Here is a 143134-nt window from a genome sequence, read left to right as displayed (position 1 = left end):
GCAATTTTCAAGTATACAATACACTGTTAATTATCATAATCACCATATTATACAATAGGTTTCGTGAACTTATTCCTCCTTTCTAACTGGAATTTTGTATCCTTTGAACAACATCTACTCAATACCTTCTACACCCCAGCACCTGGTAACCACCATTCTAATCTCTACTTCCATGTGTTTGATTTCTTCAGATTCCATACATAAGTGAGCTCATGCAGTACTTGCCCCTCTATGCCTGGCTTATTTTACTTAATATAATGTCTTCCAGGTTCATCCATGTTGTTGCAAAGAACAGGATAGCCTTCTATTTATGGTTGAATAGTATTCCCTCATGGACATCTACCACATTTTCTTTATCCCTTCATCCCTTGATGGACACCTAGGTTGATTTGGCTCTTATGAACAGTGCTACAATAAACACAGAAGTGCAGATAGCTCTTTGACATACTGATTTTACTCCCTTTGGCTATATAATCAGCAGTAGAATTACAGGATCATATGGTAGTTCTATGCTTAATCTTTTGAGGAACTTCCATATTGTTGCATATGGCTGGACTAATTTACATTCCCACCAACAATATACAAGAGTTTCCTTTTGGCCGAGTGTGGTGGCTTACGCCTGTAATCCCAACACTTTGGGAGGCTGAGGCAGGCAGATCACAAGGTCAGGAGATTAAGACCATCCTGGCTAACATGGTGAAACCCCGTCTCTACTAAAAATACAAAAAATTAGCCGGGCATGGTGGTGGGTGCCTGTAGTCCCAGCTACTTGGGAGGCTGAGGCAGGAGAATTGCTTGAACCTGGGAGCTGGAGGTTGCAGTGAGCCAAGATCGCGCCATTGCACTCCATCCTGGGCAACAAGAGTGAAACTCCATCTCAAAATAAATAAATACATAAATACATAAATGATTTTTTTCTTATTTTTTGCACATTTTATTATACTTTGCCATGCCCTAGGTTTTTGCCCCCAGTTTTCCAAGTGCAAAAGTGAATGTAACTACCTCACACCCACTGGGATGACCATTGAAAAAAACCAGAAGAATGTGGAGCACTTGGAACCTTTGTACACTGCTGGTAGGAATATAAAATGATGCAGCCATGATGGAAAACAGCATAACATTTCCTCCAAAAATTCAAAATAGAATTAGCATGAGATTCGGCAATTCTCTTGCGGGGGATATACACAAACATTTGAAAGCAGGCAGTTGAAGGTATTTATAAACCTGTGTTCATAGAAGCACTATTCACAAAAGCCAAAAAAATTAAGGCAACCCAAGTGTCCATCAATGGATGAATAAATAAACAAAATGGAGTATGTACATGCAATGGAACATTATTCAGCTTCAAAAAGAAAGAAAATTCTGATACATGCTGCAATATGGATTTACCTGGAAAACAACATGTTAAGTGAAACAAACCAGTCAAACAAGACAAATTCTGCATGGTTCACTTGTGTGAGGTATGTAGAGTAGACAAATTTATAGCGACAAAGTAGAATGACGATTTGCAAGAACTGGAGTTTGCAAGAAGCTGAAACCAGCTTCCTGGGGTCACCAGGAGAATTCCCCCAATAAGCACTCACCAACTGGCGCTGCTGCTGCTTCTCTCAGGGTTCATTCTGCAGACACCTAGAGTCCACTTCCAGGAATTCTTTGCACTTCTGGTCCCAAGGAATTCCCATTCTTGCTTTTAATGAAGACTATACATTTTCTAATGTTAGTAACATTTGCCTCTTGTTTGTCTTGATTTGACATTGCACTGGAGTGTGCAGGTTCATTTTTCCGAATTTGGGACTGGATGGAAACTCTTCGGAAACCAAGTTATTTTCCAGTATCTTACAAAGAATGGACATTATTTTTATCTTTCTTTACTAAAAAAATGAAGAAGAAAAGGCCTGGTGAGGTGGCTCATGCCTGTAGAAATGTGATGCTTCCAAAATCAAATGAGTGAAAGTTAAAACCAACATGTATATTTTCCCTGAGAAACTACAAAGATCATTTAATTATACCCAATATTACTAGGGATGTGCGCAAAATGCACTCTATTTTTACACAAGTATTTATACAATTTTGCCTCAGCAACTACAAAGATCTTTTAAATTATTATACGCAATGTTACTGAAGGTGTGGGGCAAAATACACTCTAGTTTTGACAAGCATTTTATGAATTAAGTACTATATTTTCAAGAACAATATAGGAGTATCAATTAAATTTATCATACATAATCATAATCAGAGGGTTTTTTTTTTTCTTTGAGGACTGTATCCTTTAAAGGCTTTCCCACATGGAAAGAATGGTTACAGACAAAACTTAAAGAGTGAAGACTTTCTAACAATAAGAAAACAATAATCACAATACATAGCCTTATCATGATTCAGGGCAGGATCTCCTTGCAAATGAGTATAGATACAAAATTTATACTCTATAAAAAAAAAAAATCCAAAACATTACCTTTCAAAACTCTAGGAACTTCCAAGTTGTTAATAAGGAAACTTATTATGGGACTCTATTTGATACTTCCACTTTCAAATAATTACAGAAATATTTGAAACTACTTCCCCTTGCCAATGATGAAGTATTACTCTCCAAATTTGGGGGAAGTAAAGATTTTTTTTAAATTCTTGGCACCCTCTAAACTTTCTTCTTTCTTGCCTTTCTCAGATACACTTTTTTTTTTTTCTTTTTAGACAGGGCCTCACTCTGTCACCCAGACTGGAGTGCAGTGGTGCAATCTCAGCTCACGGCAACCTACCTCCACCTCCCAGGTTCAAGTGATTCTCCTGACTCAGCCTCCCGAGTAGCTGGGATTACAGGCACACGCCACCACACCTGGCTAATTTTTATTTTTTATTTATTTTATTTTATTTATGTATTTATTTTTTTGAGACTGAGTCTCACTCTGTCGCCCAGGCTGGAGTGCAGTGCCGCGATCTCGGCTCACGGCGAGCTCCCCCTCGCGGTGTCATGCCATTCTCCTGCGTCCGCCTCCTGAGTAGCTGGGACTACAGGCGCCCGCCACCGCTCCCAGATAATTTTTTGTATTTTTAGTAAAGACGAGGTTTCACCATGTTGGCCAGGCTGCTCTTGAACTCCTGACCTCAAGTGATCCACCCACCTCGGCCTCCCAAAGTGCTGGGATTACAGGCGTGAGCCACTGCGCCCAGCCTCGGATACCTTTATTAGAAATAAAGGCCAATCAGAAATGAACCTGAAGTATTTAAGAACCATTAACGTCCCTGCTAGATGTCATTTTCATCAATTCCTCATATGTGTGAATATGCTTTAGCCAAAGACCATCAGAAACTGAATTAGAAGTTGAAGAAACTGGGTTTATTACTCCTCACCCAAGAACTTATCAGGGAGAACCATGAGCTGTCTCAAAATGAGGGTGTTAAAAGAGACATTTTAGTGGATTCAGGCTTGTGTTTGGTGATTTGAGGTATATAAAAAAATCACTGAAAAAGAACAATTACATAAAGTAATTGTAATTAATATATAATGAACATTTACATTGTGCTAGAGTGTTCTAAGATCTTTTAATAGTATATAACTCAGGAAAAAAAAGTGGACACCATGATTAGTGTAATATGCCATTCAGTTTTCTGAAAAGGAATATGAAGCATAAGATTTCAGTTTACTTCTTAAATGTTACACTTTATAGTGTATAAGTGATGGAGACCTGGTTTCCTAGGTCTTCACCACCAAGGTATACAGGTCTAGTCGCTTGGCTTTACAGCCTTTAGGTAATCATTGCCTATCTAAGCTGCCCCACTCACATTTCAACTAGTCAACTTGGTTCTGCCAACCCACCCTCCAGAACAACAATTTGTAGAGTTGGGAACTACAACACCACTTCCCAGGCACTTGTCAGAGCCCAGGAAGAACTTGGAAAGATAACAGCTTTTGGCCAAAGATAGTCCTACCAAGTATGTGCTTGGGTTGAGGAATCAAGGAATGTAAGCGGGAGGAGTACTGGCTTCTTTCCTACCCGCACTCCTTACCCAGCCACAGACCTCTGACTTAGTCTTAATCCTAAAACAAGAACAACGAACAAAACAAAAGAAACAAAAGGTATTTGATGTTTCTCTGTTATTTTATTGAGAAAGCCAACCAAATTGACAAAGAATCTTGAAGGCAAACTTTTTAAAAGAACATGGATAGACATTATTGTTATTATTATTGTTGTTGTTGTTGTTGTTGACACGGAGTCTCGCTCTGTTGCCAGGCTGGAGTGCAGTGGCAGGATCTCGGCTCACTGCAAGCTAGTCCTCCGCGTCAAGCGATTCTCCTGTCTTAACCTCCCGAGTAGCTGGGACTGCAGACGCGCACCACCACGCCCGGCTAATTTTTGTACTTTTAGTGGAGACGAGGTTTCATCATGTTGGCCAGGATGGTCTTGATCTCCTGACCTCGTGATCCACCCTCCTCGGCCTCCCAAAGGGCTGGGATTACAGGTGTGAGCCACCGCACCCGGACCGGATAGACGTTATTGTAACTGATAATTTTTTCCAAAAGGATGATCCAGTAGAAGCTCTAAAATCTCAGGTAGCCTAGTCCCCGAAATCTCTGGATAATGCAGCCCGGAGAGTGGGCAGAAGTAAACATCAATTCTTCCCCAGGAGGGAGGAGAAAGCCAAGTGCAGCATCTGCGAACGTGGCACTGCAAAGGACGTCATTCCTAAATATCCAACCCTCGGGGTTCTTCCTTTGCAGGAGTCTGTTCTTTTTGCCCGGTAGTCGAACCTAAGCAGGCAGCGTGGGGTGGAGTTGGCAAACGTCCTGCAACTCCACGACCCATGAAGAGCCGCGATGGTACCACTAGCGGTGCTAGGACCCAAAAACTAACGAAACTGCTCAGGAGAAGCGACAAGCTCGACCCACCAGCGGTGCTGCCACCGATATCAATCCTGCTTGGACGAATGAGCGGCGCTATGACTGAGAAAGTGCCAGTCCGAGGAACCAGGGGTACTGGGACATAGTGAAAGGAATTAGCCAGCTTTAGGGAGACTGTAAGGGAAGGGTCCCAGAGAACCTCCGACTGGTGTTTTGTGCAGATAAGGGAACTTGCACAGGGGACTTGCCTAAATTTGCCTGCCGCGGACTAACAGCGCGCATGCGCACTGGGGGAACAGACAAGGGCCACCCGAAATTCTCGCCTTATACAATCAAGGAACCTAGCCCCATCAGCTTTCATATAAAAGTCTTTGTATTCAACTGTGAAAGTAGCAACCGGCAACCTGCTTTGAGGACCCCTGTTTTTGATGAGACCTTTCGTTTACGCTTAATAAATTCTACTCCACTCTCTCTTCGATATCCGCGTGCCCATTTCCTCCTGATTGTGAGACAAGGACCGGGATATAGCTGAGCTTAGAAGCAGCAATCCTGCATCAATAGCATATGCCGACTCTGAACAACTAGCGGCGTATCCAGCGGCAAACTTTATTTTTGGCGCAGTTAGGTATTGCCACTAAGAAATCGCAGTCTCTGAGAAATATCGGGGGTTGGAAGGTTGTAAGGTGCTTCCACCGAGAAAGCACCTACCCAGTAAAACACGCCTGTGGCAGAAAAACCGAGCCCAAGCCCTTCCAGCGAAAGTGTTGAAAGAGCTCCTCCTTGGCCAATCACCGGGCTGAGACCGTGAGCCAGCCAGCTCGGGGAAACTGGCCGTGCTAGGAGAGAGGAAGCGTTACTACAAAGCACTTCTGAGTCTTGTGAACGAGAAGCGTTCTGGGTTTTTTTGTTTTGTTTTTGAGAAGGAGTCTCGCTTTGTCGCCCAGGCTGGAGTTCAGTGGCGCAGTCTCGGCTCGTTACAACCTCCGCCACCTGGGTTCAAGAATACTGCCTCAGCCTCCCGAGTAACTGGGATTACAGGCACCCGCCACCACGCCCAGCTAATTATTGTATTTTTAGTACAGACGGGGTTTCACCCGTTGGCGGGGCTGGTCTCGAATTCCTGATCTCGAGTGATCCACCCTCCTCGGCCTCCCAAAGTGCTAGTATTACAAGCGTGAGCCACAGCGCCCGGCCGAAACGTTCTGTTTTGTTCAACGCTTCCAATCGTGCAGCAGCGCAGAAAACACCGAGTCTCCGCTATTGGCGAAAGTGCTGATGCGGAACTGCTGGCTCGACTTGAGAGAAGAGCCGCGGAAGAGAATCCTAGACACCAGCCACCAGCTCTGCTCCCCGGCTCACCGGAGAAGGCTAGTTAGTAGGAAGCTGAGACATGATACTCAAAATCAGTAGAAGAAATTATGCCACATTTACTCTCCTGGGGAGGGCAGTGGGTAAGAAAAAATAAAATACATAACATTTAAATAAAAAATAAAATAATTAAATTTTTAAAGCAAACAGAAATGAAAATAAAATACACCAGTAACCTCGCTCCCAGAACAAGACACATAAAAAAAATTGTTTTGAGTATACAAAACATACAAATAACCCTACAAAGAAAGTGCAGTGTTGAACGACGCTATCCTACGGCTATATTTGTATTAGCACTAACTCTGTGCCTCTTGCGCCTATCCGAAATTTCCTCGGATTAAGAAGAAACAGCCGCGGCTAAACCGGTATTTGCGACACCAAAAAGTTACTGTAGACTAAACACCTCAACTTCTACATGAGTGAAAAATCACAAGCATAGCCAGGGCGAGAATCTCTACTATGAAATCAAACTTGGTATGACTAAAAGATTTCAGGCACTGCTAAAAACTTTTTAAATTACATTCTCCAGTACCCAGATTTGTACAGGACTTAAAAACCGCTCTCACGGCTGTAATGGGGGTTCCTATTACAAAACAGGAACTTGCAACGACTGCAAATACGTAGGCACGGTTAAAGCCAGCCAGCATTGTTATTACAATTAGAAATCGAAACTGGAATAAATCTCAACTTGCTACGCTAAGAAATAGCTAAATTCTGACTTGGTCAGACTAAGAAATAGGGAGTTTGAAAGCAGCCCGGGCAACATGGCGAAACCCTGTCTCTGAAAAGATTCTGGGTGTGGCGGTGGGGAGCTTGTAATTCCAGCTGCCTGAAAGACTGAGGCGGGAGAAATACTGGAGGTTGCAGCGAGCCGAGATCGCACCACTGTACTCCAGCCTGGGAGACGAAAACGGACAAACAAACCAACAAACAAAGTTAACATTCTGAATAGGTTTATCAACATAAAGACACTGCTAGCTAACATTGGCTAGCATCTCTAGATCTGCTAGAGATGTTGCCTTTCTAGATCTGCTTACCATGCTTCAGTCACCTCTATGTTGCAAGAAGTAACCTGTATGGACTGCGCTGGAGAGCTACTTTTGCCACCAGGCTTTTCTGATTGAGTTTAGGCTCTGAAAAACACCAGCTCTTCAGAGATATGGAGTAGACTTGCTTTGTTCCCCCTGGGCCTCAGTGTATTGAATTATTTTACCTGAAGTCAAAGATACGCTGCGCTGCGGCTCCAACAGGTCCAGCAGACACAGGGAGGGCAGCACTGAAAGGGCAACACTTCGTCCTGGACGTCTCAAAGTCCAGCCCCTGGTGATCCCGGCAGCCACCCGCCAGACCCTCTGAGGCCACAGCTGCCTCACTTCTCACTTGAGCCATCTTCCCAACATAAATAGCCGCTGCCTCCTCCGCCGCCGCCCTCTCCTCACACCCCCTGTGAATCTGAAGCCTGCACGCAGGAAAAAGCAGCCCCTTTTTCCTCCAACCTCCCCACCCCCAACTCTCAGGCGTAGAGTGTGCTTAGTGCGCCCCCAGCGCTGTCAGTTCTTCCGGCTCTTATTCCAATTCGGGAGCCCTCACAGGCGTCTCTCCTAACTGGACCCTAGGGACCCTGAGTCTACTGAAGCCAGGAAACCCACCCCTTGAAAACCTCCAGTGACTTCACAAGGATACCCAGCCCCTAATTGAGCAAGAGACCATTCCCTGAGGAAAGAAAGTTCTGTGGTGGCTTATAGGTTCCTCTTTCTTTTCTGGGACCTCTTTTCTCAGTTCTGCTCATTTCACTCCTCTAGTGGGAAGACCTCAACCCTCCTCTCCCTTCCTCTACCCACTGTCGAGGTACACACACACACAGACACACACACACAGACACACACACACACACACACACACAGACACACACACACACACACACACCCCTGGGGCTGCTCGATGTTTCCCTCCTCTGTCTTCCCTTGTCTTTCCTGTGCAGCAGAAGGTGGATGTTGATCATCATCCACCTTCAGTGTCCTATGCTCCCCACACAGAGGAGACAAATTGGTGAAATGGGATTGATTTTTGCCCTCTGGTGGATCAGCAGCTGTCCTGGTTTCTGCCTCACACACCAAACGATGTGCTTGACTGCTTTTTTCAGCTTGGGTTAACCTGCTGATCCATCAGCATAGCCTATTACAGATAGAATCCAGGTTATCTATGAGTGCTGGAGACAGCCACACGCCACCCTGGAAGTCCCTCACGGCTCTTCCTGGTCTTCTTTTCTCAGCCAGGAGATAGAGGAAGAGCGTCAATAGGGCTGGGAAATCAATGACTACCTGAGTTCCCTAACTTCCACATCACTTCTGGAGCCATGCCAGTTAGGGATCTCACCAGTCATTTAATGTGCCCTGGGGGAGACCATTGTAATAGCACTTGAAATCCCAGAGACAGCGAGGGTCCCACTGAAAGCACCTGGCACAGTATTCCCTGGTAGAATTTGGAATCCAGTTTTCCATTGACTGTTGTCAATTTGAAACCCAAAGAAATCAGCACATGTGCTGCTCCTCTGGAAGGTCCAGCAGACACAGGGTCAAATCCTGTAAAATAGTTGATGATGTTTATTATGAACCAAATGTGAGTGACCATTAGCCCATAAAACAGCCCTCAGGAGATCCTGAGAACATGTGCTTCAGGTAGTCAGTGCACAACCTGGTTTATATATATTTTAGGAAGTCATGAGATCAATACATTTAAGGTGTATATTGGTTCAGTCCAGAAAGGCAGCATAACTGGAAGCATGACATTTCAAGTTGGAGAGGTTCAAAAATATTATGATTGGCAATTTGTTGCAATAACTATTATCTCTAGAAAGGAACATCTGGGTTGCCATAAGGTGTTCCAGAGACAAAGGTGTCACAGATGAAGCCTCCAGGTGGAAGACTTCAGAGAGACAGATTGTAAATGTTTCTAACCAGACTTCAAGAGTCTGTTCTATCATTAATTTTAAAAGAGAGGAAAATAAAATGAGGCATGCCTGACTCCCCCTTTACAGCATGGCTTGAAACTGCTTTTTCAGGATAACTTTGGAATGCCCTTGGCTGAGAACCTCTTGGTGGCAGGGGGGCTTCAAATTTTATTTTTAATTTATAATAGCAATGAAGTAATAACCACATTGAAGTTTAGTAAATGAATGAGCCCTCATCCACTATGGTTATGTTTATATCCTGGCCTGAAAATCAATTTGTTTCCTCTTTTTATTGTTTTCTGGAATTATTCCTGGATATGAGGACTCTACCTGTCAGAGTTCACTTAGGAAAAGCAGCCCACACTGTGAAAGCCGAGCTAATGTGCTGCCACCCCACTGTAAAACCATAACCAGAATGACTGTTCATCTTTTTATTGCCTCATGTCCCACCAAGTCTGCCTACCATTGTGACCCTGTTTGTAAGGCAAATTTAGAAATGGGGGTTTTAGGAGTCCAGGCCCACAACTCAAGGGAGGAAACGAAAGGGCATAAATGTGCCTGACCACGAAGAATAAACACAGTAAAATAAAAATTAAATGTGTTTTAAAAGCTACATTTAAATTTTTTTTTTTTTTTTTTTTTTTTTTTTTTTTTTTTTTGGAACGGAGCCTTCCTCTGTTGCCCAGGCTGGAGTTCAGTGGTGGGATCTCAGCTCACTGCAACCTCCACCTCCCAGGTTGACACTGTTCTCCTGCCTCAGCCTCCCGAGTAGCTGGGACTGCAGGCGCCTGCCAACACGCCCGGCTAATTTTTTTGTCTTTTTAGTAGAGACGGAGTTTCACACTGTTAGCCAGGATGGTCTGGATCTCCCCACCTCGTGATCTGCCCGCCTCGGCCTCCCAAAGTGCTGAGATAACAGGCGTGAGCCGCCACACCCGGTTTTTTTTTTTTTTTTTTTTTTTTTTTTTTTTTTTGAGACACAGTTTTGCTATTGTTGCCCAGGCTGGACTGCAGTGGCACAATTTCGGCTCACTGCAATCACTGCCTCCCGATTCCAGCGATTCTCCTGCCTCAGCCTCCCCAGTAGCTGAGATTACAGGTATGTACCACCGTGCCTGGCTAATTTAGTAGAGATGGGTTTTCATCATGTTGGTAAGGCTGGTCTTGGACTCCTGACCTCAGGTGATCTGCCCACCTCGGCCTCCCAAAGTGCTGGGATAACAAATGACTTCTTTTAACACAAAAGTCCAATGTACTATCACTGTACTAACTACAAGAGGAGACAACAAAAAAACCATTTTATTGGATGACACTATGCCATAGGCAATGAGTTCCTCTAATTGAGCACAGGTTAAAAGTTGAGACATGACCATTTTCATCGCATCCATGAAGCTCTGTGGCTGTACTTACAATCTCAATTGGAGGAAAAAATCTAACATCTACATTTGAGGTTCATGAGTCTGAGGCCTTGTTTGATTGGCCCTCCTGTGGATATCCCCTCACCCCATTGGCCCCAAGCCTACACATCTTATTAGATTTGAGCTTAGTCCTCTGAGTGGGGTCTTGGAACCAGGAGCCTGGCTCTTGGAATATCTCCATTAATGTTTGCTGAGTTTTTAAATACATTTTTTCAAAAATAGGGATTACAGGATAGCGGTTAGGTTCTAATGAGAAAAAGGAGATCGGAAATATGAACAGGGGTTTCCAAATGCTGCTCCACTTATTTTTTAGATATCAGACTCTGCAATCCCCTTCCTACATTTATCCCTGCATGGCAATTTTTACCAAGTGCTTCCATAATATAATCCAACTTACAAATATTTATAATATTCACCTGAATTCAATATTGTGAACTTAAGAACCATATGTCTTCAATAATCCCTTAACAGCCATATGATTATAACTCAAATCCAGGAATTCTAATTCATTCTGGAAGCAGATACCTCTCAGATACACTCTGAGTATACTCAAGTCCTCTATAGTCTTACTCGAAAGGAGGCAAAAGTTATAGCTGCACTGGAAACATCTGAGCCATTCCAGATTCTTCAGCCTAGCAAGGTTAAAGTCAGACCTTGAAAACAATTGAGTTCACTGGGGTCCAGTATCTGGACTTTTTATGCCATATATTCATATATCTACTTTCCTATTTTGAAATACAAAGCAGCACCAAATTTACACAAATCTTTTATTTCCCCACCTTCAGACAGAGTCTCTCTCTGTGGACCAGGCAGGAGTGCAGTGCCACAAACAGGGCTCACTGCAGTCTCGACCTCCTAGACTTAAACAATCCTCTCACCTCAACCTCCACAGTAGCTGGCAGCAAGGTGCATGCCACCACCTTGGGTTAATTTTTTTATTTACTGTAGAGATGGGGTCTGCCCATGTTGCCCAGAGTGGTCTCAGACTCCTGAGCTCAAGCAATCCTCAACTTCAGCCTCCCAAAGAGCTGGGATTACAGACCTTAGCCGCCAGGCCCAAATTCACACAAACCTATACCCCCAGCTCAGACTCTGATGCTGCAGACCTGGATTCTTTCTTATTTGCTAAATGACTCTTTTGAAAGCCCCCAGACAATTCTAAATCCAGTCTTACTCAACCTGAAGATTCCTGATCTTGGTTAATGACAAACATATATGTATGTTTGTCATCATATATATATATATATATACACACACACACACACACACACACACACACACATGCAAAATTCACAAATTTTATCTTAGAATAAATTTTATCATTTCTTGCTTCCTTGCATCCTTGCTTCCTCTCTAACTCTAAATCTAACCAGGTGACTGAATGCTTCATGGCATATACTTATCACCCTCTACATCAGCATCCCCCCTTCCCAGGAGAAATTGCATCTTCCCTTTCACTTTCCTCAGCAAAGGATTCCTGGTAACTCCATCCAGAAAGATTCTCCTGTTGTTCTTCAGATTTGAGGAAAAGCAGATTCCTCTCACAAGGCTGCTTGTTGGTTCAAATGAGCACCATGACATTCATGAATTCCATTATACTGTTAAATCAGAATTCTGCTTTCAGAAGCCCAAATTCACAATATCCTGAAGCACCACTGATTTCCTCTTACAGGAAAGAGAGACACACACACATAATTGTTAGTCAAGAGTTTATCGGTCACCAAAATTGGGTAAACTCTTGGAACTTGTCAGTGAATACAGCCCCAAATTACTGCAGCAAATGGAACCAGGAAGAAGAAATTCTGTGGAGGAACTGTGAGGAAGAACATGTGTGGAGGTGCATTGGAGTGGTAGTCACACGGCTCCACTGTACCCTGCAGGGTCTAGTGGATCCTGAGGTTTAAATCTATCAAACATTTGTAGAGTGTTCCACAAAACAAACAAACAAAAAAACCCCACAAAACCCTGTAAGTTACAGGTAAGCTTAGGACAGGCAGGAAATTGGGAGGGTGAATCTTCAATCCCAGAGACCAATGGCAAATGGTTCATTTTTTTAGGTGAACCAGAGGCATGGTGGAGCCCTCCATTGGCACCAAGCAGAATTCTTCACTTTCTTCTCTAGATTACTTACCCTGGGACATTTTTACCTTTCACTTTCTGTCTAGACTGCTCCATGGTCTTTGTTTCCACCTGCTCTACTACAGTTATAACTGTTACCATCTTTTCTGAGTCTAAAATCAAGAACCAATACCTGACAAAGAAGTAGATTGTTAAAACCAAGAGTTTCTCTATATCAGGAAAGTATTAATATGAATTCCTGCCTCCTAATTTATTAGTTGCCCAGCTTTCTGCAACATACCAACTGACCAGAAGATTCACCTGTCCACACCACCTGAGTGTTGGAGACTTTTTCTTTCTTTCATCCCTCCCACCCCCCACCATTTTTCTGTTTTGTGTCACTTTCATATGGTTAATGATATTCTAACAAGATTTGTCATTATAGTTCTCTTAGTTTGATGAGATTTTTCTTCATGAAATTGAACAAAAATATCAGTCTTTCTTAATTCTTAATTCTTTATTGTTTTGGATGACACATCAGGAAGGGAAATAGGAAAGGCTCTACATCATTTGTCGTATGTGCTCCACAATTTGCCCTCAAGTTTGAATCCTAGGTCCTACCACCCACACGAAACTGCCATTGCCAGCCTGCTCCAATTCTACCCAATATCTAGCCATTGTCATACTGCAAAGTTCCTATGACCTCCTCTGAAGGGGCTCAATTCTGTACTTCACCTCTTCCTGACCTCCCTGGAATCCACCCCGCCTCCAACCACACTGGAATTAGAATCTGAATTCTGCAACTACCTTGATGTCAGTCTCTGTAGGGGAGCAGCCTGCAGCCTCCGATGGACTCCCATTAAGACAGGTTATTCCTTCCATCTAGGGGGTGCTGATTGCAACTTTTTTGCTAAGATGAAAAGCTGGAATCAATGAGAAGAGAGGAGTTATGGCAGGTATTTTGCTTTGCAATGGCTCCAGACTGCTATTCTATTTGATAAAGTAGCTGTAACTATGTAGGTGGGAACAGTGCAGTTTTTTTCTTTATTCTCCCATCCACAAAACCAGGAGGGAATTGGAAGGGCCTCAAACACCAGGGAATGTTTTGGCTAGCTGAAGATGGGGTAAGGAGATATTGAGGCAAATATCTTGAGAGAGGGTGAGAATTACAAGGCCAAAATGGATTTCCTTACCAGGCAGGGCATATCTCTTCCTTTGTCCTGGCATGGTCTCTACCTAGGATCCCCCAGGGAAAGGATAGTTTGGTTTGCACAGGAGCAGCAGTGGTGAAAATGGGCAATGATGAGTGTGGATGGAGATGCTCGTGGCAGCGTCTGTAGGTCTCTTTGAGAGGGCTCAACTCACAAAGTGCAGATTTTTATTAAAATATAAATGCTTGTGGAAAAGGACATTTTCCTACTGAGCAGTGGCAGTTCCGTATTTCTTCTCAGATAAAAAAAAAAAATAGGCCTCAATCTGATTGAAAATGAAGAGATGGAGGATTTGAGCACTTACAAGTACATCTGCATTGCGTTTCCCAGAAGACAGAAAGAAATCAATGATGCATTTCGAAGATCATGCTCCTAGAGACAGAGAACCACAGCTTGAGCTTTTCTCTGGGCTTAGAGAGGAGGTGTATGTCTCGCTGTCAATTCTACATCCAACGCTGGAGTCTTTCAGCCCATTTTTCTCCCTGGCTGTTTTTGAACTACTATCCCCAAATATCAAGGATATCTGACAGAGTGAACCATCAGAATAAGGAGCGATTGCCACAGAGTTCCATCCAGTAGGGGAGGGACTTGTGCGGGGCAAGCCTGATGCCTGGGTCAGGCGACACTGCGCCTTTCATTCCCCACGGAGATCTTGGACCTGGAGTTTCCAAGTTTCGAAGAGATGCGATTGTCGACGGCTCCCCTAGAATCTCTGATGGCTCTGAAGGGGGACAAAGGTCTAGGGCAGAGGGATGGTGTGGAAGGACCCAGCCACGGCCATTGGAAGAGCAGTTTTCTGCAGTGTAAAGCTGTTTGCCACCTGCACAACTTTGACTCTCTGCCAGGACGAACCACATCCGCCCCATTCACGGTCTTTATTCCAGCTCATTTCCCTCTGCGAATCACACTGGGTAGGTCGCTGGGGCCCTCGGTAATTACGGATCATGGCACAGCCAAGAAAAATACAGGTTTTCCTAAGCCTGAAGCCACTGACTTGAGCGGAGAGAGTAGGAGTAATGCCAGCAGTAGTTCTGTGTTCCGTTTTCGTTTTTATGTTCTAGTCACTAGGCCACAAGAGAATGTTCCACCCAGTGCCAGTCGATCTGTCACGGCGCCCCACCTTTCCCTGAACGGAGGGTTTGTGGCTGACATCTCCAGTTTCTCAGAGCCTGGGAGTGATCGCTGGCTGCACCGCTGATGGCGCCAAAAAGAACGGGCATTTGTCTTTGGCAACAGCGCTGGCTTTCGCCTCGTGCCCGCGCTTGAGAGGTCCTAGCGCCGCCAGATTCTCACACTAGCGGGTCCAGCGCCCAGCGCTGCTCCTCCCACCAATCATCGGTTTCTCATACTCACTTCATTGGCAGCACTGACCGGTCAGTTTTCTGGTGGCGGCGACGCTAGTTGGTCTGAATGAAACGTTTCCCTTCTCTCTCCGTGTGTCCCATTCTCCATCCCACGTCCTCCAGTGCCGGGGTCATGGTCGCAGCACCCGGCGTTCATGTTGACTCTTTTGCCAGCTGCGTGGAGCCGGCAGTCTTTCTGTCACAGCACTTGTACAGACTTTCTCGGCTGCCGAACGTCTCTTTTTTCCTCAGAGACGACGGTTTCTTGGTGACAGTGCCGTTGGCTGAGATGTAACGAATGTTCTCCTTGACAACCCCACAGGCTGGCGTCCCTCGCAGGCTCCAGACGCAGCCATGTGGCCAAGCTGAGATCTCTTGGTTGCGGCACTGCTCCTGGCTCGGTGCCTGCATTTTCTCGGTGGCTACAGCGCTCAGGTCGCCGATCTGAGGGCTTCGGAGTACTGGCCAGGCGCGGTGGCTCACGCCTGTAATCCCAGCACTTTGGGAGGCCGAGGCGGGCGGATCACGAGGTCAGGAGATCGAGACCATCCTGGCTAACAAGGTGAAACCCTGTCTCTACTAAAAATACAAAAAAATTAGCCGGATGTGGTGGCGGGCGCCTGTAGTCCCAGCTACTCGGGAGGCTGAGGCAAGAGAATGGTGGAAACCCTGGAGGCGGAGCTTGCAGTGAGCCGAGATCGCGCTACTGCACTCCAGTCTGGGTGACAGGGCAAGACTCCATCTCAAAAAAAAAAAAAAAAAAAGGGCCGGGCGCGGTGGCTCAAGCCTGTAATCCCAGCACTTTGGGAGGCCGAGACGGGCGGATCACGAGGTCAGGAGTTCGAGACCATCCTGGATAACACGGTGAAACCCCGTCTCTACTAAAAAATACAAAAAACTAGCCGGGCGAGGTGGTGGGCGCCTGTAGTCCCGGCTACTCGGGAGGCTGAGGCAGGAGAATGGCGTAAAAACCCGGGAGGCGGAGCTTGCAGTGAGCTGAGATCCGGCCACTGCACTCCACCCTGGGCGACATAGCGAGACTCCGTCTCAAAAAAAAAAAAAAAAAAAAAAAAAAAAAAAAAAAAAGAAGAAGAAGAAGAAAGAAAAAAGAAACATAAATCTGTGTACCAGCGAATGTGATTTTTTTGGGTTTACCGATGATCAGGTTACCAGTGTCTGGGAGCTCTTATACTAAGTTTGTTTTCGCAGTATCGAGTCCTGCCTTAGCTAAGCTTGTGTGTTTTTTAAACTGCCATGGAAGTCAGGAAATGTCGGCAAACGCGATTTCTGGTTATCAAGCTCCGTTTACAATAACAAGTCTGGCCGAACGCGACTTTTTCCTCTTGTGGACCAAGTCTGAATATATCAACTACAGGGATTTTTCAGTCGAAATCAAAAAGGTTTAGCCCTGACGGGTTTTTTGTGGTTGGTGCTGGTGGTGTTGTTTGTTTTTGTGTTTTTCGTAGGAAATGTAGACTTAGGTGTAACATGTACCGGTTTAGATCTGACAGAGATAGCCTAATGGTAGAATTGCATCTTTTAGCAAGGTTTGTAATTTATTCTTTGTAGGGTTGCTTCTCTGTAATTTTTGCTTATTTTTAAATTTTTTCTTTGTGTCTTTTGCTCTGAGAACGATGTTACCTATGTGTTTGCTTTCCATGTTTACTTGCATTTTAGCCTTTCGTTATTTTTTAATTTTATTTTTATTTAAATGTTATGTATTTTTTAATACTAATTTTGAGCGTCTCCGCTTCCTGCTTCTTTACTTACATTCTCTCAGGATCCAGGCAGTCGAGCTCGGTCTCAGTCTCGTTGCTGTCAGGTCCCCGGTTGTGTCTGGTGGCTCTGCTTGGTACGCAGAGCTGATGGTTTTGCATCAGCGCTTTTGCCAGTAGCGCCGACTAGCTTTTTTTCCGTTGAGGCACGGTTCTTAGCGCCCAATGTGACGTTTCCCATTCGCGGGGTCCTTATGTTCTCGGTGCTGTCATTTTATTGGTTCTCGCACCGCTAGTATCTGCTAAGAACTTCCTAAACCACGTTTTACTGTGCAGAACAGTGATTGCACCGAGCCGCTGTACGCCTAGTAATTTCATAGCACCGTTAGCCGGCGCTTTTTCTGCCACAACACATTAAAACGGGTTAAAATACTTTAAGCGGATTAAACACATTACAAGGATTAAAACACATTAAAATGTCTCAACACATTTTTTCTGACATAACACATTTAAAAAGAGTGGGTTCATTCCTCCAAACAGGCTGTTTAGGCGTGGAAGCACCGGTCTATCCCAAGAGCACGGTTTGTCTCTAGCAGCACCGTTTATGGCACCAAAACAGGTATTTGTTTGGCAACACCAGCGCTATCCGCTAGGTGCCGGCGCTTGCTGAGTCCCAGCGCCGCCAGTTTCTCTTTAGGTCCTAAGTAGCTCAGAGCCCTAGCGGACAGTTTTCAGGTGGCAGTAATGCTCATTTCCTGGAAACAGATGGTTCTTAGTCCTTGAAGCTCTGCGATCTGTAACGCTAGTTCTCTGCAAGGTTTGCTTAGTGTCCGTTTTATTTCAGTTTCTTTTCTCGCTATGGTTTTCTGTCGGAATTACAGTTTGTTTTGGTTCTATGTAATCTCTAAAATGTTACCGTTTTTCATTTGTCTACTAATTTTCATGCATTCATTACTATTGAGTTTCATAATACCTGGCTTGCCTCCGCCCACGGCCTCCGGAAAGCATAAATACCCAAGCTGATGAGAGTGCTGAAGGCTCTGTCTCATTAATCAGCACAAACGTTTTGTGTTCTGCTCTAAGGTTTAAGCAATGGAGCAAAGTTTTCCTGGCTGTGCGAAGTGGACTTGGGATTCCGCAGAGGTGACACCAGCGCCCTGGCCTCCACCTGCTCTGGGTTCAGAAGATTGTGGGAGGTGGCCTCTCCCTTTTTATCCAGTACTAGGAGAGTACTCATTGGACGGTTGTGATTTGGGACTGCTTTCCAGCCCTTGTTGGCGGCTTCAATTAAATACTTTATCGGAAAAATAGAAACTTTAAGCCCAAATGATTTTTCAGCTTCGCCTGATTTCAGTAAATCTTTAACAAATAAAGTATTTAAAATTATTAGTAAAATAAAATTAGAAATGTCTTCAGAATTGTCAAAACACATTATTGTTGAGATCTATTGGTCAGCGGTTTTTGATTTATCTCTGCTAGGTATCATAAGGCATGAAAATTTGGCTTGAAAGTTATAAATCTATAAATGCAACCCCAAACAGAATTATCTTTGTTCATGTAATTTTGGTAAATAAGGCATTTTATATCATTGGTTTAAAGAAAACAGCTAAATCCTGGATTACTGACAGAAGAGAAAAAACCATTTATTTAACCTTAAGGTTCCTACTTAGGTAAACATCTGATATTCACAATCTATAATAATGGTCAACAGGGACGTAACCGTAACCGGCCCATATGTTCATTTTCCCTGTTGCCCAGATAGAGTTGATTTGTCAAGACAGCGAATTGCAATAAAGAATTTAATACATATAGAGCTGGCTAAATTGGAGACCTGAATTTTATTATTACTCAAATCAGGCTCCCAGAAAATTCAGAAGCCAAGGTTTTTCAAGGATAGTTTGGGAGAAGGGTGCTGCTGCTCAGCTGGGGAACAATTACAGGGGTGTGGAAAACAGTCCTCCTGCACTCAGTCCATTTCTTGAGTGGGGGCCACAGAGGAGTGGCTGATGCTGTTGGGGCCATCAAAGTCTGAAAAGTCATCTCAAAAAGCCAAACTTAGGCTCTAGTAATTAGGGAAGTTGCAAATCTTGTGACCTTTGGAATAAAGGCTGGTAATCCTTTAACTATACCTACATCTTAGCAGAAATCAGGCCCCTCTCATCCTCCTAAACTGGTGGGCTTTCATCAGTTTTATAAAGATGGTTTAGTTTTGGGTAGGGCTATTATTATATAAACTATAAACTATCAACTAAATTTCTCCCTAAGTTAGGTTGATCCATGCCAAGGAGTGATCAAGGGCTGTTTGGAGGTTAAAGGCAAGATGGAGTTGATTACGTCAGGTCTCTGTCACTGTCAGTATTTTCTCACTGTTAAAATTTTGCAAAGCTGGTGTCATGACTTTAAATGATGACTAGCTTTGTCTAATATCACAGATTTTATAAGTAATCTAGGTAAACTATTTAAAAAATTAATTAATTAGGTAAACATAATGGAATAAACGTAATGGAATAAACCTTCCATCCTGGGAGGCAAAGGTTGCTGTAAGCCAAGATCGAGCCACTGCATACCAGCCTGGGTGACAGTGTGAGACTCTGTCTCAAAAAAAAAAAAAAAAAAGAAAAGAAAAGAAAAGAAAACTGAGATTTTAAAAAATTAAGGTTATTATATCCATGTAACTTTCTGTATTTCTTTTAAAGTTCTTGTGCTACTAATTTTCTTGTGCTTATAAGTAAACATACAATTTAGAATCTTAAAGTTATATTGAATTATACTCATTAAATGTCCAGGTCATGTCCAATTTTTTAAAAATTGTAGGAAAACATTTTTCCAAAAAAAAGTGTTCTTATTAAAAGGAAAATAATTGTGTCTAATTCACAGATTATTTGTGAAACAAGATAAAAGGAAACAGAAAAGAGAGAGATAGGCCAGGTGTGGCAGTCTGTAATCTCAGAATTTTGGGAGGCTAAGGCCGGCGAATCACTTGAGATCAGGAGTTCAAGACCAGCCTGGCCAATAGGGTGAAACCCCATCTCTAATAAAAATACAAAAATTAGGCCGGGCACAGTGGTTCACGCCTGTAATCCCAACACTTTGGGAGGCCAAGACGGGTGGATCACGAGGTCAGGAGATCAAGACCATCCTGGCTAACATGGTGAAACCCCGTCTCTACTAAAAATACAAAAATTAGCCAGGCGTGGTGGCAGATGCCTGTAGTCCCAGCTACTCAGGAGGCTGAGGCAGGAGAATGGTGTGAACCTGGGAGGCGAAGCTTGCAGTGAGCCAAGAGCACACCACTGCACTCCAGCCTGGGTGACAGGGCAAGACTCCATCTCAAAAAAAAAAAAAAAAAATTATGTTATCAAGTTGGCTATAAATAAAAGGAAATTATAATAGTCTTTCTAGAGACTGGGCTTTGATATAAAAATACATCAATACTCAAAAGACTTGGTTAGAACAACATTTTTGTAAAATATTATTTACTCTTAATAAATTGTAAGATAATTTACCCTAATTTTCAACTTTTATTGCATTTCAATGTTTTCAGCTTTCTATTTATTTATTTATTTATTTTTTATTATTATTATTATTTTCTCTATCTCTCTCTTTTTTTTAAGATGCAGTCTCCCTCTGTCACCAGGCTAGAGTGCAGTGGAGAGATCTCGGCTCACTGCAAACTCCACCTCCCAAGTTCAAGCGATTCTCCTGCCTCAGCCTCCCAAGTAGCTGGGACTACAGGTGCACGCCACCACACCCAGCTAATTTTTGTATTTTTAGTAAAGATGGGGTTTCACCATGTTGATCAGGGTGGTCTTGATCTCTTGACCTTTGATCTGCCCACCTCAGCCTCCCACAGTGCTGGGATTACAGGCTTGAGCCACTGCACCAGGCCTCTCTCCTTTTTAAGGCCTGAGATGATAACTCTCTCCTTCAACTTTTTTTCAGCTCCTGTAACTTTTTTCCTTAGGTTTTAACTGTGGTTTGTGGTCTGATGCTAAAAAATACTTCATATTTATGATGAAAATGAAATGTTTTCTTCTAATATAACATTCTATGCTCTTGACTTTTTAAAATATCTAAATTGTTCTATGAAACCAAAAAACTTCACTTATGTCCTGGGACACACTTTTCCTATGTCTAATTAATTCAAGTGCCTTTTTCATTAGTTTTGACTCAAAGGTTATCTAAATGGAATCCCCATATGGAAAAGCACATCCTTTTTTGCCTTTTGGTAGCCAGCCTGAGAATAACATATTTTACATTTCATCAGACTAATTCCTACATCATTACTAGGTTTTTATTTTTGCTCAGAAAAACTGAGATTTAAGGAGGCTGAGGTCGGCAGATCACAAGGTCAGGAGTTCAAAACCAGCCTGGTCAGCATAGTGAAACCCATCTCTACTAAAAATACAAAAACTTAGCTGGAAGTGGTGGCGGGTGCCTGTCATCCTAGCTACTTAGGAGGCTGAGGCAGGAGAATCACTTGACCCTAGGAGGTGGAGGTTGCTGTAAGCCAAGATCGAGCCACTGCATACCAGCCTGGGCGACAATGTGAGACTCTGTCTCAAAAAAAAAAAAAAAAAAAAAAGAAAAGAAAACTGAGATTTTAAAAAATTAAGGTTATTATATCCATGTAACTTTCTGTATTTCTTTTAAAGTTCTTGTGCTTCTAATTTTCAGTGCTTTGACTCCTGAGTCTAAAAAGGTCACCGACTCCCGCTAAATTAAGAGCAATTGAAGTCTCATCTTCAGATCTAGGAGAAGATGAAAATCAGAATAAGCTGCAGTCATGAGACGTGGGACCAGAAATTAAGACTATTCAAACCCTCTAGTCCCAGGGATTATTGAAGAAGCGGGTGTGTAAGCTCATAAGGACCCATTTCAACAGATAAAATTATTTCTGTTTGTCTATAATTTGTAGATAATTTAATTTAAACAGTTTTTTTTTTTCCAGATAAGGTCTAGCTCTGTCCCCCAGGCTGGAGTACAGTGGCATAGTCCTAGCTCACTGCAACCTCCACCTCCCAGGCTCAAGCGATCCTGCCACCTCAGCCTCTTAAGTAGCTGGGATTATAGATGCGCACCACCATACATGGCTAATTTTTGTATCTTTTGTAGACACAGTGTTTCACCGTGTTGCCCAGGCTGGTCTCGAACTCCTGAGCTCAAGCATCTGCCTGCCTAGACCACCCAAAGTGCTGAGTTTACAGGTGCAAGCCACCACAGCCAGCCTATAAAGTAAATGTTAATATCAAAGGAACACCGATGCAAGACCAGCATGTGGGACCCTGTGTCAGATTAACAGTGTTTTCATGGATCATTAACCCATTTTTATTTAAAAATTATGAAAGGTTATGAAAAGGTTTATAAAAGTTATATCTTATGGTCAAGATGATTAAAATGTATTAGATTTGTCTATAATATTTGAGAAACAGATTTAATTGGCTTCATGCTCTCTTTATTAGCTCTTATTGTTTGGGAAAGCAAGTCTGAAAGAGTAAAACGTTTTGCCTTTTAGTTTTTGAAAACTTTGAGTTAGTGCTTAATTAAATGAATGACTTATTTTACAATGACCTGTGATCCTGTTTTGTGATATCAAGTGTTTTAAGTCTTTGATGTCTGACAAACTTTACAAAATCCAATTCTAGATTCAGTCATTTTCACGTCATTAATTTTTTTGACATTGAGTCCCCTGAAATCCAAAGAGACATATTTGGCTTCGTTGGTATAATCACACAAGAAGTATTATCAAATATAAAATGATACGTAACCATCTTTGCATGGTATTCATATAAATGTGTTATTAGTGTTATTAGTGTTTTAAAATTGTATGAGATTCTTATGATTCTGATATGTCTTAGTATATGTTTTCAGAACTAATTATGATTAATATGTTCAAATGTTGTGTATCATAGATACAACCACATTTCCTTGTTAATTGTGTTTTAAACCATGGCTGTTGTACGACCCTTGTCATCTACAATTACTGTTTTACTTTGATCGTTTTGTAGAGTGGTTTATAATCAGTTATAGAGCTCTGAGATTACACTTTGTTTTTTGTTGTTGTTGTTGTTGTTGTTGTTGTTTTTTTTTGAGACAGGGTCTCAATCTGTCACCTACATTGCAGTGCAGCGGCACAATCACTGCCCACTTCAGCCTTAATCTTCTAGACTCAAGCAATCCTTCCACCCACCTAAGGCTACCAAGTAGCTGTGATTACAGGGACGCACGACACACTCAGCTAATTTTAAAAATTTTGTAGAGATAGAGTCTCCCTATGCTGCCCAGGCTAAACTCAAACTCTTGGCCTCAAGCAAACCTCCTACCGCAGCCTCCCAAAGTGCTGGAATTACAGGCATGAGCCACCGCACACAACCTTTTAATACATTTATCATGTCTTCATTAACAAATACCAGGTGTCTATATTGTACTACATAGTGAACAAGGTGCCAGAGATAAGTAATCAACAAGCAGACATGGACTTGGCCATAAAGTGTTTGACACCTTCATGGGTTGAAAAAAAAAAAATAGCATGACAACAAATAAATAAATAAAACAGTTTTTATATGATAAATGTTATCAAGAAACTTAATGCAACTTAGCTGAAAAGGTAACTAGGTGGATGCTACATTGGCTAGTACAGTAAGGATAGAATTATCACAGATACTTCCACTTCGATATGCAATGCAATGAACAACACCAAAAAAAAACAAACAAATCTAGGCCGGGTGCAGTGGCTCACACCTGTACTCCTAGCACTTTGGGAGGCCAAGGCAGGCGGATCACTTGAGGCAAAGAGTTCAAGACCATCCTGGCCAACATAGTGAAACGCCATCTCTACTCAAAATACAAAAAAATTAGCTGGGCGTGGTGGCCCACACCTGTAATCTCACGCTACTCAGTAGGCTGAGGCGGGAGAATCGTTTGAACCCAGGAGGCAGAGCTTGCAGTGAGCTGAGATCACACCACTGTACTCCAGGCTGGGCAACAGAGCAAGACTCTGTCTCAAAAATTTAAAATAAAAAAAGGTGGAGTTACCATGATAAGAGAATATAAAGTACAAAGATTTTAAGACAAGAACAACTTTATTATGGACCGGGCATAGTGGCTCATGCCTGCAATTCCAGCACTTTGGGAGGCTGTGGCAGGAGGATCACTTGAGGCCAAAAGCTCAAAACCAGCCCAGGCAACATAGGAAAATACCATCTCTAGTTTAAAAAAAAAAAAAAAAGTTTTTAATTAGCTGGATGTATTGGTGTCTGCTTGTAGTCCCAGCCACTCAGGAGGCTGAGGCAACAGAATTGCTTGAGCCCAGGAGTTCAAGGCTGAAGTGAGCTGTGATGATACCACTGCATTCTAGCCTGAGCTATAGAGTGAGACCTTGCCTCCAAATTAAAAATAAAAGTTTGTTACCGCCATGGACAAAGAGAAGCAATTAATGGCTTTCAGTGAACCAAGTGGGAGGTATCTAGACTAAAATCTTGTAGTCTTCTGCATAAGATGGCCTGCTGGCCTCTAGGCAAGCATGATACATGATTAGATAAAGATGGAAGTTTTGACTTCATTCTGATTGAATTGTTAAACTACCAATGATCAGTGCACACGTATATGATATTGACTTCATAAATTATGAGGCGGCCAAAGATGTAGTTTAGGCATTTGTAAGAAAGCTGTAATTGATCATGCTTAATGGAGTATTTCTAGATTTTCTTCCTAAATTTATCAGATTACTTGACCCCTATATCAGCTGGGTTATTTATTCTCTAAGTTATGACATGCTAATTCTTCCAGGATGTAACATAATATAAATAAAGTGTAAAAGCAAAATACTATAGGCAATCATTTCACCCATTTCTCATTTATCCCGAGAACACTTGCAAGTGGGGCTTGCAGCTGCAACATTTACCCTCAGATCATTTGCAGTTTTCTTTTTTTCAGATAATATTATAATTGCAGTTTGTGTAAATCAACATTCCCTAAGAAACTTCACCTGACTTAACAGTTTTTGTCTGGGGAAGTTGAAAAGAAATAGTACATTCCTTTGCACACTTTGGAGTAAGAAGCATGTCTGCATAAAAGACTGGACAGCAGGTCTCCCCCTGTGTGACATAGGTCTCCTTTGGGAATGGTCACTACTCTGTGTGTTATACCCATGCAGGACACTGCCAACTCTCTGCAATGCAAGATTCCGTTCACTGTTTAGACCTGGAGAGACACATCCAGGCTGCATGCACAAAGAAATGCTAAAGCCGCCGGGTGCGGTGGCTCACGCCTGTAATCCCAGGACTTTGGGAGGCTGGGGTGGGCAGATCACAAGGTCAGGCGATCGAGACAATCCTGGCTAACACATTGAAACTTCGTCTCTACTAAAAATACAAAAAATTAGCCGGGTGCGGTGGCGGGTGCCTGTAGTACCAGCTACTCAGGAGGCTGAGGCAGGAGAATAGCGTGAACTCTGGAGGCGGAGTCTGCAGTGAGCAGAGACCGCGCCACTGCACTCTAGCCTGGGCAACAGAGCGAGACTCTTCCTAAAAAGAAAAAAGAAAAAGAAAAAGAAAGAAATCCTAAAGCTTCTTAGCTTTAGCTTTTCTGGGATCACCACTGGTACTTCTCAAGTAATACTGGCAGGTAGGAGTTGCTCCTGCTCTCAGGATCCATTTTCCAGACACCTAGAGTCCATAAACCTTTCACCTAACAAGAGCTTTCAATCTTCTGCCTTCTGTATCTATTCTGTCATTCTCATTCTGTTTCATTTTTTTCATTTCCTGTTCTATAGTTGTATATTTTCCTTTTTTCTAGTAAAAAGAAGCATGGCTTTGAAGGGAATCATCAATTCAGACCTTTTATTTCTGGTCTTCAAATCAGCTCCTGGAATAAACACAGAGTTAGCTGTGTTCTGAATGATCTCCTGACAGAGTCTTTACTCTCTCATTAGTAAGAGCTGTGAGAGCTGCAGCCAGTTCCTCCTCTTTGTATTTGTGGCTCCCTTTATAGCCCCAGGAACATGGTAGGGTATCAAAACATGCTTGCTAAATGTTGGGATCAATCAGATTTTACAATACTAAGCAATAATGTTTAATTAGGTAATTCTATAATCGTATCCATGGATGCTTTGCAAATAGCATGTTTAGCTCAGGTAAATTCCAGTTTCACAGAGGATATGAGAAGGAAAAAAAAAATCCACAGAAAGAATACAACAAAGAAGGATTCATTTTACATTCATTCCGATTAAGGTTATCTTTCAGTTTACGATAAAAGCAATAATGATAATATTGTTAAAAACTGAACTAATTACTTTCAACCAGATACTGTCCACACATTAACTTTTTCCATCAAAAGTATCCCTGATAGATACTTTGTAAAATGAGAGCACATTTGGCTTCCATTTCGGAGGTGGTTAAAATAAAGGCTACCGGGTTAGATAACTTACAGAGGTTCACACATCTAGAATTGCATGTAACCTCTCTGTAACTTAGCCATTGGGGCCTGAGACTTCTTGCTGTTACACACAATTAAAAGTGTTGAAATCTTTTTCTTTCTTTCTTTCTTTTTTTTTTTTTTTTTAGATGGCTTTTGATCTTGTTGCCCAGGTTGGAGTGCAATGGGGCGATCTCGGCTCACCGTAACCTCAGCCCCCTGGGTTCAAGCAATTCTCCTGCCTCAGCCTCCCTAGTAGCTGGGATTACAGGCGTGTGCCACCATGCCTGGCTAATTTTGTATTTTTAGTAAAGACAGGGTTTCTCCATGTTGGTCAGGCTGGTCTCAAACTCCTGACCTCAGGTGATCTGCCCTCCTCAGCCTCCCAAAGTGCTGAGATTACAGACATGAGTCACCGTGCTCAGCCTAAATCTTTTTTCTTTTTGTTTTTAGAGACAGGGTCTCACTCCATGCTCAAGCTGGAGTACAGTAAGCTCAATCTCAGCTCACTGCAGCCTCAACTTCCCAAGCTCAGGTGGCTCTCTGGCTCAGTCTTTCAAGTAGCTGGGATTATCGGCGTGCACCGTCTTGCACAGTTAATTGTTGTAGTTTTTTGTTTTTGTTTTGTTTTGTTTTTTTTGCCATGTTGCCCAGGGTAGTCTTAAACTCCTGGGCTCAAGTGATCCGCCTGCCTCACCTCATAAAGTGTTGGGATTACAACTGTGAGCCACTGCACCCGGCCAAAATCTTTTCAACATAGCAATTCAGCAGAAGACAAAACTGGGAGGGTGAAAGACCACATTAACAATTGGGCAACTATGCTTACCCAGCTCCTCAATAACACCCCATCTCTGCTTTATACATTACCCCCGAGCTTTTCTCTTCTGGTAGAAAGGGTTCTAGTCCCTGCTCTAGGACTAGCAATGTGATTTGGGGCAATAATGAGCTTTCTAAAGCCAGGCACCGTAAAAACAGCTTTTCCTCCACAGACATGGTAGTACTTTTTCCTTTCATCTGCAAATCCAATCTGTCCTAATCTAGATAATTTCACCCCAGATGATAGGGTTTTATGTTAATATCTTTAATTCTATCTCCTAAGGAAATTTGCTCCTAAGACTAAAGTCATCATCCGGTTTCTTCTTATCTGGTTAGAAGCACCTAAGAGAGCAGAAGAGTATAAAAACACAAACACTGTAGATTTCAAAGTTCCAGATACTCTGTCACCAGTTGTGAGATGGATGCCATGAAGCAGCACTTTCCTCCTGGGTGCAGTAGGGGCAGGACTTTCCTCTGGGGTGCATCAGGCCTGGGATTCAACAGACCAGGTACCAGGACTCCAGAGGCCACCAACCCTGAGCTCAGGGGATTGTGTGCCCTGTCTGCTCCATTGTATATTATTGCACACATACAACCAAATTCTGCAATACTTTAAATTTAGCAATTCAACAGTAGAAGACAATACTGGGAGAGTGAAAGACCACATTAAGAACTGGGCAATGGGCCGGGCGCGGTGGCTCAAGCCTGTAATCCCAGCACTTTGGGAGGCCGAGATGGGCGGATCACGAGGTCAGGAGATCGAGACCATCCTGGCTAACACGGTGAAACCCCGTCTCTACTAAAAAATACAAAAAAAAACTAGCCAGGCGAGGTGGCGGGCGTCTGTAGTCCCAGCTACTTGGGAGGCTGAGGCAGGAGAATGGCGTAAACCCGGACGGAGGAGCTTGCAGTGAGCTGAGATCTGGCCACTGCACTCCAGCCTGGGCGACAGAGCGAGACTCCATCTCAAAAAAAAAAAAAAAAAAAACAGAAACAAAAAAGAACTGGGCAATGACCAGCCTGGGCAACATAGTGAGACCCTATCTTTACAAAAACTACAGTAAAAAACAAATGAGCCAGGTATGGTGGCACAAACTTGTATTTCTAGATTTCTAGCTACTCTGGAGGCTGAAAGGGGAGGATCACTTGAGCCTGAGAGTTTGAGGCTGCCAAGGCCATGCCAGTGCATCCCCAGCTGAGTGAAAGAGCAAGACCCTGTCTCCAAAAAAAAAAAAAAAAAAAAAAAAATTGGTCCAGTAATAGGGAAAGCATCCTAAGCAAAAAAAAAAAAAAAAAGAAGAAGAAGAACAAGAAGCCCGAGGCATTACATTGTCCAACTTCAAACTATTCTATAAGGATGCCATTACCCAGAGCAAATAAATGCAGAAACACATATTGTATGTTCTCACTTATAAGTGGAAGGTAAACCTCATACACAGGAACATAAAGATGAGAACAGGGCAGGATGTGGTGATTCACGCCTGTAATCTCAGTACTTTGGGAGGCCAAGGCAGAGGGGCAGGAGGGATCACTTGAGGTCAGGAGTTTGAGACCAGCCTGGCCCACATGGTGAAACCCCATCTCCACTAAAAGAAAAAAAAAAATATATATATATATAGCCTGGCATGGTGGTGGGCACCTGTAATCCCAGCTACTCGGGAGGCTGAGGCAGGAGAATTGCTTCAACCCAGGAGGTGGAGGTTGTAGTAAGCCAAGATCATGCCACTACACTCCAGTCTCGGTGACAGAGACCCTGTCTCAAAAAATAAATAAATAAAATAAAATAAATATGAGAACGATAGAAAACTGAAAGACAACAAAAGGAGGGAAGGAGATAAGGGGGTATAGGCAGAAAAACTTCCTACTGAGGACTATGTTCACTCTCTGGGTGACAATATCAATAGAAGCCTTAGCATCACACAATATACCCTTGTAACAAACCTACACATGTACCCCCTGAATCTAAAATTAAAATTTAAAAAGAGGCCACATAACACAATAATATTATGAAATACCATAAAAGGCCAGGCATGATGGCTCACGCCTGCAATCCCAACACTTTGGGAGGCCGAGGCGGGCAGATCACCTGAGGTCAGGAGTTCAAGACAAGCCTGGGCAACATAGTGAAACCCCGTATCTACTAAAAATGCAAAAAAAAAAAAAATTAGCTGGGAGTGGTGGCAGGCAGCTGTAATCCCAGCTACTCCAGAGGCTGAGGCAGGGGAATCATTTGAATCCGGGAGGCGGAGGTTGTGGTGAGGGGAGATCTTGCCATTGCACTCCAGCCTGGGCAACAAGAGCACAACTCCCTCTCAAAAGAAACAAACAAGCAAACAAACAAACAAAACAAAACAGGTATTTTTATTTTAAAAATGGGCGACTACCCTGGCCTTCTCCTCAGTAACATTATGACCCTTCAGGCATCTGACAAGCATTGCTCTGGGGTAGAAAAGGATCCAGTCTGCTCCAGTACTATTAATGCATTTGTAGGCAATAATGAACTTTCTAATGAGGGTCCCCCAAAACAGATTTCCCTGCACCAGAAAGGTAGTATTTTTTCTTTTCAATCCCTAAAGCAGCGTGTTTAACTAGATAACTTCATCTCAGATGATAGGACTCTACGTAAATCTCATTAATTCCATCTCTTGACGTAATTTGCTCCTGAGATTAAGGTTCCCACCCACCTCCCTGAAATCTGATTTGGACCCCCAGGAGTCCAGAAGAGTATAAAAACGCAAAAGATGTTGACTTCTGAGTCTCACATACCCGGCGTCAGCTGGTGAAAAAAAGACGCGAAGGAGCTGCTGTCTCCCCTTCGAGTTTGGCAGGCCGGGGGATTCCGCAAAGGAGGCGGCGGTGTCAGATGCCTCCAGCCCTGACCTCAGTACATTCGGTATCCTGGATGCTCCCTTCCTGTCCTTACCATTGCGAGCTTTCCTGGGACGGCCTAGATTTCCACTGGGACCTACTTTCCGCTTCCTGCGTGCTTCTTTGCTGAAACTGCCAGCGAAAAGATTTCTTTCCCAAGCCTCAGAGTACCTTGAGGCGGAGCCCAGAGTCCCCTGCTCTGGATCCCGCGCAAGAGACCCAGGAGGAGCCGCAGGAGCCCTCAGGAGGGCAGGTGGCTGCAGAGTGTCTCTAGGGACGCCCGCCCCCGCAGCCTCCCTCGCAACTCGCCCCTCGCTCCGCAGGCAGACAACTCCAGCCTGACAAGTCCATCCGAGGAGATCTTTCAGAGTGTCAGCCAACTACGGACCTCGGAGCCACCAGCCAAAGTTCCAAGACTGCTGCCTGCAGATTGCATGCGCTTGGGGCAGACGCCCTAAGAATGTGTCCACCGCCCGTCTTTGGAGTCCTGAGCCCTGAGATTTCCGCTAAGACCTTCTATGAAACGATCTCTTGTAACAGATGTTCTTACAGTAACACGTGAGTTCTCTCAAAAGCGATGGAAGAAGTTTTGCCTTGCGATCACTTTGTGCCTTTTTCTTTCCCCTTCTCAATAATATTGTACACAAATGTGAAATTCCTGTTGCCTATGTTCCTGTTAATGTTAGGTAAGGATGAGGCTCAAGGGCGGGGTGGCTGGCTGCTGGTGCCAAGACCATCACGGGTACCCTGAATCCCCTAGATTTGCTGGTTACAGGGCAAACAAAAAATATAAAAAGTGTGTGTCTTATGCAGAGATTGGAGGGGAGAATAGGCCAGGGGTTGTGCATGGCTGGTGACTCACAGGCTGAGTCTACAGGAAATCCGGTAAACAGGCATCAGACCTGAGAACTTACTGCAGGAAATTCTCCTGTCCTGAAGCCTTGGAACTTTCTCCCTCTGAGGGTTTGCACCTTTCTATCTTGAGATCTTACTAAACTCACTCATAATTTCTGGAAGTTTTCTTCTAGACTCTTTAAGATTTTCTCCACAGGCTCATGTTCTGCAAGTATGGATAGTTTCATTTTTTCACTTCCAATGTATATGCTTTCTTACTCCTTTTCTCACCTTATTGCACTGGCCAACAATTCCTGTACCTTGTTGAATAGAAATGGTTGGAGCGAATTTCTTGGCCTTGTTCCTGATTTCATGGGAAAAGCATTGAGTCTGTCACTGTTTCATACAATTTAACTATAGGTTTTTGTAGACGTTCTTTGCACGGTTGATGAAAATCCCTCAATTCCCACATTGCTGAGAGATGGTTTTTAAATTTCAAATCACAAATGGATATAGATTTTCTTAAACGCTTTTTGTGCATCATTCGATAGGATTATACAGTGTTTCTCATCTAGCATAGGGTGAATTATACTGATTGACTTTTGAGTATTAAACCAGCCTTACATGTGAAATAAACCTTACATGGGCATGGTATTGTTCTTTAACATATGTTTCTGATTTCTATTTGTTAGTATTTTGGTGAGGATTTCTGCATCTATATTTAGGAGCAATATTGGTCAGTAGTTTTCTCTTAGTGTCCTCTGTTTGCTAGGAAAATGCTGATCTCATAAAATAAGTTGGGAAGTATTCCATATTCTTTTATTTTCTAGAATAAATTGTGTAGAATTCATGTTATTTATTCTTCGAATATTAGGTAAAATTAGTGAAATAGTAAGAACCTCTGGGTTTGTTTTTTGGAAGATTTTTGACCATGGATTCAATACCTTTAATAATCACAAAAATTTTCAGATTGTTTTTCATGAGTTGGGTAGACTGGATCTTGTGGGATTGATGCACTTTATCTAATTTGTTGAAATTATGTGTACAGAGTTGTTTTTAGACCATTTTAAAAAGTTACCATTGTGGGCCAGGTGGGGTGGTTCATGGCTGAAATTCTTTGGGAATTTTGGAAGTCCAAGGTGGGCAGGTCACTTGAAGCCAGGAGTTGGAGACCAGCCTGGCCAACATAGCAAAAACCCGTTTCCACTAAAAATACAAGAAAATTAGCCGGGTGTGGTGGTGCACACCTGTAATCCCAGCTACTCAGGAGGTTGAGTCACAAGAATGACTTGAACCTAGGAAGCAGAGGTTGCAGTGAGCGGAAATCATGCCAATGCACTCCAGCCTGGGTGACAATGGGAGACTTTCTCAAAAAAAACAAACAAACAAAAAAAAAAAAAAAAAAAAAACAACTTACCGTTGTGAATAGGTTGATCAACATAAAGACACTGCTAGGTAATACTTTGCCTCTCTAGATCCGCTTAAGGCTCTTCAGTCAGCACTATGTTGCAAGAAGCAACTTGTATGGACAGCACTGGAGAGCTACTTTTGCTCCCAGACTTCTGAATGAGTTTAGGCACTGAAAGACACCAGCTGTACAGAGATATGGATTAATAATTTATTACTTTGTTTTGTTTCACCTGGACCTCAGGGTATTTATTTTATCTGAAGCCGAAAATAGGCTGGCTGTGGTGACTCACATCTGCAACTGAAGCACGTTGGGAGGCTGAGGCAGGAGGATTACTTGAGGCCAGGAGTTCAAAACCATCTTGGGTAATAGAAAGATAACCTGTCTACACACGCGCGCGCGCGCACACACACACACACACACACACACACAGAGTAGCCAGGCATGGTGGCATGTACCTGTAGTCCCAGGTACTTATGAGGCTGAGAAGGGAGAATTGCATGACCCACGATGGTTGAGGCTGCAGTGAGCTATGCTTGTGCCACTGCACTCCAGCCTGGGTGACACAGCCAGACCTTGCTTCAAAAAAAAGTGAAAAAAGAAAAAAAGCCAAAAAATACTGTGGAGTGGCCTTTTCTTGAAGCATTTGCTTGCTTTCTCTAACACCACTCATTCTATTGCCCCTACTGAGCTTGAAATGATAATGCTTTTTTCAGGTGCCAGGTCTGGAGTGCTGATGCACCTATATCAAAATGCTGTCTCAAAACTCCAACAGGGAGCACCTAACTGTACTGGGTGCAACATTGCTAACACCGAGCAAACAGCAGTCCAGGACTGTGGAAACAACAGTCTCTGAGAAACCAAGGACTCTGTGACGAAGAGAAATCGCCGATTCCAGACATAGCCGGTCTTAGAGAGATGAATGGCGTCGTCATCGAAAAAACAGGGACTCGATTGTTTGTAACAGAAATACCGCCACAAACCCTGGTACAGGACAGCCGACACCGAGAACCACGGGAAGTGGCTGAGAGCTGCGCCCCCACGGAACAACTGCCAGTCGACACAGTGCGAGTGAGAAACCGGTCACTCCATGCAAAGACCAGTACTGCCACAGAAAAGAATCCGACGTCCCCAAAAAGCGGTGCTACTAAGAGAAACGGCCGCTTTTGAAGAAAACAGCCGGGAGCGCGACTGAGAGACACTCGGCTCCCAGGAAGAACGGGCATTTGTTCCAAAACACAGCCGGATAAACCGAGAACCTTCGGAGTGGTTGCACCGAAATGGGGTCACCCAGCACCTCAGCGTCCTGGGCTCTAGCAAGCCTCACAGAAACAACCGGCAGTGCTACCTCCGAGGAGCACCTAGAGCAGCAAAATTAGCAGTAATGCCATCGACGAAAGGCCAGTTAGGCGAAAGGAGTAGAGTATTTAGTTCCGGGGATTATAGGCCAGCGCTAACCAGACAGCATAAAGCTGAGGGTTGACAAACCAAAAATTAGTAACAATTCTTTTTAAAGGGCAAGTTAGCTGAAACACACACACACACACACACACACCCCGAATAAAAACAATACATTTGGGAAAATTCATCAAATGAAAATGCAAAACATAGAAAAATTGACTCTACAAAAAAGAAAATGCAAACACCTCTAAACAATGTGGTTTCACAGCTGTGATATCGCTGTCAGGCCTATATCAATATCTGCTCGGTCTCACCAGGACTTCTAAGGGACTGCAGGCACCGCTAAACCGCTACTTTCTACTCCTAAAATATCTTCTTTAACGACATGCCCGGACTTCTATATTTAAAACTCAGGCATCAGTAAAGCAGGATAAGTTATTATGAAACCGAAAGTTACTGGGAATAAGGAGTCGCAGGTATGGCTATGCTAGTACTGATTGCGACTAAATATGGACTTGCAAGAGCTAAAAAATCACATTCACAGGGGCACTTGCAATCGAAGCATGTACTTGTCACTCTAAGAAATCCCTAACCCAGGACTCGCTCAGAATATTTCAAAAGCAGAATTAAGCATCTTTATCGCAGGTGAAATAAGCCGTTAATTATTCCGCTTAAATCCGAACTTCCTATGCAGAGAAACCACAGTCAGGGCTATATTCTGACTGTGTGGAGGTTTAAAATTCCCGAAAAGGCAGTCAAAGCAGGCAGGGCCAAGCCGGACCTGCTGTGCCTACCGGAATTGCTAAACCCAGTTGTGGTACTATTAAGTAATTGGTAGTTCTCTTGTAAGCCACTCTAAACTGTACCAAAGAAAAAGACACAGGAAACACTGCTAGCCGTGAGACCCATGAATAAGTAATCTTCTCAATTATTTATTTATTTTGAGACAGGGTCTCACTCTGCTGGAGGGCATTGGTGCTATCGGCTCAAGCTCACTGCAGCCTCAACCTCCTGAGCTCAACCAACCAGCCCACTCCACCCGCTGGAGTAGCTGGGACTACAGGTGCACGCCACCTCCCCCGGCTAATTTTTGTATTTTTTGTAGAGACAGGCTTCACCCTCTTGCCCAGGCTGTTCTCAAACTTCTGAGCACAAGCAATCCACATGCCTCCAACGCTAAAAGTGCTGGGATTACTGCTGTGAGCCACGTTGTCACGCCAGAATAAGTAACATTAAGAACTGGTCATCTGTGAAGTTACATTGATATAAGTAATTGCGTGGTCCTTCCACGAGACATAGCAACGATTGATCAAACTCCCACTCTTCAACGTGAATAAAATTTCTGAGTGTAAAACAAAATCAATTGATAGACTGAAAAACAGAAACAGTTGTTAAAAATAAAATTAAAAATTAAAATTAAGAGGACGTTATAATAACGTAAAAGACGTGATATAAAATTAAATGTAAACAAACAATATATTTAAAAAGGAATAATTAGAAAAATACTACAAATAAGATTTAAAAACACAATGAAAAAAACAAATCATAAATTTGCCAAAAGTAAGGAATCTATACTCATAAAATAGATTTCTCAAAGTTAAAACAGATACAAGTGAAATATTTAATAAAATAAATATAAGTGTTTAAAAGACAAGGAAACTGAAAGTAATAATCGACACGAAACAAGAAAGAAACATCAGGAAAAAGGAGAATTCAAAAACTGACAACCAGCAATGGATTTTTATTTTTTTTTTATTTAATGTATTTTTATTTTCTTAATGTATTTTTATTTTCTAGGTGGAGACGCTTGGTAACTGAGCATCTTTTCAAGGAGGAGAATCCAAAAAGCCTCCTGCTGATATCTAAGGCTGCTTAGCTCCACAGAGTCGTAGGCAGCACGCCCAGAGTACAGAGAACGCGGCAAAACCAACGCGAAGAATCCGCTCCAGGCAGTCTGAGAAACCCCCCGGGGGGTGGCGCCACAGATGGAGGGCAGGAGGATGGCGGCCTTCCAAAAGGCACCCGCTGTCAGAGACGTCGGTGTCCTGCTGTCTGTTCCAGGAATGGGGAGGACTGCACCAGGAAAGCTGCTGGAGCGTGAGTCTGTCGGGTTCCTCTCCCTGCCCCACCTCTTCCACGGATGCCTCTTGCTGCTTCTGTGTCCCCGGCCAACCGAACTCAGGGGACTTCGCTGTACTTGGTTCCAAGGTGCTCTGGACTCCAGGAAAGAGTCCGTTTTGCCAGTAGACTCCCGGTAGCCGCCAGCAAGGACTGGAAAGCAGTCCCAAATCACAGCTGTCCAATGAGTACTCTCCTAGTACTGGATACAAAGGGAGGGGCCAGGGCCCACGATCTTCTGAACTCACAATAGGCGGAGACCCGGGCTCTGGCGCCACCTCGGCGGAATCCCAAGGCCGCTTCACACAGCCAAGAAAACGTTGCTCCATCGCTTAAGCCTCAGACCAGGAGGAAACAAACGGTTGCGCTGATCAAGGAGGGAGAGTCTTCTGCACTACCCTCAGCCTGGGTATTTATGCTCTCCAGAGCCCGTGGGCGGAGGCCAGTCAGATATCAAGAAACTCATTAGTAGCAAATGCACGAAGATTCGTAGACAAATGAAAAACGATAAAATTTTAGAGAGTACATAGAACCAAAACGAACCGTGATTCCGACAGAAAAACATAGCGAGAAAAGAAACCGAAACGAAACAACGCTAAGCAAACCTTGCAGAGAGCTAGCACTACAGAACGCACGTATTAAAGAGCGCTGCAAGGGCCAAGAACCACCCGTTTTCGGGAAATGAGCGTTGCTGCCACCGGAAAACTGTCCGCTGGGGCTCTGCGCTAATAACCGTCTTGCTAACGAGAAACTGGCGCGTTGAACTTAGCAAGCGCCGGCACCTAGCGGATAGCGCTGGTATTGCCAAACAAATATCCCTTTCGGCGCCATAAGTGGGGCTGCTAAAGAGAAAGAGCGTGCTCTTAGAAAAGAGCGGTGCTTCCGCGCCTAAACAACCTGTTTGGAGGAAATGAACCAACTCTGTTTAAATGTGTCGTGCCAGGAAAATGTGTTGTGGCATGTTAATGTGTTTTAATCCGCTCAGTGTGTTTGACAGGTTTAATGTGTTTTAACCCGTTCTAATGGGTTGTGACAGAAAAAGCGCCGGCTAATGGTACCACGGAGTTACTAGTGCCAACGGCGGCTGGGTGCAATCACCGTTCTGCATCGCAAAACGGGGTTCAGGAAGTTCCTGCGAGATACTAGCGGTTCTAGGAGCGACAAAGTGACAGCACTGAGAACGTAAGGACCCCGCGAACGGGAAACGTCACGTTGGGAGCGGCAACTGAGAAAACGCCCAGTGGGCGCTGCTAGCAAACGTGCTGATACAAAACCGCCAGCTCCGCATGGGAAGCGGAGCCGCCAGACAGAACCCGGAGCCTAACACCAGCGAGGCTAAGACCGAGCTCGGCTCCCCGGCTCCTGAGAGAATGAAAGTCAAGACGCACGAAGCTGAGACGCTCAAAATTAGTAGGGGGGGGGGGGGGAAAGTAACATGTAAATAAAAATAAAAATTTAAAATAATGAAAGTCTGAAATGCAAGTAAAAACGGAAAACACATCGGTAACACTGTCCTCAGAGCAAAATACACAAAAATAATGTGTATTTATTAGCGAAAATTACAGAGAGCGAACCGTACAAAGAAGAAATTACAAATATGGCTAAACGATGCAATGCCTACCATTAGAATGTTTCTGTCAGATCTAAAGCCCTGCAGGTTGCTCCTGTCATAATTTCCTATGACAAACAAAAATAGCCACGGTTAAACGTGTTTAGGTGCGACTAAAAAATCGTAGTAACTGGTATATGCCGATTCGGTCCACAGGAGGAAAAAGTCGCACCTAAGTCGCACCTAAGTCGCTATTGTCAAAGGGAGCTCGGTAAAACCGAGAAATCGCGTTCGCCGGCCTTCCTGACTTCCCTGGGAGTTCTGAAGACACTAGACCACAAGCCTAGCTAAGACGGGACTCGCTATTGCGAAACCAAACTTGGCATAAGAGCTCCCAACGCCGCTAAACTGACCATCACTAAACCTTTACAAAACGAAACGAAACAAAACAGAAAACGCATTCGCTGGTACCCAGATTTCCACAGGAGTTAAACGTCTCCTGCGCAGCTAAAGCAAGGCTCACTAGTAGGAAACCGGAACTTGCTAGGACTAAGAAACTTGAGGCTGGGTTGACCCCACGGCTGTTACGATGAGAAATCCGAGGCTACCGGAGACCCGGAGCTGCTGACAAATGAGTCACAGAGTAACTTCGCCTTCCTATGGCAAAACGGTGACTTCCTACGGCCCAGATATCGCAGCCAGGGCTAGACCGGTGTTTGTCTTAAGTCAGGACTTGCTTGGGCTGAGAAATCACATTTTGGCCGTTCCCCTACTTGGACCGGGGGTAGAAATCCTGGGCACCGCGAAATGGAAACTTGCTAGGACCCAGAAGCCAACGGCGCGAAACCGCGGGGTCCTGCGACAGAGACGCGCAGCGGCGCCGCCCCAGGACTGCGTTCTGGCGGCCGAGCCGGAACCCGTGCGGCGGCCCTGGGAAGAGACTGTGCCCGTGCAGCTCCCCTGTCACCGGCTCCGAGGAGCCTTGGGCTCCGCCCGCCCAGCCCTGCAGCACCCGTCCGTCCCGCAACGCCAGACTCAGCGCAACTGGGGCACCGGCCACTTCCAGTCTCTCAGATCCGTGGCCCGAGGGCTGCCGCCACCGAGAAACGGAGGCACAGAGCTGCGAACAAGAGACCACCGCTCGGCGAAATGGCGGTGCCAGGAGCCTGGGAGAGAATGCAGCCAGCGACGTTGTCAAGGACACAACATTCGTTTTGGCGCAACCAACGGTGCTGTCACCAAGGAACCGTGGACTCTGAGAAAAAAAGAGAAGTTCGGCCACCGAGAAACTCCGTGCAGCAAGTGCTGTGACAGCAAAACCGCCGGCGCCGCGCGGGTGGCGAAAGAGTCAACGGAAAGGCCGGGTGCTGCCACCGCGACGCCGGCACCAGAGGGCCTCGGATGGAGAAAGCTCCGCACCGAGACAAGGAAACTGTGCACGGCACAGCTAGCGGTTGACACAAACAGAAAAGTGTCTGGTCTGCTAAGAACTCTACAATCATAAAATAGATTTCTCAAAGTTAAAACAGATACAAGTGAAATATTTAATAAAATAAATATAAGTGTTTAAAAGACAAGGAAACTGAAAGTAATAAGCGACACGAAACAAGAAAGAAACATCAGGAAAAAGGAGAATTCAAAAACTGACAACCAGCAATGGATTTTTATTTATTTTTTTTTTATTTAATGTATTTTTATTTTCTTAATGTATTTTTATTTTCTAGGTGGAGACGCTTGGTAACTGAGCATCTTTTCAAGGAGGAGAATCCAAAAAGCCTCCTGCTGATATCTAAGGCTGCTTAGCTCCACAGAGTCGTAGGCAGCACGCCCAGAGTACAGAGAACGCGGCAAAACCAACGCGAAGAATCCGCTCCAGGCAGTCTGAGAAACCCCCCGGGGGGTGGCGCCACAGATGGAGGGCAGGAGGATGGCGGCCTTCCAAAAGGCACCCGCTGTCAGAGACGTCGGTGTCCTGCTGTCTGTTCCAGGAATGGGGAGGACTGCACCAGGAAAGCTGCTGGAGCGTGAGTCTGTCGGGTTCCTCTCCCTGCCCCACCTCTTCCACGGATGCCTCTTGCTGCTTCTGTGTCCCCGGCCAACCGAACTCAGGGGACTTCGCTGTACTTGGTTCCAAGGTGCTCTGGACTCCAGGAAAGAGTCCGTTTTGCCAGTAGACTCCCGGTAGCCGCCAGCAAGGACTGGAAAGCAGTCCCAAATCACAGCTGTCCAATGAGTACTCTCCTAGTACTGGATACAAAGGGAGGGGCCAGGGCCCACGATCTTCTGAACTCACAATAGGCGGAGACCCGGGCTCTGGCGCCACCTCGGCGGAATCCCAAGGCCGCTTCACACAGCCAAGAAAACGTTGCTCCATCGCTTAAGCCTCAGACCAGGAGGAAACAAACGGTTGCGCTGATCAAGGAGGGAGAGTCTTCTGCACTACCCTCAGCCTGGGTATTTATGCTCTCCAGAGCCCGTGGGCGGAGGCCAGTCAGATATCAAGAAACTCATTAGTAGCAAATGCACGAAGATTCGTAGACAAATGAAAAACGATAAAATTTTAGAGAGTACATAGAACCAAAACGAACCGTGATTCCGACAGAAAAACATAGCGAGAAAAGAAACCGAAACGAAACAACGCTAAGCAAACCTTGCAGAGAGCTAGCACTACAGAACGCACGTATTAAAGAGCGCTGCAAGGGCCAAGAACCACCCGTTTTCGGGAAATGAGCGTTGCTGCCACCGGAAAACTGTCCGCTGGGGCTCTGCGCTAATAACCGTCTTGCTAACGAGAAACTGGCGCGTTGAACTTAGCAAGCGCCGGCACCTAGCGGATAGCGCTGGTATTGCCAAACAAATATCCCTTTCGGCGCCATAAGTGGGGCTGCTAAAGAGAAAGAGCGTGCTCTTAGAAAAGAGCGGTGCTTCCGCGCCTAAACAACCTGTTTGGAGGAAATGAACCAACTCTGTTTAAATGTGTCGTGCCAGGAAAATGTGTTGTGGCATGTTAATGTGTTTTAATCCGCTCAGTGTGTTTGACAGGTTTAATGTGTTTTAACCCGTTCTAATGGGTTGTGACAGAAAAAGCGCCGGCTAATGGTACCACGGAGTTACTAGTGCCAACGGCGGCTGGGTGCAATCACCGTTCTGCATCGCAAAACGGGGTTCAGGAAGTTCCTGCGAGATACTAGCGGTTCTAGGAGCGACAAAGTGACAGCACTGAGAACGTAAGGACCCCGCGAACGGGAAACGTCACGTTGGGAGCGGCAACTGAGAAAACGCCCAGTGGGCGCTGCTAGCAAACGTGCTGATACAAAACCGCCAGCTCCGCATGGGAAGCGGAGCCGCCAGACAGAACCCGGAGCCTAACACCAGCGAGGCTAAGACCGAGCTCGGCTCCCCGGCTCCTGAGAGAATGAAAGTCAAGACGCACGAAGCTGAGACGCTCAAAATTAGTAGGGGGGGGGGGGGGAAAGTAACATGTAAATAAAAATAAAAATTTAAAATAATGAAAGTCTGAAATGCAAGTAAAAACGGAAAACACATCGGTAACACTGTCCTCAGAGCAAAATACACAAAAATAATGTGTATTTATTAGCGAAAATTACAGAGAGCGAACCGTACAAAGAAGAAATTACAAATATGGCTAAACGATGCAATGCCTACCATTAGAATGTTTCTGTCAGATCTAAAGCCCTGCAGGTTGCTCCTGTCATAATTTCCTATGACAAACAAAAATAGCCACGGTTAAACGTGTTTAGGTGCGACTAAAAAATCGTAGTAACTGGTATATGCCGATTCGGTCCACAGGAGGAAAAAGTCGCACCTAAGTCGCACCTAAGTCGCTATTGTCAAAGGGAGCTCGGTAAAACCGAGAAATCGCGTTCGCCGGCCTTCCTGACTTCCCTGGGAGTTCTGAAGACACTAGACCACAAGCCTAGCTAAGACGGGACTCGCTATTGCGAAACCAAACTTGGCATAAGAGCTCCCAACGCCGCTAAACTGACCATCACTAAACCTTTACAAAACGAAACGAAACAAAACAGAAAACGCATTCGCTGGTACCCAGATTTCCACAGGAGTTAAACGTCTCCTGCGCAGCTAAAGCAAGGCTCACTAGTAGGAAACCGGAACTTGCTAGGACTAAGAAACTTGAGGCTGGGTTGACCCCACGGCTGTTACGATGAGAAATCCGAGGCTACCGGAGACCCGGAGCTGCTGACAAATGAGTCACAGAGTAACTTCGCCTTCCTATGGCAAAACGGTGACTTCCTACGGCCCAGATATCGCAGCCAGGGCTAGACCGGTGTTTGTCTTAAGTCAGGACTTGCTTGGGCTGAGAAATCACATTTTGGCCGTTCCCCTACTTGGACCGGGGGTAGAAATCCTGGGCACCGCGAAATGGAAACTTGCTAGGACCCAGAAGCCAACGGCGCGAAACCGCGGGGTCCTGCGACAGAGACGCGCAGCGGCGCCGCCCCAGGACTGCGTTCTGGCGGCCGAGCCGGAACCCGTGCGGCGGCCCTGGGAAGAGACTGTGCCCGTGCAGCTCCCCTGTCACCGGCTCCGAGGAGCCTTGGGCTCCGCCCGCCCAGCCCTGCAGCACCCGTCCGTCCCGCAACGCCAGACTCAGCGCAACTGGGGCACCGGCCACTTCCAGTCTCTCAGATCCGTGGCCCGAGGGCTGCCGCCACCGAGAAACGGAGGCACAGAGCTGCGAACAAGAGACCACCGCTCGGCGAAATGGCGGTGCCAGGAGCCTGGGAGAGAATGCAGCCAGCGACGTTGTCAAGGACACAACATTCGTTTTGGCGCAACCAACGGTGCTGTCACCAAGGAACCGTGGACTCTGAGAAAAAAAGAGAAGTTCGGCCACCGAGAAACTCCGTGCAGCAAGTGCTGTGACAGCAAAACCGCCGGCGCCGCGCGGGTGGCGAAAGAGTCAACGGAAAGGCCGGGTGCTGCCACCGCGACGCCGGCACCAGAGGGCCTCGGATGGAGAAAGCTCCGCACCGAGACAAGGAAACTGTGCACGGCACAGCTAGCGGTTGACACAAACAGAAAAGTGTCTGGTCTGCTAAGAACTCTACAATCATAAAATAGATTTCTCAAAGTTAAAACAGATACAAGTGAAATATTTAATAAAATAAATATAAGTGTTTAAAAGACAAGGAAACTGAAAGTAATAAGCGACACGAAACAAGAAAGAAACATCAGGAAAAAGGAGAATTCAAAAACTGACAACCAGCAATGGATTTTTATTTATTTTTTTTTTATTTAATGTATTTTTATTTTCTTAATGTATTTTTATTTTCTAGGTGGAGACGCTTGGTAACTGAGCATCTTTTCAAGGAGGAGAATCCAAAAAGCCTCCTGCTGATATCTAAGGCTGCTTAGCTCCACAGAGTCGTAGGCAGCACGCCCAGAGTACAGAGAACGCGGCAAAACCAACGCGAAGAATCCGCTCCAGGCAGTCTGAGAAACCCCCCGGGGGGTGGCGCCACAGATGGAGGGCAGGAGGATGGCGGCCTTCCAAAAGGCACCCGCTGTCAGAGACGTCGGTGTCCTGCTGTCTGTTCCAGGAATGGGGAGGACTGCACCAGGAAAGCTGCTGGAGCGTGAGTCTGTCGGGTTCCTCTCCCTGCCCCACCTCTTCCACGGATGCCTCTTGCTGCTTCTGTGTCCCCGGCCAACCGAACTCAGGGGACTTCGCTGTACTTGGTTCCAAGGTGCTCTGGACTCCAGGAAGGAGTCCGTTTTGCCAGTAGACTCCCGGTAGCCGCCAGCAAGGACTGGAAAGCAGTCCCAAATCACAGCTGTCCAATGAGTACTCTCCTAGTACTGGATACAAAGGGAGGGGCCAGGGCCCACGATCTTCTGAACTCACAATAGGCGGAGACCCGGGCTCTGGCGCCACCTCGGCGGAATCCCAAGGCCGCTTCACACAGCCAAGAAAACGTTGCTCCATCGCTTAAGCCTCAGACCAGGAGGAAACAAACGGTTGCGCTGATCAAGGAGGGAGAGTCTTCTGCACTACCCTCAGCCTGGGTATTTATGCTCTCCAGAGCCCGTGGGCGGAGGCCAGTCAGATATCAAGAAACTCATTAGTAGCAAATGCACGAAGATTCGTAGACAAATGAAAAACGATAAAATTTTAGAGAGTACATAGAACCAAAACGAACCGTGATTCCGACAGAAAAACATAGCGAGAAAAGAAACCGAAACGAAACAACGCTAAGCAAACCTTGCAGAGAACTAGCACTACAGAACGCACGTATTAAAGAGCGCTGCAAGGGCCAAGAACCACCCGTTTTCGGGAAATGAGCGTTGCTGCCACCGGAAAACTGTCCGCTGGGGCTCTGCGCTAATAACCGTCTTGCTAACGAGAAACTGGCGCGTTGAACTTAGCAAGCGCCGGCACCTAGCGGATAGCGCTGGTATTGCCAAACAAATATCCCTTTCGGCGCCGTAAGTGGGGCTGCTAAAGAGAAAGAGCGTGCTCTTAGAAAAGAGCGGTGCTTCCGCGCCTAAACAACCTGTTTGGAGGAAATGAACCAACTCTGTTTAAATGTGTCGTGCCAGGAAAATGTGTTGTGGCATGTTAATGTGTTTTAATCCGCTCAGTGTGTTTGACAGGTTTAATATGTTTTAACCCGTTCTAATGGGTTGTGACAGAAAAAGCGCCGGCTAATGGTACCACGGAGTTACTAGTGCGAACGGCGGCTGGGTGCAATCACCGTTCTGCATCGCAAAACGGGGTTCAGGAAGTTCCTGCGAGATACTAGCGGTTCTAGGAGCGACAAAGTGACAGCACTGAGAACGTAAGGACCCCGCGAACGGGAAACGTCACGTTGGGAGCGGCAACTGAGAAAACGCCCAGTGGGCGCTGCTAGCAAACGTGCTGATACAAAACCGCCAGCTCCGCATGGGAAGCGGAGCCGCCAGACAGAACCCGGAGCCTAACACCAGCGAGGCAAAGACCGAGCTCGGCTCCCCGGCTCCTGAGAGAATGAAAGTCAAGACGCACGAAGCTGAGACGCTCAAAATTAGTGGGGGGGGGGGGGGGGGGAAGTAACATGTAAATAAAAATAAAAATTTAAAATAATGAAAGTCTGAAATGCAAGTAAAAACGGAAAACACATCGGTAACACTGTCCTCAGAGCAAAATACACAAAAATAATGTGTATTTATTAGCGAAAATTACAGAGAGCGAACCGTACAAAGAAGAAATTACAAATATGGCTAAACGATGCAATGCCTACCATTAGAATGTTTCTGTCAGATCTAAAGCCCTGCAGGTTGCTCCTGTCATAATTTCCCACGACAAACAAAAATAGCCACGGTTAAACGTGTTTAGGTGCGACTAAAAAATCGTAGTAACTGGTATATGCCGATTCGGTCCACAGGAGGAAAAAGTCGCACCTAAGTCGCTAAGTCGCTATTGTCAAAGGGAGCTCGGTAAAACCGAGAAATCGCGTTCGCCGGCCTTCCTGACTTCCCTGGGAGTTCTGAAGACACTAGACCACAAGCCTAGCTAAGACGGGACTCGCTATTGCGAAACCAAACTTGGCATAAGAGCTCCCAACGCCGCTAAACTGACCATCACTAAACCTTTACAAAACGAAACGAAACAAAACAAAAAACGCATTCGCTGGTACCCAGATTTCCACAGGAGTTAAACGTCTCCTGCGCAGCTAAAGCAAGGCTCACTAGTAGGAAACCGGAACTTGCTAGGACTAAGAAACTTGAGGCTGGGTTGACCCCACGGCTGTTACGATGAGAAATCCGAGGCTACCGGAGACCCGGAGCTGCTGACAAATGAGTCACAGAGTAACTTCGCCTTCCTATGGCAAAACGGTGACTTCCTACGGCCCAGATATCGCAGCCAGGGCTAGACCGGTGTTTGTCTTAAGTCAGGACTTGCTTGGGCTGAGAAATCACATTTTGGCCGTTCCCCTACTTGGACCGGGGGTAGAAATCCTGGGCACCGCGAAATGGAAACTTGCTAGGACCCAGAAGCCAACGGCGCGAAACCGCGGGGTCCTGCGACAGAGACGCGCAGCGGCGCCGCCCCAGGACTGCGTTCTGGCGGCCGAGCCGGAACCCGTGCGGCGGCCCTGGGAAGAGACTGTGCCCGTGCAGCTCCCCTGTCACCGGCTCCGAGGAGCCTTGGGCTCCGCCCGCCCAGCCCTGCAGCACCCGTCCGTCCCGCAACGCCAGACTCAGCGCAACTGGGGCACCGGCCACTTCCAGTCTCTCAGATCCGTGGCCCGAGGGCTGCCGCCACCGAGAAACGGAGGCACAGAGCTGCGAACAAGAGACCACCGCTCGGCGAAATGGCGGTGCCAGGAGCCTGGGAGAGAATGCAGCCAGCGACGTTGTCAAGGACACAACATTCGTTTTGGCGCAACCAACGGTGCTGTCACCAAGGAACCGTGGACTCTGAGAAAAAAAGAGAAGTTCGGCCACCGAGAAACTCCGTGCAGCAAGTGCCGTGACAGCAAAACCGCCGGCGCCGCGCGGGTGGCGAAAGAGTCAACGGAAAGGCCGGGTGCTGCCACCGCGCCGCCGGCACCAGAGGGCCTCGGATGGAGAAAGCTCCGCACCGAGACAAGGAAACTGTGCACGGCACAGCTAGCGGTTGACACAAACAGAAAAGTGTCTGGTCTGCTAAGAACTCTACAATCATAAAATAGATTTCTCAAAGTTAAAACAGATACAAGTGAAATATTTAATAAAATAAATATAAGTGTTTAAAAGACAAGGAAACTGAAAGTAATAAGCGACACGAAACAAGAAAGAAACATCAGGAAAAAGGAGAATTCAAAAACTGACAACCAGCAATGGATTTTTATTTATTTTTTTTTATTTAATGTATTTTTATTTTCTTAATGTATTTTTATTTTCTAGGTGGAGACGCTTGGTAACTGAGCATCTTTTCAAGGAGGAGAATCCAAAAAGCCTCCTGCTGATATCTAAGGCTGCTTAGCTCCACAGAGTCGTAGGCAGCACGCCCAGAGTACAGAGAACGCGGCAAAACCAACGCGAAGAATCCGCTCCAGGCAGTCTGAGAAACCCCCCGGGGGGTGGCGCCACAGATGGAGGGCAGGAGGATGGCGGCCTTCCAAAAGGCACCCGCTGTCAGAGACGTCGGTGTCCTGCTGTCTGTTCCAGGAATGGGGAGGACTGCACCAGGAAAGCTGCTGGAGCGTGAGTCTGTCGGGTTCCTCTCCCTGCCCCACCTCTTCCACGGATGCCTCTTGCTGCTTCTGTGTCCCCGGCCAACCGAACTCAGGGGACTTCGCTGTACTTGGTTCCAAGGTGCTCTGGACTCCAGGAAAGAGTCCGTTTTGCCAGTAGACTCCCGGTAGCCGCCAGCAAGGACTGGAAAGCAGTCCCAAATCACAGCTGTCCAATGAGTACTCTCCTAGTACTGGATACAAAGGGAGGGGCCAGGGCCCACGATCTTCTGAACTCACAATAGGCGGAGACCTGGGCTCTGGCGCCACCTCGGCGGAATCCCAAGGCCGCTTCACACAGCCAAGAAAACGTTGCTCCATCGCTTAAGCCTCAGACCAGGAGGAAACAAACGGTTGCGCTGATCAAGGAGGGAGAGTCTTCTGCACTACCCTCAGCCTGGGTATTTATGCTCTCCAGAGCCCGTGGGCGGAGGCCAGTCAGATATCAAGAAACTCATTAGTAGCAAATGCACGAAGATTCGTAGACAAATGAAAAACGATAAAATTTTAGAGAGTACATAGAACCAAAACGAACCGTGATTCCGACAGAAAAACATAGCGAGAAAAGAAACCGAAACGAAACAACGCTAAGCAAACCTTGCAGAGAACTAGCACTACAGAACGCACGTATTAAAAGAGCGCTGCAAGGGCCAAGAACCACCCGTTTTCGGGAAATGAGCGTTGCTGCCACCGGAAAACTGTCCGCTGGGGCTCTGCGCTAATAACCGTCTTGCTAACGAGAAACTGGCGCGTTGAACTTAGCAAGCGCCGGCACCTAGCGGATAGCGCTGGTATTGCCAAACAAATATCCCTTTCGGCGCCGTAAGTGGGGCTGCTAAAGAGAAAGAGCGTGCTCTTAGAAAAGAGCGGTGCTTCCGCGCCTAAACAACCTGTTTGGAGGAAATGAACCAACTCTGTTTAAATGTGTCGTGCCAGGAAAATGTGTTGTGGCATGTTAATGTGTTTTAATCCGCTCAGTGTGTTTGACAGGTTTAATGTGTTTTAACCCGTTCTAATGGGTTGTGACAGAAAAAGCGCCGGCTAATGGTACCACGGAGTTACTAGTGCCAACGGCGGCTGGGTGCAATCACCGTTCTGCATCGCAAAACGGGGTTCAGGAAGTTCCTGCGAGATACTAGCGGTTCTAGGAGCGACAAAGTGACAGCACTGAGAACGTAAGGACCCCGCGAACGGGAAACGTCACGTTGGGAGCGGCAACTGAGAAAACGCCCAGTGGGCGCTGCTAGCAAACGTGCTGATACAAAACCGCCAGCTCCGCATGGGAAGCGGAGCCGCCAGACAGAACCCGGAGCCTAACACCAGCGAGGCTAAGACCGAGCTCGGCTCCCCGGCTCCTGAGAGAATGAAAGTCAAGACGCACGAAGCTGAGACGCTCAAAATTAGTAAGGGGGGGGGGGGGAAGTAACATGTAAATAAAAATAAAAATTTAAAATAATGAAAGTCTGAAATGCAAGTAAAAACGGAAAACACATCGGTAACACTGTCCTCAGAGCAAAATACACAAAAATAATGTGTATTTATTAGCGAAAATTACAGAGAGCGAACCGTACAAAGAAGAAATTACAAATATGGCTAAACGATGCAATGCCTACCATTAGAATGTTTCTGTCAGATCTAAAGCCCTGCAGGTTGCTCCTGTCATAATTTCCCACGACAAACAAAAATAGCCACGGTTAAACGTGTTTAGGTGCGACTAAAAAATCGTAGTAACTGGTATATGCCGATTCGGTCCACAGGAGGAAAAAGTCGCACCTAAGTCGCACCTAAGTCGCTAAGTCGCTATTGTCAAAGGGAGCTCGGTAAAACCGAGAAATCGCGTTCGCCGGCCTTCCTGACTTCCCTGGGAGTTCTGAAGACACTAGACCACAAGCCTAGCTAAGACGGGACTCGCTATTGCGAAACCAAACTTGGCATAAGAGCTCCCAACGCCGCTAAACTGACCATCACTAAACCTTTACAAAACGAAACGAAACAAAACAAAAAACGCATTCGCTGGTACCCAGATTTCCACAGGAGTTAAACGTCTCCTGCGCAGCTAAAGCAAGGCTCACTAGTAGGAAACCGGAACTTGCTAGGACTAAGAAACTTGAGGCTGGGTTGACCCCACGGCTGTTACGATGAGAAATCCGAGGCTACCGGAGACCCAGAGCTGCTGACAAATGAGTCACAGAGTAACTTCGCCTTCCTATGGCAAAACGGTGACTTCCTACGGCCCAGATATCGCAGCCAGGGCTAGACCGGTGTTTGTCTTAAGTCAGGACTTGCTTGGGCTGAGAAATCACATTTTGGCCGTTCCCCTACTTGGACCGGGGGTAGAAATCCTGGGCACCGCGAAATGGAAACTTGCTAGGACCCAGAAGCCAAGGTCGCGGGAAACCGCGGGGTCCTGCGACAGAGACGCGCAGCGGCGCCGCCCCAGGACTGCGTTCTGGCGGCCGAGCCGGAACCCGTGCGGCGGCCCTGGGAAGAGACTGTGCCCGTGCAGCTCCCCTGTCACCGGCTCCGAGGAGCCTTGGGCTCCGCCCGCCCAGCCCTGCAGCACCCGTCCGTCCCGCAACGCCAGACTCAGCGCAACTGGGGCACCGGCCACTTCCAATCTCTCAGATCCGTGGCCCGAGGGCTGCCGCCACCGAGAAACGGAGGCACAGAGCTGCGAACAAGAGACCACCGCTCGGCGAAATGGCGGTGCCAGGAGCCTGGGAGGGAATGCAGCCAGCGACGTTGTCAAGGACAACATTCGTTTTGGCGCAACCAACGGTGCTGTCACCAAGGAACCGTCGACTCCGAGAAAAAAAGAGAAGTTCGGCCACCGAGAAACTCCGTGCAGCAAGTGCTGTGACAGCAAAACCGCCGGCTCCGCGCCGGTGGCGAAAGAGTCAACGGAAAGGCCGGGTGCTGCCACCGCGACGCCGGCACCAGAGGGCCTCGGATGGAGAAAGCTCCGCACCGAGACAAGGAAACTGTGTACGGCACAGCTAGCGGTTGACACAAACAGAAAAGTGTCTGGTCTGCTAAGAACTCTACAATCATAAAATAGATTTCTCAAAGTTAAAACAGATACAAGTGAAATATTTAATAAAATAAATATAAGTGTATAAAAGACAAGGAAACTGAAAGTAATAAGCCACACGAAACAAGAAAGAAACATCAGGAAAAAGGAGAATTCAAAAACGGACAACCAGCAATGAAAGCCCATCTTAATGTATTTTTATTTTCTAGGTGGAGACGCTTGGTAACTGAGCATCTTTTCAAGGAGGAGAATCCAAAAAGCCTCCTGCTGATATCTAAGGCTGTTTAGCTCCACAGATTCGTAGGCAGCATGCCCAGAGTACAGAGAACGCGGCAAAACCAACGCGAAGAATCCGCTCCAGGCAGTCTGAGAAACCCCCCGGGGGGTGGCGCCACAGATGGAGGGCAGGAGGATGGCGGCCTTCCAAAAGGCACCCGCTGTCAGAGACGTCGGTGTCCTGCTGTCTGTTCCAGGAATGCGGAGGACTGCACCAGGAAAGCTGCTGGAGCGTGAGTCTGTCGGGTTCCTCTCCCTGCCCCACCTCTTCCACGGATGCCTCTTGCTGCTTCTGTGTCCCCGGCCAACCGAACTCAGGGGACTTCGCTGTACTTGGTTCCAAGGTGCTCTGGACTCCAGGAAGGAGTCCGTTTTGCCAGTAGACTCCCGGTAGCCGCCAGCAAGGACTGGAAAGCAGTCCCAAATCACAGCTGTCCAATGAGTACTCTCCTAGTACTGGATACAAAGGGAGGGGCCAGGGCCCACGATCTTCTGAACTCACAATAGGCGGAGACCCGGGCTCTGGCGCCACCTCGGCGGAATCCCAAGGCCGCTTCACACAGCCAAGAAAACGTTGCTCCATCGCTTAAGCCTCAGACCAGGAGGAAACAAACGGTTGCGCTGATCAAGGAGGGAGAGTCTTCTGCACTACCCTCAGCCTGGGTATTTATGCTCTACCAGAGCCCGTGGGCGGAGGCCAGTCAGATATCAAGAAACTCATTAGTAGCAAATGCACGAAGATTCGTAGACAAATGAAAAACGATAAAATTTTAGAGAGTTCATAGAACCAAAACGAACCGTGATTCCGACAGAAAAACATAGCGAGAAAAGAAACCGAAACGAAACAACGCTAAGCAAACCTTGCAGAGAACTAGCACTACAGAACGCACGTATTAAAGAGCGCTGCAAGGGCCAAGAACCACCCGTTTTCGGGAAATGAGCGTTGCTGCCACCGGAAAACTGTCCGCTGGGGCTCTGCGCTAATAACCGTCTTGCTAACGAGAAACTGGCGCGTTGAACTTAGCAAGCGCCGGCACCTAGCGGATAGCGCTGGTATTGCCAAACAAATATCCGTTTCGGCGCCGTAAGTGGGGCTGCTAAAGAGAAAGAGCGTGCTCTTAGAAAAGAGCGGTGCTTCCACGCCTAAACAACCTGTTTGGAGGAAATGAACCAACTCTGTTTAAATGTGTCCTGCCAGGAAAATGTGTTGTGGCATGTTAATGTGTTTTAATCCGCTCAGTGTGTTTGACAGGTTTAATATGTTTTAACCCGTTCTAATGGGTTGTGACAGAAAAAGCGCCGGCTAATGGTACCACGGAGTTACTAGTGCCAACGGCGGCTGGGTGCAGTCACCGTTCTGCATCGCAAAACGGGGTTCAGGAAGTTCCTGCGAGATACTAGCGGTTCTAGGAGCGACAAAGTGACAGCACTGAGAACGTAAGGACCCCGCGAACGGGAAACGTCACGTTGGGAGCGGCAACTGAGAAAACGCCCAGTGGGCGCTGCTAGCAAACGTGCTGATACAAAACCGCCAGCTCCGCATGGGAAGCGGAGCGGCCAGACAGAACCCGGAGCCTAACACCAGCGAGGCTAAGACCGAGCTCGGCTCCCCGGCTCCTGAGAGAATGAAAGTCAAGAAGCACGAAGCTGAGACGCTCAAAATTAGTAGGGGGGGAGGGAGGGAAGTAACATTTAAATAAAAATAAAAATTTAAAATAATGAAAGTCTGAAATGCAAGTAAAAACGCAAAACACATCGGTAACACTGTCCTCAGAGCAAAATACACAAAAATAATGTGCATTTATTAGCGAAAATTACAGAGAGCGAACCGTACAAAGAAGAAATTACAAATATGGCTAAACGATGCAATGCCTACCATTAGAATGTTTCTGTCAGATCTAAAGCCCTGCAGGTTGCTCCTGTCATAATTTCCTATGACAAACAAAAATAGCCACGGTTAAACGTGTTTAGGTGCGACTAAAAAATCGTAGTAACTGGTATATGCCGATTCGGTCCACAGGAGGAAAAAGTCGCACCTAAGTCGCACCTAAGTCGCTATTGTCAAAGGGAGCTCGGTAAAACCGAGAAATCGCGTTCGCCGGCCTTCCTGACTTCCCTGGGAGTTCTGAAGACACTAGACCACAAGCCTAGCTAAGACGGGACTCGCTATTGCGAAACCAAACTTGGCATAAGAGCTCCCAACACCGCTAAACTGACCATCACTAAACCTTTACAAAACGAAACAAAACAAAACAAAAAAATGCATTCGCTGGTACCCAGATTTCCACAGGAGTTAAACGTCTCCTGCGCAGCTAAAGCAAGGCTCACTAGTAGGAAACCGGAACTTGCTAGGACTAAGAAACTTGAGGCTGGGTTGACCCCACGGCTGTTACGATGAGAAATCCGAGGCTACCGGAGACCCGGAGCTGCTGACAAATGAGTCACAGAGTAACTTCGCCTTCCTATGGCAAAACGGTGACTTCCTACGGCCCAGATATCGCAGCCAGGGCTAGACCGGTGTTTGTCTTAAGTCAGGACTTGCTTGGGCTGAGAAATCACATTTTGGCCGTTCCCCTACTTGGACCGGGGGTAGAAATCCTGGGCACCGCGAAACGGAAACTTGCTAGGACCCAGAAGCCAAGGTCGCGGGAAACCGCGGGGTCCTGCGACAGAGACGCGCAGCGGCGCCGCCCCAGGACTGCGTTCTGGCGGCCGAGCCGGAACCCGTGCGGCGGCCCTGGGAAGAGACTGTGCCCGTGCAGCTCCCCTGTCACCGGCTCCGAGGAGCCTTGGGCTCCGCCCGCCCAGCCCTGCAGCACCCGTCCGTCCGGCAACGCCAGACTCAGCGCAACTGGGGCACCTGCCACTCTGAACATCTCAGATCCGTGGCCTGAGGGCTGCCGCCACCGATAAATGGAGGCACAGAGCTGCGAACAAGAGACCACCGCTCGGCGAAATGGCGGTGCCAGGAGCCTGGGAGGGAATGCAGCCAGCGACGTTGTCAAGGACAACATTCGTTTTGGCGCAACCAACGGTGCTGTCACCAAGGAACCGTCGACTCTGAGAAAAAAAGAGAAGTTCGGCCACCGAGAAACTCCGTTCAACAAGTGTTGTGAAGGCAAAACCGCTGTCACCGCGCTGCTGGCGAAAGAGTCAATGGAAACGCTGGGTGCTGTGACCGCTACACCGGCACTACAGGGCCTCGGCTGGAGAAAGCCTCGCACGGAGACAAGAAAACTGTGCACAGCACAGCTAGCAGTTGACACAAACAGAAAAGTGTCTGCTCTGGTCTCTGTGACAAAGCGCGGATCAAAACGAGCAACTCAGTGGAGGGAACCCCGCAGCCACTGAAGAAGTTACCCGCGTGGCTGTGGGGCCAGAGAAACACCGCGATTTCGACGACAGCCTTGGGGATACGACAGAGAAACATTCGCGGCCACAGAAGTACCATCCAGCTCCGCGCAACCAGTGGTTCTGCGATTCAGAAACCACTGTCAGCTGGACTCGACTAGAAACTTCTGAAAAACTGTCGTCTCATAACAGCTTTCCTACCCATGACAGAGAGTCGCCTTTGGAGGGCACCTAACGGTGCTGAGACCGGCCTGGGCTAGCACAAAGCACAGAGCGGTGCCAAGAAACGCCGGACTTGGTGAAACCAACCTTGCGATCAGCGAGTCCACTGGCTTCGCAGGACGCAATGGGCGAAGGCGCAGCGGAGAAACCGCGGGCTCGGTTCACCGATTATGCTGCTGGCGGGTGATGGTGGGGTGGGGCACCCGCAAAGTTGTGAAACCAGCGGCGCTGGGACCCAGCGATCACCTGCCCGTAGCAAATGCCTGTGCAGTTGCAAAAGACAACTTTTGGCGGAAGGAAGGTTGCAGTCAGAGAGCATCCGATAACGCTGACAAAGGAGTGGCGTTGGCAGTGAGAAACCGCTGGCGCTGGGAAAGGAACGGTGCAGCGACCGACCAACCGCGCGCTTGGTGCCTCCAAAGTGCTACCGGTTCTACCCACTCTGTCCCCCACAGGCTTAGGGAAGTCTGTTGTCCTTTTCTTTTTTCCTCTCTGGCCTACGCTGGTGCAGTGGTGTCATCTTGGCTCAGTGCAGCCTCGACTTCCTGGGATCCAGCGATCCTCCCGCCTCAGCCTCTAGAGTAGCCGAAACCACAGGTGAGTGCTACCACCCCCGTCTAATTCGTGTGTGTGTGTGTGTGTGTGTGTGTGTGTGTGTGTGTGTGTGTGTGTGTGTATTAGAGACTGGGGTCTCGCTATGTTGCCCAGGCTGGTCTTGAACTCCTGAGCTCAAGTGATTTGCTCGCTTGGGACTCCCAAAGTGCTGGGATCACAGGCGTTGGCCACCGAGGCCGGCAGGAAGTCTGTACTGTTCTTGCATTCCACGCATTGCGTTGCGCAGTGGGAGAGTAGTTGACTTATGCCCTGAGAACCACGCAGATCCTGTTGGTCCCAGGAACAAAGTAAAAACCATTCTGGTCGCCAACAGCTTCCTACGCAGCAAACAGCCATCCAGCCTCCGTGACTGGGCTCTTCCAGGTCACCCCTGGCTCCCAGGCTCTCTTCCGGGTCCGGAACCCACAGGATCCTACAGGAGGGGCCGACAACTGCTTGCCTTCGACACTTGAAACTCTCGGTCTAAGGTTCCCTAGGAGCGTAAAAGGCACAGCGTTTTCTGACCGCAGCTTCAGGTCTCCCTCGCCTGTCCCGGTACCACTCCTGCAGGAGCGAACTCTGTGGGAACCGCTCGTTGATTCTGATGGTTAACTCTGTCAGATGTCTTTGATATTGGGCATAGGAGTTGGAAGAGGGCTGGAGAGAAAAATGAACTGCAAGACTCCAGCACAGGAGGTGGGATTGATGGCAGACGTCTGTTCCCTCTCTAAACCCAATAAACATCTCAAATTGCCATCCACTTTCCTATACCCTTGATTTGTGAAATGGATCACTGAGGCTTTCTCTGTCTTTCCGGAAATGCAAACAGCTGAATTTTCAAGAGCTTGAATTCTCTCACACTTTTCAGTCAAGAGTGGGGCTATAAACTCCTTCCTCACAGGAAATAAGGAACTGCCACGGCTTGGAAGAAAAACGTATTTTTCCCATAAGCTTTCACATTTCCCAAAAAAACACTATACATCCGGATGTAATTCCCCCCCCCCCAAGAGATTTACAGACCCTACCAAGAGCGTTCCCACGCAAACGCATCATCTCCCAATCGCATCCTGAAGGCACCATGCAACCAATTCCATCCTTTTCTGGATGAACCTGGGCAGAGGACAGGTGCAGAGGAGCCCAGAGAAGGGCCTTGACAAGTCAGGAGACCCAATTTGGGGTCGCAATTCTCACCCACTCCCAAGGTGTTTGTTTTGATCTTCCCCTCCCACCATACTACTTCTTCTGCTACCTGGTTTCTCCCCGTATTCCAGGATCCTCCAATTGCCTTCTGGTCTTACAGACGGGAGAATAAATGAAAAATGGCATCGTTTCCACCTTAAAAGTTACAAGCACTTCACCAAAAGGAACAGCCTAGGTAGAGCCTTTTTAAAACAAATGCCCGCCCACTGCTTCACCCTCCTCATTTCCACCTCAGCAGAGCATTTTAGCAGAAAAGCTGACTCAGAGCAGTAGCTCCCTCCTGTAGTCCCAGCACTCTGGGAGGCTGAGTCAGGAGGATCTCTTTAGTCCAGAAGTTCAAGACCACCCTAAGCACAAAGTAAGGCCCTTGCCTCTACAAAAAAACAAAAAACAAAAAAAAAAAAAAAGAAAAGAAAAAAAATTGAAAAATTAGTCAGATTTGGTCTTGAGTGCCTGTAGTCCCAGCTACTAGGGAAGCTGAAGTGGGAGGATCTCTTGAGCCCTGGAGATTCAGGCTGCAGTGAATAGTGATTTGTGACTGCACCACTGCAGTTCAGTCTGGGTGACAGAGGGAGATGTTGTCTCAAAAAAATAAAATAAAATAAAATAAAATAAAATAACATAGCTGGGATTACAAGCCCTGCAAGAAGGGGTCACCTGAGACATTATTACATATACCATTAACAGAGGAGAATGCTGCAAATTGTACTGTGTCCCAATGGTAAGAGGCCACCCATTTAAAAATATATACATGTTTCAGAGATACTAAATGATAAAAACATTTACCTTAGAATTGATCAAATTCAGGTATCCACTCCTTTGTTTTCAATCTTTAGTGCCATTTTTTAGTTTATGTCTTGAAAATAGCATAGAGATTAGAGTTGTGATTTTTTATTTTTTTAATTATTTTTATTTTGTTCACTTATTTATTTTTGAGACAGAATCTTACTCTGTCGCCAAGGCTGGAATGCAGTGGCATGATCTTGGTTGACTGTAACCTCTGCCTCCCAGGTTCAACCCATTCTTGTGCCTCAGCCTCCCGAGTAGTTGGGACCATTGGCTCCTGCCATAACACCCAGGTAATTTTTGTATTTTTAGAAGAGACGGGGTTTCACCATGTTGGCCAGGCTAGCCTCGAACTCCTGGTCTCATGTGATCCACCCGCCTCGGCCTCCCAAAATGCCAGGATTACAGCCATGAGCCACCATGCCAAGCTGAGTTGTAATTTTTGAAACCTATTTTTTTTATTGTATTTGGTTTTGTTTGCGGTGTAGCTCAATACATTGAAATGGTTGGGTGAGTGGGAAAATCATCTTCCCCACTCCTCCAGTATCTGTAAGGTGCAATTTCTCATAAACAATTTCAGCTTCTTGCCTCCCCTTTTAGTTTACTCACATATTGTGTGGTTTGTGGCATAAAAATCATTATTTGTGACAGACACCATGCCAACTGTATTTTGTGCTTTACCTTGTTTCATTCTCAACTGAAAACTGTGGTGAGCACATGCTTTGTGCTGGGCTTGCTTCTCAGTTCTCTCCATTTTGTAGTTGCACAGCCTCACTTAGGGAAATTGGAGTGTGTATAGCTCTGCCTGTGACTGAATAGATAAATGTAATTTTAGCATTCAGTGTTAAGAAATCAACTCTTGGTGCAAATTTAAGACTCATCTTCTCATGGGGTGTGTGTGTGTGTGTGTGTGTGTGTGTGTGTGTGTGTGTGTGTGATTTTACTGTGTCCCTTCTCCCTAACACTCCAGTTCAAGATACCAACCTACGTTCTGAGTTGATTATTCTGGATACACTCTATCAAAATATGACTGTTGGACACCAGAATACACCACCCCAATATACCAGCATAACAATATACCTCTGGCATATTGATTATTTCGGGCCTGGCATGGTGGCTCACACCTGTAATCCTAGTGCTTTGGGAGGCCAGGAGTTCATGAGAAGGCTGAGCACATAGGGAGTCCCATCTCTACAAAAGTATTTTTTAAAAAGTAGTCCTGGTTACTAGGGAGGCTAAAGCAGGAGGATGGCTTGAGTCCAGAAGTTTGAAGTTACAGAGAACTATAATCATGCCACTGCATTTCAGCCTGGGTGACAGCGTAAGACCCTGTTTCTAAAACAAAAACAAAATAGGACTGGGAACTGGTGGCTCACGCCTGTAATCCCAGGATGGTGGGAGGCCGAAGTGGGCAGATCACTTGAAGCCAGGAGTTTGAGGCCTGCCCAACATGGTGAAACCCAGTCTCTATTAAAAATATAAAAATTAGCTGGATGTGGTGGTGCATTCCTATAATCCCGGCTACACAAAGGTTGAGGCATGATAATTGCTTCAACCCAAGAGGCAGAGGTTGCAGTGAGCCCGGATTATGCCCCTGCACTCCACCCTGGACAACAGCGCAAGACTCTGTATAAAAAAAAAGAAATTAAATTAAAATTTAAAAAAACAAAACAAGATGAGAGAAAACCCTCATCTGTACTGCTATACTCCTTACTCCTCTTTATGACAGAGCAACACAGAAAGATAAAGACAAAGAAAAGACTATTCTGGGAGGAAAGAGGATGAAACAATATGATTCTTACCACAAAGTACCAGAAAGTACAACAGAGTCGATACACCGGCACTAGTCACACAAATCCTTTTCTCCCATCAGTCAAGATTTTGGACAGGAAAAATAAACAGAGAGTGACCAGATTCCACAGAGTGGAGCCTGGAATCTGGCTGGTAAGAAATTCTTATCCTTATGCTAGCCGATCAGCTCCTGCTTTCCCTCAACCGTGGGCTTCCAAAAGAGCCAAACTTTCTGTTCCTGCTCAAAGCACCCAATTTTCAGGCGCCCAGGGAAATCTTTCTCTTAGCACTCTGAAAGTTTGCTCTAAAAATCAACTCACAGAGGCAGATTAATAGGAGAAAACACATACAAAATGTGTGATTGCCCAGCCCCTCAGTGAGGTGCAGGAGCTTATATACTATCCTGAGTCTACAGAAAAAAGTGGATCATGGCAAAACAAGTTAAAGGTGGGAGAAAACCTTTAACGGTTCCAGACTCTCTGTTAATTCTTCCTAGATGTGGACAAGAGAAGGCTTTTATGTATCAGTGCAGATTGTCCACAGATGTAAATTTTTCCCACAAACCACAGCATTGTAGGGCTATTTCTTATGCTGGTTCTCTGACAGCCATCTGAAAATATGTCAAATAAATGTATTTTGGGGTTAAACATTTTTTATTTCCTTCAAAGTGGAATATTAACTGTATGTCTCTTATAGATATAGTTTTAAATAAATAAGGGAATCCACTTTTTCTAATTTGTTGATATGTTTTGTTTTAATAATAAGTTAAATTTTAAATGATTTTCTGCATCTACTGATATTATCATATAGTTTTATTCCTTTTTAATGTTAATGTGAATAATATTAACTGATTTTCAAATGCTAAACCAATATTGAGTTTGTGGAATAAATCCCACAAGATCATGATGTATTTTTAAAAACTTACATTTCTGGATTCAGTACGCTAATCCATTATTTATAATTTTTTAATACCTGTGATCATGAGAGTTATTGGCTAACCAAAAATTGGGGGATTGATAAGACTGATATGCAAAATTGGCTTATAAATATTCATATTTGCTTGATACTTAAAAAGGCCTTTCTATGTATTTTTTCTGCCCCGCTCAGGCAGACTTATTAAATACTGGCATCATGTCTCATTCGGGGCCATTCAAAAGTCAATAGTGGACTGAATCATTCTATTTTTGTAGGCACCCTCATAATCTTTTCAGTACAGATTGAATTATTGAGGATTCAGACAGCAAAGGAAAAAGGTCAAAGCATGTAAGTTAAGCAGAGAGACATATTTTTCTTCACCTGGCTTCCCCAGGAAGTATTAGCTAAAGTGAAAACTTATGTGAAACCTTTTAATTCAAAAGTGAGTTTTTGTTTGTTTGTTTGTTTGTTTTAAAGAGAGTGGGAGTTAAAAGAGAGGGAAGTGAAAAAGGAAGGAATAAGAGGCAATTCCATGCTGTGCTACCTCATTGGCCCAAATTGGGTCAGGGTCAGAGGCGAATTTACCATGCAGCTAAGGAAGCTTAGCTTTTAGGATCCCTTTAAACAGGTCTATAATCTTGTACTCAAAAGTTTTATTCTTTTTCCTAAAGAGAATTCCCCACTACCTGTAACAACACTGGGTTCTATGAACTGAACCTACCATGAACACAACAGTTTGCTTGATCACATGGAACCATCTTCTAGGTAGCCCTATTTTTGACTGCTTCTCAGAATAATCCACTTAGGAAGAAAGAAAGGGGAAGAACATATCCACTGTGGGGGAAATAAAACAATCCTGACAACAAAAAGACCCCTGTGTACCCAATAGAAGAGACAGAGAACACTAGTATTGAGTTAGCCTTAAGAGATTTACATGCATGTAAGGTAGCATGACAATAACTATAAAGCTGGGCCATATCTCATATGTTTTAAGCAAAGAACATGGCCGGGCACAGTGGCTCATGCCTGTAATCCCAGCACTTTAGGAGGCTGAGGTGGGTGGATCACCTGAGGTCAGGAGTTCGAGACCAGACTGGGCAACATGGTGAGAGCCTGTCTCCACTAAAAATGCAAAAATTACCTGGGCATGGAGGCGCTCGCCTGCAATCCCAGCTACTAGGGAGGCTGAAGTGGAAGAATTGCTGGAACCCAGGAGGCAGAGGCTGCAGTGAGCTGAGATTGCGCCACTGCACTCCAGTCTGGGTGACAGAGTAAGACCCCGTTTCAAAAAAAAAAAAAAAAAGTGTAATTTGAGATTCCTTATGAAAAGGTCCAGAAAAGCTAACTTAAAGAGAGCCTATGTGATAAACCACTATTCCTTCTGCACTTGTGTAAATAATTAGGCCAACTTTAACGACATCAAATTTATTTTGCAAACAAATTAGTTTTATTAATACTTTCATGTTGTTTGATAGAAAAGGGCATAAGCATACAGAAAAAAAATGTCAGGAAAAAAAAAAAACTATAGTGTACCTGTCATTAGATTCTAGCTCATTGTTTTTGATGTCATCTTCCTGAAATCTAGACTGGATCTTGAACTTTTTGTTCCCTTTAATATAGGGCAATCGGCTGGGTGTCAGGCTCACACCTGTAATCCCAGCACTTTGGGAGGCCGAGGTGAGAAGATTGCTTGAGCTCAGGACTTCAAGGCTAGCCTGAGCAAAATGGCAAAACCCTGTTTCTACAAAAAGTACAAAAATTAGCTGGGCATGGTGGCATGTGCTTGTGGTCACAGCTACTTGGAAGGCAAAGGTGGAAGGATTGCTTGAGCCAAGGAGGTAGAGGCTGCGGTGAGCCTTGTTTGTGCCTCTGCACACCAGCCTCCGTGATAAAGCAAGACCCTGTCTCAAGAAAAAAAAAAAATCTAACTATGGCTGTTCAAACTAATATTTCTAACTTTCCTTCTATCCTTGTGGCTTGGAATTGCTGAAGTTAAACTATACTTTTCCTGAAGACCTGTAAGCTGAAGCTGGATGGTTTAATATAGACTGCAAAGAAATCAAATCATCACAACTCATGCATGGACTAAAAACTATTACTTTTTCTCCCCTACGATAGACACTGGCTGTAATGAGAATCTAACATCCCATGGAATTTCCCTCACTTCCCCTTTTCTTACCTGATTCAATCATAACAACCCTGATGATTTTCAATTGTGTCTACAGTTTTCACCTTAATCCTATCAGGTCCTAAGGCAATTTTTCCAGGCAAATTAGTGATCATCTCCCCAACTACTTGGACTTTGGTGTCTGCCATTCTGTATATGACAGAGCACACTCCGTACTGTACTGAATCATTTACTCCCTTTCCTAGACAAGCCACATAGCTTTGCCTGATCTAGAGGCTAAAATATGGAGCCCCATTCATCATCTTTGGAAGGGCTGTCTTGAAAGCAGTATGTCCAGAGCCCCACATGCCACCTGGCCTAAACCTAAAATAAGCCAGGACTGGGAACTGGACAGCCTTACTGCACTGAGCCACTACTGTCAGTGTCCCCAGTTCTGTGCACATATGAAGTGCAGTGCATTCAGGCTGCCATGCTGGGCTTACATAAGCTAGAGTCATTCCTGAAGTTTAAAGGGGACAAAAAATGTTGTTGAGACCCACATGTCTGGGGCCAATTGCTGAAACCAGAGAAGAGCTACACACACTTGAAAAACAGGTGTAAGCTATAGACAACACAACACAATGGGCCCTGACCCAGCCAGGAGATGCCAACCAGCGAAGATGGACAGACAGATGCCCAGAGCAACTCTCAGAGCCCAGGCTGCCCCCAAGAAATTGCTGAAAACTGAGGCTTAGGACAGACAGGAACCCAGAAAATAAAGGAACCCAGTCTTGCTCATGGCTCATGGCACCAGCCCTTTCTACCAATGCCTTGGAATGAATTAATGCACCCCAGTGGGAGCCCTCATGCTGTTCTTGTGGACTTCCATAGGACTATGCCCTGCCTGGAACTGGAAGTGTCTGCAGTGAAGATCCTTCCATATTTTGCTCTTCATTTTCTGAATCACTTCAAGGCTTTCAACTGGAAAAAAATCTGTTCGTATAATCAATAATGTGCTAAGGAACTTTACTTTTAGATCTCAGAATTCATAGTTCTTTGTACATGAGGATCGAAGCCTTCTTCCATATTCTCCACCCGTGACATAGATTTGGAGTGGGTAGAGTCAGGATTGGAAGCACATATAGGTGGGCATGGTGGCATGAAGGGGACTGGGACCCACATCAGAGCTGGAGGCTGAACTCCAGGGAGTCTTTGAATAACTATGGATATGATGTCAACAGGGTGGGAAAGGGCAGTGGTCCACTGTCCTGAGGTAATCTTGAAGCTGAGCATAGCCTCCATGCTGAGATCAGAGAACAATCATCAATAAACATTCCTTCAATGGTCTGAAGTTTATATTCACAGGGTGGAAGTAGAAATTAAATTTATGGAGCCATGAGGAAGACCCCCAGCCCTGTGCCTTTTGAATTGACAACCATGGGATTCCAGGGCATCAGCTCCAGGTCAGACATTCCAGGCAGTTGCAGAATTCTGCCAATGTGGGTCATGCCCATCTCAAGAATTCACATGGATTGAATCCAGCAAAACTGAACATCCAGCAAAACTTCAAAATCCAGCAACACTGAAGGCTCAAGAACATCACTGGTGCATACTTGGCCCAGGGAGGCTATTCTCTCACAGTCTCTCCCCATCTCAGGGCCTGCAGCATCTGAGACTCACTCCTTCCTGTAGGTATCCCAGGAGAAAGATTTATGCATCCCCATAGCTTCAACCTGCAGTGTGCCAGGCACAGAAAAATGGTTGTCTTCAGAAAGAGATGAAAAAACTTGCAGTAGCAATCACCCTTTGGACTTCAAAACTTTTCTGTCACCTTAGATGTGATAAATTAAAACCCAGAAACTCAGTGTTGGTATTAATTGTGTCTAGCTATGAGGCCATTTTTTTTTTCACACTGTCACAGTTTTAAATTTGAATATAGAGGAGCTTAGGTGCTACAATCTCAATGGAACGTGGGAATAAAACTGTCTTTGCCTTGCACTTCTTGTTAGATTGATTAAATACCAGTTGTCGGTATAAGAAAATGGCAATAAATTGTCAAAGTAGAATTGGAAAGTGGTTTTGTGATTTGGATATGGAGCAGGCTTCCCATGTGACCATTCTCACTTCCTATTCTGAAGTCTTACAGTCTACTTTTGTTTCTCTCCCTCTCTTCATCGATTCTGGTGTTTGAATACTCTGGGAACTGAGCTTTCATCTCCTATGTTAGCCACAGAGATGAGGGCTTTGAGGGCGCCATGGAATCAGATTGTTGGAAATGACATAGAAATCACAGGCACTCAAGCCCAACAGAGCTTAAAGTAAAAAAAAAAAAAAATTAAAAATCAGGCACACACACAAAAAAACAAAACAAAATAAAACAAAAATTAAAAATCAGGCACGCACACACACAAAAAAAAAAACAAAATAAAACAAAAACAAAAACAAACCAACAAAAAATGAGAAGACTGCTAAACTCTACAATTCTATAAAGAAGGACTGCAAAAAAGAAATCACAGAAAACAATAAGAAAATTTGGCCAGGCGCGGTGGCTCACGCCTATAATCCCAGCACTTTGGGAGGCCGAGGCGGGCGGATCACAAGGTCAGGAGATCGAGACCACAGTGAAACCTTGTCTCTACTAAAAATACAAAAAAAAAATTAGCCGGGCGCGGTGGCAGGCGCCTGTAGTCCCAGCTACTCAGGTGCCTGAGGCAGGACAATGGCATGATCCCGGGAGGTGGAGCTTGCAGTGAGCCGAGATCGCGCCACTGCACTCCAGCCAGGGGGACAGAGCGAGACTCCGTCTCAAAAAAAAAAAAAAAAAAAAAAAAAAGAAAATTTAAAGTGATATCAGAAAATATAGCATACAGGGCCAGAAACATTTTAGAATATGAGATGGTTTTAGAAGGCAGGATGGAATTCGGAAAAAAATCACATTTAAAAAATAGAAATGTAAAGGGAATTGGAAGGAGAGAAATTGAACAACAGGAAATGGATACCATGCATCTCTAAAATAATAACTGTTTAGTATTAGACTGTGTCAATTTTAGGATTTAATGCAATATTATATACAAGTGGATAAACAAGTATAAGTACGTGGCACCAGTTATGAAAATATGTCTTAAAATAAGGACTATGATAGCTCTATTACTCAGTGTCATGCCTCTAATGGCCAGTTTTTTTTTTTAAGAAAGAAAAGCCCCTATAAATGTTTTGTAACATGTTTATACTGAAAACATTTACGGAGCTGGGTTTAATGGCTCATGCCTGTAGTACTGTAGTACCAGCTACTCGTGAGGCTGAGGTGGGAGAATTGCTTCAGTACAGGAGTTTGAGACCAAGCTGGGCAGTACAATAAGACCCCAACTTTAAAATAAATAAATAAATACAAAATGATGAAGAATAGTTAAAACTAACTTGTGCCAGGTGTGGTGGCTCATGACTGTAATCCCAGCAGTTTGGAAGACCGAGGCGGGCAGATCACCTGAGATCAGGAGTTCGAGACCAGCCTGACCAACATGGAGAAACCCTGTCTCTACTAAAAATACAAAATTAGCCAAGCATGGTGACACATGCCTGTAATCCCAGCTACTCGGGAGGCTGAGGCAGGAGAATCGCTTGAACCCAGGAGGTGGAGGTTGCGGTGAGCCGAGATCATACCACTTCACTCCAGCCTGGGCAATAAGAGCAAATTCCGCCTTTAGAAGATACAAAGAGTGGTGGACATGGATGATGATAATGGTTGCAAAGCATTATGAACTGTACACATAATGCTTAAGATGGTAAACTTTATGTGTAAACTTATGTGTATTTTACAGAGAGAGAGAGAGAACTAGGAACTTACTCTTGCGTGCCCCTCACTAACATCCCAAATGTTCCTTTCTAATCACCCCTACGCATTTTTCTCCTGGCAGGACAGAATTCCAGTCTCTGCTCAGGAGCAACTATGTGATTTGGGGAAATGATAAACTTTCTATAAACTAGGGTTCCCCAGAAAAACTTTCTCTTCACGGACCCAGTACTGCCTTTTTTTTTTTTTTTTTTTTTTTTTTTTTTTTCATCCCCTGAACCAAACTATTTGACTCTGGATAGCTTTTGCCCTAGATTATAGAATTTTATGTTAGTGTCATTAATTCCCTTTTCATGTGCAATTTGCTTCAGGATTAAAGTCATCAGCCAGGTTCCTAAGCTATGTGGAATGACCAGGACCAGAAGAGTATAAAATTACAAAAACTGGTGGCTTGTGAGTCTAAGAGTCCCTGATTACCTGCGACAGACACGGTGGCACAGCACTTTCTTCGCGGTGAGCCAGAGGTCTGGGGTTCTGCTGAAGAGGCCCAGGGGCCCTAGAGGCTGCAAGCCCTGAGCTCAGTATATTCTGGACCCTGTCCTCTCACTTTCCATCCATCGTGTGCCCCCCAATACTTGTGCCAGTTTTCCAGGAACCACCAAGAGTTCAACTGCAACCTGCTTCTTCCCCAACACCCCCCTCCTCCCTCCCCTCCCACACTTCTTTTTTGGGAAGTTTTTTAAAAATTAGGTTATTGTATCCATGAAACTTTCTGTATTTCTTGTTTTGTTTTGTTTTGTTTTTTGAGAGAGACAGTCTCGCTCTGTCGCCAGGCTGGAGTGCAGTGGCAGGACCTCGGCTCACTGCAAACTCCGCCGCCTGGGTTCAAGTGATTCTCCCGCCTCAGCCTCCAGAGTAGCTGGGACTACAGGAGTGCATCACCAAGCCCAGTGAATTTTTGTATTTTTAGTAGAAACGGGGTTTCACCATGTTGGCCAGGATGGTCTCAATCTCTTGACGTCGTGATCCGCCCCCCTCGGCCTCCCAAAGTGCTGGGATTACAGGCGTGAGCCACCACGCCCGGCCAACTTTCTGCATTTCTTTTAAAGTCATTGTGCTACTAAATTACAAGGCTTTGACTCCTGGATCTAAAAAGGTGGCTAACTCCTGCTAAATCTTAAGCATTGATAGCAATTGAAGCCTCATTTTCAGACATAGGCGAAGATGAAAATCAGAATAAGGGGCATTCGTGAGACGTGGGGCCAGAAATAAAAACTATTCAACCCTCTTAATCCCTGGGAATATTGCAGAAGAAGTGGATTATGAGTTTGTAAGGACCCATTTTCAGAGACAAAATTAGTTCAGAGTTTCTCTATAAATTAAACAGTTGTGTTTTTGTTATTGTCGCTGTTGTTGTTTTGAGACAGGTTCTAGCTGACCCAGGCTGGAGTGCAGTGGTGTGATTCTGGCTCACTGCAATCTCTGCCTCCCACACTCAAGTGACACTGCCACCTCAACCTTCCAAGTAGCTGGGACTACAGGTGTGCACCACCATGCCTGGCTAACTTTTGGATTTTTTTGTAGAGACGGGGGTTTTAACATGTTGCCCAGGTTGGTGTCGAACTCCTGAGCTCAAGAAATCCGCGCACCTAGGCCTCCCAAGGTGCTGAGATTACAGGCATAAATCACTAAGGCCAGCCTATAAATGAAACGTTAGTATCAAAGGAACACTAATGCAAGACCAGTATGTGGGCCCCTGGGTCAGATTAACAATGTTTTATTGGAGCATTAAGACATTCTTTATTTAAAAATTATGAAAGGTTATGAAAAAGTTTATAAAAATTATATCTTATGGTCTAGATGATTACAATTTAATAGATTTGTCTTTAAGATTTGAGAAACAGATTTAGTTGACTTCCTCCTGTCTTTATTAGGTCTCATGTTTGGGAAAGAAAGACTCAAAGAGTAGAAGTTTTTGCCTTTCTGTTTTTGAAATCTTTGAGTTACCATTTTGACTAAATGAATGACTTATTTTACAACGACCTGTGATCCTATTTTATGATATCAAATGTTTTAAAACTTTGATGTTTGACAAACTTTCTAAAATCTAATTCTAAATTCAGTGTTTTTGCCCTCACTAATTTTTTTGACATTACTTCCCCTGAAATCCAGAGAGGCATATTTGGCTCACTTGGCATAATAAAATCACACAAGTATTATCAAATATGAAATGATGTTTAACCTTTTTGGATTGTATTTATATAAATGTGTTATTAATGTGTGTTCCAAAATGTTATGAGATTCCTGTGATTCTGAAATGTCTTAGTATATGTTATCAGAACTAATTATCATCATTATATTAAATTGTGGTATGTCATAAATATAACCAATTTCCTTGTCGATTGTGTCTTTAACCATTGCTATTCTAATAATTTTATCATCCACAATTATTGTTTTACCTTGATCCTTTTATAGGGTAGTTTATAATCAGTTATAGAGCTCTGAACACTACCCTTTTTTTTGTTCATTTATTTGTTTTGAGACAGGGTCTCACTCTGTCACCCAGGCTGCAATGTGGTGGTGGCATAAGCACTGTTCATCCTCAATCTCCTAGGCTCAAGCAATCCTCCTACCTCAGCCTCCCAAGTAGCTAAGACTACAGGTGTACCCCACACACCCAGATAATTTTTTAATTTTTTGTAGAGATGGACTTTCCCTATGTTGCCCAGGCTGGGCTCAAACTCCTGGGCTCCAGCAGTCCTCCCACCTCAGCCTCCCAAAGTGCTGGGATTGCAGGCATCAGCCACCACACTGAGTCTTTTAATACATTTACTGACTCTTCATTTACAAATACTAAGTGTCTATATTGTGCTATGTAGTGATCAAGGTGCCGGAGATAAGTGATCAACAAGCAGACACGGACTTGGCCATAAAGTATTTGACACCTTCATGGGTTGGAAAAAAATAAAAACAGTAAACATGACAACAAACAAATAAGATAGTGTTTATAGGATAAATGCTATCAAGAAACTTAACACAAGTGAGCTGGAAAGGTAGCTAGGAGGATCCTATATTAGCTAGTGTAGTAAGGATAGAATTATCAGATACTTCCACTTTGGTATGAATAATGCAATGAACAAAGCAAAAAAAAAAAAAAAAATCTGGGCCATGCACAGTGGCTCACATCTGTAATCCTGGCACTTTGGGATCACTTGAGGCCAGGAGATTGAGACCAGCCTGGCCAACATGGTGATAGCCCATCTTTACTAAAAATACAAAAATATTAGCCAGGTGTGGTGGCATGCACTTGTAATCCCAACTACTTGGGAGGCTAAGGTGGGAGAATCATTTAAACCCAGGAGTCAGAGGTTGCAGTGAGCTGAGATCTCAACACACACACACACACACACACACACACACACACACACATATACAAATGAAGGTGGAATTACCATCATGAGAGAAGATTCTAAGAATAGAACAACTTTATTATGGGTTAGGCATGGTGGCTCACATCTGTAATCCAAGCACTTTGAGAGGCTGAGGCAAGAGGATCACTTGAGGCCAGAAGTTCAAGACCAGCCCAGGCAACATAGTGAAACCCAATCTCTACCCCCGACCAAAAAAGAAAAGTTTTTAATTAGCAGGGTGTGATAGTTCCTGCCTGTAGTCCCAGCCACTCAGGAGGCTGAGGCAAGAGGATTGCTTGAGCCCAGGGGTTCAAGGCTGAAGTGAGCTATGATGGTACCACTATATTGTAGTCTGAGCTTACAGAGTGAGACCTTGCCTTGAAAATTAAAAAAAAAAAAAAAAATGTTTATTACAGCTAGGGAAAGAGAGAAAACAAATAATGGCTTTCAGTGACCCATGTGGGAGGTCTCCAGATTACAACAATCTTCTAGTCTTCTGCCCAAGATGCCATGCTGGCCTCCAGGCAAACCTGATACATGATTAGGTAAAGATGTCAGTTTTGATTTAGTTTTGATTGAATTATTTAATTACTGATGATACAGTGCCCACATATATGATATTGACTCCATAAATTATGAGGTTGGCCAAAGATGTAGTCAAGGCATTTTTAAGGGAGCTCTAACTGATTGTGCTTGATGGTGTGTTTCTCCATTTTCTCCCTGAGTATATCAGATTAGTTGACCCCTATATCAGCTGACCTCTTTATTCTCTAGGTTATGACACATTAATTCTTCCAGGATATAAGAGAAAATAAATAAAATGTAAAAGCAAAATACTATAAGCAATTTTTTTACCCATTTCCCCTTTGCCCCAAGAATACAGGCAGGTGGCACATGCAGCTGCAGCATTTACCCCGAGATCATTCACAAATTTTTTTTTTTCCAGATCATATGGTATCTGTTTTCAGCTTTCTGTTCAAACAAGCTGTCCCAACCGTATCAGTCCTACTTTGATGTAATTCTCTGAAAAGCATTTGAGGATAAGTTTAGGACTGTAATCTACCAGTTATCTCAGGGTAAACAATACAGCTGCAAGCACCGCCAGCCAGTATTCTCAGGACAAATGGGAAATGGGTTAGTTAATTAGTGGACCCTTCCACAAATACTGGAGACCACTAGAACTTAGATATAAGTATAATAGTATAATTGCAGTTTGTGTAAATTAAGATTCTTTAACAAAGCATCACCTGCCTTGGCAGTTTTTGTCTAGGGGAGTTGAAAAGAACTAGTAGATTCTTTTGCACAGTTTGGAGGGAGAGGCTTGTCCACATAAGAGCCTGGACAGCAGGTGTCTACCTGGGTGACACAGATCCCCTTTGGGAGTTGTCACTCTTATGTGTGTTATACCCATCCAGAGCACTGCCAACTCTCTATAATGCAAGTTTCTATTCACTGTTCAATCCTGGAGAGACATATGCCAGCTACATGCTCAAAGAAATGATAAAGCTACTTTTCTGAGATCACCACTGGTGTTTCGCTAGCAATTACTGGCAGGTAGGGGTTGCTCCTGCTCTCGGGATCCATTCTCCAGACATCTAGAGTCCATAAACCTTTCACCTAACAAGACCTATCAATTTTCTGCCTTCTATATCTATTTTGTCATTCTCATTGTTTCATTATTTTTCATTTCCTGTTCTATAGTTGTATATTTTCCTTTTTTCAAGTAAAAAGAAACATGGCTTTGAAGGGAAGCATCACATTTGAACCTTGTCTTTCTGGTTTTCAAATCAGCTCCTGGAGTAAACACAGAGTTAGCTGTGTTCTGAACAGTCTCGAGATTATTCTCTCATTAGTAAGAGCTGTGAGAGCTGCAGCCAGTTCCTCATCTTTGTATTTGTGGCTCCCTTTATAGCCCCTGGAACACGGTAGGGTATCAAAACATGCTTGCTAAATTTTGGGATCAGGTTTTATAATAGTAAACAATAATGTTTGATTAAGTAATTCTATAATTGTAACCATTGATGCTTTGTAAATACCATGTTTGACTCACATGAATTCCGATTTCACAATGGATATGAAAAGGAAGAAATAATCTACAGAAAGAATACAACAAAGAAGGACCCATTTTACATTCATTCCGATTAAGGTTATCTTTCAATCCATGCTAAAATCTACAATGATAATATTGTTAAAAACTGAGCAAATTACTTTCAACCAGATACTGTCTAAACATTAACTTTTGCTATCAAAAGTATTCCTGATAGTTACTTTGTAAAATGAGAGTACATTTGGCTTCCATTTCAGAGGTAGTTAATAAAGGCTACAGGGATAGATAACGTGCCAAGGGTCACTCATCTAGAATGGCATATAACTTCTCTGTAACTTAGCCACTGGGGCCTGAGATTTTAGCTTCTTGCTATTGTACACAGAAGTGCTGAAATCTTTTTCTTTTTTGGAGACAGGCTCTTATTCCATTGCTCAGGCTAGAGTACAGTGGCTCAATCTCAGCTCACTGCTGCCTCAACTTCCTGGCCTCAGGTGATTCTCCTGCCTCAGTCTTTCAAGTAGCTGGACTACAGTTAGGTGCCACCACGCCCAGCTGACTTTTGTATTTTTCTTTTTCTGAGACAGAGTTTGGCTCTGTCACCCAGGCTGGAGTGCAGTGGCCGCAATCTCGGCTCACTGCAAGCTCCGCCTGCCGGGTTCACCCCATTCTCCCGGCTCAGCCTCCTAAGTAGCTGGGACTACAGGCGCCTGCCACCACGCCCGGCTATTTTTTTTTTTTTTTTCTTTTCGTGCTTTTAGTAGAGACAGGGTTTCACTGTGTTAGCCAGGATGGTCTTGATCTCCTGACCTCATGATCCAGCCACCTCGGCCTCCCAAAGTGCTAGGATTAGAGGCGTGAGCCACCGCCCCCGGCTGGTATTTTTTGTAGAGACAGCATTTTGCCAATGTGCCCAGGCTGGTCTCCTATTCCTGGGCTCAAGAGATCTGCCTGCCTTGGCCTCCAAAAGTGTTGAGATTACAGCTGTGAGCCACTGCACCTGGTCGAAATCTTCTTAATATAACAATTCAGCAGTAGACGACAAAACTGGGAAAGACCATACTAACAATTGGGCAACTATGCTTACCCTGCTCCTCAATAACATCCCAAATCATCCTTTACACATTCCCTCCCAAGTTTTTCTTTGCTGATACATAAGGTTTCAGTCTGCTCTAGGACCAGCAATGTGATTTGGTGCAGCAATGAACTTTCTATAAGAAAGCCAGGCACCATAAAAACAGCTTTTCCTCCACAGGCATAGTAGTACTTTTTCCTTTCATTTCCTAAACCAAACTGTCACTAATCTAGATAATTTCATCCCAGCTGATAAAATTTTTTGTTAACATCATTAATTCCATCTTCTGAGAAAATTTGCTCCTAAGACTAAAGTCATCACCCAGTTTCTTGTTATCTGCTTAGAACCACCCAAGAGAGCAGAAGGGTATAAAAATGCAAACACTGGAGATTTCTGAGTTCCTGATACTCTGTCACCAATTGTGAGATGGATGCAATGAAGCAGCACTTTCCTCCTGGGGTGCAGCAGGAGCAGGACTTTCCTCTGGGGTGCAACAGGCCTGGGATTCAACAGACCAGGCACCAGGACACCAGAGGCCACCAATCCTGAGCCCAGGAGATTATATGCCCTGTCAGCTCCCTTGTATGTTATTGTACACATACACCCAAATTCTGCAATACTTTACATTCAGCAATTCAACAGCAGAAGACAAAACTGGGAGAGTGAAAGACCACATTAAGAATTAGGCAATGAGGCCAGGCGTGATGGCTCCTGCCTTTAATCCTAGCACTTTGGGAGGCCGAGGCGGGCAGGCCATTTGAGGTCAGGAGTTCCAGACCAGCCTGGCCAACATGGTGAAACCCTGTCTCTACTAAAAATACAAAAATTAGCCAGGCATGGTGGTGGGGGCCTGTAATCCCAGCTACTTGAAAGGCTGAGTCAGGAGAATCACTTGAGCCCAGGAGGTGGGGGTTGCAGTGAGCCGAGATTGTGCCACTGCATTCCAGCCTAGGAGACAGAGCAAGACCCCATCTCCAGGGGCGGGTGAGCGGGGGCGTGGAGAATTGGGCAATGACTAGCCTGGGCAACATGGTGAAATCCCATCTTTGCAAAGAAATGCAAAAAAAAAAAAAAAAGAAAAAAAAAAATTAGCCAGGTATGTTGGCACATTCTTGTTCCCAGCTACTCTGAAGGCTGACCAGGGATGATCATTTGAGCCTGGGAGGTCCAGGCTGCCAAAAGCATGACACTGCATTCCCACCAGAGCTCCAGAGAAAAACAATGTCTCATTAAAAAAAAAAAAAAAAAAAAAAAGGACAATGAATAGGCAAAGCATCCTAAGGGGGGGAAAGCCTGAGGCATCACATTATCCAACTTGAAACTATTCTGTAAGGATGCCATTATCCTAAGCAAATTAACGCAGAAACAAATATTGCATGTTGTCACTTATAAGTGGGAGCTAAAACTGGTACAAAGGGACATAAAGATGAGAATAATAGCCCACTGGGGACTCCAAAAGGAGAGAGGGGAGAAGATAAGGGGATAGAGGCTGAAAAACTTCCTCCTGGGGACTTAGTAGTTCACTCTCTGGGTGATGGGATCAATAGAAGCCTCAGAATCACGCAACATATTCTTTTAACAAACCTACACATGTACCCCCGAATCTAAAATTAAAATGCAACATGAGTCAACATAATACAGAATAATAATATAATAAAATACACAAAAAATGATATTTTGATTAAAAAATTTGGCAACCACCCTGGCCTGCTCCTCAGTAACATCGTGATCCTTTAGGCATCTAACAAGCATTACTCTGGGGCAGAAAGGGACCCAGTGTGCTCCAGTACCAGCAATGCATTTTGGGGGCAGTAAGGAACTTTCTAACCAGGGTCTCCCCAAAAACCTTTCTCTCCACAAGAAAGGTAGTATTTTTTCTTTTCAATCCCTAAAGCAAACTATTTAACTAGATAACTTCATCACAGATGATAGGACTTTGCGTTAATCTTTTTTTTTTTTTTTTTTTTTTTTTTTTTTTTTTTTTTTTTTTTGAGACGGAGTCTCGCTCTGCCGCCCAGGCTGGAGTGCAGTGGCCAGATCTCGGCTCACTGCAAGCTCTGCCTCCCGGGTTCACGCCATTCTCCTGCCTCAGCCTCCTGAGTAGCTGGGACTACAGGCGCCCGCCACCTCGCCCGGCTAGTTTTTTGTATTTTTTAGTAGAGATGGGGTTTCACCGTGTCAACCAGGATGGTCTCGATCTCCTGACCTCGTGATCCGCCCGTCTCGGCCTCCCAAAGTGCTGGGATTACAGGCTTGAGCCACCGCGCCCGGCCGCGTTAATCTTATTAATTCCATGTCCTGATGTAATTTGCTCCTAAAATTAAGGTTCCCACCCACCTCCCTTACAATCTGATTTGGACCGCCCATGAGGCCAGAAGAGTATAAAAACGAGATGTTGACTTCCGAGTCCCAGATACCCGGTGTCAGCTGCTGAAAGAAGACCGCAATGGAGTTGCTATCTCCCCTCCGAGTTTGGTAGGCCCGTGATTCCGCAAAGAAGGCGGCGGGGCCAGATACCTCCAGCCCCCAGCTCAGTACATTGGGTGTCCTGGATGCTCCCTTCCTGTCCTTACCATTGCGAGCCCTCCTGGGACGGCCTAGAGTTCCACTGGGACCTACTTTCGCTTCCCGCGTGCTTCTTCGCTGAAACTGCCGGCGAAAAGGTGTCTTTCCAAGCCTCAGAGCACCTTGAGACGTGCAGAGCACCTTGAGACCCTGAGGCGCAGGATCGTCTGCTCTGGATTCCGCGCCCGAATCCCAGGAGGAGCCATAGGAGCCCTCAGGAGAGCAAGAGGCTGCACAGGGTCCCAACGGACTCCCGCCCCCGCAGTCTCCCTAGCAACTCGGCCCTCGCTCAGAGGACATACGACTGGAGCCGGAGACGTCCGTCCGAGGAGACCTTTCAGAGTGTCAGCCTATTAGTGTTCCCCGAAGCCACCAACCAAAGTTCCAAGAATGCTGGCTACAGATTGCATGTGCTGGGGGCAGACGCCCTAAGACTGGGTACACCACCTGCTTTTGGAGTCCTGAGCCCTGAGACTTCCTCTGAGACCTCCCATTGGATGATCCTCTTGTTAAAAAAAAAAAAAAAAAAAAGTTACAGTAACACCTGAGTTCTCTCAAATGCGAAGGAAGAAGTTTTGCCTTGAGATCACTTTGTGCCTTTTTCTTTCCCCTTCTCAATAAAATTGTACACAAATGTGAAAAATCTGTTACCTGGGTTCCTGCTGATGATGTTGAGTAAGGATGAGACTCAGGGGTGGGGTGTCTGGTTGCTGGTGCCAGGACTGGCAGGAAACCTTGGGTCACCTAGATTTGCTGGTTGCAGAGCAAAATAAAATTTAAAAAGTGGTGCGTTTTATGCAGAGATTGGAGGGGAGGATCGGCCAGGGGTTGTGCACAGCAGGTGACTCACAGGCTGGGCCTACAGGAAACCGAGTGACCAGGCAGCAGACCTAAGAGCTTACTGCAGGAAATTCTCCTGTTCCAAAACCCTGAAACTTTTTCCTTCTGAGGCTTTGCGCCCTTCTATCTTGAGACCTTGCTAAACTCATGAGTTCTGGAAGTTTGCTTTCAGACTTCATTTTTTTTTTTTTTTTTTTTGAGACAGAGTCTCCTTCCCCACCACGCTGAAGTACAGTGGCGCGATCAAGGCTCACTGCAACCTCCGCCTCCCAGGTTCAAGCGATTGTCCTGCATCAGTCTCCCGAGTAGCTGGGACTATAGGCGCGTGCCAGCGCACCCACCTAATTTTTTTTTTTCTTTTTTAGTAAAGACAGGGTTTCACCATGTTGGCCAGGATGATCTTGATCTCCTGACCTCATGACCCCCTTGCCTCTGCCTCCCAAAGTGCTGGGATTACAGGCATGAGCCTCCGCACCCTGCCTGCTTTTAGACTCTTAGATTTTCTACATAGGCTCATGTTCTGTAAGTATGGACAGTTTCATTTTTTCGCTTCCAATGTATATGCTTTTTAACTCCTTTTCTCACCTTATTTCACTGGCAAACAATTCCAGTACCTTGTTGAATAGAAATGGTTCCAGCGAATGTCTTGGTCTTGTTCCTGATTTCATGGGAAAAGCATCGAGTCTGTCACTATTACACACAATATTAGCTACAGGTTTTTGTAGATGTTCTTTGTACGGGTGAGGAAATTTCCTCTATTCCCACATTGCTGAGAGTTGGTTTTTAAATTTTAAATCATGAATGGGTATAGATTTTCTTAAATGCTTTTTGTGGTTGAGGCTGCAGTGAACTATGCATGTGCCACTGCACTCCAGCATGGGTGACAGAGTGAGACCTTCCCTCAAAAAACAAAAAAGCCAAAAATACTGAGGAGTGGCCCTTTAGCAGTTTCTTGCTTTCTCTAACTCCACTCATTCTCTTGCCTCTCCTGAGATAGAAATGGTAATGCTTTCTTCTAGGGCCAGGTCTGGAGTGCTCCCTACCTTTTGTTTCCTCTAACCTGTGCATACATGCGCATTGTAAGTAGTCAGTTACTGTATTAAACTCTTCGCAGCTACCCCTTTAGAGTGCGCATTTGTTTTATGCAGCAATGTTAATGATACAGGTTCCACTGGCAAGTATAAAATTACTCCAAAATATTTAGGAAAGCAAGATATTTAATTCTGGGGCATTTCAGAGTTTGGACAAAGAAAGATGATAGAGCATTGGAGTAAACAGATGGGGTGTCTGCCGAAGCAAAAGAAAAAGACAGTGACATAACATGGAAGCTGAAGAAATACATTTGTTATACAAAGTGCTGATGAGAGGTTGAAGATTGTGGAAATAGGAAAATGAAATGGTGGAATATACGTTTCATTGTGCAGGATTCACTGGGGTTGCTTGCGGGAAACTAGGAGGACAGAAACATTTCCAAACAAGGAAAGAAGCATAGGCAGCAAGCTAGGACGTGCCTGAGCATGCCTGGACATGTCTGGGCATGTCCAGACAGATCAGAGAACAAATGGGTTAGGCCTTCTGAAAACTGGAGATACAGAATATACAGTTCTTATGCTACATTTTAACTTTTTATTTAACAATAATTTAAAATATACAAGAAAAATGCAAGAATGAACCACAGAAATCCAGCATACTTTTGTCTATAGTCCCCAACTTTTAATAATATACCACATTTGGCTCTTCTCTCTCTAAAGAATTTGCAAAAAGATTATACAACCTATGGCCAGTGTACTTTAATATTTAGTGTGTATTTCCTAGGAACAGGGATATTTTCTTACATAAGTACAGTACAGTTATCAAATTTAGGGAATTTAACCCTACTGTAATGCATGTATATAATATAAAGACCATACTCCAGTTTTGCCAATCTTCCTAATAATGCCCTTTACAGCACATATACTCCTATAGTACATGTTCTAGTCCAGATTCAAGTATCACCTTTTGTTTTTATTTTCCTTTAATACGGAACAGTTCCTTAACTCTTTCATGCCTTAACATTTTGAAGAAAACTGGCCAATTATTTCACTGAATAGTCCTCAGGTTGGGTTTTTTCTAATTTACCCTCTTGTTCAGACTCAGATTATGCATCACCTATTGTGGAATGCCACAGAAGTCATGTTATGCAACTACAAGGCATCACATTTAAAAGTATGCCATATCTTGCTGCTCATTGGTGATGTTTGATCACCCTAGAAAGATATTTGGTATCTCCACTAAAAAGCTACTATTTCCTCCCTCAACTTAGAAGCAATCTGTTGGAAATGAAAACTTGGAGTCACAAAGAAAACGAGCACTTGAAAAGATTGATCAGTAACGTGAATTTACTTCTGTAGAAGGGTGCTGCCTGTAAGCTTGATCGCCATGAGAGCACCCTGAACAAAGGAAAGCAGGGGTTCTTATCCCTGACACATTGGGTCCCTACTGCTGTGTCCTATCTCCATTGGCTGCAGCTGGACTGCATCATCTAGACTGATGTCAATTGGCTAAAAACTTAAACTTTCCTAAATAGGTAAAGGTGCAATCGGCAACAAAGAAAGGGAGGGGGTTGCTTGCGGGAAACTAGGAGGACAGTAACATTTCCAAATAAGGAAAGAAGCATAGGCAGCAAGCTTGGACGTGCCTGGACATGTCTGGGCATGTCCAGCCAGATCAGGGAACAAATGGGTTAGGCCTTCAATTAATATTACAAGGACATAGGATATGCTTATTCTTTTACTGTATTTAACAACCACCCAGGGGACAACAAAGAGTGATTAGTAGAGTAAAAGATTTGTCACTATGAAACATAAAGGAAACCTGAAAGAAGCTTTTAAGAGGAACTATCCTTCTTAAAACTTATTATTCTTAACACGAAGGTAAAGTTTGAAGAGGAACTTTTATTCTTAAAAATTTTCCCCTCTTGATTTTACATTCTTCCTCTTCAAATCTTTTTAAAATGTCTTGACTCAATTGCTCTTCTTGGTCAGTTAGAAGGAGCAACTTATCCGAATAAGGAGGAGGAAAGTTGAAAAGGATTTTGGTAAGAGCTTTTTCTAAAAGCTTTTGCAGTAATCCATGAATACAAGGTATGATACGACATCCTACAAGGATAAGCACACTTACTATAAGGGCAGGTGAGGTGAAGACTGAGGACATGAGTCCCTTCCATTTGCCAAACTATCTCTTCATTAAGTTAGTGAAAGGATCATTTATCCCAGAATTTTTAGTTAGTTCACTTGATAAAGCAGTAAGACCTTGTAGTGTTTTTGTTATAGTTCCATCAGGGGCAGTATTATTGTAGATAAAGGTACAACATGGGGTTCCAATCATAATACAAACTCCACCCTTTTCTGCTAGTATCATGTCTAATGCTATTCTATTTTCCCAAGCCATTTGACTGGCGGGTCCTAATTGCCCAGCTATTCCTTTAATAGCATCTCTTATATAATTAACAAACTGTTGCTGGTTGTAGGAAATATAATTTATCCAGTCTACATTTTTACTGATAGTCACCCACCCAAATAATGACTCAAATCCTGCGGTTATTTGATTTTGGGCTTTAAATTCATCTGGTACTCCTTGTGGGACTCCAATCGCATCTATATAAACATTAGGGTCAAAGGACTTACAAGGGACATTTCTTGTGCTCCAGTGTTTGGTTGTTATTTCCTACGGTGTATGAAATGTCAGGGTGAAAGGGACAGTCAATTGAATTAGAGCACAAGTACCACTCCAGTTACTTGACAGAGTGTCCAATAAAGGTCCACCACAATACCACCATACATCTGCTCGAGGATGGATCGGGGCGGATTGATGGGTTAGCTCTTGGAAGTGCCTGAGCTCACTGCATCCTGTTAGGTTTCCAAGGAACACCAAGTTTTCCCCCTGTCGTGAGAGACAGGAGGCAAAATTGGCCCTGGAAGATGAAGGCTGGATGGCCCTCAGGGGCTGACCTGCAGGGTGCTGGACCTCAGGGAATAGCAGAGAGAGTGTTTGGCATGATGTATTACCCCAGGCCGTGGGGTCTTGGAAGAGAGCCACCATGCAGTCCATGTCTGGTCAATTAGAAGACCATCCAAGTGGAAAGGGGACAGTTTGGGCCTCTGGTCTACCATGCACACAAGCGTAACAATAGCTTTTATTTAGAACGTGGATGGAATACTTAATCCATTCCAACCAGGCATTTGCATCTTGGTACCCTGTCTCAATTGCTAAAGTTTGCCTTAGGTCTTTTACTTCTACTACACTACTTTGGTTTTGTCATTGGGTATGAGATGGGTGATTGTTTTAGGAGGATGGGATAGAGAGGTTGAAGCAGCAACAAAGTGTATTTCAAAAAATCCTCTAGGATCTGTTCCTGAGATGTTGGCTCCCGTACCATAAATATGACTTAATGATGGGGAAGAGTTTGGGGATGTTGCAATAGTGATAGTAAGCTGTACAGGATTACACTAGTTATGTTGACAATTAGTAGGAGCAGCCTCTTTGGTAAAATGGATATATGGTTTTAAGAACTGACAAAGACTTGTGGGAGCAGTTCAGACTAGACCTTTGGTGTTCCATAGGACATTAGATCAAGAATAGCAGATGGACTCTGTTTTAGGGGGACAAGAGTCCCATTCCCACCAGTTAATACAACTACTATTCTTGGGATTATTATCTATGTAGGAATTTACTATATCTTTCCAATCTGAGGAAGTCCAAGAGGGGCAGAGATATTTCTCTGAAGCAGTAACTGTCTTTGGTTTTGTAAATATCCACAGGATATGACTAAACAAGCATCAAAGGTAATAATCTGGGGTGGACTTGATCTAGTTACCTTAATTATAAGATGGGGAGCAGTTAAGGAAAAGAAAAGAAGAGATAGGTAGATTAAGCTTTTTTCTTTAACATTACTTTGGTGGGAGTTGACCCTGGGACAACCATCCATGGCTTTGGACAAGGTAATTGCTTTTTAACTGGAGTATAATGAGTCCACCCTTTCTCAGTGGCTCGGACTGCTGTCTTAGTTGTTATGAGCATCACATAGGGTCCTTCCCAGGTAGGCTCGAGTTTTCCCTCTTTCCAGCCTTTGATCAGAAGGTGATCTGTGGGTTGGTGTTGGTGGACTGGAAATTGGAGGGGTGGAGTCTGTGCTAGAAAGCCTTGAGTCCTGAGGGTAGAAAGGGTGGAAGAAAGACCAAATAAATGATTTCTAAGGAACTGATCTTTTGTTTCAAATGTGGGAAGGTCAGTAGTAGTGTTTAGGTAAGGCAACCCATAAAGCATTTCATAGGGAGACAGGCCCAGATCTTTCTAAGGGGCAGTTTGGATCCTCAATAAAGCAATGGAAAGGCATTTTGTCCATGACAACCGAGTTTCTAATATTAATTTGGTTAGATGATTCTTTAGAGTTTGATTCATTCTTTCTACTCTTCCTGAGGAGGGAGGGTGCAAAGGAGTATGATATTCCCATTTTATCCCTAGTGCTTGGGTTAGTCCTTTAATAATGTGTGCAGTGAAATGGGTTCCATGATCCAAATCAATGTTCTCTGTTAGTCCAAACCTGGGTATGATGTTCCAATAGAGCTTTGACTACATTACTGGCTGTTGCACTTGGGAAAGGAATGGCTTCTACCCAGTGGGTAAGATGATCTACTATTACTAGTAAATATTTAAGGCGGCCTATTGGGGGCATTTCAGTATAGACCACTTGAACACTTTGAAATGGGCTGCTACAGAGAAATATCCAGCTAGGCCCCTCCACTTAAATCCACCAGCTCCGCTCTAGTAGAAACTGCGACCGAGAAAACACCGACCTGCTGCACCTCTCAAAACTGTGTCTGGAAACTCCTAACCTAACGGTGCTGGGTGTAATGTTGCTACCACGGAGTCAACAGCCGTGCAGGAACCTAGAAACAACTGGCTGTCACAAAGGACTGTGTGACAGAGAGCAATAGCCGGTTCCAGACACAGCCGGTTTTAGAGAAATGAATGGCATTGTCCTCAAGAAAACACTGGCTCTATGAAAATGTTTGTGACGGAAATACCACCACAAACGCCAGCACACGGAAACCCGATACTGAGAACCAAGGGGGTCTGCCAAGAGCGGCGCCTCCAAGGAGTAACTGCCAGCCGGCAAAGTGCGAATGAGAAACCGGCCACTCCATGCAACGACCCGTACTGCCACGGAAAAAGCATCTGACGTCGCTGAGAAGCAGTGAAGCCAGAAGTGGCCACTTTTGAAGAAAAAGGAATGCCACTGACAAACACCCAATTCCCAGAAATAATCGGTATTTGTTCCAAAACACAGCCGAATAAACCGGGAACCTGCAGAGTGGTTGCACCTATTTCAGACGCAACTGAGGAAACGGGGTCACCCAGAGCCTCAACTTCCTGGGCTCTCGCAAGCCTTTGTAGAAGCAACAGGCAGTGCTGCCAATGAGGAGCATCTGGCGGCAAAACTAGTGGTAATGCCACTGACAAAAGGCCTGTTAGGCAAAAATAGTAATTTTTAGTTTCCAGGGATCATGGGTCAACACAGAGCAGACAGCATAAAGCTGAGGGCTGACAAAAGAAAAATTAGCAACAATTGTTTTTTAAAAGGGCAAGTTACCTGAAAATATAACACAATAGAAATACATTTGGAAAAATTCATTGAATGAAAATCAAAGCTAAGCAAAACATAAAAAACTGACTCTGCAAAGAAGAAAATGCAAACACTTCTAAACAGTATGGTTTCACAGCTGTAATATCGCTGTCATGCCTATATCAATATCTGCTTGATCTAAACCTGGACTTCTAACGGATTGCAGGCACTGCTAAACCAACACTTGCTACTCCTAAAAGATCTTCTTCACTGACATGCCCCGACATCCAGTTTAAAACTCATAGGCATAACTAAAGCAGGATAAGAAATTATGAAACCTAAACTAAGAAGTCACAGGCATGGTTATGCTAGTATTGGTTTGGACTAAATCTGGACTTGCAAGAGCTAAGAAATTGCATTCCCGCGGGCACTTAGAATCCAAAAATGAACTTGTTACTCTGTAAGAAATCCCTATCCCAGGACTCGCCCAGAATAGGATATTTTAAAAGCAGGATTAAGCACCTTTATCACAGGCAAAATAAACTGATACTTGTTCCACTTAAATTCAGACTCGCTGTGCAGAGAAATCACAATCAGGGCTATATTCTGATGCGTAGGAGGTTTAAAAATCCCATCAAGGCAGACAAAGCAGGCAGGGCCAACCCAGACCTCCTCAGCCTACTGAAATTGCTAAAGCAAGTTGTGGTATGATTAAATAATTGGCAGTTTTCTTATAAACCACACCATTTATTCCAAAGAAAAAGAAACAGTAAGTGCTGCTATACTTAAGACCCATGAATAAGTAGTCTTATTTATTTATTTATTTGTTTATTTAGAGACAGGGTCTCGCTCTGTTGGATTGCAGTGTCGGAAACTCGACTCACTGCAGCCTAGACCTCCTGAGCTCAAGTGGTCCTCCCATCTCAGTCTCCTGAGTACCTGAGACTACAGGTGCATGCCACCATGCCCGGCTAATCTTTGTATTTTTTGTAGCAACGAATCTCACCATATCGCCCAGGCTAGTCTCAAACTCCCGTGCTCAAGCAATCCGCATGCTTCAGCAGCACAAATTGCTGGGATTACAGGTATGAGCCACGCCGCACGGTCTGAAAAAATAATCTTAAGAAGTGGTCATCGGTGTGGTTGTATTAATATAAGTAATTGCCTGGTCCTTCCATGAGAAATAGCAAAGACTGATGAACCCCTCAATCTTTTTTTTTTTTTTTTTTTTTTTTTGAGACAGAATCTTGCTCTGTCACCCAAGCTGGAGTGCAGTGGTGCGATCTCGGCTCACTGTTAGTTCCTCCCGTGTTCATGCCATTCTCCTGGCTCAGCCTCCCAAGTAGCTGGGACTACAGGCGCCCACCACCACCCCCGGCTAATTGTGTGTGTGTGTGTGTGTATATTTTTTAGTAGAGACAGGGTTGCACCGTGTTAGCCAGGATGATCTTGATCTCCTGACCTCGTGATTCGTCCGCCTCGGCCTCCCAAAGTGCTGGGATTACAGGTATGAGCCACCATGCCCGGCCAAACCCCTCAATCTTATGACTGCGAATAAAATACCTCAGTGTGAAACACAATGAATTGCTATACTGTAAAAACAAAGGCAGCTGTTAAAACAAAAATAAAATTAGTAATTAAAAAGACATTCTAATAACCCAAAGATGTGAAATAAAATTAAATGAAAACAAACATGATATACTTAAAAAGCAATAACTTGAAAAATAGTACAAATATAATTAAAAATAAAATGGAAAACAAAGTTTAAATATGCCAACACTCTGAATAATTCTAAAATCATAAAATAGATTTCTCAGAGTTGAAACGGATAGAAATAAAATTGTTAAATGAAACATATAATGAAATAAACATAAATGTTTAAAATAAACAGAAACTGCAGTAAGCGACCGGACACCATGGAGAAACGTCAGGAAACAGAAAATTTTAAAATTGACCATGAGCACTGAAAGCACATCCAAATGTATTTTTACTTTCTAAATAAAGACATTTTGTAACTGAGAATCTTTTCAAGGAGGAGAATCCAAAATGGCTCCTGCTGCTATCTTAAGCTTCTTGGCTCCAAAGGTCCCTGGGCAGCACCCCCAGCGTACAGAGAATGGGCACAACCAAGGTGACGAATCCACTCCAGGCAGCCTGAGAAACCCGGGTGGTGGCACCACCACTTCAAGACAGGTGGATGGCGGCACCCTGAAAGGCGCCCGCCTTCAGAGGCCTGGGTTTCATGCTATTTGTCCCTGGAGTGGGGAGGACTGCGCCAGGGAAGCTGCTGGAGCGTGAATCTGTGGGCTTCCTCTGAGCTGTCCACCTCTTCTACAGGTGCCTCTTACAGCTTCTGTGTCCAGGGCCAACTGAACTCGTGGGCTCCACTGTACTTGGTTCTAAGATGCCCTGAACTCTTGGAAAGAGTCCGTTTTGCGGGTAGACTCCGGGTAGCCGCCAGCAAGGACTGGAAAGCAGTCCCAAATCACAGCTGTCCAATGAGTACTCTCCTGCTACTGGATACATAGAAAGAGGCCAGGGACCACAATCTTTTGAATTCACAATAGGCGGAGGCTGGGGCTCTGGCGCCACCTCTGCGGAATCTGAAACATGCTTCACACAGCCAAGAAAATGTTGCTCCATTGCTTAAGCCTCAGACCAGGAGGAAACAAATGTTTGCTCTGATCGAGGAGGGACAGCCTTCAGCACTACCATTACTCTGTGAGGGAAAAAAAGAGATCAGACTGTTACTGTATCCATGTAGAAAGAAGTAGACATAGGAGACTCCATTTTGTTCTGTACTAAGAGAAATTCTTCTGCCTTGAGATCCTGTTAATCTGTAACACTAGCCCCAACCCTGTGCTTGCAGAGACATGTGCTGTGTTGACTCAAGGTTTAATGGATTTAGGGTTGTGCAGGATGTGCTTTGTTTAAAAAAAAAAAAAAAAGTGCTTGAAGGCAGTATGCTTGGTAAAAGTCATCACCATTCTCTAACCTTGAGTACCCAGGGACACAAAACACTGCAGAAGGCCGCAGGGACCTCTTCCTAGGAAAGCCAGGTATTGTCCAAGGTTTCTCCCCATGTGATAGCCTGAAATATGGCCTCGTGGGAAGGGAAAGACCTGACCGTCAGTCCAACACCCATAAAGGGTCTGTGCTGAGGAGGATTAGTAAAAGAGGAAGGCCTCTTTGCAGTTGAGATAAGAGGAAGGCATCTGTCTCCAGCTCATCCCTGGGAATGGAATGTCTTGGTGTAAAACCCAGTCTTAGGTTCTATTTACTGAGATAGGAGAAAACTGCCTTATGGCTGGAGGTGAGACATGCTGGTGGCAATACTGCTCCTTAATGCACCGAGATGTTTGTGTAAAGTCAAACATAAATCTGGCCTACGTGCACATTAAGGCACAGCACCTTTCCTTAAACTTATTTATGACACAGAGATCTTTACTCACATGTTTTCCTGCTGACTCTCCACCATTACCCTATAGTCCTGCCACATCCCCCTCTCTGAGATGGTAGAGATAGTGATCAAAAAATACCGAGGGACATCCCCCTCTCTGAGATGGTAGAGATAGTGATCAAAAAATACCGAGGGAACTCAGAGACCAGTGCTGGCGCTGGTCCTCCCTATGCTGAGCTCTGGTCCCCTGGGCCCACTTTTGTTTCTCTATACTTTGTCTCTGTGTCTTCTTTCTTTTCTCAGTCTCTCATCCCAAATGATGAGAAACACCCACAGGTTGTGGAGGGGCTGGTCACCCCTTCACTCTGGGTATTTATGCTTTCCAGAGCCCGTGGGCAGAGGCCAGCCAGATATTAAGAAACTCAATAGGCTGGGTGCGGTGGCTGACGCCTGTAATCCCAGCACTTTGGGAGGCCGAGGTCAGGAGTTCGAGACCAGTTTGACCAACATGGTGAAACCCCGTCTCTACTAAAAGTACAAAAATGAGCCAGGCATGGTGGCGCGGGCCTGTAATTCCAGCCACTCAGGAGTCTGAGGCAGGAGAATTGCTTGAACCTGTGAGGCGGAGATCACAGTAAGCCGAGAAGGAAGGAAGGAAGAAAGGAAGGAAGGAAGGAAAGGAGGGAGGGAGGGGAGGGGAAATAAAACAAATGTACGAAAATTAGTAGACACATGAAAAACGGTAACATGTTAGAGAGTACATAAAACCATAACTGTAATTCTGACGGAAAAACATAGCGAGAAAAGAAACCGAAATGAAACGGACACTAAGCAAACCTTAGACAGAAATAGTGCTACAGAACCCCGGGATTAAAGAGCGCTTCAGGGGACAAAAACAATAAGCACTGCTGCCACCAGAAAACTGTGCGCTAGGGCTCTTCCCTACTAATGACCTCCCTAACGAGAAACTGAACGTAGCAAGTGCCAGCACCCAGCGTATAGCGCTGGTGTTGCCAAACAAATACCCGTTTTTGCACCGCAAACGGTGCTGCTAGAGAGAATCTGCAGACTCTTAGAAAAAGGTGGTGCTTCTCCACCCGAACATCCTGCCTGGAGGAATGAACCGACTCAGTTGAAATGTTTTTTGACATCTTAATATGTTTTAATCCGTTTAATGTATTTTAACCCATTTTAATGTGTTGTGACAGAAAAGGCTCCGGCTAATGGTACTACGGAATTACTAGCAGGTACAGAGGCTCGTGCAATCACCGTTCTGCGACATAAAAACAAGCTTCAGGAAGTTCCTACAAGATACTAGCGGTGCTAGAACCCAGAAAGTGACAGCACAAAGAACTTGCCGGTCCTGCGAAAGGAAAACGTCACTTTAGGCGCTAACAATGGTGCAGCAACTGAGAAAACGCCAAGTGAGCACTACTGGCAAAAGTGCTGATGCTAATCCGTCAGCTTCGCGTAAGAAGCACAGACACTAGACAGAACCCGGGACTTAACACCAGCGAGATTGAGATTGAGCTGGGCTCTCCAGCTACTGAAAGAATGGAAGTCGAGGAACACGAAGCTGAGACACTCTCAAAATTAAAAGAAAAAACCACATAACATTTAAATAAAAATCTAATTTTAGGCGTAGCTAAAATTTTAGGCGTAGCTAAAATAAAATGGTGGTTCACGCTTGTAATCCCAGCACTTTGGGAGGCCGGGGCAGGTGGATCACCTAAGGTCAGGAGTTTGAGACCAGCCTGGCCAATATGGAGAAGCCCCGTCTCTACTAAAAATATAAAAAGTCAGCCGGATGTGGTGGCGGGCACCTGTAGTCAACAGCTACTCGGGAGGCTGAGGCAGGAGAATCGCTTGAACCTGGGAGGTGGAGGTTGTGGTGAGACGAGATCGTGCCATTGCACCAGCCTGGGCAACAAGAGCGAAACTCTGTCAAAAAAAAAAAAAAAAGAAAGAAAGAAAGAAAGAAAGAAAGAAAGAAAGAAAGAAAGAAAGAAAGAAAGAAAGAAAAGAAAAGAGAACAGAAAGAAAGAATTTTAAAATCATTAAAGTATAAAGTGCAAGTAAAAATGAAAAAGCAAACACACTGGTAACATCGTTCTCAGAGCAAAAGACACAAAAAAGCAAAAATTACAAAGAATCAACCTTACAAAGAAATTACTAACCTTGCGAAATGATGCAGTCCTACAATTAGGATATCTATGTCAGAGCTGAACCCGTACGTATTACACCTAAGTCTAAATTTCCTTCAACAAAAACAAAAACAAACCAGTCGTGGTTAAACCTGTTTAACTACTAGTGAAAAATCGCAGGAGCTGGTATATCCCTACTTGGTCCACAAGAGAAAAAGTCGAGTTGAACGAGATTTGCTACTGTCAAACAGAGCTTGGTAAAACGGAGAAATCGCATTGGCCGGCATTTCCTGACTTCCAGGGGAGTTTTAAAAACACAGGAATAGCTAAGGCGGGACCTGCTATTGCGAAACCAAACATGATATAAGAGCTCCCCGGCATTGTTAAACTGGTCATCACTAAACCTAAAAAAAATCGCAATTGCTGTTACACAGATTTCTACAGGAGTTAAACATCCCCTGCGCAGCTAAAGCAGGGCTTACTAGTACGAAACCGTAACTTGCTAGGACCAAGAAACTTGAGGCAGGGCTAACTCCGGGATTGTTTGATGAGAAATCCGAGCCTACAGGAAACCCGAAGCTGCTGGGGAAAAAAATAAAGGGGGGGGGGGTCATAGGGTAACTCTGCCTTTCTAGGACGAAACAGTGACTTCCTACGACCTAGAAATCGCAGCCAGGGCTAGACCAGTGTTTGTCCTAAGTCGGGACTTCCTTGGGCTGAGAAATCACATTTTGGCTATTCATCGACTTTGAACAGAGGCAGAAACGGCAGGCACCGCGAAATCGAAACTTGCTAAAACCAAGAAGCCAACGACTCACTAAACCGCAGGGTCCTGCGACAGAGGCGCGAGCGGACTTCTAGAGGCCGAGTCAGAGCCGGTGCAGCGGCGCTGGAGGCGCTGGGAAGAGACCGCGCCCGCGCAGCTCCCCTGCCACCGTCTCTGAGAAGCGGCGGGCTCCCCCCAGCCAGCGCCGCCTCCTCCGGGAACACCAGACTCGATGCAACTGGAGCAGCTGCGACGCGGCATCCCTCAGATTGGCTACCTGATTGCTGCCGCCATCGAGGAAATGAAGGCTCCCACCAACGAGCTGTGCCGCGACCAGGAGACCTCGGCTTGGTGAGATGGCAGTACTGGGAGCCTGTGAGTGCCGGCAGCCGACTGGGTTGTCAAGGACAACATTCGTTTTGATGAAACCAATGGTGCTGTCACCAAGAAACCATCGACTCAGAAAAAAAGAGAGGTTCGGCCACCAAGAAACTCCGTACAACAAGTGCTGTGACAGAAAAACCTCCGGCTCGGCACCGCTGGCGAAACAGTCAATGGGAACACTGGGTCCTGCGACCGTGAAGCCTGCACTAGAGGGCCTCGGATGGAGAAAGCGACGCACAGAGACCAGGAAACTGTGCACAGCACAACTAGCAGTAGACACAAGGGGAAAAGTGTCTGGTTGGCTCTCTGGGAGAAAGTGCGGATAAGAAACGGAGACTTGTTGCAGGGACCAGCGCAGCCACTGAAGGAGGTTACCCATATGGCGATGGTGCCAGCGAAACACACACTGCGGTTTGGACGACACCCATGGGGATGGCACAGAGAAACATGCGCTGTCACTAAAGTACATCCAGCTCCACGCAACCAGTGGTTCGACGATTGAGAAAGCGCCAGTTGGGCTCTACTAGAAACTTCTGAAAACAGTCCTCCCACAGCAGCTATCAGACCCACCACAGACAAACGCTTTTAGGAAGCACCCAACGGTGCTGAGACAGGCCTGGGCCGGCACAAAGCGCAGAGCGGTGCGGGTACCGAGAAACACCAGACTCGGTGAAATTAACCTAGCCGCCACTGTATCCACTGGCTTCGCAGGTTGCTACCGGCGAAGGTGCTGTGGGGAAACTGCAGACTCAATTCACCGATTTATGCTACGTGGCGCAGGCGGGGGAGGTTGTGGGGGGAAACACCAGCGAAGTTGTGAAACCAGCTGCCTTGGGACCCAACAAGCACCTGCCCGCAGCAAATGCCTGTGCTGTTGCAAAAGACAACTTTTGGCGCAAATAATGTTGCCGCCAGAGAGCATCCGGTAACTCTGACAGAGGAGTGGCGATGGCATTGAGAAACCGCTGGAGCCAGGAAAGGAGCGGTACAGTCACCGACCGACTGCGCGATCAGTGCCACCAAAGTACTGCCAGCTCTACCCACTCTCGATTCTCATGTCTGTCCCCTAAAGCTTAGGAAAGTCTGGTTTCGGTTTTGTTTTGTTTTGTTTTTCTTTCTTTTTTAGATAGTGTCATGCTGTTATTTTCTTGTGGCCTTGGGTAAATTCTGGAGACCAGGATTAAACCCAAGATATATTTCCATCGTTAGAATAAAGATTTAGAGTTACCATCTTGAATGTAATATCACTGTTTTATTTCTTTCATATTGTTTTTGAAGTTTGCACATCTTTTATATTTCCAGCTGCTGAGACAATACTTTTGAAAGCTGATGTTACCTCTAGCGGCGAAACAAGAGCCAGCTATTAAGCAGCCAGAGAGCTACAGTAATTGAATGCGTGACCATTTCTCTTTTAGCACGTTCTCTGTTTTCCTCTTCCAGAAGTTGTAAACGTCTATTTAGTTTGATTATCTGTCGTTTTGGTGAAGCTGCATTTACAACAGTTAGGTCATCTGACGTTACTTCAATTGTTGTATCTATATTTGAAATGCCATACAGAGAATCATCTCTGACCAGCTATCCATTTTGGCGAACAGCATTTTCACTCATAGACCGCTCTCTTTTTAGTTTGCCAACTGCACGGATTTCTTCATTTTGAGGGGTTTTGCAGGTCTTTCTAAATCCAGAAAATCTAGTGGTCTTTCACTTAGTGTAAGTACATGAGGTGGTGTTTTTAGTGTCAGGGATTTAAAGGGAGTTGACTGAATAAGGTCAAAATCTGCTAGTCTTGAAAATGATACATATTCATTATTTTCTGCGACAACAATCCACTCCAGGACCTGCATTATCACACTAGCGTTTGGAACTCCTTGGAATCCTTGTTCCAGGTAGGCGTTTGGCGATGCTACTTTTAACTTTTCTGGGACCTTCATTCGCTGACTAATGCCTTCAGTATATTGCATTTTGTACTGAATTCGACTAATTTCTGCCATCTCAGCAGCAGTGAGAGAAGGAAGTGCTGACCCATTCACCAAATATGTACCAACTACCGCTTGCTGTTAGGCACTATCTGCTTCTGTGCTTCATGTTAAATCCTTAAACTTGCTTCAATGTGCACGTGCTGGATTGAGAGCCACTTTTGTCCCCCTGGGCCCACAGGAGGGTCCTGGCGAGGACCGCCGCCTTCCGGCTCCTGGGGCACTCCAGTGGGCGCTCCCAGAGGCCGCTGGCCGAGAGCACCCCGGCGCCCAGGCACAGCACGGGCGGAGCGGTCCGCAGAGGGCCAGGGCAGATGAGCGAAAGCTCTTTCGTGGTTTTTAGGAACAGAAACAACACACTCAGACATGAAAAACTGGCCTGGCTTAAAAGGGTTCCTGGCCTTACAGGTGAGTAAGAAATGCCACTTCCTGGCAGGCCTAGGAACATCAGGATATTTGGAGGCCTTTGACAAAAGGAGAATTCACCCAAATCTATAGGTATTGCAGGCAAAGTATGATAGCAAGATCTTGCCTTGGTTTCCTAGCCATGAGAGGGTTTTTAAAGTGTAATTTAAGATTCCTTATGATAAGGTCCAGAAACTTAAAGAGAGCCTATGTGGTAAACCACTATTCCAGCCGCACTTGTGTACATAATTAGGCCAAGTTTAATGACACTAACTTTATTTTGTAAATAAATTACTTGGCCAGGCGCGGTGGCTCACGCCTGCAATCCCAGCACTTTGGGAGGCCGAGGTGGAAGGATCACGTGAAGTCAGGAGTTTGAGACTAGCCTGGTCAACATAGTGAAACCCCATTTCTACTAAAAATACAAAAATTAGCCGGGCATGGTGGCGGGTGCCTGTAATCCCACCTACCCAGGGGAGAAATGCTTAAACCCGGGAGGCGGAGGTTGCAGTGAGCAGAGGTCACACCATTGCACTCCAGTCTGGGTGACAAGAGTGAAACTCCATCTCAAAAAAAAAAAAAAATTACTCTTATTAATACTTTGATGGTTGGGCACGGTGGCTCAGGCCCGTAATCCCAGCACTTTGGGAGGCCAAAGCGGGCAGATAACTTGAGATCAGGAGCTCAAGACCAGCCTGACCAATATGGTGAAACCCTGTCTCTACCAAAAATACAAAAATTAGCCAGGCATGGTGGCATGAGCCTGTAGTCCCAGCTACTTGGGAGGCTGAGGTAGGAGAATTGCTGGAACGTAGGAGGCAGAGAAGTTGCAGTGAGCTGAGATCGTGCCACTGCATTCCAGCCTGGGCAACAAAAGCAAAACTCCATCTCAACACAAAACAAAACAACAACAACAACAACAACAAAATACTTTGATGATGTTTGATAGAAATGGGGGTAATTAGAGAGAGAAAAATTTTAGAATAAAACCCTAGAGTGTACCTATTATTAGATTCTAGCCCATTGTTTTTGAGGTTCTGTCATTTACCTGAAATCGAGACTGGATCTTGATTTATTTGCTGCCTTTAAGATCTGGCTATGGGCTGGGCACCATGGCTAAGGCCTGTAATCCCAGCACTTAGGGAGGCCAAGGCTGGAGGATCATTTGAGCCCAGGAGTTCGAGACCAACCTGGGTAACGTGGCAAAACCCCATCTTTACAAAAAGTACATGGTGGCACATGCCTGTGGTCCAAGCCACTTGGAAAGCTGAGGTAGAAGGATTGCTTGAACCAGGGAGGTGGAGGCTGCAGTAATCCGTGTTCGTGCCACTGCACTACAGTCTAGATGACAAAGTGAGGCTCTGTCTCCAAAAAAAAAAACCAAAAAACCAAAACAGGCTCAGTATGGCTCTTCAAACTAATATTTAAGATTTTTCTTCTACCCTTCTGACTTGGAATTGCTAAAACTAAACTACACTTTTCCTGAAGTCTTGTAAACTGAAGCTGGATGGTTTAATGTAGACTGCAGAGAAATCACCACAACTCATGTATGGACTACTCAGGAATTTCACCAGAACACCTCATGCAAACTCCAAACCAGGAAATTCTGTCAGATTGCCACTGCCTGCCCCCATTCAAACTGAAGATAATTCAAGCTAAACATCCAGAAATTTCTCAACTGGCTGCCCTCTGGACTCAACAAACTGAGTTAATAGATGGTTCTAACCAGTAACCTTTGTTTTTCTTTTGTTTCAATAGAAATAACTCTTTTTTTTTTTTTGAAACGGAGTCTCACTCTGTCGCCCAGGCTGGAGTGCAATGGCGCGATCTTGGCTCACTGCAACCTCCGCCTCTTGTGTTCCAGTGATTCTTCTGCCGCAGCCTCCCAAGTAGCTGAGACTACAGGCGCCACTACCCGCTTGGCTAATTTTTGTATTTTTAGTAGACACGGGGTTTCACCATATTGGCCAGGCTGGTCTCGAACTCCTGCCCTTGTGATCCACCCGCCTCGGCCTCCCAAAGTGCTGGGATTACAGGCATGAGCCACCGTGCCCAGCCAGAAATAACTCTAACTAAATGAATGATTACTTGTGTCATATACAGGCCTAACTTTGGTGGAAGCCATTCTGCAATCCCACCACCTGACTTGAGACAGTCCTGTTAACTGTTTAACTGAGCTGACCTATTCTCAGGACTGAGAGACTCATTTAATGACTAACTGGATAACACAGAGACCCAGATCGTGAACTGTAAAACTTCATAAGGAGGTTTCATTGTACCTTGGCAATTAAGAAAACCACAGAAGTGAGTTCACTACTACCATACACACTATGCCTTTCTCTGTGGTAGCTGGCCATTAAAGAATTATCTGGCCTACCTCCCCTGAAGGTAGGGCATAAACCCTCATTCCAGAGGGTCCATCCCTGGACACAGAGGCCAAAAAGCATCTGAACAGACCACCATTTCTGGGTTCCCCAGCACCCAATTTAATAGCACTAGATAATACACTTTTTGTCCAATCATACTTCTACATGACTGTCCATAGAATCCAAGCATAAAAATACATACTTTTCACTGGGTGTTTGGTCTTCATTTCTGAGGCCTCCCTTGTCATAGAAAACTTTGTTAAATAATTTGTGTGTGCTTTTCTCTTGTTAATCTGTGTTTTGTTATGAGAGTGTCAGCCATGGCCCTTGCAATGGGTGAGGAAAAAGTATTATTTTTTCTCCCCTACAATGGACACCGGCAGTAACTGTACTCTATTTCCCATGGAATTTCCCTCATTTACCCTGTTCTTGCCTGATTCAATCATAACAACCCTTTTGACTTTCAACTGTGTCTTTCTGAAAAATACAATTTTCACCTTAATTGTATTAAGTCCTGAAGAAAATTTTCCAGGCAAATGAGTGATCATCTCCCAAGTGTTTGGACTTTGGTGTCTGCCATTCTATATAAGACAGAACACATTATAAAAGCACATTCAGTACTGAACTGAATCATTTACTGCCTTTCCTAGACCAGCCACATAGGTTGGCCTGATCAGGAGATTAAAATATGGGGTTCCATTCATCATCTTTGGAAGAACTGTCTTGAAAGCAACATGTCCAGAGCCCACATGCCACCTGACCTAAACCTAAAATAAGCAGGGACTGGGCACTGGACAGCTTCACTGCACTGAGCCACCACTGCCAACGTCCCCAGTTCTGTCCAAATATGAACTGCAGTGCATTCAGGCTGTGCTTACATAGGCTAAAGTCATTCTTGGAGTTTAAAGGGGACAAAAATGCTGTTGAGACCCATATGTCTAGGGACCAATGGCTGAAATCACAGAAGAGCTACGCTCACTTGAAAAATAAGTGTAGGGCTATAGATAACACAGCCTAATGGGTCCTGAACCAGCCAGGAGATACAGTCAACAAAGGTGGACAGATAGATGCCCAGAGCAAGCCTAAGAGCCCAGGCTGCCCATAAGAAATGGCTGAAAACTAAGGCTTAGGACAGACTGGAACTCAGAAAAGAAAGGAACTTGCTCATAGCTCATAGCTCATAGCTCATAGCACCACCCTTTTCAAATGATGCCCTGGAAGGAGCTCATGCACCCCAGTGGAGGCCCTCATGCTGTTCTAGTTGACTTTCATAGGACTGTGCTCTGCCTGGAGCTGGAAGTCTCTGCAGTGGAGATCCTTCCATATTTTGTTCTTCATCTTCTCAATGCCCTCAAGGTTTTTCATTTGGAAAAATTCTATTCCCACAATCAATAATATGCAAAAAAAACCTTTAATTTTAGGTCTGCTCATAATTCATATTTCTTTGTACATGATTATTAAAGCCTTCTTTCATATTTTCCACCTGTGGAATTGATTTTGGGTGGGTAGAGTCAGGATTGGAAGCACATATAGGTCAGCAGGGGCATGAAAGGGGCCGAGAACCAGGTCAGAGCTGGAGGCTGAACTTCAGGGAGCCTTTGAATAGCTATGGATACCAACAGGGTGGGAAGGGGCAGTGGTCCACTGTCCTGGGGTTCTCTTGAAACTGAGCTTGGCCTCCCTGCTGAGAGCAGAGAGCAATCATCAATAAATATTCCTACAATGGTCTGAATTTTACATTAACAGGGTGGAGTTGGAAATTAAATGTAGGCTGACATGAGGAAGATCCCCAGACCTGTGCTTTTTGAATTGACAACCATGGCATTCCAGGGCATTATCTCTGGGTTGGACATTCCCAGCAGTTGGAGAATTCTTCCAACCTGGGGCCCGCCAGCCTCAAGAATCCGCATGGATTGGGTCCAGCAAAACTAAATATCCAGCAAGATTTTGAAATCCAGCAACACTGAAGGCTCAAGTATGTCACTGGTGCATACTTGTCCCAGGGAGGCTATGCTCTCACGGTCTCCACCATCTCAGGGCCTGCGGCATCTGACACTCACTCCTTCCCGCAGATATCCCAGGGCAAAGATTTATGCATCTCCATAGCTTCAACCTGCAGTGTGACAGGCACAGAAAAGTGGGTGTCTTCAGAAAGAGATGAAAAAACATGTAGTAGCAATCACCCTTTGGACACTAAAACTTTTTTGTCACCTTAGATATGAGAAACTAAAACCCAGAAACTCAATGTTGGCATTAATTTTGTCAGCTATGAGGCCATTTTCCTTTCACACAGAGAGAGTTCTAAACTTGAATATAGAGGAGCTTAGGTGCTACTATCTAATTGGAAGGCAGGAATAGCAGTTTTTTTAAATGCAGTTTTTTTTTTTTTTTTTTTTTTTTTTTGAGATAGAGTTTCGCTCTTATTGCCCAGGCTGGAGTGCAATGGTGAGATCTCAGCTCACTGCAACCTCTGTCGACTGGGTTCAAGTGATTCTCCTGCCTGAGCCTCTCGAGTAGCTGGAATTACAGGCATGTGCCACCATGCCTAGCTGATTTTGTATTTTTAATAGAGACAGGGTTTCTCCATGTTGGTCTCAAACCCCTGACCTTTGGTGATCCGCCCACCTCAGCCTCCCAAGTGCTGGGATTACAAGTGTGAGCCACCACGCCCAGACTGCACTTCTTGTTAGATTGATTAAACATCAATTATCAGTATAAGAGAATGGCAATACATTTTCGAAGCAGGTTTGGAAAGTGTTTTTGTGATTTATACATGGAGCAAGCTTCCCATCTGACCATTCTCACTTCCTGTTCTGAAGTCTCAGTCTGCTTTTCTTTTCCTCCCTATCTTCACTGATTATTTTAGCCACAAAGGAAACAGTCAATGTGGCCTCCAAAATAAAGAACAGTTCAGTTTCCAGAGCTCCATCCAGATGACAGTGGCTGGCATTTGGGTACTCTGGGAACTGAGCTTTCATTTCCTATGTTAGCCATAGAGATGAGGGCTTTGAGGGCAGCATAGGATCAGATTGTTGGAAACGACTTTAGAAATCACAGGCGCTTAAGTCCAACAGAGCTTAAAGGAAAGACATTGAAAAAATCATCACAGGCACAACAAAAACAAAATGAGAAGATTGCCAAACTCTACAATTTTTCAAAGATGAATTGCAAAAAATGGAAATCACAGGAAAGGATAAGAAAATTGGAAATGATATCAGAAAATATAGCATACAGGGCCAGAAAGACTTGAGATTATGATGAGATGGTTTTAGAAGGCAGGATGGAATGGGGAAAACATAATATTTTAAAACAAGATATGTAAAGGGAGCTGGAATGAGAGAAATTGAACAACACAAAATGGATACCATGTGTCTCTGAAGTAATAACTGTTTAAAATTAGACTGTGGGCTGGGCACGGTGGCTCATGTCTGTAATCCTAGCACTTTGGGAGGCCAAAGTGGGCAGATCACCTGAGATCAGAAGTTTGAGACCAGCCTGACTAACATGGTGAAACCTCGTCTCTAGTAAAAATACAAAAATTGGTTGGGGGCAGTGGCTCACGCCTGTAATCCCAACACTTTGGGAGGCAGAGGCGGGTGGATCACGAGGTCAGGAAATCGAGACCAACATGGTGAAACCCCGTCTCTACTAAAAATTAGCCAGGCGTGGTGGCGGGTGCCTGTAGTCCCAGTTACTCAGGAGGCTGAGGCAGGAGAATGGCATGAACCTAGGAGGCGGACCTTGCAGTGAGTGGAGATCGTGCCACTGCACACCAGCCTGGGCAACAGAGCAAGACTCCATCTCAAAAAAGAAAAAAATTACCTGGGCGTGGTGGCATATGCCTGTAATCCCAGCTACTTAGGAGACTGAGGAAGGAGAATTGCTTGAACCTGGGAGGTGGAGGTTACAGTGAGCCAAGATTATGCCACTGCACTCCAGCCTGGACGACAGAGCAAGACTCTGTCTCCAAAAAAAAAAAAAAAAAAAAAAATAGACTCTGTCAATTTTAGTGTTTAATGCAGTATTATAAACAAGTGGATAAACAAATATAAGTGCATGTACCAGTTATGAAAACATATCTTAAAATAAGGACAATGATTGCTCTCTTACTCAATGTCATACTTCTAATGGCCAGGTTTTTTTTGTTGTTTTTTTGTTTATTTTTTAAAAAAGGAAAAGCCCCTATAAAAGTTTTGTAAGGCCGGGCGTGGTGGCTCAAGCCTGTAATCCCAGCACTTTGGGAGGCCGAGATGGGCGGATCACAAGGTCAGGAGTTTGAGACCATCCTGGCTAACACGGTGAAACCCTGTCTCTACTAAAAAATACAAAAAACTAGCCGGCGAGGTGGCGGGCACCTGTAGTCCCGGCTACTCGGGAGGCTGAGGCAGGAGAATGGCATAAAAACCTGGGAGGCAGAGCTTGCAGTGAGCTGAGATCCGGCCACTGCACTCCAGCCTGGGCGACACAGCGAGACTCCGTCTCAAAAAAAAAAAAAAAAAAAAAAAAAAAAAAGTTTTGTAAGAAATTTACACTGAAAACATCTAAGGAGCTGGGTGTGGTGGCTCTTGCCTGTAGTACTGTAGTAGCAGCTACTCAGGAGGCTGAGGTGGGAGCTGTTTCAGTCCAGGAGTTTGAGACCAGGCTGGGTAGCACAGTAAGACTCCCATCTTTAAAATAAACAAGTAGGGCCAGGTGTGGTGGCTCTTGCCTGTAATCCCAGTATTTTGGGAGCCCAAGGCGGGTGGATCGCTTGAGGTCAAGAGTTTGAGACCAGACTGGCCAACATGTTGAGATCCCATCTCTATTAAAAAACACAAAAATTAACTGGGGGTGGTGGTGCCCACCTGTAATCCCAGGTACTTGGGAGGCTGAGCCAGGAGAATCGCTTGAATCCAGGAAGTGGAGGTTGCTGTGAGCCGAGATCGGTCCACAGCACTACAGGCTGGGCAACAGAGTGAGACTCCATCTCAAAACAAAAACAAAAACAACAACAACAAAAAAAACCACACAAACAAATAAAATAATACAAGAAAAAATACAAAATGATTAAGAATAAATAATAATTAAAACTAACTTGTATTTTTCATTCAGGTCTTATATAAACAGATCTTTTAAAAACTTAAGTAACTTGCAGAATTTTTTTAAAAATTTATTTCTTGGTGTCTTGGAGAATAAAAAAAGAAAACATTTACGGATCAGAAAGCAAAATAAGGGAATGGAAAGTATCTAGGTGCTTTTTTGTGGTTTTTTTTCTGACGAAGTCTCACTCTGTTGCCCAGGCTGGAGTGCAGTGGCACTGTGTCGGCTCACTGCAACCTCCATCCGGATTCAAGCAATTCTCCTGCCTCAGCCTCCCAAGTAGCTGGGATTACAGGTGCCCACAAGCACACCCAGCTAATTTTTATGTTTTTAGTAGAGACATGGTTTCACCATGTTGGCCAGGCTTGTCTTGAACTCCTGACCTCAGGTGATCTGCCCGCCTTGGCCTCCCAAAGGGCTGGGATTACAGGTGTGAGCGACCACACTCCGCCATTCTTTTCACCCTTTCTTACTATTTCCTGTGAAACCTTCTAAAGAGAGATGAGGCACCTCCCAGAGCCATAGCTTCCTATTGACAAGCTGAGGTAGTCGGCACATCTCCTGGCTCAAACACCACTAAATTCAAAGTAAGTAATTTTTTTTTTTTTTTGAGACGAGTCTCACTCTGTCGCCCAGGCTGGAGTGCAGTGGCGCAATCCTGGCTCACTTTAAGCTCTGCCTCCCGGGTTCTTGCCATTCTCCTGCCTCAGCCTCCCAAGTAGCTGGGACTACAGGTGCCCGCCACCACGCCCGGCTAATTTTTTGTATTTTTAGTAGAGACGGGGTTTCACCGTATTAGCCAGGATAGTCTCGATCTCCTGACCTCGTGATCCTCCCACCTCGGCTCCCCAAAGTGCTGGGATTACAGGCGTGAGCCACTGTGCCCGGCTTTTTTTTTTTTTTTTAATTTTTTTTACACATTTTATTACACTTTGCCATGCCCTTGGCTTTTGTTGCCAGTTTTCCAAGTGCAAAAGTGAATATAACCACCTCCCACCCACTGGGATGACTATTATTTAAAAAAAAAAAAAAAACAGAAGATAAGCGTTAGTATGTATGTGGAGCACTTGGAATCTTTGTGCACTGTTGTCAGGAATATAAAATGATGCAGCCACTATGGAAAATAGCATAACAGTTCCTCCAAAAATAGAATTAGCATGTGATCCAGCAATTCTCCTGCTGGGGATATACACAGACATTTGAAAGCAGGCATTTGAATAGATATTTATAAACCTGTGTTCATAAAAGCACTATTCACAAAAGCCAAAAAATGGAGGAAATCCAGGTGTCCATCAATGGATGAATGAATAAACATAATGGAATATATATATCCAAGGGAACATTATTCAGCCTCTAAAAGGAAGAACATTCTGACATATGCTGCAATATGGATTTACCCAGAGGATAACAGGTTAAGTGAAACAAGCCAGTCAAAAAGGACAAATACTGCATGATTCACTTGTGTGAGGTACGTAGAGTAGACAAATTTATAGGGACAAAAATACTGCATGATTCACTTGTGTGAGGTACCTAGAGTAGACAAATTTATAGAAACAAAGTAGAATGGTGGTTTGCAAGAACTGGAGGGAGTGGGTAATGAGCAGTTTTTGTTTATGGGTATAGAGTTTCAGTTTGCTGGTGGCCCAACACTGTGAATATACTTAATGCCACTGACCTGTACATTTAATAATGGTTAAAAAGGTAAATTTTCTCTTATTTGTATTTTATCACGTTAAAAAATTAATTGAAAAAAACAATGTAGGCTCTGAACTTTCAAAGAAAAAGATTGAAACATTTGAATATATAAATGCTAAATATTCTTTGCTCACTTTCCCCTTTAAAAAGAAAGCATGTAATTAAATTTGAAAGTTAAAGAAAAATTCAGAAAAATATTTTAATTTGCTGACAAAAGGTTAATTTCTGTGAAGAGAAAACTTTCCTTCAAACCTATAGGAAAAATAAGTTTAGGCTCACTAAAATCAAAGAAATGCAGATTAAAACAAAGAATTCAATTCTGGCTAGCATACTAGTATACATTAAACTTTCACTTTATTTTATTCTTTGAGATGGAGTGTTGTAATCACGTCTCTGCACTCTAGCCTGGGTGACAGGGCAAGACCCTGTCTCTAAATAAATAAACAAGAATTGAGGCATCAGTCTGAGCCTCAGTTCAGCAGGCGTTTGCTTAGACGGAGGCTTCTGCTGTGTGCAGCACAGTGGATTACCGGGGCTTCCACCTCTTCCACGCTTTCAACCAAACAATTGCAGCAGTAAAGATTTCACTTCAGGCAGGGTGCGGTGGCTCACGCCTGTAATCCCAGCACTTTGGGAGGCCGAGGCGGGCAGATCACACGGTCAGGAGATCGAGACCATCCTGGCTAACACTGTGAAACCCCGTCTCTACTAAAAATACAAAAAATTAGCTGGGCGTGGTGGCGGGCGACTGTAGTCTCAGCTACTCCAGAAGCTGAGGCAGGAGAATGACTGAACCCAGGAGGCGGAGCTTGCAGTGAGCCGAGATCAAGCCAAAGCACTCCAGCCTGGGCTACAGAGCGAGACTCTGTCTAAAACAACAACAACAACAACAACAACAAAAACTAGCTGGCTGTGGTGGCACGCGCCTATAGTCCCAGCTACTCGGGAGGCTGAGGCAGGAGAATCGCTTCAACCCAGGAGGCAGAGGTTGCAGTGAGCCGAGATCACGCCACTGAGCGACAGAGCAAGACTCCGTCTCAAAAGGAAAGAAAGAAAGAAAGAAAAAAAGAAAGAAAGAAAGAAAGAAAGAAAGAAAGAAAGAAAGAAAGAAAGAAAGAAAGACTGTATTTTCAAGACAATATAGGTGCATCAATTAAACTTATCATGCACAATCATAATCAAAGGGTTTTTTTTTTTTCTTTGAGGATTGGATCCTTTTTTTTTTTTTTTTTTGAGATGGAGTCTCGCTCTGTCACCCAGGCTGGAGTGCAGTGGCATGATCTCGGCTAACTGCAAGCTCTGCCTCCCGAGTTCACGCCATTCTCCTGCCTCAGCCTCCCGTGTAGCTGGGACTACAAGAGTTTCACCATGTTAGCCAGGATGGTCTCGATCTTCTGACCTCGTGATCCACCCACCTTGGCCTCCCAAAGTGATGGGATTACAGGCGTGAGCCACCGCGCCTGGCCTTGGATTGGATCCTTTAAAGGTTTTCCCACATGGAAAGAATGGTGATAGACAAAAATTAAAGAGTGAAGAATTTCTAATAATAAGAAAACAATAGTCACAATACATAGCCTTATCATATTTCTGGCCAGGATCTCCTTACAAATAAGTATAGATGCAAAATTTATACTCTTTAAGAAAAATACAAAACGTCACCTTTCATAACTCTAGGAACTTCCAAGTTGCTAATAAGGAAACTTATTTTTATGGGACTCTATTTGATACTTCCAGTTTCAAATAATTACAGAACTATTTGAAACTACTTCTCCTTCCACAAATCTGGGTGGTGAAGTGAATATTTTGTTAAAAAAATTCCTAGCACCCTCTAAACTTTCTTATTTCTTGCCTTTCTTGATACCTTTATTAGAAATAAAGGCCAATCAGAAATGAACCCAAAGTAATTAAAGAACCATTAACGTCCCTGCTAGATGTCATTTTCATTAATTTCTCGTGTGAGTGAATATGCTTTAGCCAAAGACCACCAGAAACTGAATTTGTAGTTCAGTAAACTGAATTTATTACTCCTCACGAAGAATTTAGCATGGAGAACCATGAGTTGTCTCAAAATGAGGGTGTTAGGACATTTTAGTGGATTCAGGCTTGTGTTTGGTGATTTGGGGTATTAAAAAAATGACTGAAAAAAATCATAAAAAGTAATTGTAAGTAATATATAATGAACATTTACACTGTGTTAGAGTGTTCTAAGATCTTTCAATAGTATAACCTAGAAAAAACATGGACACCACGATTAGTGTAATATGCCATTCAGTTTACTGATCAGGAATATGAAGCATAAGATTTGAATTTACTTCTGAAATGTTACACCTTCTAGTGTGTAAGTGATGGAGCTGGGTTTTGAGTCAAAGCATGAGACCTGGTTTCCTAGGTCTTCACCACCAAGGTATGTAGGTCTAGTCACTTGGTTTTACAGCCTTTAGGTAACCATTGCCTACCTAACCTGCCCCAGTCACCTTTCAACTAGTCAACTTGGTCTGACAACCCATCTTCCAGTAAAGCAATTTGTAGAGTTGGGGACTATGGCACCAATTCCCAGGTACTTGTCAGAGCCCAGGAAGAACTTGCAAAGATGGTAGCTTTTGGTCAAAGACAGCCCTACCAAGTATGTGCTTGGGTCGAGGAATCAGGGAATGTAAGCAGGAGGTGCCCCGGCTTGTTCCCTACCTGCACTCCTTACCCAGCCACACACCTCTGACTTGGTCCTAATCCTAAAACAATAACGATCAAACAAAACAAAAGAAACCAAAGGCATTTGATGTTTCTCTGTTATTTTATTGAGAAAGACACCAAACATTGACAAAGAATCGTGAAGGCAAATCTTTTTAAAGCAGATGGATAGACACTATTGTAACTGATAATTCTTTCTAAAGGATGATCCAGTAGAAGCTCTAAAATGTCATGTAGTCTAGATCCCTGGACAATGCAACCCGGAGAGTGGAGAGAAGTAAATATGCATTCTTCTCCAAGAGGGAGGAGAAAGCCAAGTGCAGCATCCGGGACGAAGGACTGCAAAGGACTCCTAAATATCCAAACCTCGGGGTTCTTCCTTTGCAGGAGTCTGTTCTTTTTGCCCCCTAGCCGAATCTAGACAGGCAGCGTGGGGTGGAGTTGGCAAACGTCCTGCAACTCCACGACCATGAAGAGCCGTTATGGTACCACTAGCGGTGCTAGGACCCAAAACTAACGAAACTGCTCGGGAGAAGCGGCGGGCTCGACCCACAGCGATGCTGCCACCGAGATCAATCCTGCTTGGACGAATGATCAGTGCTGCGACTAAGAAAGTGCCAGTCCAAGGAACCGGCGGTACTGGGACATAGTGAAAGGAGTTAGCCAGTTTTAGGGAGACTGTAAGGGAAGGGTCCCCAGACAACCTCCGACAGGTGTTTTGTGCAGATAAGGGAACTTGCACAGGGAACTTGCCTAAACTCACGCTTGCAGCAGACTAAGGGCCCACATGCGCACTGGGGGAATGGGGGTGGGTGGAGCCACCAGGAAATCTCGCCATACACAAACAGGGAACCCAGCCCCATCAGCTTTCATATAAAATTCTTTGTATTCAACTGCGAAGGAGGCAACCAGCAACCCTCTTTCAGGACCCCCCCTTTTTAGAGAAGCTTAATAAATTCTACTCCACTCTTCGATATCCGCGTGCCCATTTCTTCCTGATCTTGAGACAAGAATCCGGACTTAGCTGAGCTAAGGAGGCAAAATCCTGCATCAATATCAAGTGCCGACACTGAACAACCAGCGGTGCAGCCGGCGTCAAGCCTTATTTTTGGCGCAGTTAAGGTATTGCCACTAAGAAACTGTGGTCTCTGAGAAATATCGCGGGTTGGAAGGTTGTACGGTGCTTCCACCGAGAAAGCGCCTACCCAGTGGGATACGCCTGTGACAGAAAAGCCGAGGACAAGCCCTTCCCATGAAAGTCTCGGCCAATCACCGTGCTGAGACAGCGAGACACCCAGCGGGGTGAAAGTGGCGGTGCTACTACAGAGGAAGCGATACCACAAAGAACTTCTGAGTCTTGAGAACGATAAACGTTCTGGGTTTTTTGTTTGTTTGTTTGTTTGTTTGTTTTAGAAGGAGTCTTGCGCTGTTGCCCAGGCGGGAGTTCAGTGGCGCAATAACGGCTTGTTGCAACCTCCGCCTCCCGGGTTCAAGTGCTTCTCCTGCCTCAGCCCCCAGCCCCAGTAGCTGGGATTACGGGCATGCGCCACGACGCACGGCTAATTTTCGTAGTTTTAGTAGAGACCGGTTTCACCAGGTGGCCAGGCTGGTCTCCATCTCCTGACCTCAAATGATCCACCCGCCTCTGCCTCCCAAAGTGCTAGGATTACAGGCGTGAGCCACCGCGTCCGGCTGAAACGTTGTTTTGTTCAGCGCTAACAACAGTGCAGCAACCGAGAAAACAACGAGTCTCCGCTATTGGCGAAAGTGCTGATGCGAAACCGCTGGCTCGGCATAGGAGCAGAACTGCGGAAAAGAACCCTAGAGAACAGGCACCAGCTCGGCTCCACCGCGGGCGGGAGAAGGCAAGTTAGCATAAAGCTGAGACGTGGTACTCAAACTCAGTAGAAGAAATATGCCACATTTACTATCCTGGGGAAGGCAGTGGGTAAGAAAAGCTAAAATGCATAACATTTAAATAAAAAATAAGTAACGAAATATTTAAAGCAAACAAATGAAAATAAAATACACCAGTAACCTCCCTCCCAGAACAAGATACATCAAAAAAATTTTTTTTGAGTATACAAAACATACAAAGAACCCTACAAAGAAATTGCAAACAGTGTTGAACGCAGTGATCTATCCTACCACTGTATTTGCATTAGCACTAAACCCGTGCCTCTTGCGCCTATCCGAAATTTCCTCGGATTAAGAAGAAATAGCCATGGATAAACAGATATTTGCAACACCAAAAATGTCCTGTAGCCTAGACACCCCAACTTCTTTTTTTTTTTTTTTTTTTTTTTTTTGAGACGGAGTCTCACGCTGTTGCCCAGGCTGGAGTGCAGTGGCGCGATCTCGGCTCACTGCAAGCTCCGCCTCCCGGGTGCACGCCATTCTCCTGCCTCAGCCTCCTGAGTAGCTGGGACTACAGGCGCTCACCACCGCGCCCGGCTAATTTTTTGTATTTTTAGTAGAGACGGGGTTTCACTGTGGTCTCGATCTCCTGACCTTGTGATCCGCCCGCCTCGGCCTCCCAAAGTGCTGGGATTACAGGCTTGAGCCACCGCGCCCGGCCGACACCCCAACTTCTACATGAGGCTATGCTACAAGCATAGCCAGAGCGAGACTCTCTATTGCGAAATCATACTTGGTATGACTAAAATGATTCCAGGCAGTGCTAAATCATTTGTTTAAAAAAATTACGGCTGGGGTGTGGTGGCTCACGCCTGTAATCCCAGCACTTTGGGTGGCCGAGGCGGGCGGATCACAAGATCAGGAGATCAAGACCATCCTGGCTAACAAGGTGAAACCCCGTCTCTACTAAAAAATACAAAAAATTAGCCGGGCGTGGTGGTGGGCGCCTTTAGTCCCAGCTACTCGAGAGGCTGAGGCAGGAAAATGTCGTGAACCCAGGAGGCAGAGCTTGCAGTGAACCAAGACTGTGCCACTGCACTCCAGCCTGGGCGCAAAGCAAGACTCCATCTCAAAAAAAAAAAAAAAGTTACTCTTGTAGGCCAGGTGGGGTGGCTCTCACCTGAAATCTCAGCACGTTGGGAGGCCAAGGTGGGCAGATCACTTGAGGCCAGGAGTTGGAGACCAGCCTGGTCAACACAGGCTGGTCTCTCCTAAACACAGGAAAATTAGCCAGGTGTGGTGGCGCATGCCTGTGATCCCAGCTACTGGGGAAGCTGAGTCAGGAGAATTACTTGAACCCTGGAGGTGGAGTTTGCAACTAGCCAAAATCATGCCGCTTCACTCTAGCCTGTGTGACAGTGCAAGACTGTCTCAAACAAACAAACAAACCCAAAAAACTAAGTTACCATTCTGACTAGGTTGATCAACATGAAGACACTGCTAGCTAGTATCAGTTTGCCTCTTTAGATCCGCATACCACTCTTCAGTCAGCACTATGTTGCAAGAAGTAACCTGTATGGACTGCACTGGAGAACTAATTTTGCCTGCAGGCTTCCCATTGAGTTGAGGCACTGGAACTGACACCAGCTGTTCAGAGATGCGGATTAGTAATTTATTGTCTTGCTTTGTTTCACCTGGACCTGGTATTGAATTGTTTTGTCTGAAGTCAAAAATAGGCCAGCTGCAGTGGCCCACACCTGCAACAAAAGCACTTTGGGAGGCCGAGGCAGAAGGATCACTTGAGGCCAGGAGTTCAAAACCAGCTTAGGTAATAGAGTGAGAACTCATCTCCACAAAAAATTGAAAAATCAGCCAGCCAGGCATGGTGTCACTTACCTGCAGTCCAAGCTACTTGAAAGACAGAGAGGGAGGATTGCATGAGCCCAGGTGGTTGAGGCTGCAGTGAGCTATGCTTGTGCCACTGCACTCCAGCCTGGGTGATAAAGCCAGACCCTGTCTCAAAAAAAAAAAAAAAAAAAAGGTGGGGAGAAAGCCAAAAATACTGTGGAGTGGCCCTTTCTTCAAGCATTTGCTTGCTTTCTCTAACACCACTCATTCTATTGCCCCTACTGAGCTTGAAATGATAATGCTTTCTTCAGCTGTCAGGTCTGGAGTACTCGTGCATCTATCTCAAAACGCTGTCTCAAAACTCCAACAGGGAGCACCTAACAGTACTGGGTGCAATGTCGCTGGAACGGAGCAAACAGCAGTTCCGGAACCTAGAAACAACAGGCTCTGCGAAACCGAGGACTCTGTGCCCGAGAGAAATTGCCGGTTTCAGACATAGCTGGTTTTAGAGAAAGGAACGGCATTGTTATCTAAAAAACACAGACGGAAATACCGCCACAAATACCGGTACAGGGACAGCTGACACGAAGGACCAAGGAAAGCTGCTGAGAGCTGCGCCCCCACAGAATAACTGCCAGCTGCCACAGTGCGAGTGAGAAACCGGCCACTCCATGCAACAACCAGTACTGCCATGGGGGAAAGCATCTGATGTCGCCAACAAGCGGTGCTACCAGGAGAAACGGCCGCTTTTGAAGAAAACAGCCAAGAACGCGACTGAGAGACACTCAGCTCCCAGGAAGAATCAGCATTTGTTCCAAAACACAGCCGAATAAACCAAGAACCCGCAGAGTGGTTGAACCTATCAAAGACACAACTGAGGAAACGGGGTCACCCAGCACCTCAACATCCTGGGCTCTAGCAAGCCTCACAGAAGCAACCGGCAGTGCAACCAACAAGGAGCATCTAGCGTGGTAATGCCATCCACGAAAGGCCAGTAAGGCGAAAAGACTAGAGTGTTTAGTTCCAGGGATCATAGGCCATCGCAAACCAGACAGCATAAAGCCAAGGGTTGACAAAAGAAAAATTAGGAACCGTTGTTTTTCAAAAGGGCAAGTTAGCTGAAAATAAAATAAAAACAATACATTTGGGAAAAAATCATAAAATGAAAATTCAAAACCAAGCAAAACATAGAAAACTGACTCTACAAAGAAGAAAATGCAAACACTTTTTGTTTTTGTTTTTTTTTTTTTGAGACGGAGTCTCACGCTGTTGCCCAGGCTGGAGTGCAGTGGCGCGATCTCGGCTCACTGCAAGCTCCGCCTCCCGGGTTCACGCCATTCTCCTGCCTCAGCCTCCTGAGTAGCTAGGACTACAGGCGCCCGCCACCGCGCCCGGCTAATTTTTTGTATTTTTAGTAGAGACGGGGTTTCACTGTGGTCTCGATCTCCTGACCTTGTGATCCGCCCGCCTCGGCCTCCCAAAGTGCTGGGATTACAGGCTTGAGCCACCGCGCCTGGCCTAAACACTTCTAAACAATGTGGTTTCACATTTGATATCGCTGTCACACCTATATCAATATCTGCTTGGTCTCACCAGGACTTCTAACTAAGGGACTGCAGGCACTGCTAAACTGCTACTTGCTACTCCTAAAATATCTCCACCGACATGCCCGGACTTCTATATTTAAAACTCAGGCATAACTAAAGCAGGGTAAGTTATTATGAAACCAAAAGTTACTGGGACTAAGAAGTCGCAGGCATGGCTACGCTAGTACTGGTTTTGACTCAATCTGGACTTATAAGAGCCTAAGAAATCACATTCACGGGGGTACTCTGAATGGAAGCATGGACTTGTTAGTCTAAGAAATCCCTAATCCAGGACTCGCTCAGAATAAGATATTTTGAACACAGGCTTAAGGCTCTTTATCACAGGCGAAATAAACTGATACTTGTTCTGCTTAAATCTGGATTCCCTATGCAGAGAAACCACAATCAGGGCTATATTCTGACATGTAGGAGGTTTAAAATTGAAAAGACAGACAAATTAGGCAAGGAGAACCCGGACCTGCTCTGTCTACCGGAATTACTAAACAAAGTTGTGGTACGATTAAGTAACTGGTAGTTCTTTTATAAACCACACTAAATTATTATTCCAAAGAAAAAGACACAGGAAACACTGCTAGCCCTGAGACCCATGAATAAGTAATCTTTTAAATTACTTACTTATTTGAGACAGGGTCTCGCTCCATTGGAGTGCATTGGTGCCATCTGGCTCGGTGCAGCCTCTATCTTCTGAGCTCAAGGGACCCTCTCACCTCAACCTCCCAAGTAGCTGGGACTACAGGTGCGTAACACCACACATGGATAATTTTTGTATTTTTTGTAGAGACAGGTCTCACCCTGTTGCCCAGCCTAGTCTCAAACTCCCGAGCTCAAGCAATCCCTGTGCCTCTGCTGTCAGAAGTGCTGGGATTACAGGCGTGAGCCAAGCTGCCTCGCCTGGTAAGTAATATTAAGAACTGGTTATCTGTGCAGTTGTATTAATATAAATAATTGTGTGATCCTTCCACTGTAGCAGGACAAGCCGCAGACAAAACTCCTCAGACACTGAGTTAAAGAAGGAAGGGGTTTATTCAGTTGGGAGCATTGGCAAGACTCCTCTCTCAAGAGCCGAGCTCCCCGAGTGCACAATTTCTGTCCCTTTTAAGGGCTCACAACGCTAAAGGCTTCACATGAAAGGGTCGTGACTGATTGAGCAAGCTAGGGGGTACGTGACAGGGGCTGAATGCACTGGTAGTCAGAGTGAAACAGAACAGAGCTGGAAGTTTCACAATGTCCTTCTATACAATGTCTGGAATCTATGGATAACATAACCAGTTAGGTCGGGGTCGATATTTACCAGGCCCAGGGCACCGGGCCGAGCTGTCTGCCTGTGGATTTCATTTCTGCCTTTTTAGTTTTTATTCCTTCTTTCTTTGGAGGCAGAAATTAGGCATAAGACAATATGAGGGGTGGTCTCCTTCCTTACCATGAGAAATAGCAAAGATTGATAAACCCCTCAGTCTTATGACCGCCAATAAAATTCCTGAGTGTAAAACACAATGAATTGCTATACTGAAAAAAAGACAGCCGTTAAAACAAAAATAAAATTAACAATTGAAATTAAAAAGACATAACGTAAAATATGTGAAATACAATTAAATAAAAAAATACATTTAGAAAGCAGTAATTAGAAAAAAGTAGGAGTAAGATTTGAAAATAAAATGGAAAAAACAAATTTTAAATTTGCCAAAACTCTAAGAATTCTACAATCATAAAATAGATTTCTCAAAGTTGAAACAGATAAAAATGAAATATATAATAAAATAAATACAAATGTTTAAAATATATGGAAACTGCAAGTAATAAGCGACCCGAAACAAGGGAGATTCATCAGCAAAAGATATTTTAAAAATTGACAACCAGCAATGAAGGCACATCTTAATGCATTTTTATTTTCTAGGTGGAGACGTTTGGTAATGGAGAATCTTTTTATGGAGGAGAATCCCAAAAGTCTTCTGCTGCTATCTAAGGCTGCTTAGCTCCACAGATCTGTGGGCAGCACGCCCAGAGTACAGAGAACCCGGCACAACCAAGGCGACAAATCCACTCCAGGCAGCCTGAGAAACTCGGGAGGTGGCGCCACCAATTCAGGACAGGAGGATGGTGGCATTCCAAAAGGTGCCAGCTGTCAGAGACCTCGGAGTCCTGCTGTCTGTCCCAGGGGTGGGGAGGACTGCACAAGGGAAGCTGCTGGAGCATGAGTCTCTCGGGTTCCTCTGCCTGTTCCACCTCTTCTACAGGTGCCTCTTGCTGCTTCTGTGTCCCGGGCCAACTGAACTCACTGGGCTGGGCTGTACTTGGTTCTAAGGTGCCCTGGACTCCAGGAAAGAGTCCGTTTTGCGGATAGACTCCAGGTAGCCGCCAGCAAGGACCAGAAAGCAGTCCCAAATCACAGCTGTCCAATGAGTACCCTCGTAGTACTGGATACAAAGGAAGAGACCACGGCCCACAATCTTCTGAACTCACAATAGGCGGAGGCTGGGGCTCTGGCACCACCTCTGCGGAATCCGAAACAGGCTTCACAAAGCCAAGAAAATGTTGCTCCATCGCTTAAGCCTCAGACCAGGAGGAAACAAATGTTTGCACTGATCAAGGAGTGCATTGTGCACTACCATCGCTCTAGGTATTTATGCTCTCCAGAGCCCGTGGGCGGAGGCCAGCCAGATATTAAGAAACTCAATAGTAACAAATGCACGAAAATTAGTAGACATATGAAAAACAATAAAATTTTAGAGAGTAAATAGAACCAAAACAAACCGTAATTCCGACAGAAAAACAGCGAGAAAAGAAACCGAAATGAAACGAACACTAAGCAAACCTTGCAGAGAACGATCACTGCGGAACGCAGGTATAAAACAGCCTTCAAGGGCCAAGAACTATCTCTTTCCGGAAATGAGCCCCGGAAAACTGTCCGTAGGGCTCTGCCCTGCCAACGACCTTGCTAATGAGAAACTGGCGCGTTGAACTTAGCAAGCGCCTGCACCTAGCGGATAGCGCCGGTATTGCCAAACATCTGTTTAGGCCCCAAAAGTGGTGCTGCTAGAGAGAAACAGCGTGCTCTAAGAAAGAAGCGGTGTTTGGAGGAATTAACCCACTCTGTTTAAATATGTTGTGACAGAAAAATGTGTTGTAGCATTTTAATGTGTTTTAATCCGTTTAATGTGTTTAATCAGTTTAAGGTCTTTTAACTCGTTTTAATGTGTTGCGACAGAAAAAGCGCCGGCTAACGGTACCACGGAATTACTAGTGCATACAGCAGCTCGGTGCAATCACTGTTCTTCACCGCAAAACGGAGTTCAGGAAGTTCCTAGGAGATACTAGCGGTTCTAGGACCGAGAAAGTGACAGCACTGAAAACATAAGGACCCCGCGAGCAGGAAACGTCATGTTGGGAGCAGCAACTGAGCAAACGCCTAGTGGGCACTGCTGGCAAACGTGCTGATATTAAACTGTCAGCTCCGCATAGGAAGCAGAGCCACCAGACAGAACCCGGGACTGACACCAGCGAGGCTAAGACCGAGCTGGGCTCCCCGGCCCCTGAGAAAACAAAAGTCAAGGAGCAAGAGGCTGAGACACTCAAAATTAGCAGGAAAAACATACATTACAGGCTGGGCGTGGTGGCTCACGCCTGTAATCCTAGCACTTTGGGAGGCCAAGGAGGGCGGATTGCCTAAGGTAAGGAGTTCGAGACCAGGCTGGCTAACATGGTGAAACCCTGTCTCTACTAAAAATACAAAAAAATTAGCCAGGCGTGGTGGCGCACACCTGTAGTCCCAACTACTCGGGAGGCTGAGGCAGGAGAATTGCTTCAACCCAGGAGGCGGAGGTTGCAGTAAGCCAAAATGACGCCATTGCACTCCAGCCTGGGCGACAGGGCGAGACTCTGTCTCAAAAAAATAAATAAATAAAAATTAAAAATTAAACTTTAAAATAATAAAAGTCTGAAATGCAAGTAAAAAATGAAAACAAACATCGGTAACATCGTTCTAAGAATAAAATACACAAAAATAATTTTAAAATAAGCAAAACTTACAGGGAACCAACCCTACAAAGAAGAAATTACAAATATTGCTAAACGATGCAATCCTATGATTAGGATATCCCTGTCAGATGTAATACCCCTACAGTTTGCACCTGTCTAAATTTCCTACGACAAACAAACAAAAATAGTCACGGTTAAATGTGTTTAGCTCCAACTAAAAAATCGTAGTAGCTGGTATATCCCGATTTGGTCCACCAGAGGAAAAAGTCACGTTCAGCTGGACTTGCTATTGTCAAAGGGAGCTTGGTAAAACAGAAATTGCGTTCGCCGGCATTTCCTGACTTCCACGGGAGTTTAAAAAACACAAAAGCATAGCTAAAACGGGACTCGATATTGCAAAACCAAACTTGGTATAAGAGCTCCCAACACTGCTAAACTGGTCATCAGTAAACCTAAAACAAAACAAAACGAAACAAAAACAAAAACACGCATTCGCTGGTATCCCCATTTGTACAGGAGTTAAACATCTCTTGCGCAGCTAAAGCAGGGCTTACTAGTAGGAAACCAGAACTTGCTAGGACTAAGAAACTTGAGGCTGGGCTGACCCCATGGTTGTTATAATTAGAAATCCGAGGCTACAGGAAACCCGGAGCTGCTGAAAAATGAGTCACAGGATAACTTCGCCTTGCTATGGCGAAACAGTGTCTTTCTGCGACCTAGAAATCGCAGCCTGGGTTAGACCGGTGTTTGTCCTAAGTCGGGACTTTCTTGGGCTGAGAAATCACATTGTGGTTATTCCCCCACTTGGACAAGGAGTAGGAATCTCAGGCACTACGAAATCGAAACGTACTAAGCCCAAGAAGCCAACGACGCGCGAAACCCCCCAGTCCTCCTACAGAGAAGCCAGCGGCGCCGCCACAGGACTGGGTTCTGGAGGCCGAGCCAGAGCCAGTGCGGCACTGCTGGCTGCGCTGGGATGGGACCGCGCCCGCGCAGCGCCACTGTCAGCGACTCTGAGGAGCTGCCGGCTCCCCACGCCCGGCGCTGCGGCCGCCCGGGAACTCCAGGCTCGCAGCAACTGGGCAAGCTGTGACTTTGAATCTCTCAGATCCACGACCTGAGCGCTGTAGCCACAGAGAAATGGAGTCACCGAGCAGCAAACAAGAGACCTCGGCTCGGGGAAATGGCAGTGCCGGGAGCCTGTGCTTGACGGCAGCCGGCGGGGTTGTCAAGGACAACATCGTTTTGGCCCAACCAACGGTGCTGTTACCAAGAAACCGTCGACTCTGAGAAAAAAAAGAGAGGTTCGGCCACCAAGAAACTCCGTACAACAAGTGCTGTAACAGAAAAACCGCCGACTCCGCTCCACTGGCGAAAGGGCCAATAGGAACGCCAGGTGCTGCGACCGTGACGCCGGCAGTAGGGCCTTGGATGGAGAAAGCAACTCACGGAGCCGAAGAAACTGTGCACAGCCCAGCGGAAAAGTGTCTGGTCCGCTCGCTGGAAGAAAGCGCGGATCAAAACTAGCAACTCGGTGAAGGAAACCGCGCAGCCACTGAAGAACGTTATCCACATCGCGGTGATGCCAGACAAACACACAGTGCGATTTCGACGACACCCGTGGGGATGCCACAGAGAAACACGCGCTGCCACTCCGCGGAACCAGTGGTTCTGCGATCGAGAAGCCGCCAGTTGGGCTCTACTGGAAACTTCTGAAAAACTGTCTTTCAATAGCAGACGGACGATCTTTCCTACCCACGACGGACAATCGCCTTTATGGAGCAACTAACGGTGCCGAGACTGGCCTGGGACAGCACAAAGCGCAGAGCGGTGCGGGTGCCAAGAAACGCCAGGTAACCCCACCGAATCCACTGGTTTCGCAGGACGCAACGGGCGAAGGTGCGGCGGAGAAACCGCAGGTTCAGTTCACGGATTTTGCTGCGGGTGGGCGGGGGGTGGGGCGCGGGGTAAGGGGGAAAAATGCTAAGTTGTGAAACCAGCGGCGCTGGGACCCAGCGATCACCTGTCCCTGGCAAATGCCTGTGCTGTTTTAAGACAACTTTTGGCGCCAAGAATATTGCCGCCGGAGAGCATCCGCTGACGCTGACAAAGGAGTGGCATTGGCGTTAGAAACCGCCGGCGCTGGGAAAGGAGCGGTGCAGCGATGGGCCAACTGAGCGCTCGGTTCCACCAAAGTGCTGCCCGCTCTACCCACTCTGTCCCCCAGTGGCTTAGGGAAGTCTGTTTTTGTTTGCTTTTTTTTTTTTTTAATCCAGCCGTCTAGGCCTCCCAAAGTGCTGGGATTACAGGCGCGAGCCACCGTGCCTGGCTCTGTTGTCTTTTTCTTTTCTTTCTTTTTTTCCCCCCTTCTGTCGCCCAGGCTGGTGCAATGGCACCATCAAAGCTTAGTAAAGCCTTGACTTCCTGGGATCCAGCGATTCTCTGGCCTCAGCCTCTAAAGTAGCTGACACCACAGGTGCGCACCACCTCCCCCCCTCATTTTTTGCATTTTGTATTTTTTGTAGACAGGGGTCTCGCTATGTGGCCCAAGCTTGTCCCGAACTCGTGAGCTCAAGCGTTTCGCCCTCCTGGGCCTCCCAAAGTGCTGGGATCACAGGCGTGGGCCACTGAGGCCGGCAGAAAGTCTGCGTTGTTCTTGCATTCCACCCAGTGCCTTGCGCATGGGGAGAGGAGTCGGTTTAGGTGCTGAGAACCAAGCAGATCCAGCTGGTCCCAGGAATAAAGTAAAAACCATTCTGGTCGCCAACAGTTTCCTACGCAGGAAACAGCCCTTCCAACCTCCGTGACTGGGCTCTTCCAGGCCACCCCTCTCTCCCAGCCTCTCCTCCCCCTCCAGAACCCTCAGGATCCTACAAGAGGGGCCGACAGACCTGCTGTCCCGGTACTTCTCCTGAGGGATGGAATTCTGAAGGAATCGCTCTTTGATTCCGATGATTAACTCTGTCAGATGTCCTTCATATTTTGGGATAGGAGTTAGAAGACGACCGGAGAGAAAAATGGACTGCAAGACTCCAGCACAGAAGGGATTGATGGCAGATGTCCGCTCCCTCTCCAACCCCAGGGAACCTCTCAAACTGCCTCCACTTTCCTATACCCTTGATCTGTGAAATGGATCCCTGACGTTTTCTCTCTTTCGGGAAATGCAAAGCAGGCGAATTTTCAAGCGCTTGAATTCTCACACTTTTCAGTCTGACTGTGGCTATAAACTCCTTCCTCATAGGAAATAAGGAACTGCCACTGCCTGGAAGAAAATCGTCCTTTTCCCATAAGCTTTCACATTTCCCCCAAAATCTAAACATCCGGATGTAATCTCCCCAAGAGACCTACTGATCCTACCAGGAGCGTTCCCACTCGAACTCATCATCTCCCAGCCGCATCCTGAAGATGCTATGCAACCAATTCTTTTCTAGATGAACCTGGACACAGGACATGTCCAGAGGAGCCCAGATAAGGGTCTTCACAGGTCAGGAGACCCAATATGAGGTAGCAATTCTCACCCACTCCCAAGGCGTTTGCCTTGATCTTCCCCTCCACCATACTACATCTTCTGCTAGCGGGTTTCTCCCTGGTATTTGAGGATCCTCCAATTGCCTCCTGGTCTTTCAGAGGGGAGAATCAAGGAAAAATGGCATAGTTTCCACCTAAAAAGTACAACCAGTTCACCAGAAGTAACAGCCCAGGCAGAGCCTTTTTGAAACAAATGCCCGCCCACTGCTTTGCTTTCATTTCCACCCCAGCAGAGCATTTTAGCAGAAAAGCTGACCGGGAGCAGTAGCTCACTCCTGTAATCTCAGCACTTTGGGAGGCGGAGGCGGGAGGATTGCTTTAGCCCAGGGGTTCAAGACCACCCTAAGCACAAAGCAAGACCCCGCCTCTACAAAAAAAAATTTAAAATAGCTGGATGTGGTCACGTGTGCCTGTACTCCCAGCTAGGTGGAGACTGAAGTGGGAGGATCTCTTCAGCCTGGGAGGTCCTGCCTACAGTGAATGGTGATCCATGACTGCACCAACCGCATTTCAGCCTGAGTGGGAGATGTTGTCTCAAAAAATAAAATAAAAATAAAGCCAGTATTAGGAACCCCATAAGAATACGTCACCTGAGACATTATTACATATACCATTAACAGAAGAAAATGCTGCAAATTATACTATGTCCCAATGGTAAGAGGCCACCCATTTTAAAATATATACCTATTTCAGAGACACTAAAATAAGAAAAATATTTACCCTAGAATTGATTAAATTCAGGTATCCACTCCTTTATTTTCAACCGGTGGTGTAATTTTAGCTTGTTTGCCTCTTGAAAATTGCATAGAGATTGGAGTTATTTTTTATTTTTTAAATTATTTCTATTTATTTGTTTATTTATTTATTTATTTATTTTTGAGACAGAATCTTGCTCTATCACCCAGGCTGGAGTGTAGTGACATGATCTCGGCTCACTGTAACCTCTGCCTCCCAGGTTCAAGCCATTCTTGTGCCTCAGCCTCCTGAGTACAGGGACCACAGACACTTGCCACAATGCCCAGATAATTTTTGTTATTTTAGAAGAGACGGGGTTTCGCCATGTTAGCCAGGCTGGTCTCGAACTCCTGGTCTCATGTGATCCACCTGCCTTGGCCTCCCAAAGTGCTGGGATTATAGGCATGAGCAACCGTGCCAAGCTGAGTTGTGATTTTTAAAACCTATTTATATTATCATATTTGTTTTTTCACAGTGTAGTTCGATACATCGAAATGGTTGGGTGAGTGGGAAAATCATCTTCCTCACTCCTCCAGTATCTGTAAGGTGCAATTTCTCATAAACACTTTCAGCTCCTTGGCTCCCCTTTTAGTTCTCCTCACATATTGTGTGGTTTGTGGCACAAAAATCATTATTTTCGATAGACAGTGTGCCAACTGTATTTTGTGCTTTACCTTGTTTCATTCTCAACCAAAAACTGGTGAGCACAAGCTTTGTTCTGGGCTTGCTTCTTAATTCTCTCCATTATGTAGTTGCACAACCTCACTTAAGGAAGTTGGAGTGTGTATAGCTCTGCCTGTGGTTGAATAGATAAATGTAATTTTAGCATTCAGTGTTAAATCAACTTTTGGTGTAAATTTAAAGCTCATCTTCTAATATTGTGTGTGTGTGTGTGTGTGTGTGTGATTTTACTGTGTCCCTTCCCCCTAACACTCCAAGATACCAACCTAAACTCTCAGTTGATTGTTCTGGACACACTCCCTCAAAATATGACTGTAGGACACCAAAATACACCACCCCAATACACCAATATACCTCTGGCATATTGACTATTTCAGGCTGGGCATGGTGGCTTACACCTGTAATCCTAGTGCTTTGGGAGGCCAGGAGCTCGTGAGCAGCCTGGGCGCATAAGGAGACCTGTCTCTACAAAAGTATTTTTAAAAAATTAGCTGGGGTTGGGCAGCATGGCTCACTCACGCCTGTAATCCTAGCAATTTGGGAGGCCGAGGTGGGCGGATTACCTGAGGTTGGGAGTTCATGACTAGCTTGGCCAACATGGTGAAACACCATCTCTACTAAAAATACAAAAAAAGTAGCTGGGTGTGGTGGCAGGTGCCTGTAATCACAGCTACTCGGGAGGCCAAGGCAGAAGAATCACTTGAATTCAGAAGGTGGAGGTTGTGGTGAGTTGAGAACACTCCACTGCACTCCAGTCTGGGCTACAGAGTGAGACTTGGTCTCAAAAAAAAAAAAAAAAAAAAAAAAAAATTAGCTGGGCATGGTGGCATGTGCCTGTAATCTAGCTTCTGGGGAGGCTAAGGCAGGAGGATGTCTTGAGTCCAGAAATTTGAAGTTACAGTGAACTATGATTGCACCACTGTATTTTAGCCTGGGTGACATAGTAAGGTCCTGTCTCTAAAAAACAAAACAAAACAGGACCAGGCACTAGTTGTTCATGCCTATAATCCCAGCACTTTGGGAGGCCAAGGCAGGCTTTGGCCCACTTGAAGTCAGGATTTTGAGACCAGCCTGGCCAACATGGTGTCTGTCTCTACTACACATATGAAAATTACCCAGGTGTGGTGGCACATGCCTATAATCCCAGCTACATGGAAGGCTGAGGCACAAGAATTGTTTAAACCCAGGAGGCAGAGGTTACAGTGAGCCCAGATCATGCCACTGCACTCCAGCCTGAGTGACAGCACAAGAATCTGTCAAAAAAAAAAAAAAAAAAATTAGCCAAGCACACTGGTTCACACCTGTAATCCCAATACTTTGGAGGCCCAGGCAGGCAGATCACCTGAGGTCAGGAGTTTGAGATCAGCATGGCCAACATGGTGAAACCCCATCTCTACTAAAATAAAAAATACCAAAAAATACAGCCAGGCATGGTGGCACACACCTGTAATCCCAGCTCCTCAGGAGGCTGAGGCAGGAGACTCGCTTGAACCTAGGTGTTGCGGGAAGTCAGGGATCCCGAACAGAGGGACCGGCTGAAGCCATGGCAGAAGAACATAAATTGTGAAGATTTCATGGACATTTACTAGTTCCCCAAATTAATACTTTTATAATTAATAATTTTATAATTTCTTATGCCTGTCTTTACTGCAATCTCTGAACATAACTTCTGAAGATTTCATGGAAATTTATCACTTCCCCAATCAATACTCTTGTGATTTCCTATGCCTATCTTTACTTTAATCTCTTAATCCCGTCATCTTCATAAGCTGAGGATGTATGTTGCCTCAGGACCCTGTGATGATTAACTGCACAAATTGTTCATAAGCATGTGTGTTTAAACAATATGAAATCTGAGCGCCTTGAAAAAGGAACAGGATAACAGCGATGTTCGGGGAACAAGGGAGACAACCGTTAGAACAGAGCCATATTTCTCTTCTTACAAAAGCGAATAGGAGAAATATTCCCGAATTCTTTTTCTCAGCAAGGAACAGCCCTGAGAATGAGAATGCATTCCCAGGCATAGGTCTCTAAAATGGCTGCTCTGCGACTGTCTGTCTTTTACAGTTGCAGATGAGGGATGAAATAAGGCCCGGTCTGCCCCAGCGCTCACAGGCCTATTAGGATGAGAAAATTCCTGCCTAGTAAATTTTAGTCAGACCAGTTGTCTGCTCTGAAACTCTGTCTCCTGATAAGATGTTATCAATGACAATGTGTGCCCAGTGGGACATGAAACTTCATTAGCAATTTTAATTTCGCCCCGGTCCTGTGATCCCGCTCTGCCCCCATTTGCCTTGTGATATTTTATTGCCTTGTGAAGCATGCGATCTCTGTGACTCACACCCTACTGGTACACTCCCTCCCCTTTAAAAATCACTAATAAAAACTTGCTGGTTTTGCAGCTCAGGGGGCATCATGGAACCTGCCGACATGTGATGTCTCCCCTGGACACCCAGCTTTAAAATTTCTCTCTTTTGCACTCGTTCCCTTTATTTATCAGACCGGCTGACACTTAGCAAAAATAGAAAAGAACCTATGTTGAAATATTGGGGGCCGGTTCCCCTGAAAACAGAGGTTGCAGTGCATCCAGATGGTGCCACCACACTCCAGATTGGGCGACAGAGTGAGACTCCATCTCAAAAAAATTTTTTTTAATTAAAAAACAAAACAAGATGAGAGAAAAATCTCATCTGTACTGTACTCCTGTACTCCTCTTCATGACAGAACAACACAGAAAGATAGAGACAAAGAAAAGATTATTCTGGCAGGAAAGGGATGAAACAACATGATTCATACCACAAACTACCAGAAAGTACAACAGAGTTGATACACCAGCACTAGTCACACAAATCCTTTTCTCCCATCAGTCAAGATTTGGACAGGAAAAATAGAGAGTGATTTTTACTCTCTACTTGACCAGATGCCACAGAGTGGGGCCTGGAATCTGGCTGGTAAAAATTCTTTATCCTTACGCTGGCCCATCAGCTCCTGCTTTCCCTCAACTATGGGCTTCCAAAGGAGCCAAATTTTCTGTTCCTGCTCACAGCACCAAATTTTCAGGGGCCAAGGGAAATCTTTCTCTTAGCACTCTGAACATTTGCTCTAAAATCGACTTGGAGGCAGAATAGGAGAAAACACTACAAAATATATGATTACCCAGGCCCTCAGTGAGGTGCAGGAGCTTATATACCATCTTGAGGTTACAGAAAAAAGTGCATCATGCCAAAACAGGTTATAGGAGAGAGAAAACTTTTAAGGTTTCAGATTCTGTTAATCCTTCCTAGATCTAGACAAGAGAAGGCCTATATGAATCAATGCAGATTTTCTACAGATGCAAATTTTTCTCACAAACCACCGCATTGCAGGGCTACTTCTTTCGCTGGTTCTCTGACAGTCATCTGAAAATATGTCAAATAAATATATTTTGAGGTTAAACATTTTTATTTTTTTCAAGGTGGAATATTAACTGTACATCTCATATATATTTTTAAATACAGGAATCCACTTTTTCTAATTTGTTAAGATACATTTTAATAATGACAAGGGGTTAAATTTTTAAAAGATTTTCTGCATTTACTGATATTATCACATGGTTTACTTCCTTTTTAATGTTAATATGTTGAATAATATTAACTGATTTTCAAGTGCTAAACCAATATTGAGTTCATGGGATAAATCCCACTAGATCATGATGTATTTTTTAAAACATATATTGCTGGATTCAGGACGCTAATGCATTATAATTTTTAACACATGTGATCATGAGCACTATTGGCTAACCAAAAAATTGGGGGATTGACAAGAGTGATATACAAAATGGGCATATAAATATTCATACTTGCTTGATATTTAAAAGGGCCTTTTTATTTTTCTGCCCCGCTCAGGCAGATTTATTAAATACTGGCATCATGTCTCGCTTGGGCCCATTCAACAGTCAATAGTGACCTGAATCATTGTAGGCATCCTCATAATCTTTTCAATACAGATTGAATTATTTAGGATTCAGTCCGCAGAAGAAAAAAGTCAAAGCATGTAAGGTAAACAGAGAGGCATATTTTATTGGCCTGGCTTCCACAGGAAGCATTAGCTAAAGTGAAAACTTTGTGACACTTTTTAATTCAAAAGTGTTTTTTTAAAGAAAGTGAGAGTTAAAAGACAGGGTAATTGGAATAGGACGGAGCAAGAGACAATTCAATGCTGTGCAACTGAAGCAGAACATTTAAAAATAAATATGCATTCATTTACTCCAAGAAAAGTAACAGGCAGGGCAAGGGTTAAAAAGAAAAGAACAAGTTTTCCCCTGCCTAGCAAGCTCACTACAAGGACAGTTATGAGATACCCCTGTCTGGAAAGCCAAGGTCAAAGGATTGGACTCCAGACACCTGCCCCCGCTCCAGAGCAAGGTTGAAGGAAAAAAAAAAAAGAGAGAGAAAGACAAATTCTTTTACTGTTACTCCTTGTCCAGGCTTCTTAAGCATGATTATGTTTTACAAATGTCTGTATTTAGCCAGTTCTTGTTTTTCTTTCAATGCAGCTACAAGACTACCGGCTATGCAAGGCCACCAATTATGCTATGCTATAGATTATGTGACCTATCATATGATTAGCTGCTTTTGTTTTACTTTTATAAGCCAGCTTATAAAAACCCCACTCTGTCTTTGTTCTAGGCTCAGCTTTTTGGATGCGAATCCACTGAGCTGGTGGGTACCTCAAATAAACAATCCTCCTGTTCTCCATATCAGTCTCTCTGGTCCTGAGTTTCCCACAACACTACCTCATTGGCCCATACTGGGTATCATGCAGGGTCAGAGGTGAATTTACCATGCAGCTAAGGAAGCTTAGCTTTTAGGATCCCTTTGAACAGGACTGTAATTTTGTACTCAAAATTTTTATTCTTTTTCTTAAAGAGAATCCCTCACTACTTTTATGAACATTGGGTTCTATGAACTGAACCCACCCTGAACACAACAGTTCGCTTGATCACATGGAACCATCTTCTAGGAAGCCCTATCTATGACAGCTTCTAAGAATAATCCACTTAGGAGGAAAGAAAGGGGAAGAATATATCCACTGTGGGAGAAATAAAACAATCCTTACAACAAAAAGACAGGGGTCTTTTTGCACTCTTGTCAATCCCCCAATTTTTTGGTTAGCCAATAGCGCTCATGATCACAGGTGTTAAAAATTATAATGTATTAGCGTACTGAATCCAGCAATATATGTTTTAAAAAATACATCATGATCTCATGGGATTTAGAAGAGAGAGAGAACATTAGCATTGAGTTAGCCTTAAGAGATTCACATGCATGTAAGGTAGCATGACAATAACTATAATGCTGGGTCATATCTCATATGCTTTGAACAAAGAATGGGGAAGAATGAGAACTTCCTTTACTGCTTCAAAACAAAAGAGGGTACACCTTGTGACAGTTTCCCCTATACTGAGAAACCCCCTCAGCTCATCCTTGGAAGTGCTGTTAAAAAACATCTGAATGTTATTTTCCTACGGCCTTGGGTACATTCTGGAGACCAGGCTTAATCCCTAGAGATATTATATTTCCACTGTTAGAACAAAGATTCAGAGTTGTTACCATGTTGAATGTAATATCACTGTTTTCTTTCCTTTGTGGTTTTTAGGAACAGAAACAACATACTCAGACATGAGAAACTGGTCTGACTTAAAAGCGTTCCTGGCCTTACAGGTGAGTAAGAAATGTCACTTCCTGGCAGATTAAGGAACATCAGGATATCTGGAGGACCTTGACAAGGGAAGAATTCACCCAAATCTATAGGTATTCCAGGCAAAGTGTGATAGCAAGATCCTGGTATGGTTTCCTAGCCTTGAGAGGCTTTTAAAAGTCTAATTTGAGATTCCTTATTAAAATATCCAGAAAAGCCAACTTAAAGAGAGCCTATGTGGCAAAACACTATTCCTGCTGCATTTGTGTAAACAGTAGGCCAACTTTAAAGACACAAAATTTATTTTGCAAACAAATTACTTGTACTAATACTTTGATGATGTTTGATAAAAAGGGAGTAGGTATAGAGAAAAAAAATTTCAGAGAAAAAAAAATTATAGTGCCCCTGTTATTAGACTCTAGCTCATTGTTTTTGAGGTTTTGTCATCTACCTGAAATCTAGACTGGATCTTGAATATTTTTTTTTCCTGTAATATCTGGCAATGGGCTGGGTGTCAGAGCTCGCACCTGCAATCCCAGCACTTTGGGAGGTCGAAGTGGGAGGATTGCTGAAGCCCAGGAGTTTGAGACCAGCCTGGGCAAAAGGCGAAATACCATCTCTACAAAAAGTTCAAAATTTGCTGGGCATGGAGGCATGTGCCTGTGGTTGCAGCTACTTGGAAGATGGAGATGGAAGGATTGTTTGAGCCAAAGAGGTCGAGGCTGCAGTAAGCCTTGTTTGTGCCACTGCACTCCAGCCTCAATTACAAAGCAAGACCCCGTCTCAAAAAAAAAAAAAAAAAGAAAGAAAGAAAGAAAAAAAAGGGGGGGCCGGACGCATTGGCTCATGCCTGTAATCCCAGCACTTTGGCACGTTGAGGGAGGTGGATCACTTGAGGCTACGAGTTCGAGGCCAGCCTGGACAACATGGTGAAAACCCATCTCTACAAAAAATACAAAAATTAGCTGGGTGTGGTGGTGCATGCCTGTAATCCTAGCTACTCAGAAGGCAGGGGCAGGATAATTGCTTGAACACAGAGGTGAATGTTGCAGTGAGTGGAGATGGTGATGCTGTACTCCAGCCTGGGCGACAGAGCAAGACTTCGTCTAAAAAAAAAAAAACCTAGCTACGGCTCTTAAAACTAATATTTCTGATTTTTCTTCTACCCTTCTGGCTTTGAATTGCTGAAATTAAACTATACTTTTCCTGAAGTCTTGTCAGCTGAAGCTGGATGGGTTAATATAGACTGCAGAGAAATCACCACCACTCATACATGGACTAGTCAGAAATTTAACCAGAATACCTCATGCAAACTGCAAACCAGGAAATTCTGTCAGATTGCCACTGCCTGCCCCCATTCAAACTGAAGATACTTCAAGCTCAATATCTAAAAATTTCTGACTGGCTGCCTTCTGGACCCACAAAACTGAGTTTATAGTTAGTTCCAATCATTAACCTTTGTTTTTCTCTTGTTTCAATGAAAATATCTCTATTTTTTTTTTTTTTTTTTTTTTTTTTTTGAGACAGAGTCTTGCTCTTGTTGCCCAGGCTGGAGTGCAATGGTACAATCTTGGCTCACCGCAACCTCCACCTTCCGAGTTCAAGCGATTCTCCTGCTTCAGTCTCCCAAGTAGCTGAGATTACAGGAATGCGCCACCACGCCCGGCTAATTTTGTATTTTTAGTAGAGATGGGGTTTCTCCATGTTGGTCAGGGTGGTCTCAAACTCCCTAGGTGATCTGCCCACCTCGGCCTCCCAAAGTGCTGGGATTACAGGCATGAGCCACCACACCCTGCTGGAAATATCTCTTATTAAATGAATGATTGCTTAGCCTTAACTTTGGTGGATGCCATTCTGCAGTCCCTGACTTGAGACAGTCCTGTTAACTGTGTAACTGGGCTGACCTATTCTCAGGACTGAGAGACTGGTATAATGACTAGATAATATAGTGACCCAGTTCCTGAACTGAAAAACTTCACAAGGAAGTTTCATGGTACCTTGGCAATTGAGAAAACCACAGAAGCAAGAAGGTCAGTATTACTACAATTATGCCTTTCTGTGTGGCAGCTGGCCATAAAGGAATGCTCTGACCTACCTCCCCTGAAAGTAGGGCATAAAGGCCTTATTCCAGAGGAGTACTTCCTTACCCAGAGGCCAAAAGAATCTGAACAGAGAGCCACTTCTGGGTTCCCCAGTGCCCATTTATTAGCACTAGATAATACACTTATTGTGCAATCATACTTCTACATGACTTGCCTATAGAATCGAAGCATAGAAATATATGCTTTTCATTGGGTCTTTAGTCTTCATTTCTGAGGGCTCCCTTGTCATGGAAAACTTTGTTAAATAATTTTTTAATGGTTTTCTCTTCTTAATCTGTGTTTTGATATAAGATTGTAAGCCATAACTCTGGTAATGGGTGACAAAAAAACTATTAACTTCTTTTCTCCTACAATAGACACTGTTAGTAACTGGACTCTAACCTTCCATGGAATTTCCCTCACTTCTTCTTTTCTTGCATGATTCAGTCATAACAACCCTGCTGACTTTCAATTGTGCCTACAATTTTCACCTGAATGCTACCAGGTCCTAAAGAAATTTTTCCAGACAAATTAGTGATAATCTCCCAACTATTTGGACTTTGGTGTCTGCCATTCTGTATATGACAGAACACACTATAAAAGCACACTCCGTACTGGACAGAATCATTTACTCCCCTTCCTAGACCAGCCACATAGCTTGGCCTGATCTAGAGGCTAAAATATGGAGCCCCATTCATCATCTTTGGAAGAGCTGTCGAAGGCAGCATGTCCAGAGTCCCACGTGCCACCTGGCCTAAGCCTAAAGTAAGCTGGGACTGGGCACTGGACAACTTCACTGCTCTGAGCCAGTGCTGCCAATGTCCTCAGTTCTATGCACATATGAAGTGCAGTGCATTCAGGCTGCCATGCTGGGCTTACATAGGCTAGAGTCATTCCTGAAGTTTAAAGGGGACAAAAATGCTGTTGAGACCCACACTCTGAGGCCAATGGCTGAAACCACAGAAAAGCTGCACTCACCTGAAAAGTAAGTATATGCTGAGATTGTTCGAAGATGGCCGAATAGGAACAGCTCCAGTCTACAGCTCCCAGTGTAAGCAATGCAGAAGACAGATGATTTCTGCATTTCCAACTGAGCTTTGAAGAGACCAGTGGTTCTCCCAGCACAGAGTTTGAGATCTGGGAATGGACAGACTGCCTCCTCAAGTGGGTCCCTGGCCTCTGAGTAGCCTAACTGGGAGACACCTCCCAGCAGGGGCTGACTGACACCTCATACATCCGGGTGCCCCTCTGAGACGAAGCTTCCAGAGGAAGGATCAGGCAGCAATATTTGCTGTTCTGCAATATTTGCTGTTCTGCAATATTTGCTGTTCTGCAGCCTCCGCTGGTGACACCCAGGCAAGTAGGGTCTGGAGTGGACCTCCAGCAAACTCCAGCAGACCTGCAGCTGAGGGTCCTGACTGTTAGAAGGAAAACTAACAAACAGAAAGGAATAGTGTCAACACCAACAAAAAGGACATCTACACCAAATCCCCATCTGTAGGTCACCATCATCAAAGACTAAGGGTAGATAAAACCATGAAGATGGGGAGAAACCACAGCAGAAAAGCTGAAAATTCTAGAAATCAGAGTGCCTTTTCACCTCCAAACAAATGCAGCTCCTTGCCAGCAATGGAACAAAGCTGGACAGACAATGACTTTGATGACAGAAGCAGGGTTCAGAAGACCGGTAATAACAAACTTCTCCGAGCTAAAGGAGGATGTTCGAAACCATCGCAAAGAAGCTAAAAACCTTGAAAAAAGATTAGACGAATGGTTAACTAGAATAAACAGCATAGAGAAGACCTTAAATGACCTGATGGAGCTGAAAACCACAGCATGAGAACTACATGATGCATGCACAAGCTTCAGTAGCCGATTTGATCAATGGGAAGAAAGGGTATCAGTGATTGAAGATCAAATGAATGAAATGAAGTGAGAAGAGAAGTTTAGAGAAAAAAGAGTAAAAAGAAATGAACAAAGCCTCCAAGAAATATGGGACTATGTGAAAAGACCAAATCTACGTTTGACTAGTGTACCTGAAAGTGATGGGGAGAATGGAACCAAGTTGGAAAACACTGTTCAGGATATTATCCAGGAGAACTTCCCCAACCTAGCAAGGCAGGCCAACATTGAAATTCAGGAAATACAGAGAACGCTGGAAAGATACTCCTCAAGAAGAGCAACCCCAAGACACATAATTGTCAGATTCACCAAGGTTGAAATGAAGGAAAAAATGCTAAGGGCAGCCAGAGAGAAAGGTCGGGTTACCCACAAAGGCAAGCCCATCAGACTAACAGTGGATCTCGCAGAAGAAGCTCTCCAAGCCAGAAGAGAATGGGGGCCAATATTTAACATTCTGAAAGAAAAGAATTTTCAACCCAGAATTTCATATCCAGCCAAACTAAGCTTCATAAGTGAAGGAGAAATAAAAATCCTTTACAGACAAGCAAATGCTGAGAGATTTTGTCACCACCAGGCCTGCTTTACAAGAGCTCCTGAAGGAAGCACTAAACATGGAAAGGAACAACCATTACCAGCCACTGCGAAAACATGCCAAATTGTAAACACCATCAATGCTAGGAAGAAACTGCATCAACTAATGAGCAAAATAACCAGCTAACATCATAATAACAGAATCAAGTTCACACATAACAATATTAACCTTAAATGTAAGTGGGCTAAATGCCTCAATTAAAAGACATACACTGGCAAATTGGATAAAGAGTCAAGACTTATCAGTGTGCTGTATTCAGGAGCCCTATCTCAGGTGCAGAGACACACATAGGCTCAAAATAAAGGGATGGAGGAAGATCTACGAAACAAATGGAAAACAAAAAAGGAGGGGTTGCAATCCTAGTTTCTGATAAAACAGACTTTAAACCAACAAAGATCAAAACAGACAAAGAAGGCCATTACATAATGGTAAAGGGATCAATTCAACAAGAAGAGCTAACTATCCTAAATATGTATGTACCCAATACAGGAGCACCCAGATTCATAAAGCAAGTCCTTAGAGACCTACAAAGAGACTCAGACTCCCACACAATAATAATGGGAGACTTTAACACTCCACTGTCAACATTAGACAGATTAATGAGACAGAAAGTTAACAAGGATATCCAGGATTTGAACTCAGCTCTGTACCAAGAGGACCTAATAGACATCCACAGAACTCTCCACCCCAAATCAACAGAATATACATTCTTCTCAGTACCACATTGCACTTATTCCAAAACTGACCGCATAGTTGGAAGTAAAGCATACCTCAGCAAATGTGAAAGAACAGAAATTATAACAAACTATCTGTCAGACCACAGTGCAATCAAATTAGAACTCAGGATTAAGAAACTCACTCAAAACCGTACAACTACATGGAAACTGAACAACCTGCTCCTGAATGACTACTGGGTACATAATGGAATGAAGGCAGAAATAAAGTTGTTCTTTGAAACCAATGAGAACAAAGATACAACATACCAGAATCTCTGGGACACATTTAAAGCAGTGTGTAGAGGGAAATTTATAGCACTAAATGTCCACAGAGAAAGCAGGAAAGATCTAAAATTGACACCCTAACATCACAATTAAAAGAACTAGAGAAGTAAGAGCAAACACATTCAAAAGCTAGAAGAAGGCAAGAAATAACTAAGATCAGAGCAGAACTGAAGGAGATGGAGACACAAAAAACGCTTCAAAAAATCAATGAATCCAGGAGCTGGTTTTTTGAAAAGATCAACAAAATTGATAGACCACTATCAAGCCCAATAAAGAAGAAAAGAGAGAAGAATCAAAAAAAAAAAAATGATAAAAGGGATATCACCACTGATCCCACAGAAATACAAACTACCATCAGAGCATACTATAAACACCTCTATGCAAATAAACTAGAAAATCTAGAAGAAATGGATAAATTCCTGGACACATACACCCTCTCAAGACTAAATCAGGAAGAAATTGAATCCCTGAATAGACCAATAACAGGCTCTGAAATTCAGGCAATAATTAATAGCCTACCAACCAAAAAAAGTCCAGGACCAGACAGATTCACAGTCATATTCTACCAGAGGTACAAGGAGGAGCTGGTACCATTCCTTCTGAAACTATGCCAATCAATAGAAAAAGAGAGAATCCTCCCTAACTCATTTTATGAGGCCAACATTATGCTATACCAAAGCCTGGAAGACACACACACACACACACACACACACACACACACACACAAAAAAAAAAAAAACAAAAAAAAGCAAAAAAAAAGAATTTTAGACCAATATCCCTGATGAACATCGATGCAAAAATCCTCAATAAAATATTGGCAAACCGAATCCAGCAGCACATCAAAAAGCTTATCCACCACGATCAAGTTGGCTTCATCCCTGGGATGCAAGGCTCATTCTACATACACAAATCAATAAACATAATCCATTATATAAACAGAACCAAAGACAAAAACCACACGATTATCTCAATAGTTACAGAAAAGGCCTTTGACAAAATTCAACAGTCCTTCATGGTAAAAACTCTCATAAACTAGGTATTGATGGGACATATCTCAAAATAATAAGAGCTATTATGACAAACTCACAGCCAATGTCATACTGAATGGGCAAAAACTCGAAGCATTCCGTTTGAAAACTGGCACAAGACAGGGATGCCCTCTCTCACCACTCCTATTCAACACAGTGTTGGAAGTTCTGGCTAGGGCAATCAGGCAAGAGAAAGAAATAAAGGTATTCAATTAGGAAAAGAGGAAGTCAAATTGTCCCTGTTTGCAGATGACATGATTGTATATTTAGAGAAAACTCCATCGTCTCAGTCCAAAATCTCCTTAAGCTGATAAGCAATTTTAGCAAAGTCTCAGGATACAAAATCAATGTGCAAAAATTACAAGCATTCCTATACACCAATAACAGACAAACAGAGAGCCAAATCATGAGTGAACTCCCATTCACAATTGCTTCAAAGAGAATAAAATACCTAGGAATCCAACTTACAAGGGATGTGAAGGACCTCATCAAGGGGAACTACAAACCACTGCTCAATGAAATAAAGGAGGACACAAACAAATGGGAGAACATTCCATGCTCATGGATAGGCAGAATCGGTGTCTTGAAAATGGCCATACTGCCCAAGGTAATTTATAGATTTAATGCCATCACCATCAAGCTACCAATGACTCTCTTCACAGAATTGGAAGAAACTACTTTAAAGTTCATGTGGAACCAAAAAAGAGCCCACATTGCAAGACTGTGGGGGAAAGAAAGAGACATCAGACTGTTACTGTGTCTATGAAGAAAGAAGAAGGCATAAGAAACTCCATTTTGTTCTGTACTAAGAAAAATTTTTCTGCCTTGAGATACTGTTAATCTGTAACCCTAGCACCAACCCTGTGCTCGCAGAAACGTGGGCTGTTTTGACTCAAGGTTTAATGGATATAGGTCTGTGCAGGATGTACTTCGTTAAAATGTGTTTGCAGGCAGTATGCTTGGTAAAAGTCATCGCCATTCTCTAGTCTTGAGTACCCAGGGACACAATGCACTGTGGAAGGCCACAGGGACCTCTGCCCAAGAAAACCTTGGTATTGTCCAAGGTTTCTCCCCACCGAGACAGCCTGAGATATGGCCTCATGGGAAGGGAAAGACCTGACCATCCCCCAGCCCAACACCCGTAAAGAGTCTGTGCTAAGGAGGATTAGTGAAAGAGGAAGGCCTCTTTGCAGTTGAGACAAGAGGAAGGCATCTGTCTCCTGCTCGTCCCTGGGAATGGAATGTCAAGGTGTAAAACCCGATCGTACATTCTATTTACTGAGATAGGAGAAAACTGCCTTATGGCTGGAGGTGAGACATGCGGGCGACAATACTGCTCTTTACTGCACTGAGATGTTTGTGTAAAGTCAAACATAAATCTGGCCTACGTGTACATCGAGGCACAGCACCTTTCCTTAAACTTATTTATGACACAGAGTCCTTTGTTCACATGTTTTCCTGCTGATCCTCTCCCCATCATTACCCTATCGTCCTGCCACATCCCTCTCACCAAGATAGTAGAGATAGTGATCAATAAATACTGAGGGAACTCAGAGACCAGAGCCGGTGCGGGTCCTCCATATGCTGAGCGCCAGTCCCCTGGGCCCACTGTTCTTTCTCTATACTTTGTCTCTATGTCTTCTTTCTTTTCTCAGTCTCTCATCCCACCTGATGAGAAATACCCACAGGTGTGGAGGGACTGGCCCCCTTCAAAGACAATCCTAAGCAAAAAGAACAAAGCTGGAGGCATCACGCTACCTGACTTCAAACTATACTACAAGGCTACAGTAACCAAAACAGCATGGTACTGGTACCAAAACAGAGATATAGACCAATAGAACACAACAGAGCCCTCAGAAATAATACCACACATCTACAACCATCTGATCTTTGACAAACTGACAAAAACAAGAAATGGGGAAAGGATTCCCTATTTAATAAATAGTCCTGGGAAAACTGGCTAGCCATATGTAGAAAGCTGAAACTGGATCCCTTCCTTACACCTTATACAAAAATTAATTCAAGATGGATTAAAGACTTAAATGTTAGACCTAAAACCATAAAAACCCTAGAAGAAAACCTAGGCCATACCATTCAGGACATAGGCATGGGCAAGGACTTCATGACTAAAACACCAAAAGCAATGGCAACAAAAGCCAAAATTGACAAATGGGATCTAATTAAACTAAAGAGCTTCTGCACAGCAAAAGAAACTACTATCAGAGTGAACAGGCAACCTACAGAATGGGAGAAAATTTTTGCAATCTACCCATCTGACAAAGGGTTAATATCCAGAATCTACAAAGAACTCAAACAAATTTATAAGAAAAAAATCAAACAATTCCATCAAAAAGTGGGTGAAGGATATGAACAGACACTTCTCAAAAGAAGACATTTATGCAGCCAACAGACACATGCAAAAACGCTCATCATCACTGGCCATCAGAGAAATGCAAATCAAAACCACAATGAGATACCATCTCACACCAGTTAGAATGGTGATCATTAAAAAGTCAGGAAACAACGGATGCTGGAGAGGATGTGTAGAAACAGGAATACTCTTACACTGTTGATGGGAGTGTATACTAGTTCAACCATTGTGGAAGACAGTGTGGCGATTCCTCAAGGATCTATAACTAGAAATATCATTTGATCCAGCCATCCCACTACTGGGTATATACCCGAAAGATTATAAATCAAGCTGCTATAAAAACACATGTACATGTATGTTTATTGCAGCACTATTCACAATAGCAAAGACTTGGAACCAACCCAAATGTCCATCAGTGACAGACTGGATTAAGGAAATGTGGCACATATACACCATGGAATACTATGCAGCCATAACAAAGGATGAGTTCATGTCCTTTGTAGGGATGTGGATGAAGCTGGAAACCATCATTCTGAGCAAACTATCGCAAGGACAGAAAACCAAACACCGAATGTTCTCACTCATAGGTGGGAATTGAACAATGAGAACACTTGGACACAGGGTGGGGGAATATCACACACCCAGGCCTGTCGGGGGGTGGGGGGAGGGAGGAGGGATAGCATTAGGAGGAATACCTAATGTAAATGACGAGTCAATGGGTGCAGCACACCAACATGGCACATGTATACATATGTAACAAACCTGCACATTGTACACATGTACCCTAGAACTTTATAATAATAAAAAAAAATTAAAAAAAGAAAGTAGCATTTTAAAAAACTACTTCCTAATAAATCACTTACAAACAAAAAAAAGAAAACTAAGTGTATGCTATAGACAACACAACACAATGGGCCATGACCCAGCCAGGAGATGCCAATCAGCAAAGTTGGACAGATAGATGCCCAGAGCAGAGCCCAGGATGCCCAGAAGAAATTGCTGAAAACTAAGGCTTAGGACAGACTAGAACCCAGAAAACAAAGGAACCCCAGTCTTGGTCATGGCTCATGGCACCACTCCTTTCTATCAATGCCCTGGAAGAAGCTCATGCACCCCAGTGGGAGCCCTCATGCTGTTCTTGGGGACTTTCATAGGACCGTGCCCTGCCTGGAGCTGGAAGTCTCTGCAGTGGAGATCCTTCCATATTTTGTTCTTCATCTTCTGAATGCCTTCAAGGTTTTTCAATTGGAAAAATTCTATCTGCATAATCAACAATGTGCTAAGGAACTCTACTTTTAGATCTTCTCAGAGTTCATAGTTTTTTGTACATGAAGATTAAAGCATTCTTCCATATTCTCCACCTGTGAAATAGATTTGAGGTTGGTGGAGTCAGGATTTGAAACACACACAGGTGGGCGGGGGCATGAAAGGGACTGGGACCCAGATCAGAGCTGGAGGCTGACCTCCAGGGAGCCTTTGAATAGCTGTGGATATCACCAGGGTGGGAAGGAGCAGTAGTCCACTGTCCTGGGGTTCTCTTGAAACTGAGCTTGGCCTCCCTGCTGAGAGCAGAGAACAACCGTCAATAAATGTTCCTTCAATGGTGTAAAGTTTACATTCACAGGGTGGAGGTGGAAATTAAATTTAGTGGGCCATAAGGAAGACCCCCAGCCCTTTGCCTTTTGAATTGACAATCACGGCATTTCAGGGCATCAGCTCCAGGTCAGGCATTCTCAGACAGTTGCATAATTCTGCCAATGTGGGGCCCGCCCACCTCAGAAATTCACATGGATTGGATCCAGCAAAACCAAATATTCAGCAAAACTTCAAGATCTAGCAACACTGAAGGCTAAAGTACATCACCGGTGCATACTTGGCCCAAGGAGGCTATTCTCTCACAAACTCTATCCATCTCAGGGCCTGCACATCTGAGACTCACTCCTTCCTGAAGGTATCCCAGGAGAAAGATTTATGCATCCTCATAGCTTCAACCTGCAATGTGTCAGGCACAGAAAAATGGTTGTCTTCAGAAAGAGATAAAAAAAACATGCAGTAGCAATCACCCTTTGGACTTTGAAACTTTTCTGTCATCTTAGATGTTAGAAACTAAAACCCAGAAACTTGGTGTTGGCATTAATTTGGTCTAGCTATGAAGACTATTTTTCACACAGTGACAGTTCAGAATTTGAATATAAAGGAGCTTAGGTGCTACAATCTGAATGGAACATAGGAATAAAACTTTGTCATGCACTTCTTGTTAGATTAATTAAATACCAATTATCAGTATAAGAAAATGGCAACAAATTGTGAAAGTGGAATTGTAAAGTGTTTTTGTGATTTGGGTATGGAGCAGGCTTCCCATGTGACCATTCTCACTTCCTTTTTTTTCTTTTTCTTATTTTTTTTTTTTGATACGGAGTCTCGCTCTGTCGCCCAGGCTAGAGTGCAGTGGCATGATCTCGGCTCACTGCAAGCTCTGCCTCCCGGGTTCACGCCATTCTCCTGCCTCAGCCTCCCGAGTAGCTGGGACTACAAGAGCCTGCCAGCACTTTGGGAGGCCAAGGCCGGCCGATCATCTGAGGTCAGGAGTTCGAGACCAGCCTGACCAACACGGAGAAACCCCGTCTCTCCTAAAAATACAAAAATAGCCAGACATGGTGGCGCGCGTCTGTAGTCCCAGCTACTCAGGAGGCTGAGACAGGAGAATTGCTTGAACCCGGGGAGGGGGTGGGGCGGAGGTTGCAGCGAGCCGAGATCTCGCCACTGCACTCCAGCCTGGGCAACAAGAGCAAAAGTCAGTATCAAAAAAAAAGAAAAAAGAAAAAAAAGAAAGGCGGCAGGTTGGAATTTAGAAAAAAATAACATTTTAAAAATAGAAATGTAAAGGCACATGGAAGGAGAGAAATTGAACAACAGGAAATGGATACCATGCATCTCTGAAATAATAACTGTTGAAAATTAGTGTGTCAATTGTAGGGTTTAATGCATTAGTATAAACAAGTGGATAAACAAATATAAGTGCATATACCAGTTATGAAAACATGTCTTAAAATAAAGACTATGATTAGGACTTATCTATTACTCAGTGTCATGCTTCTAATGGCCAGTTGTGTTTCTTTTAAAAGAAAAGTCCCTATAAATGTGGCTCCTAAATATCCAACCCTCGAAGTTGTTCCTTTGCAGGAGTCCGTTCCTTTTGGCCCTCAGCTAAACCTAGGGAGGCAGCGTAGGATGGAGCTGGCAAATATCCTGCAAGTTCACGACCCATGAAGAGCTTCTATGGTACCACTAGCAGTGCTAGGACCCGGAAACTAGCGAAAATGTTTAGGAGAAGCTGCGGGCTGGACCCACCAGTGGTGCTGCCACGGAGATCAATCCGGCTTGGACAAGTCAGCGGTGCTGCAACTGAGAAAGTTCCAGTTTGAGGAACCAGGAGTACTGAGACACAGGAAAAGGGGTTAGCCAGCTTGCTTTAGGCACACATTAAGGGAAGGGTCCCCACAGAACCTCCGGAATAAAAACTTGCACAGGGGCCTGGCCTAAATATGCCCGCATATGCACTGGGGGAATGGGGGTGGAGCCACCAGCAATTTGCACCTTATACAAACAGGGAACCCAGCTCCATCAGCTTTTATATAAAAGCCTTTGTATTCAAATATGAAGGGGGCAACCGGAAACCTGCTCTCAGGACCCCTCTTTTTGCTGTGAGCTCTCCTTGTCGCTTAGTAAATTCTACTCCACTCACTCTTCGATGTCTGTGTGCCCATTTCTTCCTCATGGTGAAACAAAAACCCGAACTTAGCCAGGCGCGATGGCTCACGCCTGTAATTCCAGCACTTTGGGAGGCCGAGGTGGGTGGATTGCCTGAGGTCAGGAGTTCAAGACCAGCCTGGCCAACATGGTGAAACCCCGTCTCTACGAAAAATACAAAAATTAGCCAGCAGTGGTGGCGTGTGCCTGTAATCCCAGCTACTCAGGAAGCTGAGACAGGAGAATCGCTTGAACCTGACAGGTGGAGGTTGCAGTGAGCAGAGATGGCGCCATTGCACTCCAGCCTGGGCGACAGAGCGAGACTCCGTCTCAAAACAAACAAACAAACAAACAAAAAAGCAAAACAAACAAAAAACACAACAACCTGGACTTAGCTGAGCTGAGGCGCCAAAATCGTGCATCAAGATCAAGTGTCGACACTGAATAACCAGCGGTGTACCCTGCGGCAAACTTTATTTTTGGCGCAGTTAAGGTATTGCTAATAAGAAACTCGTCTCAGAAATATCAGGGGTTGGAAGGTTGTATGGTGCTTCCACCGAGAAAGCGCCTACCCAGTGAAATACGCCTGTGACAGAAAAACCAAGGCCAAGCCCTGCCAGCAAAGTCTCGCCCAATTACGGTGCTGAGACAGTGAGACAGCCAGCGGGGGGGAAAGTAGCCGTGCTAGGACACAGGAAGCGATACCACAAAGAACTTTTGAGTCTTGTGAACGAGGAACGTTGTTTTGTTCAGCGCTACCATGAGTGCAGCAACCGAGAAAACACGGAGTCGCCCCTAGTGGCGAAAGTGCGAATGCGAAACCGCTGGCTCGATATAAGAGCAGAGCCGCGGCAGAGAACCCTAGCCATCGGGCACCAGCTCGCCTCCAGTGCTCACGGGTGAAGGCAAGTTAGAAAGAACCTGAGATGTGACACTGAAAATCAGTAGAAGAAATACGCCACATTTATTCTACTGGGGAAGACAGTGGGTACGAAAAAAATACCGTAACATTTAAATTTAAAATAATTAAATTTTTAAAAGCAAATAGAAATGAAAATAAAATACACCAATAACCTTGCTCCCAGAACAAGATACACCAAAAAAAAAAATTTTTTTTTGAGTATACATACAAAGAATCCTACAAAGAAATTGCAAACAGTGTCGAATGGTGCGATCCTACCATTATATTTGTTAACACTAAACCCATGCCTCTTGCGCCTATCCGAAGTTTCCTCGGATTAAGAACAGCCACGGTTAAACTGGTATTTGCGACACCAAAAATTATCTGTAGCCTACGTACCCCAACTTCTACATGAGTGAAAAATCACCAGTATAGCCAGGGCGAGAGTATTGCGAATTCTAACTTGGTATGATAAAAAATTCCAGGCACTGCTAAATTTTTTAAATTGCATTCTCCAGTACCCAGATTAATACAGGAGTTATAAACCACACGGGTGGCGATAATGGGGGTTCTTATTACGAAAGAGAAACTTGCTGCTACTAAAATTATGTAGGCATGGTTAAAGTCAGAAATGTTACGGCTAGAAATCTCAAACTAGAATACATCTCAACTTGCTAGGGTAAGAAATAGCTAAACTCTGACTTGGTCAGACTAAGAAATCAGGAGTTTGAGATCAGCCCAGGCAACCTGGCGAAACTCCGTCTCTAGGAAAAATACTAAAAATTACCCGGGCGTGGTGGCGTGTGCCTGTGGTCCCAGCTACTCCAGAGGCTGGGGTGGGAGGATCGCTTCAGCCCGGGAGGCGGAGGTTGCAGTGATCCGAGATCGCGGCACTGCACACCATCCTGGGCGACAGAGCCGGACCCCGTATCAAGAAAGGAAAAGAAAAAGAACCAAAGAAAAAAAATTACCATCGCACAGTTAAGGCTGCCTTGCTAAACAGTGACTTCTAGGATCAAGAAATCGCAGCCAGGGCTAGACCGGTGTTTGCCCTAAACCGGGACTTGCTTAGGCTGAGAAATCACATTTTGGCTATTGATTTGTATAAGAGGTAGCAATCGCAGGCACCGCGAAATCGAAACTTGCGAGAACCAAGAAGCCAACGACGCGCGAAACCGCAGAGGCCTGGGACAGAGACGCGAGCGGCGGCGCCGCCAGGGGACTGGGTTCTGGAGGCTAAGCCAGAACCCCTACGACGCCGCTCGCGGCGCTGTGAAGAGACGGCGCCCGCGCAGCTCCTCTGCCACTTGGCTCAGACGAGCGGCGGGCTCCCCCGCCCAGCGCCGCCGCCACCCGGGAACGCCAGACTCTGCGCAACTGGCTGCGACTCCAAGTCCCTCAGATCAGCGACCAGAGCGCTGCCGCCACCGAGAAAATGGAGGCACCGAGGAACAAGCTGTGCCGCCACCAAGAGAACTCGGCTCCGCGAAATGGCGGTGCCGGGACTCTGCGAGTGACGCCAGCCGGAGGAGTTCCCAAGGACAACATCCGTTTTGGCGCAACCAACTGTGTTGTCACGGAGAAAATGTCGACCCTCGGAAAAGAGAGGTTCTGCGACCGAGAAATTCGGTGCAACAAGTGCTGTGACAGAAACCCTCCCCCCGGCTCGGCGCTGTTGGCGAAAGAGCCAACAAAACGCTGGGTGCTGCCACCGTGACACCGACTTTAGGACACGGGCCTCGGATGGAGAAAGGAAGAGCACGGAGCCACCGCCTAACTTCCTAATGTCTTCAAATAGCGAAAGTGCTAACCGGAAACTGCCGGCTGGGTTTACCTATTGGTGTTTCGCGTGGGACCAGCAGATTCCAGAAACCAGAGGGACTGGAACCTAGTACACCTCGGCAATTGGGAAATGACCTACCAGGACAAATAACTGCTTCTGGCTCCATGGTGCTGCCCGTGAACATCCGGCGGCTCTGAGAAACGAGCTGCACTGTCAATGAGAAACCGTGGGCACTGAGAAAGGAGCGGGCTGCAACTGATAACTGCCCACCCATTGCCACTAGGACAAAGTGCTGCCGGCACTACTCCCACCCTCCGCCCTCAAATCAATCCTCTCCCGCTTAAGAAGACCTTTATTTTTCATAGCGAAGTCATACCGAGAGCCCCAGCAACCGACCCCTTGCGATGTGCATGGGAAAAGGAGGCAGTATAGCGATCGAGAATCGGGCGGATTAGGCTGGCCCTGGAAACAAAGTAAAAGCCATCCGGGTCGCCAGCCGTCTTCCACTGCAAGAAACAAACCTTCCAGTGGCTGGGCTCCGCCCTTCTCCTTGGTCAGAGCCCTCCAGACTCCTAAGAGGAAGCCGACACCTCATCCCTTTGGAATTTGAAGCTCTCAGTCCAAGACCTCAGTGGAGAGTGAAAGACACAATGCCGCCTGACCCAGGCTTCAGGCCTGCCCGGGCAGCTAGGTACCTCTCCAGGGGATGGAACTCTGTGGGAACTGCTATTTAATTCTGATGGTTAACTCTGTCAGATGGCCTTGATATATGGGAATAATCGTTGGAAGAGGGTAGAGGAAATAAGAACCGCAAGACTCTAGCACAGGACGTGTGGATTGATGGTGAGGCCTCTGTTCCCTCTCCCCTTGAAATCCTCAAAGGGCAGCTCCATTTCTATCACCTTTGACCTTTGAAATTCATCCCTGATGTCTTCTCCATCTTTGGGAAGTGCAGTGCAATTTCAAGCTCTTCAATCTTCCCTCTCCCCCATTTGTCAAATATGCTGACGCTACAAACTTCTTTTTTATAGGAAGCCTGAAACTGCCATTGAGCAGAAGGAAAACATCCCTTTCCAGAAGCTTTCTCGTTTCTCTAAAAATCTGCACTTTTGGAAGTGATCCCCCAAAGAGACCTCCAGACTCTACCATGAGTGTCTCCAGCTGAATTCATCATGTCTAATCCTCACCCTAGCTTATCCTGTTCAAATCATTTCCATCTTTTTCTGGATGAATCTGGGCGGATGTCAGACCAGAGAAGAGCACAAAATGCACCAGAGGTAAGAAGACCCATTTTGGGCTCTCACTTCTCACCCACTCCCGAGATGGTCACCTCCAGTCTTCCCTCCCTATACCCTACCCTTTCTTCAGCTAGCCAAAACCTGCCCTGGTACTTGAGGCTTCTTCAATTGCCTTCTTTTGCAGGCAGTAGAATAAAAGAAAGAGGGCAGTGTCAATAGAAGAAAAGTTACAGCCACTTTATCTAATTGAAGATACTGTGCAGAGTCTTTGAAAAAACAAAATATCCCACCCACCATTCCTCTCTCTCCCTTTCTACCCTAGCTTCCTATTTTAGCAAAAATGCTGGGATCAGCACTTCTGGAGGGAAGGGATCACCCTTCCAGGTTAGGAATGTGGAGAGGAGTTATGGAGCTCACTTCCCTAAAGGAGGGGGCATTCTAGTTCCGGCATTCAGATTCAGTCTGATTCCAATATGGTGTTTTTGTGGGGTGGTCAGAGAAAGGGCAAGTCAGGAACTGTATATTCCTCAGCTAGAGACTCTAAGACATTTGCATTTGGAAAATCAGGACAGATGCTGATATTGTTTGGCTCCATGTCCCCACCCAACTCTCACCTTGAATTGTAATAATCCCCACGTGTCAAGGGTGAGACCAGGTGGAGATAACTGAATCATGGGGGGTGGTTTTCCCCATGCTGTTCTCATGATAATGAGTGGGTCTCCAAGATCTGATAGTTTTATAATTGGCATTTTCCCCTGCTGGCACACATTCTCCTGCGCCCCTCTGAAGAGGTGCCTTCCACCATGATTGTAAGTTTCCTGAGGCCATGCAGAGCTGTGAGTCAGTTAAACCTTCTTTCTTTATAAATTACCCAGTCTTCGATATTTCTTCATAGCAGTGCGAGAATGGACCAATACAGATGTGGTAGAGTTGGGTGCTGGGTGGCAATGTCAGGTATATGCAGGTTCTAGGCACCAGGTCAAATCTGGAATGCAAACTATGGGACACAAACCACAAATGATGTCCAGCCTTTAATATTTTCTTTCATTGTTTGTCAAATAGACAAAGAAACAAAGAATAAAGAAAAGCATTTTTTTTTTTTTTTGAGACAGAGTCTCGCTCTGTTCCCCAGGATGGAGTGCAGTGGTATGATCTCGGCTCACTGCAACCTCTACCTCCCCGGTTCAAGTTATTCTCCTGCCTCAGCTCCGAGAAGCTGGGATTACAGGTGCACACCATCACACCTGGCTAATTTTTGTATTTTTAGTAGAGACAGGATTTCTCCCTGTTGGCCAGGCTGGTCTCAAAGTCCTGACCTCAAGCGATCTGCCTGCTTCAGCCTCTCAAAGTGCTGGAATTACAGGCATGAGTCACAGTGCCCAGCCTCAAAGTATATTTTTGTAAAATTTTATCAAGATAAACCTAGCTAAACCAATATACTAATAATAACAAAACTTGGGTTATTATTCACTAAAGGAAGGTGGCACAAAATAGAAACATTTTTAAACGTTCAAAAAAAAATCCGGCTAGGCGCAGTGGCTCACGCCTGTAATCCCAGCACTTTGGAAGGCCAAGGTGGGTGGATCACGAGATCAGGAGATCGAGACCATCCTGACTAACATAGTGAAACCCCATCTCTACCAAAAATACAAAAAATTAGTCGGGCATGGTGGCGGGCACCTGTAGTCCCAGCTACTCTGGAGGCTGAGGCAGGAGAATGGCGTGAACCCGGGAGGCGGAGCTTGCAGTGAGTCAAGATCACTGCCACTGCACTCCAGCCTGGGTGACAGAGTGAGACCCCGTCTCAAAAACAAAACAAAACAAAGGTAGTCTTCACACAGAAGTGGTACGCACAGGTGAATTGTCTGGGAAGTCAGGATGTTGCACAGAAGCTATTCAAGTCATAGATTAGAAAAGCAGGAATCCACATTCATGCTTTCCAGCATAGATGAGGAAATAGTTTTTCCCCACCTTCTTAGATGCAGTGGCTGGGCAGGGAGTGCTGTGAATTCATCTGACAATAGACAGATTAACAGGAGAAAAGGCATAAAAGTTTTTTTATTTTTTATTATTTTTTTGAGACAGAGTCTCGCTCTGTCTCCCAGGTGGAGTGCACTGGCACCATCTCAGCTCACTGCAAGCTCCCACCTCCCAGGTTCACGCCATTCTCCTGCCTCAGCCTGCCGAGTAGCTTGGACTACAGGCACCTGCCACCGCACCCGGCTAATTTTTTGTATTTTTTAGTAGAGACAGGGTTTCACTGTGTTAGTCAGGATGGTCTCAATCTCCTGACCTTGTGATCCACCCGCCTTGGCCTCCCAAAGTGCTGGGATTATAGGCATGAGCCACCGCGCCAGGCCAAGTTTTTAAATTTTAATCTAATGTGCATGGAGGCATATAGAAAGAACCGAATATCCAAAAGTGTGGTGAAATTTGAGACTTTATATACCATCTTAATGATAGTGGCAGGAGGCAGACAAATCCTAGGGAGACAAGGGCGGGTCCCTGGTGAAACCCCACCTTCAAACCAAAGACAGTTTAAAGCATGAAAGCCAAGCTACAAGTCTCCAATAAATCCACGGACCAGATTAAGAATCTCTCTTCCCATTTAGTGCACTTCCCTCTGATTGATCCACACACTTCACCTAGTGCACTTTCCTCTGATTGATCCCCAGACATCACCTATTTCACATATACCTGCCCTTCCCTAATTGGTTTTTTACGCAGTTGTGCCCACCTTTGAGTGGTGCCTTTGTTTTAGCCTTTTTTGCATATGCACAAACCAATCAGCACACACTCCCCCATTCTGAGCCTATAAAAGCCCCGGACCCAGCCACATTGGGAGAGAGACCACCCAACTTCTGGTGGGGGACCACCCTTGAATCCCCTCTCCACTGAGAGCTGTTGTGTGCCTCAATAAAACTCTTGTCTGCCCTCCTCACTTTTTGATTGTCAGCGTAACCTCATTCTTCTTGAATGCAGGACAAGAACTTGGGACCCACCTAATGCGGGTACAAAGAAGGCTGTAACATGGGAAGCAGCTGTTGGGCCAAGCCAGCCCTGGAGCTGTAGGCCAGAGCAAGACCACAGGACTGACAGAGCTGTTAACACGTTGACATATTTCGGGCTACAGAAGGCAGGACTGAAAGCTATTCACATGTTGTAACACCCACTCTGGGGCTTTGGAGTCACGGGCATCCCCGTTTGGGTGCCATCACATTCCCCTCATCTGGATGCCAGAGTCCACCATAGGAGTCACTTGCAACATGCCTGGTCTAGCCACAAGTCCCACACAGAGCCTGCTCCTGTGCTGGTGCTTGGAGCAACCAGCAGAACCCCACACTCACTAGCTCACACACCCCTCCTGCCAGGGGTTGAGTGCACGGTTACGGTGGCCACAGGATCTGCACCAGAGGGCATGCCAGGCACAGCCCAGCGAGCCAGTAGATGGGGCATCTCCTGTGGTTAGCCTGGGCTCCAGCAAGGCCTGGGTAGGGCATCACCAACCAGAGGCCTCTGGCTGGCTGGCAACGTGGTTGAGAAAAATCCTATGTCATTAAGGAGATGGGGCAGGGCAGAGGAGCACTTAAGGAAATATGAATGATTTTTTTTTTCCTTTTTTTTGAGACAGAGTCTTGCTCTGTCGCCCAGGCTAGAGTGCAGTGGTGCGATCTCGGCTCACTGCAAGCTCTGCCTCCTGGGTTGACGCCATTCTCCTGCCTCAGCCTCCCCAGTAGCTGGAACTACAGGTGCCCGCCACCACACCCGGCTAATTTTTTTGTATTTTTAATAGAGACAGGGTTTCACCATGTTAGCCAGGATGGTCTCAATCTCCTGACCTTGTGATCCACCCACCTCAGCCTCCCAAAGTGCTGGGATTACAGGTGTGAGCCACCATGCCGGCCACAAATGATTTTTTAGAAGATAAATGGTCCTTTGGAAGAACAGATAATAGATGTGACAGTTTTTAGAGAATGTCTTTTTGTGTAGGGTGGGTGTAATCTCCCAGCGGTTTCATCTTGCCCATTGTCCGCAAAAGCCAATGCACTGAGAGCAGCAGCTTTTTGCAGCAAAGAAAGAGTTTAATTGCAGGGCTGGCCAGTGGAAGAACAGGAGTTCATTCTCAAATCCATCTCTCTGAGAATTCTTAAGACAGGATTTTTTAAGGATAGTTTGGTAAGCATGGGGCTAGGGGATGGAGACTACTGATTGGTTGGGTTGGGGATGAAACCATAGGGTGTTGAAGCTGTCTTTGTGCACTGAGTCAGTTCCTGGGTGGGGATCACTGGTCTGGGTGTCAGTTGTTCCAATGGAAATGCAAAGTCTCAAAAATATCTCAAACACCAGTCTTAGGTTTTACCATGCCAATGTCATCTATAGTAGCAATTAGGGAAGTTACAAATCTTGTGACTACCCTTATGTGACTCCTGAGTAGTAAACCATGACTTGTTATCATTGAACTATGCATAGGTATTAGCAGAATTTAGGCACTTCCCAAAATTCTAATATTGTGTACTTTCATTAGTATT

The 143134-nt window shown here is 45.0% G+C and overlaps 8 protein-coding genes, 3 long non-coding RNA genes and 2 pseudogenes across 11 annotated transcripts in view; 2 read left to right on the top strand and 11 right to left on the bottom strand.

Annotated features, from left to right (window-relative positions):
* Positions 1-8047, bottom strand: part of LOC139363892 (uncharacterized) — a 9708-nt gene extending 1661 nt beyond the window's left edge. The window contains exons 1-2 of the long non-coding RNA XR_011625042.1: positions 7416-8047; positions 1584-1871 (exon numbers count right to left, since the gene is read on the bottom strand). This is a non-coding gene — a long non-coding RNA (uncharacterized lncRNA). The remainder of the gene's footprint in view (positions 1-1583; positions 1872-7415) is intronic.
* A 3807-nt stretch (positions 8048-11854) lies between these two features.
* On the bottom strand, positions 11855-14383 carry LOC105487465 (uncharacterized). The gene is made up of 2 exons (XR_011625041.1): positions 13822-14383; positions 11855-13551 (listed from the first exon to the last, which is right to left on the bottom strand). It is a non-coding gene; the product is annotated as an uncharacterized lncRNA (long non-coding RNA).
* Positions 14384-35393: 21010 nt separating this feature from the next.
* On the bottom strand, positions 35394-36094 carry LOC139363891 (annexin-2 receptor-like). Its single transcript, XM_071098976.1, has one exon. It carries the CDS (start codon positions 36083-36085, stop codon positions 35501-35503), a length of 585 nt encoding a protein of 194 aa, XP_070955077.1. The 5' UTR covers positions 36086-36094; the 3' UTR covers positions 35394-35500.
* Positions 36095-36191: 97 nt separating this feature from the next.
* Positions 36192-39679, bottom strand: LOC139363888 (annexin-2 receptor-like). The gene has a single exon (XM_071098972.1). It carries the CDS (start codon positions 39677-39679, stop codon positions 39095-39097), a length of 585 nt encoding a protein of 194 aa, XP_070955073.1. The 3' UTR covers positions 36192-39094.
* A 106-nt stretch (positions 39680-39785) lies between these two features.
* On the bottom strand, positions 39786-44732 carry LOC139363889 (annexin-2 receptor-like). Its single transcript, XM_071098974.1, has one exon. It carries the CDS (start codon positions 43271-43273, stop codon positions 42689-42691), a length of 585 nt encoding a protein of 194 aa, XP_070955075.1. The 5' UTR covers positions 43274-44732; the 3' UTR covers positions 39786-42688.
* Positions 44733-45818: 1086 nt separating this feature from the next.
* Positions 45819-47184, bottom strand: LOC139363890 (annexin-2 receptor-like). Its single transcript, XM_071098975.1, has one exon. The coding sequence runs from the start codon at positions 46863-46865 to the stop codon at positions 46281-46283; it is 585 nt and encodes a 194-aa protein (XP_070955076.1). The 5' UTR covers positions 46866-47184; the 3' UTR covers positions 45819-46280.
* Positions 47185-48701: 1517 nt separating this feature from the next.
* On the top strand, positions 48702-49597 carry LOC139363963 (uncharacterized). Its single transcript, XM_071099208.1, has one exon. The coding sequence runs from the start codon at positions 48725-48727 to the stop codon at positions 49595-49597; it is 873 nt and encodes a 290-aa protein (XP_070955309.1). The 5' UTR covers positions 48702-48724.
* Positions 49524-51521, bottom strand: LOC105478974 (annexin-2 receptor-like). The gene has a single exon (XM_011736717.2). The coding sequence runs from the start codon at positions 50432-50434 to the stop codon at positions 49850-49852; it is 585 nt and encodes a 194-aa protein (XP_011735019.2). The 5' UTR covers positions 50435-51521; the 3' UTR covers positions 49524-49849.
* A 1683-nt stretch (positions 51522-53204) lies between these two features.
* On the top strand, positions 53205-72390 carry LOC105487468 (uncharacterized). The gene is made up of 2 exons (XR_011625039.1): positions 53205-54021; positions 54353-72390. It is a non-coding gene; the product is annotated as an uncharacterized lncRNA (long non-coding RNA).
* Positions 72391-83109: 10719 nt separating this feature from the next.
* Positions 83110-83788, bottom strand: LOC112427675 (annexin-2 receptor-like; annotated as a pseudogene).
* On the bottom strand, positions 83745-89063 carry LOC139363887 (uncharacterized). The gene is made up of 2 exons (XM_071098969.1): positions 87508-89063; positions 83745-83864 (listed from the first exon to the last, which is right to left on the bottom strand). The coding sequence occupies exon 1, from the start codon at positions 88306-88308 to the stop codon at positions 87559-87561; it is 750 nt and encodes a 249-aa protein (XP_070955070.1). The 5' UTR covers positions 88309-89063; the 3' UTR covers positions 83745-83864; positions 87508-87558.
* A 114-nt stretch (positions 89064-89177) lies between these two features.
* Positions 89178-89830, bottom strand: LOC105487467 (mitochondrial fission factor pseudogene; annotated as a pseudogene).
* A 19390-nt stretch (positions 89831-109220) lies between these two features.
* Positions 109221-136432, bottom strand: LOC105487466 (annexin-2 receptor). Its single transcript, XM_071098971.1, has one exon. It carries the CDS (start codon positions 109899-109901, stop codon positions 109320-109322), a length of 582 nt encoding a protein of 193 aa, XP_070955072.1. The 5' UTR covers positions 109902-136432; the 3' UTR covers positions 109221-109319.
* Positions 136433-143134: the final 6702 nt, after the last annotated feature.

The sequence above is a fragment of the Macaca nemestrina genome, chromosome 6 (genome assembly GCF_043159975.1).
Source record: "Macaca nemestrina isolate mMacNem1 chromosome 6, mMacNem.hap1, whole genome shotgun sequence".
Lineage (NCBI taxonomy): Eukaryota > Metazoa > Chordata > Mammalia > Primates > Cercopithecidae > Macaca > Macaca nemestrina.
This window is presented reverse-complemented; position numbering and strand designations above follow the sequence as displayed.

Coding starts and splice junctions, on each gene's coding strand:
- LOC105478974 (XM_011736717.2), bottom strand. CDS start 50,434: ATGGAGCAACGTTTTCTTGGCTGTGTGAAGCGGCCTTGGGATTCCGCC.
- LOC139363887 (XM_071098969.1), bottom strand. CDS start 88,308: ATGTACTTTAGTGACAGCGCATGTTTCTCTGTGCCATCCCCATGGGTG.
- LOC139363891 (XM_071098976.1), bottom strand. CDS start 36,085: ATGGAGCAACGTTTTCTTGGCTGTGTGAAGCGGCCTTGGGATTCCGCC.
- LOC139363890 (XM_071098975.1), bottom strand. CDS start 46,865: ATGGAGCAACGTTTTCTTGGCTGTGTGAAGCGGCCTTGGGATTCCGCC.
- LOC105487466 (XM_071098971.1), bottom strand. CDS start 109,901: ATGGAGCAACATTTTCTTGGCTTTGTGAAGCCTGTTTCGGATTCCGCA.
- LOC139363889 (XM_071098974.1), bottom strand. CDS start 43,273: ATGGAGCAACGTTTTCTTGGCTGTGTGAAGCGGCCTTGGGATTCCGCC.
- LOC139363963 (XM_071099208.1), top strand. CDS start 48,725: ATGAGTCACAGAGTAACTTCGCCTTCCTATGGCAAAACGGTGACTTCC.
- LOC139363888 (XM_071098972.1), bottom strand. CDS start 39,679: ATGGAGCAACGTTTTCTTGGCTGTGTGAAGCGGCCTTGGGATTCCGCC.